This window comes from Melanerpes formicivorus, unplaced genomic scaffold (assembly GCF_026170545.1).
Source record: "Melanerpes formicivorus ecotype bairdi unplaced genomic scaffold, bMelFor1.0.p_v2 SCAF_25, whole genome shotgun sequence".
NCBI classification, from domain to species: Eukaryota; Metazoa; Chordata; class Aves; order Piciformes; family Picidae; genus Melanerpes; species Melanerpes formicivorus.
Genome location: NW_027142377.1, coordinates 11,456,624 through 11,595,277, shown reverse-complemented (window position 1 = coordinate 11,595,277; position 138,654 = coordinate 11,456,624). Strand labels below are relative to the sequence as shown.

Here is a 138,654-nt window from a genome sequence, read left to right as displayed (position 1 = left end):
ATAGAAGGAAACCTTTGCTGGAAGCAGAAATCAGTGTTGCACGTGGCACCCAGCCTGTATGGAGCAGCTGTAGGAAGTTTATTCCCTAGGAATAACACTGTGTTGTTCACTTTGCTCTGTGGTGCACCTTGACTCAGAGAGGCTCTAAAGGTTTAGTTGATGTCTGGATGATTTAACACATGCACAAGCAGGAGCAATGATGTTTCTCAGCCTAGTATCATGTATCATAGTGACCTTTTTTTTTTTCCCCTTGTAGGAATTTATACAGAAAATAAGTTTTGCAAAGTTGCCTTCAGAAATTGTCTTCTCTCTGCTTTTGCCAAAGGTCCCAGCAGTAAGCCAGGAATAGGAGTGGGAGCAGGACTGGGAAAGCCCAGGAGGTTCATCCCAGGAGTTTAGTAGCAAAATGGCCCAGTGGGAGCCAAGTGCTGTCTCCAGCCAGGGAATGGAGTTAGTTGAACAGCGCTGTCTTCATCTTCTGACTGGAACAGCTCACACACAACAGCTTCTCGGCATTTTGCTCTTCACTTGTGTCTGACAAAGTTGGGGTTTGCTGGCTGAGGCCAGTGCTTAAAGAGAGCTGCAGACCTCCTGTTAACTCTGAAGGGATTTGATTTCAATTAACTGCCACTTTGCTATTGAGTTGCTACAGCTAATTCCATCAGGGCAAGAGTCTCCAAAGGTGCCCCCCCACCCCCCTCAGATGGCTAGTGGCATCAAAGGAGGCAAGTGGCATCAAAGGAGGCAAGTGGCAAATGTACTGGGCTTCTTTCCCCAGTCATGAATGCTTTCTCTCTAGGACTGTGGTGACATCTGAGCAGCACTTTTTTGGTTTCAGTGAGGCAATCTGACAAAGGGAGCAGGGCAGCTGAGGGTACAACTTGCATTCAGCCCATGCTCCAAACCCGCAGCTTCAACCCACCCTGCTCCCTCCCTGGTTCTGGACCCCAGCACCACCAGGCCCTTGGGAAGCCATGCTTCCATTTGGGCATTTCCAACAGATTTCCTCAATACCCCTGCCACTGCCCCAGGGACTGCAGTCCCTGCTTCTCCCCAGTCATCTCTGGTAGTTGGAAAGCTGTTGCAGAGGGACACCTGCCCAGGGAACATCTTTTCTGTGCTTCCTTTGTTGATAGCAAAGCAAGGTTGGGATGAGAAAGTTGCTTTGACTTAAAAATGGAAGCTTTTCTATTTCATATCCCTGTTTAGCTTTCTGTGTCTGTTAGTGTCATACTTCCACAGAAACCTTCTCAGCTGAAGCAGTGAGAAAAGCTCAGTATAAAGGTAAGTACAACCAAGCCCTTGTTAGGGCCCCTCCCAAGGCTTTTGAGGGGTTGGGAAAGCAGTAAAAATAACCCAAGCTGCAGCACAGAGCTACTTCTGAGCCTAAAAGGGACGCCTGATGCATTACTGTTCTGTAGAGAAAGAGCATTTCCAAGTGGTTATATTTGAGGTGTGGATTCAAGCCCATTGTGCCTGCCAAAGCTCAGGATTCCCCATGCCCAACATAAAGAGTGTGTAGAGAGATTTAAACTGAGCATTAGCACCTGCAGCAAGGGAAACTTTTGTACCCTCTGATGCCTGGAAGACAGATACTCCTATGCGCTCTTCCTAAAACACTGAAATCTCATAACCAATCCCTCCAGTGCCTTGATACTGGTTATCACCTGGCTCTGTTAAGAGCCCTGTCTCTCTGGGGTCAAGTCCTAACGCAGCTCTGCACTGTACAATGCACTTAAGTGGTGTGAAATGATAACTACTCTTAGGTGGGACCTTAGAAGGTCCTTACAGTAACTAGGAAGAAGTGCTACACAGACAAGCTTTTGTCACACCCACAGCGTTCCTCAAAGGCTTTTGTACTGCCCAGGAAAAGAACATCACAAATGAAATCATTTGTAGTTTTCCACTTTATTAATATAGAGGTTGACACAAAACATTGTATTCTTGCTAAGGCCATTTCATGAGTAAGTTTTCACAGTACAGCACTGTGTACTGGGGGGAAAACACAGCAGAGTGGCAGATCATCATTGTCAAACTGTCCCAACTGACCACTGGTAACACTGGAGGCCATGCTGCAGCCTACTGACACAGAACTAATGGTGTTACTCCAGAGCACAGTACCAGACCCCACAGCCCCATGGGTATGGTCTTTTGCTCCACAGGCAGCTTCTCACAACTGCAAAAGGGAACAAACAAAGGCAGCAAAGCCTTGCTCTGGGGCTGCCTGACACCAGGTAAAGGAACCCCGAGGCTCCAAAGGTGCTGGACACAAATAAACCATCACTAGGAGGGTCCCTGCTTGCTAAGGAGACAGGTAAATGAAACCGCAGCAGTTCCAGCCCTGTCCTTCCAGCACAGGTGCGTTTGGCAGCGGGTGCATCTGGTCCAAGATCAGAGCTGCAGGTATTCCAGCTTTAGCAGTAACATCACCCACCTTCCACACTAACTGCAGCCTGAGCCTGGCACTCTCTCTGCCTAGAGGAGGTGGCACAAAGGAAGGATTCTGGTACAGGAATGGGACACACTTGGAACATCTCAACTGGTCCTCGTTTGATGAGCAGAGGGGCGCGCCCATCTTGGGTGGAGACAGAGCAGGACCATGCACCAGGCGGGATTTGGAGTCTGGATTTGCCAGGCTGGGGGGAAGGACAGGTCTGGCACGCAGCGCTCCGAGTTACAGCAATGGCTCTGCTGGTCGTGAGCAGCAGCCTTAAAAATGCCACCAAGATGGGAAGAAACTGGAGTGTGTAAGAACAAGCCTCACCCATGCTTTTTTGATACATTCACCTGGCCAGTCTTGGCTCCTAGGGCTTTGCTAGCACACTGGGATGTCCTGAACAGTCTATGGAAAGGAAGTGACCAGACAGGTCAGTTGTGAAAACAAAACAATTTGGGATGCACCAGGAGGGACTTTGGTTTGTTCCACAAGGCAGTGGTAAAGGAGTGCTTTAAAAGAACCCTTCAGACCAGTGAGGTAAGATGTCTTACACTCAAATCACAGAGCCATAAAATGGTTTAGCTTGGAAGGGACCTAAAAGGGCATCTAGCTCCCTTTCTTCTGCCATGGGCAGGGACACCTACCAGACCAGGCTGCTCAGGGCCACATCCAACCTGGCTTTGAATACTGTCAGGGCCAGAGCCTACACAACTTCTCTGTGCAACCTGCACCAGTGCCTCACCACCCTCACAGTGAATTTCCTCCTAATATCTAACCTAAACCTAGCTGCTTCCAGTCTGAAGCCATTACGTTACTCCTCGTCCTATCACTGCATGGTTTTGTACAGAAATAGTTTAAGTAACTGACTTTAGATGAGAAACCAACCAAAAGGACGTGCAAAAGAAGCAGCATTTTGGTCACCAGAGGCTTGTCATTTCATCAAGATAAGCTCCAGGCAGAGCCCACCAAAGCTGCAGCATGGAAGAGGACCCACACACCAGCTCTGCCAGATCAAGCAACTAATGATTCATTCATTCTTTGCAGGGCCATGGCACTGCTGAAAGCATCCTCGATGCAGAGAAATACTGAGTGACAGCTCGCACGGGCGCTCCAGTGCTCCCTGCCATGTGCACATGGAATAGTGGTAGCTTAATCGCTTCTAAACAAAGCCCCCTGTGCACAACCCTTGGCTTCAGGTGTTTTAGAATGCACTCCTAACATTACTGCAGGCATTGTTAAATGTTTCTACCCTGTCTCAAAGAAAGCTCGCTTCACCTGCCACCCAGACAGCTACCACAAGTCTCAGTCAGCCCCTCTGCACACCACAGGCATGAGGTGGCTTCACAGAGAGGTCGGAAACTGCAGGGATATTGCCTGGTGCAGACAAAAACCCCACCGTAGTGACACCAGCAGGAGCTTGTGGCAATGACACAGCAGAAAAACAGATTGTTGCTTGGGTCAGGGGCAGTAGGATGCACCAGAAAAGAAAGTGGAAAAGTAGATGTGAGGAAAGAGAGAAGAGCCTTGTGGTTTGTATTTAGATCAAACAGACAACAGCAGTGCTGAGGGCTACTCACCACAGCTGAAACCAATCTGACTGGGAGGATGGCGGGAAACCAGCAGCTGCAAGTGTAGCCTTCGGGCTCATCAGCAAAGGAAACCAAGGTTTCTGCCAGCTGTGCTGCTTTCACCTCAGAAAGACCTGCCAGTGCTACCCAGAGCATCGCGGCTCAGCTACCCACACTGTCACGACAAAGAGCAGGGCACTAAAGGAACGCACAAGTCACCGGGTGTGTAAGCAACAAACTAAAGCGAGCTATTGGCTGGGGTATCCCACAGTGGTCCTTGGCTGTGACACAGAACGGGTTACTTGGGCTGCATGCCATGAACACCACCCATGCCTCACTTCAGGTCCCCATCCCCTTCACCCTGGATTGACTTCTTGATGCGAAGCAACATGGTTGTGAGCCACTGGTCCAGCCGCGATATCGAGTCAAATTCCTTAACCTATCCAACAGTAAAAGAAAGGGAAAATAAAATGGATTAGATCAAAATAGCATAGAATGAAATAGAACAGAATTAGAAAGGAGGAGCAGAGGAGAGGCGAGGGAGAAAAGATGAGAGAAGTGAGGAGAATGGAATGGAAGAGAATAAAACCAGACTAGATTCGAAGTGAACAGAATAAACCAGATCTACCCAAAACCAACCAGTGCACTTCAAGCCCCTGCCAAAAACTGAAAGCACCAGGAGCAGACCCAGCCAGTATCTTTACTCAACTCTTGCTGCTAAACTAGCAGGCTTAGTACTAAAAAGCACCAAGTGTGAGACCTGCCAGAGCACAGGCTGGAGCAGCTCCACTCTGGCCCAGCTGTCCTAAGGGCTCTTTAGCATTAAGCAGCGACATGCCAGCGGTTTGCCCCACTGCACTCGAGTGGCAGTACTCAAGCTCAAGGATTTAACAGCACCCTCCCCAAAAAGATATGAAAATGTAACAACCCATCATCCACGTGGCTACTTACTGCTTCAGTGTATGCCTCACTGTTCTGCTCCTCGTGGGCTTCCAGCAGTTTCTATACACAGTTAAGTCAGAAAACACTCCATTACTGTGTGTTCCCACAGGGCACCTCACCCCCAGGAGAAAGGAGACCCCTGCACCCACCTTGTGGGGCACCCACATCTCCAGCAACTGATTCCAACCACCCACCACGAATGCAGAAACAATTTGCAGGGGGTTAAGTCAGCTGAACAATGATTATTGCTCTACAGCAGCTGCTTCGAGTATAAATTCAATGCAAAGTAGCTCTGATGTCCTCTAAAACATTTGAGTAGGTAACCACACCTACAGCCAAGTGAGGAGCACAAATTAAAGGGCAGTATGTGATTACTTTCATGCAGCTTTGCTCACTTTCAATAACTTGCACTCCCGGGAGTCTGTGAAAGCTGGGAACATTTCTTCATACTTCTCAAGTGCAAGCTGAAAGAGAAGAAAGCTCTTCAGAAGCTTTCCACACAGAACTGCTCACTTTTCAACTCAGTTTTTCCTTCCAGCCTTAAAACTGCACAGAGAGCTTGGGAAAGTTATTCCCAGTAAACCTAAAGGCATGGTTCATCATAAATCCAACTCAACTTCAGTCCACCCAACACCCACACAAACCCTGTGCACACACGAAGGTATTTCACCCAGGCAGGGCTGATTAAGAGGGACAGGGGAAGCCTAGGGTAAGGACCCCGGGCCCACTGACTGACCTTCGCGTTCAGCTCATCCACAATGAAGTGGCACAGAGCAGCTTTGAAGAAATACTCTTTGGCGCTGTACTTGAGCAAAGGATTGTCCATTGTGTTTGTCCCGACCTAGGAACAACACCAGCAGATCCAAAGAGTTAATAAAAAGGTAAGTAAGACTTGGAGAAGCAAAGCACATCGTTGAGAAGCCAAACCTGCCGCAGTATTACCCCTCCGGAAGCACTACAGTCATTTCTACCTGGTATTCCCAGGTAGGTATCTGGCAGAAAAGCAGAAGAATTAGGTTTACTACTTTTGCAGGAAATTCTTCTGCCAAAGGTGTTTGTAAATATGATGAAAAGTGTAATTTTAGACTTCCTGCCCCCAGCCTCTCTGTAGGATCCACAAAAACCAGGGGGAAGAAATGCCTCTGGTAAATTAACCCAAGCCTCCAAAGCCAAAGAGCGAGCCACGTCTCATGAAAAGCAGAATCCACCCCAAAGTACAATGAGGAGCTTCCAGGCCATGGCACTTCTATGACACAGACACACCACCACAGTTTTCATCTCCAGACAGCTCTTGCCTGTCAGATGAAGCAGACTCCTCACCTGCTCATAGATTTCTATCGCCTTCTGGTACTGCTCCAGCTGCGCGGCATAGGCAGCCACCTTCAGCAGACACTTGTTGGCTGAACTACAATCAATTATAGCATTAAAGTAATTAATTGTGTCCTGGGGAGAAGAAAGAGAACCCATGCCCCGCTATCTCCAAGCACTACCTGTACTACTTGGCACAGATAAAGCTGAGCCCAAATGCTGTGAATCAAGGGAGCTTTTTTAACAGCCCAAAGGTCAGCACAGACCTAGCACCACAGTGTGGTCAACCCCTCTGTGCTTTCTCTGCACCCCAAAGCAGATAAGCCTGAGTGGAGGATGAGACCCCTGAACTGAGATCTAAGTAGACCTGGGGCATCCCACATTTTAGAAGAGCCTGGCAGGCAAAGCATGCAAGCCAGAGATAAAACCCCTATCCCCAGTCCTGCTCTGGGGCAACTCTTTTACAAGACACTTGCCTGTTGGATTCCTCTCCTTTGTAATAGTCTGCAGCCTGCTCGTAGTGCGCGATTGCCTGGGGACAGAAACATCGTGCTTGAATGCTGTGGCACAGGGACAGGTTACCACCAGAGCAGTGCACAGTGCCCAGTCACGAAAGCCTGTCCGTTCCATGTGGGGTTTCAGGTGGAGCGAGGCACACATTCCCTGTGTGCTCAAAACATGAGGCTGCCCTTGGAGATCAGACCATGGACTTGCAAAGCGGCCCAAAGATTTGCAGCCAGTTGAGCTGCTGTAGGATTCCTGATCAGGGCTTATGGGAATGAGAGGGTGGTGGAGAAGTGTGAACTGCAAATACCAGCAGCTTTCTTTGGCTCCATCAGAGAATGAAACAGAGCAAATCAAGTTCTAAAACTTTCCCAAACTGAAAGAGCTGTGAAACGCCACAAAGCTGGTGAAGGGTCTGTGCTGGGTGACACCATCCTGGGGTTGGGTTGCAAGAGCCCTGCCTCCCCCAGGGGACAAAAGAAGCCTGATCCAGGTGAACGTGGTTTCTCCCTCCTGGGAGGAGGGGTCCCCCAGGCCTAAATTGGTCTGTTCCGCTCCCCCTTCCTGTCCAGCAAGACTATAAAGGGGAGACCGTGGTGGCCATCTTCGCTCTTTGCTCCTGCCTCGCCTGTTCAGAAGGACCCACCGCTGCTGCTAGCCTCCTGGTTCTGCCATGTGGTCAGGCCTGATCTTCTCCCTGCTGCATCCATGCTTCTCTAAAGGACTGAAATCCATACATCAAGGGAGCTCCAAGGCCATCCAAATATGGTTGTGTATACTCTCCTATTCATCCTTACTCTTTACCCTTGTAAATCCTCTCTTATTGCTATACATTTATATATAGTCAAAAAATTTACTTCTCCTACTTCCAAACTGACTCCAGATTATTTTTTGGTAGATTAAACTCCAGTTAAGGCTTAAACCACCACAGGATCTTAAGCACTAGTCTTCCAAGAGCAGCTGAGGGAGCTGGGGTTGTTTAGACTGAAGAAAAGGAGGCTCAGGGAGACCTTCTCATTCTCTACATTTCCCTGAAAAGAGGTTGTAGTGAGGTGGGGGGTGGTGTCCAAAGAAAGCGATAGGGCAAGAGGAAAAGGCTTCTGGTTGCACCAGGAGAGGTTTAGATTGGCCATAAGACACAATTCCTTCCCCAAAAGGGTTGTCAAGCCCTGGAAGAGGCTGCCCAGGGCATCGGTGGAGACGCTGTCCCTTGAGGAATTGAAAAGCTGTGTAGATGTGGTGCTGAGGGGCATGGTTTAGTCATGACCTGAAATGACAGATAAATGTTTGGACTTGATGATCCTATAGGCCTCTTCCAATCAAAACCATTCTATAAATCAGGAGAGGCTTCTCAGTGGGGCATTCCAACCGGTCCTGCCACGTCATTGCTCAGCAAAGGGGCACACAAAGCAGCCAGGATTACCCCACAAGAGATTTCCCATGATTTCCCATGCTGGGAAAATCATCATTAACCTCAAATGAGGGGTGACTCAGGACCTCCATAAAGCAGGTTTTCTCAGTAGAGTGCAGCTGGGTACTGCTCTGGCTGGGGAAGGAAACGCAGCACCTGCAGCATCCTCACCTTCTCAATGTCCACCAGCTCAGCCTCGTAGATCTCCGCGATGGTGATGTGGTGCTTGGCAGCGATGGTGAATCGCCCCTAGAGAAGGCAGAGGCTGTGTGTCAGAGGGGGGCTGCCCCTCCGCCCAGCACACGGATGGCACTTCCCAAGCTGCAGCTCTCACGAAGCACCTCGCTCCACGAGCCCCCCGCACAGCTTCTTACCATGTCAGTGTAGATATCAATAGCTGCATTTAAGCAGTTGATGGCCTCTGCAGCATGAGTTTTCAGGAGAAACAACAGAGTTAGTGCCTGGAATTCCCAGCCCAAGACCTCCTCCCTCCAAAACTCCTATCTTGGTAATGTTCCTTCTCACCAGACCAGCCTGCCACAGCTTCCCAAATAAATATCTAAGCACACACTTATGTACAGCTGGAATGGCAAACATGGCATTTTCAACTCTTAAACCTACAGGCCCCTCATTTTTGCACCCATAGATCTAATCCCAAAGCACCCAGCCCGAACACCCCCATCCCAGTGGTCCAACACGGCACAGAATTGCAACACAGAAGGGTAACAGTAAAAATTCGGTTGGGCAAAGCACAAATGACTTGTACCCCAAGTTTGTCAGGGTGCACCCTCCAACACAGCCAAATTCCAAGTACTGATACTCCCAAACACGCAGAGGCTGCCTTTCTCTAGGGAGTTCCAGTGTTCTAGGACTACAAAATAGTATTATCAGCCCTGAGATAGCGTCAGCATCCCCATGACCCAAGAAAGCAGGGGTGACAGTGATGTGTTCCCAAGCGCTTGGCTAGGATACGGAAAATCTGAGGTCTTCCAGAACACTCTTTACAATCAGCTTTAAAGAATCCAGACCCTTGATCCTCATCCCACTAACTCAAATGTCAGTCCAGTTTCCTCCCACTTCTTCTCTGGGAAACCTCTGAGAAGGAGGCTGGGACTAACGGCAGAATCCCCCAGCGATCCAGACCCAAAGACCCGCTGCCTTCAGTACGCCTTAGAGGGAAGTACTTCTCCAAAGCCAAGCTAAACCGAGAAGGAAGCTACCAAGGAGTAGAGCTTCACATCAATACCAAAGATCACCTAAAGATGATACTCCTGCGTGTGGCAAACCCAGACAATACTGACTAGCTCACACCATCTGAAAGCCTGTTCTGGAGAAAAGTGCAAGGAGGTATTAGAGCTCTGAAGGCACCTGCAGCAAGGACCTGCAGTCCCACAGAGCTGGCAGCTTATGAAAGCCTCACCAAACCACATCCTCTTGGCCACCTTCTTCTATCTTGGTAAGACACAACCCCAGATTTTACTCCCCTTACCTTGTGGGTCTGCTTTTTTGTAGGCATTCCCAGCATCCACGAAGCTGGTGGCCGAGTCATGTTTGCTCTGCAGCTGCATGTGCAGCTTGGCTGCCTGACAGAACGCATTTCCTGCGGCTGGGAGAGAAGCACACACCGAGCCCATGAATCTCACTGGCCTGGTAACAATCAGGATAGCCAAAAAAGAGAAGCTGAGACGGAAGAAACCAAATTTGTTTGAGCCTTGGTGCTGCTTATCTGCTGGGGGTTGATGAGCAAGCCAAGGGCAGCGCCCCTTCAGCACTATTCCTGTCTCATTTAACACCAGCAACATTGTGGTTGCCCCTCTTTCCCTGCCCTCCCCGTACTGAAATCATTGCGAGGCCAGGAGTTGTGCTGCCATGGGGACAATCCCACAGAAACAGCCTAGAAAGTGAAACTCTTTGTAAGAAGACATTCACAAGGTCACCCCAGCATCAGCCACCCCTTATGCAGACCCTAGAGGAACAGTACTCACCGCTCCAGTTTTTGGCAATCTTGAACATGTTGGCAGCCCTGGTGTACATCTCACATGCTTCCTCCACTCTGGTGTTGCCCCTGAAAGGCAGCAAGACACAATAGCCACTCCTGAAACAGAAGCTCAGGGGGTTTGTGTGCTCCTAAAGAGTTTAGAGCCTGGAGCAAGCCCCCATTTGTTTCTTGGCTCCTGTTTTGGGCAGGAACAACTGGTTTATAGGAGACATTCAACACAAACACCTGGAAACAGCAAACCCGAGCAGGCAACAAGCTGTCCTTTAGAGAACACACTGCAAAGCAAGTATTAAGAAATGCTGGACAACCTACTGTGAAAGAACAACTCCAAAAAGCCAAACTGATGGGGTTGAGCAGCACAACTCAGCTCCCCAAGCCAGGTGATTAATGATTAGCATATCCTGAGGAAGAGTATTAGCATTTTGGCAAAGGAAATGCAGACTCCTTCAGAAATTTACAAGCTCAGTGCTGCCTTCTGCATACATGCTCCTGTGACCCCACCAAAGGGCTGCAGCACTGGAGACAACACTTACTATTCCTCCTGGCAGAGGGATTTCACTTCTAAGCACAGGCAGGGCTTTTTGGACCACTTTTTGCCCTTGAAAAACACCTTTTGCATGAACTAAAGCCAAAGGAGGTGGCGCAAGGGAACACTACACCCTGCAAGGCATCCAAAGCCTGGATGGTTTTCAGCCTTTTTCAGTCTCAAATGAAAAGGAAAGCTCTTGTGGGAGCTAATGGAGCTCTCCAGGAAAGGACCCGGCTGTCAGCAGTGCGTGTGGCTGGGCGCTCAGGGGTCTGGGCATCCCCTTTCCCCAGGAGGACAGCCGCAGCAGAGTCAAACACCACTGTTTTCTTCCATTTTAAAAGCCATTTTTCTTGCATCTATTTTTAGCTTGAGAAAACGAAACGTTTGCCTCTCAAAACCTCTGTCAATTCATTCCAAGGATTTTGGGCAGTGTGCTGCCTGGATTAGGCCCCTGGAGCAAGCCCTGCCCAATTAATCTGCTGGAGGCTGGGGGAGGAATTTATTTTAACAACTTCTCGTCTCAGGGCTGTGGGCACTGGATTTTTCCAGGCTGTTGTTTAGAAACATCAAGGCCTCTGCAGGAGCATCACTCCATAAATGCTCTTTGCTTAGAATTAAAGAAAACCAAGACTGCGGTGACCCAAACTGCCAGTTTTTCAAAACCCTTCCAGGAACCCCTAGGAATATCTACTTCTGAACAAAAACATCCAGAAAAATGGATTTATCTGCTTTTTCAGAGAGTATTGTTCCCCCCACCCCCCCCAAAACCTCATCACTCCATAGGGTCTCCCTGCCCCCCGGCATGGGTTCAGTGCTGCAAGGGGATGGAAAATCACTGTAAAACGCACAAATGTGGTCCAAACCCCCACCGGAGCTGCAAAAATAAGAGGGGTGGATGGTGGGGGTTTGAGCCAAGCCCCCAGCATTGTCCTTGGGTGCCTAGCGGGCTGCAGGTGCTCCCGTGGATGCGAAGCCCATGACCCCCTGCAGAGGATTATCAGCCGCGAGTCCCACCGGGATCATGCTGCAGGAGCAGGAAGGGGGCTGCTGGAGCACGCCTGACAGATACAGGGAGATTGTTTCCTTCTCCCCTCTCATGACCTACCACAACCCAGCCGCTACAGAGACTGTGGGGGACCTACACCCACGACGGAGGGGGCCACATCACCTAGGGAGAGGAGCAGGAGCTGGGGCTGCTCCCCTGTAGGAACCCAGAGAGCAGGGCCCAGCTCTCTCTGAACAGATGAGCCTCGCTGTTTTTGCAGCCCCTCCTTCCGCACACCTTTCAAGCCCCACATTTTGCACACTGTGCTCCCCCCTTTTACAACCCCTCTCGCTGCACACCTCGCAAGCCCCCCTCGGTAGAATTCCTCCACTTGGACTCCTTGCAAGCCCATTTTGCCGTGCTCCCTCCTTTTGGCAACCCCTGTCCCCATTTTTTGCAACGCCATCCCCACCCCCGTACACACACACAGCCCCCCCAGTCTTTGCACCCTCCTCCTTCTCACCCCCCCCCCCCCTTTTAATCCGGGCCCCCCCTTTGCAGTCCCAGCCCCCAGGTTCTCCCTTTCCTGCCGCCCCGCTCACCCGAAGAGCCCCCGCAGGAAGGAGTGTGAGCCCTTGACCCGCTTCTCGGCCTCTGCCATCAGCTGCACGGCCTCCCGCTCCTTGCCCGTGCTGTCCATCGCGGCACGGCCTCCTCCGCTGCACCGCCGGGCGCGCGCACACCGAGGGCGGCAGCGGCGGGAGCGCGCGCGGCGGGGGCGGGGCCCGCGCATCACGGCAGCGCGCCGCGGGGCGTCTGGTGCGTGTGGGGGGTTGCATGTTGCGTGAGGGTCGTCACACGGCGCTGCGCAATGCGTGTCACGTTGCGCCGTGTCTGCTGCATGTTGCGCGCTGCGCGATGCCGCACAAGGCACAGCAGCGCACGGTGCCTGCCACACGCTGCTGGGTGAGGCACGGTGTGCACCGGTGCATGCCGCACGGCGCTGGGTGCTGCAAGTCACAGGACGTGTGTGCCACGTTGCGCGAGGCCTGTCGCTGCACGATGCACGTCGCAGTACAGTGCACAATGCCCCATGTGCGGTGCACGTCGCTGTTAGGCAATGCCCGTTGCATGAGTGATGGCACGAAGCATTTCACAAGACGGCAGACGTTGCACATTGCATGATGTGCATCACAAGGCATGGCTCTGTTTTGCACAGTGCAGGATCTTGCATCATGCACAGGGCATTGCACATGTTAACAACACACACTGTTGCACAAGGCATGCAGCATGACACACACTGAGGCTTCCACCTTGCACGTAGCCCACAGCCTTCACCACCTCAGCTCCCCACCCCAAAAGGGAGGAATGGAGCGAGCCTGTTGCAGTTTTCCTCAAGCTGTAGAGCATTGTGGAAGCAAAACCTACGATCCACGTTTGGTGTGCTACAGTGACTCGTCTGCAGCTTCCTTAAACAGAGCTGAGTGAGTTGGCTTTTGCACCTTCACAAGGGGATAGCATGCGAGAGAGTGGAACTTGTGCAGCTGTGCCACCACGAAGGCACCTGGAACCCTCAGAGTTACAGAAGTTACTTTGAAAGGTAGACTCATGTATGGTCTTGTGAAAAACGCACATCCCCACGAGGAAATCAGCTATTGACAGGGTGGGCACACGCAACACAGGAGGAAAGCCGAGCAGCAGCCAGGTCTAGCACTTCATTAGACATCCAGGAGCAGCATACTGCTAACACCAGTTCTTGGTCAGGATCAGTCCTTACACGTCCACCTCCAAGGCACTTACCCACATCATAAAGAAAAGAGAATTCATTCCCATCTGAAGGCCTTTCTGATTTTTTTCCTCCTACTTTTATTTGTTACTCTCTGGGTCTCCACAGAACTATTCAGTGCAGGAGGCAAAGCTGAAGCTCAGTTTCCTGGGAGAAGGACTCTGATTTCCAGAGGATATTCTGCGTTAAGGATACAATAGAAATCAGGGGAACAGGAGAAAACACACCCGTTTTCTATTGCACGTGCAGTTGTGTTTCACCCCGGTTATCTGAGTCCCCCCAGACTTGGCCAAGCAGTCCAGCACAGGGCTTACAAACTTCACCAGCTGACAGGAGAAGAGGGGATGGTAGAAATCTCCCCTATACCCTGTAAAGCTGCACCAGCCTTGTTCCTTTACTGAAGGCTAAAAGGCCAAGTCCCTGGGAGGGCAGGAGCCCAGGTCTCAGGCAGGCAGGGAAGGAGCCCTCTGCATGCATTCCCTACCCAGAGAGCTCCTCACTTCCTCAGGCTTTAGGTAATAGTAGTGTACACACACACACAGAGGCCCACGAACCCAGGCAGGATGGCAGTGGGAGGCGGGAAACGCATCCCATCACCCAAGAGTGTGAGGATTAAAGGGCTGGCAGGGCCAGGAGCTAAGCCGTGCTGACAGCCGGCCACCGGATTAGGCCGACTAAAGCCCGCAGCGTTCGAACCCGCGACTGGCTCTGAGGAGGGGACGGGCGGGGGCGCCAGCCGGGCCCCGGGGAGGCAGCCGGGCCCCGGGGAGGCAGCCGGGCCCCGGGGAGGCAGCCGGGCTCCGGGGCGCCAGCCGGGCTCCGGGACGCCAGCCGGGCTCCGGGACGCCAGCCGGGCTCCGGGACGCCAGCCGGGCTCCGGGACGCCAGCCGGGCTCCGGGACGCCAGCCGGGCTGCGGGGCTCTCCCGCACAACGCCATGAACTACAGCTCCCGGCGTGCCCTGCGGTCCATGGCGCCGCCGTCCTGTCCCGCCGTCTCCTTGGCGACGCCGCTGCACCGCAGCACTCCTACAGGAACACCCCTCCCCTCCAGGGGCCTCCAGCGAGCCGGGGGCCGGGGCAGCACTACAGCCATGTGCCTGGGCTCCAGAGAGCCGGGGGGAGGCCCACGGGGCTGCCAGCTGTCACCGTTCCCAGCCGCCCTAACCGTACCCACACATAGCCCTTGCTTTCCACCTTGTCCACAATAATCAAAGTGTAATTTCGGCAATCAAGGCGTCACTAATCCCCCTCCCAGCCTGCTGTTGTCGTGTGGTGGTCTGGGCACCCCCCTGTGCCCCCGGGCTGGTGTCGTATCGCCATCCCAGGGCCCTGGCCCCGGGAAGAGCCTGTGACCCCAGCGCCTGGCCAGGTAAGGAAATACTGTGCCTGCCGTCCCGCGGCTCACCTCGCTACACGCATGGAAACTTGGGAGAGGCTGATGGGCATCTCAGACACAGCCGTGCCCCAGCGCCGAGCAGTGCCGAGGAGCCTTTGCCTGCAGAACTACAGAGCCAGGGATCCACAGCAGCAAAACTAAGGGACCAGCATCTTGCCAACCTCGCTGCAAGGAAACCAAACCCTCACTGGGAGAGAAAAACCCCACAGCATTTTCCACATGCTTGCAGGATGGAAGGATCAAAGCTGGCATACAAAGTGAAGGTTGCTGGTACAACTGGTAACAGTCTGCAACACGGCAAAAAATAATCCCAGGGTTTTGTTTCCCCTCTTCCAGGCAGGATGCAATGGAGTCTTTTTATCTCTACAACCTTGCATTCCTCTCAGAAAACAAAGCTATTCAAAGGATCCTCTGCCCCATGGCTGCACAGCTCTGCCATCTAATCCTCACCCTGGAATGGGAAGATGGGATTTGTCAGGTCTCTCCCAATTTAAGGGAGGAAGCAGAAAAATTAGCCAAAGCCACAGAAGAACTTGCTTCTGTTGCAAGAAGGTAAGTTTGCTGGGTGTCTCCCGGAGAGTTATGGGGGCTGGGAGGGAGGAGGAAGGTATGGACAGAAACCAACAGGGAGCCTGCCTCTCCTGCCTGCACCTTGCTGAAGAGGTGGGAACATGAGTGTGGGAATAAGACTGGGAAAAGGAGAGAAGAGAGAAAGCAGGAATACATGCTTGGAAGGGACATGCAAAGTCAGCAAAACCTCAGTAAGCCACCTTGAACCTGAATACATCTTAGAGTAATAGTCAGACAACTGACAATGCTTCAGTGAACTGCAGCCACTGAAAAGGTGCTGACAGGCTTGAAAATACAGCTGCATTTCATTCCAGCCCAGTCCGAGTCTAGGGTGGGTAACTGGGATGAAGCCTGAGATGAACACATGCTACCCACCAAGGGTGGGACTCTGACCAGCTGAGCCCAGCGACTTCTGTTCCAGGTTGGCCGAGGAGTCCAGTGATGAGGTGTTCAAGGAAGAAATGCGGCCTGTAGCCGAGTCCCTCCTCCTGGCAGGGAGGTGCATGCTACTGGCAGCCCACAGGCTACAAGTACAGCCAGAGAACCTGAGCCACAGGGAGGAGCTGGCTGCAGCAACAAAGAGGATCTTAACAGAGACAGTGAAGGTAACTGCCAAACAGGACAGCGCCAGGGCAGGCTGGGACACAGCACTGGGTAAGAGCACAGCTGTAGGAGGGACTGGAGCTGCCCTCCACCAGGACAGGGGCTGAGCTGAAGTCCTGGCTGAAGCATTGGTTGTTTCTTCAGCATGTGCTCAGGTCAGTCCTCTCTTCCCCTCAGGCTGCAGGGTCATGTTGACCATGCAGGGATGAAACAGCAAACAAGGATTCTAAAGCCTCATCCACTCTGACCAACTTCTCTACTCTTTTTTCCTTTTTCTGTTCTGGTTAGATCCTTCATCTCAACGATGCTGCTGGGGCAAGAAGGGTAACTGAAGCTGCCAGCTGGCTTTTGGAGTGCCTGAGCACTCTGTGGGATGCAAGGGACATGCCAGGACTGCTGGCTGCTTTCCAAGAATTTTCTGAGGCCTTGCTTCTGCTGAGCAATCTGACAGCAAGGCACCTTGAGGAACTCCAAGAATGCCCTCGGCAGAAGAGCTTGGCCCAAAGCTTGCAGCTCCTCCAGAAGTGTGTTCCACTGCTCCATGCAGCCAAGCACAGCGACCTTGAACACTCCTGGGGTCAGCAAGTCAATCTCTCCAAAGACTATGCTTTCCAGCTGACACAGAGGACCATCAAAGAGCTCACTTCCCTGCTTGTCAACAATACAGGCATCAACAGACCACAGGACAGAAGTGGGACCTTCACCCATCATGTGAGCAGACTGCTGGCTCTCCTCTCCCACCCAGACCCAGCACACCTTTCCAGCAGCAAGTTCAGTGCTCATGTGGAGGCCATCGTTTTCTACTGCATGCTTCTAGCAGAATCATCCAGACCAGATCTGAAGCTGGACCTCGTAAAACATTGCTGGGTTCTGCTGCAGCTGAGGAAGAACATCTGCAGCCACATAAACCAGCTGGGGGAACCACAAGGGCAAGGCTGGGAAGAGAGCAGCTTGGAGGAGGAATGTCACACCATGAGAGGGAAAGTGGAGTCTCTTGACCAGGCAGTACTCACCACTAATCTGTGCCAAATCCTCAACACCTTCTTTGAAGGTAAGGAGCCCCTGGGCCAGTTGGTTGAAGATGCCCTTAGCCTTGCTGGTATAAGGTGTTTTCCAGCAGGACAGGGTGGATTTTTGAGGAAGCTTCAGCCCCTCATTGCCACCTTCTTCACACATGCCCAGCAGATGCTACAAGTGGCAGACTTTGTTCTGGCCAGGTGCACCCAAACTCAAACTGCCAGAGAAATTGGAGAGCAGGTGGAGTATTTGAAGCAACTCCTTGCCAGTCTCCCTCCATTGCTCACAGAGATGAGCAGAAACACAACCCAGATGAGTGCTGCTGAGCAGCTGCAGTCCTTGTACCACATGTGGGCTGAAGCAACAGAAAGCCTCCTGCAGTGCTTTGAGGAGACTGTCAGCATGCGAGAATTCCTTAAGCTGTCCATCCAGGACATGGCCAAGCACAGGGACTGGTGTGAAAAAGCCCTGGAGAGTCAGGACCCCGAGAGGTTCTCTCTGCATGCAACTCAGCTCACCAGCTGGGCTCAGTGGGTGGGTGAAGCCACCAACAGGTACATAGACAGAGCCACAGACCCCGCTCTCAAGAGTGGCTTGCTAGCTTGGGTTGAGCACCTAGCCAACTCCCGCCTCAAGCTGAAAGCAGTCATAGCCCTTCACCTGGAAAGACTCTCCTGCTTCCCAAGCAGGGACATCTTCTCAAAGGCAGCCAGCTGCCTGATGGATGCTGCTCACCACATCCAAGATGGGCTGGATGGGCCCAACCACCCCGATCCCCTCAGCCCGCTCTGGGAACGGGTGCGAAGCACAGACGTTGGCAAAGCACTCGACCCCAGCCCATCACGTGCTGACCTAAAAACCATGACAGATGAAGCTGCACAGCAAGAAGACATCTTAAGCTCTCCACCTTCACAACCAGGAAACTTACACCCAAGGAAAGGAGATGCTCACCCTGTCATTATGGCTCTGCTGGCAGCAACAAGAGCCCATGACATGGCAGCTGTCAATGCCTCTTGCTCCACCTTGCTTGAAGTCTCCAACTGTTGTGTGGATGCTGCAAAGGAAGTGCTGCCCCTTGCTGAGTCTCCCCAGATGGAGACAACGTTGAGGCAGTACCAGAAGATTGTGTTACTGACACCATGCATTATTACCCTGTCCAGGGAAACAGCCCCAAGGCAGCTCAGTCATCCAAGCAGACTTCTCCCAATGGCACTCATGCTCTCCAGAATGATTTGTGAGGTCAAAGAGTGCCTGGAAGCTGTGGCAGGCTCTTGGTATAGTCTGTCTCAGCAAGTATTTGGCTTTATCTTGTCTGATGACTTTCTGAGAGGCAAACAGGCTTTGGATGACACCATGATGAGTTTAGCAGAAGAGGTTCAGTTAGCAGGAGATATTACAAGCATGGTCTGTAGCAAGGGAAATCCCATTCCCCCTCATGTCCAAGAGAGCTTTCTCCAGGTCCAAACCAAGTTTTCACGTGCTCAGATGAACACCAAAATGTTACTGGAGAAAGCAGCAAGCTTTCAGAGCTCCTGCAGAGTGGGAAAGGCCAGTCTGGAGCTGCATTTTGTCCAGTGGGCTGTTGGCATGCATGTCCTGCTGGGAGCTGTGGATCATTTCGTTGGCAGGGATGTCCTGCACCTTAGGGAGCTGAGGAGTGCTGTGAAGCACAAGGTCTGCTCCTGGAGCCTCTTGGCTGCTGTGTCTGAGAACTCCCTGAGGCTGCAGGAGACCGCCCGGCTCTCTTACTTGTCCTGCCCAGAACAACGTGGTTGCAGTGAAATCCTAACACTCAGGGAGGAGATAAAGGTGCTAATGGAAGCACTGCTGGAGGCCTCCAGCACCCTCTCAGTCTCACCACTGTCTACTGCCAGCTTGGACATTCGCTTTGAGCTCCTGCAGAGAGACCTGGCCCTGAGGGCCAAGGCATTATTGCTCCACCTAGAGAAGGTCAATACTGAACACCTGCAGGTCATTCGAGATGTTATCAAACCAGCTGTGTGTCCCCCCTCTCAAGAAGACAATGAGAAAGGCAAACAGGCATTTGAGGAGAAGGCAAGTGGGTTAATGGCAAACATTCAGTGGGTCAAAACCACCCTCCAAGATGTTCTGGAGACCAGTTCTGAGGCCAACCTGCTATCTGTTGCAGACCACCTTCTGGTCCTCACATCAGAGGCAATGGCCAGCACCAGACAGCTCTTCCAGAGCCATGGGGACAAAGGGTATCTCCACCTAGACAGTATTGTCTGGTACTGGTCAGCAATGGTGCACTACCTCATTACACAGCTTCAAGCTGTCCAGGGCATCAGCAGCCATGTCCTGCAGCTCATTGGACAGCACTTGCAGAATGCAGGAGACCAGTGCTCTCCCAGACAACACAGCAGCACAGCAAAGCCCTTCTCAGCCAAGGAGCCCGATGCTCTGAGCCACATCAGGACAACAGAGATCTGCCTGGGGAGTGGACAAGGAGGTGGAGCTGCCAGGGAGGCTGACGGAACGGTACAGTATAGAACCACAGAGTCATACAATTACTTTGGTTGGAAGAGACCTTTGTGATCATCAAGTCCAACCATTAAGCCAGCACTGCCAAATCTACCAGTAAGCCATGACCCTCAGCACCACATCTGCACGGCTTTTAAACCCCTCTAGAGCTGGTGGCTCTGCCACTGCCCTGAGCAGCCTGTTCCAGGCCTTGACAGCCCTTTCAGAGAAGTAGTTTTGTCCCTCATCAACACTTACTGCAGGGTGATGGTCAGGGCTGTCAGTCCTGGTACTCACACTGTGGAGCATTAAGTAAGTGCTGTTGGCAGGAACCTCTGGAGGTCAATAGTCCAACCTCATGGCCACCTTCAAGTCTGATCAGGTTGCTGGCTGCCCAGTGCAGCTAAGTTCTGGATATCTGATCTTAATCATGCAATTAATCATGCTTCTCAACTGCAGGCACTGTCAGCTCACATGACACTTACTACCCATTAGGAGATAGCTCCAGCAGATGATGGCATGAGGCACTGGAATTTGATAGTGCCACTGTGGTTGAAGGCAGGGGACAGCAGGGCTAGGTGGGAAGGAAGAGCAGAGGGGAGTTCTCCCATCTCCTTTACTCACCAGAAACTGCTTGAGAAATGTGTGGCTGTAGGTTTCTCAGCATTGGTGTCTATATGCTCTGGACTTCATGAGTTTTCCACAATCTCTCCAACTCTTGTTTTGACAGCACCAGAATGGTCCTCCCAGCACCTCCTTTACCAGTGGCCCTGCAAAGCATGAGAGAAAAGCTAGTGACACATGGCAGGGTGGCTCCACCAAGATGTGCCAGGTCACCAAATACATGGCAACAAGGATGTTTCACATGACTCAGTTCCTGAGGAAGAAGGGCCCTATCACGGTATGGAATGTTTCACCCCCTCCACCCCAGCACTTTCTCCTGAAGGGCAGTCGAAGGTCTGCTGACAGCCTGCTCATCAGTGGCACCAGCTGTATCTATACAAAGCACCTCAGTGACTTCCTCCCGATTAGATGTGGAGGTGACATCCAGGCCTTGCCCCATTTCAGAGCATCTCTAGGTTTCCTGGCACCTCCCTTTTGCAGGAACAGTGGTCTTTTTTCCTCCTCCTCTCCCCAGACACGTTTCTCTCTTGGTCTAGAGCAAGGAACAGCTTGTCTCCTGCGCGAGGCAGATGGCTTCCCACGGGCAGGCGTTCGTCAGGTTTGGCCGCATCGTGGCGAAGAACTGCCCTGACCCGAGGTGCTCCACAGAGCTGCTGTGCGCCACTGAGCAGACCCACACCATCAGCAGCCAGCTTGGCATGGTGGCCAGGTGAGCTGCTGGGGACAAGGGCAAACTCCTGCAGAATCACAGCATGAAGGGGGCTGGAAGGGTCCAACTCCCCTGCTAAAAATGGATCACCTAGAGCAGGTTGCCCAGAATTGGGTTGAGGTGGATTTAGAATCTCTCCAGAGAAGGAGACTCCACCATCAGTCTGGGCAGCCTGTTCTAGTGCTTTCCCATGGCCAGTGGTGTTCTTCGGGACATGTGCATGCTGGTCTCCAGAGGTCCTTCACAGAGCTGTGTGTAGCCCTGAGTTCTGCTACAGTTCAGGGGGCCCCACCTCACAGAATCACGTCGGTTGGAAAAGAGCTTTAAGATCAGAGTGCAACTCTTACCCATCTCTACCAAGTCTGGTGCTAAACCACATCCCTTAGCACCACATCTGTGTGTCCTCTGAACACTTCCAGGGATGGTGATTCAACCACCTCTCTAGGAAGCTGGTTCCAGAGTTTAACAACCCTTTCAGTGACATAGTTTTCCTAATACCCAAAACATCCACTAGTGTAACCTGAGACCATTTCCTCTTGTCCTGTCATTTGTTACTTGGGAGAAGGGACCAACACCCACCGTGCTACACCCTCCCTTCAGGTGGTTGTAGAGAGCTCTTCCTGTTGCTCCTCTTTAAGTTGCTGTAAACAGCCCCTTCCTCCTCTGATTTGCCTTCTGGTTTTGGTGTGTCAGTTCTGCCCACACTGTCTGATGTCCTTCCAGTAAAAGCCTTTTTGTCTTTGAAGGGTAAAAGCAGTTACTGCAGAGAGCAAGTCCTCTTTGGAGCTGCTGGTGAGCAACACACAGAACCTAATCCAAGCGGTTCTGCATGTTCTGAAGGCAGCCGAGGCAGCATGTATCAAAGTAAGTTAATTGTGATGGCATCAAACAGGCCTTGCAAGGTGAGTCCATGCTGTGGAGAGCCCCTGCAGCCCAGCCAAGTTGAGACCTCTGTGGCTCTGGCTGGGGATAAGCATTCTTACTGTGATGGCTTTATGTCTTTCTGCCTTGTTCCTGAAGCCTGCCACACATCCTTCTAGGCACTGAGTCTGCTCTGTCAGTGCTCCCAACTCTGAAGTCATCTTTGGCTGGTTCCCATTCCATTTTTGGACAGGAAAGCAGCATCTTTTGGAGCCTTTATTTGGAAACAGTCCCTGTCAGTATTAGCTGTTCTGTTTTCTCACGATGTGCTTTGATCATACCACCCAAGAGCTTTTCTTAGAGCTGCTGGTGATGGTGGATTGATCTGACTGAACAGTTTGTGAGAGCAGACTTTATCTGACGACACGTGGAATACAAGTGCAAATACAACCAACCAGACTCTGTGTTTCATCATGTGCCCCAGCCTCCTACATAGCCCCACAACTTCTGCTGAGCTTCAGCATGTCCTTTCAAAAGAGACACAGGGTTGATTCATATCCTATTCAATGAAGAATCAGCCACAGGGATCAAAAAGCTCCTCCTGAAGTTAATTTTCTGTACATACACACTCTCTCCTTTGCTGATGACTACATGCAGTAATTAGACATTCTTTTATCTTGTCTGGCTGCTTTATAACCTGGCTTTTCCCCTTGGGACACTTTCCTGCTTAGCAATAAGCTAACTATATTCATTTTCTCTCTCACTAAGCAAGTTTTTAAGCACTTTGAAGCCTTTTCTTAACCGCTAAGAGGTAGAGCTGTCGCGCTGATCACACACATCAATACACTAAGACTTGTACATCAGTTGTTCTCAGTGAGCTCACATACAGCCATGTATTCAAGCATGCACATTTTCTGTCTGCTAGGGTTTGCAGCAGCCCCCGCCTGACTCTGAGGAAGAAGAAGTAGCTGCCTTCTGCTTGCAGTGGAGAAGGAACCTGTTGTGGCATAGAGCCAAGGAGTCTCTCAACTCAGACAGGGATGAATTAGGGCTCCGCAAAACGCAGACAAGGGCTGAGCCCACCCTGATGGCTATGGTTCAAGAGCAATCACCTCAGACCAAGAATACCACCATCCAAGCATCCAAAACTTACTAAAGGACATACAATTATGGAGAACCACCTGTAAAAGCAGGGGGGGCTTTGGCTGGAGAGGACCTGTATCTGGCCTCAGCAGAAGTAACACGGCTCTTCACACTTTTCATCCCCCTTCTAAAGCTGCTCTTGCAAAGGACCCACAGCACAAGGCCTGTAAAGGCTTTTGTGCACCAGCAGATTCCATCCTGCAGAGGCTGAACAAAGAATAAAATGGTGTCACATGCCAGGGTACTTCCTAGGAGGCCTCTGTTCCAGATAGCATTTGGAGTTGAGTAATGAGATGCAATACCAAGCTGCAGACAACATGGGAGATAGGAAGCAGCTTTAAGACCCAAAGGGAAAACAGAGGGTTTCCTATTCAGTGAAACACCAGCCAGTTACCTGGTGCATGAGTCACTCAAACCATGAACCAATGGCTATGAAATGGGGCTACAGTTCTTTTATTATTCATATCCTACATGCCCCAATCCAGCTGCAAGTCACCTCTGGCTCAACCAGACTTGTTTTCCTTTTCTTTGGCACACATCAATATAAGGAAAACAGCATCTAATGAGCTACCTTCATTATATTCCTTCAGCAAACCACATCGTCTTCAGCACCCAAGATATGAACAGGAGGATACAGGAATGCCCTTGTGGCAGAAGCAGCAAATCTGGCTGGAGGGAAGGATCAGGAGGTGCTATAAACAACTGTTCATCTGCTGCACAACAAAGTTTCAGAGCTGGATCTTTCTTGGCCCTCATCTTCAGCATACTATCAAACTTCGTAGCAACCATCCCCTTCTTTCCTAGGAGCAGCAATGGTAACTCCCACAGAAGGGCAGTCAGAAGTATCTAATCCTGCAGAAGAGATATGGCACAGAGCAGAGTTCACATGCAAAATGCAAATGTAGAGAACAACATGCACTACGAAAACTGGAGGAAGAACTGTGTGAGGAGGAGACGAAGGGTTAGATCACTGCCTTTGAAATGCAAAACAGGAGTGTAATGAAGTATTCTCTGCTTTGCAAGGACAAATTGATTCAATTTGCAATACAAGGATTTGTGTCAAGAGTCTTACCATCATGGTAGAAGGATATTAAAGGCTATCATTCTCTCTACAAGTCTTTTTACCATGGGGCAGCAAATACCAGGTGGTGATCTAGCAATGCTCAAGTATTTCTGCAGCACAAATGTCAGAGACAAACGTTTTACTCTTTCCCATCTCCAGAGCTAGCACTTCACTCAACAGATCATGCAGAGAAATGGGTCTTTTCTCTCCAAATCCCTTTCAGCCCTAAGACTCTCTTCTCCCCACTCAATGCTAATGACCACCCTCCACCTCAGCTTCAGGCTTTCACAGCATCCAGTAGCAATGATACCGGCTGCCCCCAGTACTGCTCTCCAGGGGGACGGGAGTTGCAATTGTCCCATAGAAATGCTGCTCCATGCCAGCATTCTCAACTGGTGGAAGAGACAAACAGCTGACAGACTCAATGAACTCACACAGCAGATCAGACTTGACTTGCTGGTGGCTACAGCCTGCTCCAGCTCACTTTGGTGTGGCAAGAGTGTTCCCACCTACCCACTCTGCCACCCCAGCACCTTCCCTGTATCAGGCTGGTTTAGTACTTGCCTTGTAGCAACAAATCTCCTCCATGTTTCAAGACACCACATGGAGCAATGGCCACACCAGAGTGAGTGTAGACTCAGGAAAGGAATTTCCAATAAATACATCAGTGAACACAGGCAGAGGAGCCAAGGAGAAGCTTGGGAGGGCTGGGGAGATGCACAGGGACTTGCTGGCTGGGCACAGCTGGATCTAGGAAGAAGGAAGGAGATGGTTACACATGGATACAACAGGCTACAAGGACTAGCTGGGCCCTTTCAAATTACATTTCCTTTTTACCCTGTACCCTTTCTTTTTCTAAACATTGTATTAAAGATACCAAGAGGACAGTGGATCTCCAAGGTTAGATGCTAGCACTTTGTGTTCCCCTACTGCAACACACCCTGCAATGCCTGGTCCATGACCAGACCGAAAGCAAACCACCTGAGATCCATCCCCCAGTTAACTGTAAAGCATGTCACTTTGCCCTTGGTATCAGCACTTTCCCTCTGATTCTTTATTTTTCCAGTACTTCAAAGAAAAATGCAGAGAGAACCCAATCAAGCCATCACCACCCTACGAGAAGCTGTTCACTTCAGGTTAGCGCTAGGTGGCCTGCAAGTGCCTTCCTAGTCTAGACATGAAACTCTGTGGATTTGACCTCAACACTCTCCCTTTCTCCCTTTGCCCCCCTATTTCCAAATGATTTCTACGTTTCCAGCAGAACAGGATTTCTATTGGTACAATTCTGCCAGCTTGGCTTTTTTATGAAGCTCTTGAACAACCAAACCTGTCACCAGGCAAAGAAGAAATTTTGCAGGACTGTTTACACCAGAGCAACCACCAAGATTCGCACCTGGTATCCAGTTTTCAATTACTTTGAGCCAAGTGTGATTCAATGTACTGTAAAAATGAATTCAGTTTGTACTCTGGGACATTCGGAAGGCAAATTCTAACCATCACTGATGTGTTTTGCAGCTGCAGAAATCAGCAGCTTCCCTTGCTGCTTCTGAGTGCTGTTCATCAACACAAACACACTTGTATTCCCGTCTCAGAGACACAAGAATCCAAAACCTTAGAGTCTGTGACAGAACACTACACTGTCCCAGCTGCAAGGGTTACTTGGGTCAACAAACTGAAATAAAGAGGGGAAAAGGTCCACCAAGGGAGAGACTTAATGCAAAGAAACATTCCAAGTGGGCAGGAACCAGATGGCAACTGAGCAGGCGGCAAATTTTTATTGTGAATGCAGCTAGCAGGGTAGGACTACAATTCCTCTGGAGAAAAAGCAACCCAAAAAGCAAAACAGGAAGAGGCTTTGAGGACAGTTGCACTCTCAGCATGCAACATCTTCAGAAATTAAAGAACATGCATGACATTTCTCACAGGGATGTTGATAACTGTAGCAAAAGAACAAGGATGACTCTCTGCACGTCATCCAACACCGTTCAGATCCAGTACAAGGCGAGGTTCAAACACCCGACTGCACCAAACCCAGTTTTAGTCGCCTCCACCCTGCAGGCTCGCCTGCTGCTCTGTCCCCAGCACTGACCTAGCTGCCATTGTGCCAACATCACAGTCGTTACCAGACTTTATCTGTACCCTTTTTAATTGTTTTGTTAAAAATGTGGTAGAGACACCATGAATACAAGGACTGCAGTTACAGCGATACAAAAAAAGCAATACAAATTAAGCGGCTGGATACAAAAATACATTGAAATACAGAACACCACAAGGTAACTCAGAGCACTACTCAGAATTGGGTATGGGTGAAAAAAATTAAATAAAAATCTCTCCTTGTATCAGACAACTAAAGTATTCTCCACTTTGAACAGTGACTTCCCTCTAATTATGTACTTCACAATTTCTTCTATATACAGCATAGAATAAAATACTTTTAAAAGATATGACATTTTTAATCCTCCATAAGTGATATAAGTCTCTTTTACACTAAGAATATCGACTGCATGAAGAAAAACTGTCAATGTCTTCCATCAACTGATCTGAAAGGAAGGAGCAGCGTTCTCCTTTTCAATCGTTTCCGTGGGGTTTGAAATCAGTTTGGCTTGATGTGTCGGACAATTCTCGTCAGCGTCCCTCACAGTAATGTACATAATATTGCTTGGTTCTATACAATCATACAAATGTCAATCATACCTAAATGCGGCTTATGAAAGAGACAGCTCACACATGTACAGGTCTTCGGACTTCCTTAATGACTTATTTACAATGAAAGTGCTTTTATCAGCTCTAACACGATACGTGGGGGGGGTTGGTGTGTTGGGTTCTTTCCCTACATGTCAATTATTAGTCTCCCTGAAATTGGAAAAAGTATCCTATAGAAAATACCATAGCTTTGCAAACACTAGAGCGTACTGTAGACCGGCGTGTGGTTCTGGGATTAGCAGCTGAAAAGTGTTGATAATCATAATTTAAAAATAAATAAAAGCAAAGAGGTAAACCAGTTACAAAACTGCAATATTCACAACAGTAAAAAGGTTTCAAATCTATTGCTAACAAAACGGTGAAGCGGTGGGATCAAAAGTCTTGAAAACATCTTTTAAGGACTTATCATCCGACTCCCCATTGGGATCGCTCTCCTGCGTCTGAGCCACCTGTCCAGGCTGCCTGGCCTGCCGAGGGTCGCTGTACTGCGGCCTGATTAACCCCGACAAGGCTTGGATGGGGAGATTATGCACCGCAGGTGCGGCGCTGGAGTGTTTAGCCTGAGATTTACTGCTGCTGTTTGCTTTATCCAAAGCAGTTTCTGCTGATCCCTCTGGAGTTTTCTCCACGTTCGAAGCAGCCTTTTGCAGCGATGTATCTTCCGAGAGGCTAGGCTCATTTTTACCAGAGTTTTTCAAAATGCTTTTTTTCTGGTTCTCTCCATTCTCTCCTGAACTACCTGGAGCTGTGTCCGAGGACGAGCTGTGATCCCTGGGATCGTACAAACTAATCCCACTGAGTATGGAGCTGGGCGTTCCCAGCCTAACACCACTCGAGGATAACTTGGGCGCATAGGGAGGCAGAGCATCCGGATCGGATTTGGCAGCTGCCGCTTCCGAAGCCTGGGACGAGGCAGCAGCAGACCTGGCGAGGCGAGGGTCAAACTTAGGAGGGTGGGAATCCTTGGTGGCTCCATGATGAGTTTCTGCACTCGACAGTCTGTGAAGCCTGGGATCCACATTTTTTTGTAAGCGAGGATCTCCCAGTTTGCTTGAGCTAGTGGGATGTGAATCCACAGAGGGATCCAAATAGCTGCTCCTGCCTGTAAGGCTGTTTTTTGCCTTGGCAGCAAGTCGTGGGTCAGCTGGCATTGTGTTTGGATGAGTCTCACTCTTCAAACCCCGCAGTTTGTTAAGTCTCTGGTCGGCAATGAGTGGAGGAAGAGGTAAATTGATTGAAGAGACAGGGTCAGGTTTAGGCAAAGGGATTGGGAGCAAGTCTTCAGGTGCCCACACAATGTGCTTTGCAAAGTTTGGCTTCATCAGGGTAACATCCATCTTAATGTGGCTGAACTGCCTGAGCTGAGATCGGGGATCCCTCAATGTGACGCCAGGCAAAGGTTCCAAGGGTATGAGGAAAGCTCGTTCTCTCAGCTCTCTTTCAGAGTCCTCTTCGTCATCGTCTATCCCTTTTTGCTTGACTTTAACCCCAGCATGACTGTGGTGTACATCAAGCTTTGCCCCACCAAGGGACGAGCTGGCATGGCCACCCTCGTTGACCTTGTGCATCCTGGGATCTCGTACCAGCCGTGGGTCCAAGGACACTGATTCTGAGGGCTTTCTGGAGTTGGACCTTGGGGAGGCCCGAAGTCTTGGGTCAGCAGCCTGAGACCCTGAGCCTTTCTCCTTGGCCAGCCTCGGGTCAGTAGGAATACCAAGCATGTGCTGCTCTGAGGAATGTTGCTGCCGATTCCTGAAGTTTTCACTCTGTTTCTTTAAGGTTTTTAGTATGGATTTAACACTGTTCCCCTCTTCCTCTTCACTACTGGAATACCAGTTGACGTTGTCATCTAAACAAAGAACAGAACATTACTGAAGCAAACAATCACCATGGAATGCAACACATTCACTCAGATAAAGGCTAACTTCTCAGTAAAATCAAACCGAAAGGGCCAGATACTAAGGCATCACTCCATTTATTTAGCAACTGTAACCCAAAATGACACAAATGAGTTTCAATAAAGAACTGACATAAAAAAATATCTATCAGTTAATTACACAAAAAAACCCAACACACACACACACACAAAACCCCAACAAAAACCAACCACTTAAAATCTGAGTCTTGATGAAAAAGATATTCCGTGTGGGACTGTAGAAGGAAAAGTAACATAGCACCTCATGGTAGTCTTCAAACCAGCTAAACAGGTGCAATTTGCTGGCCTAATCTGAACTCAGCAAATCAGGTTTTAGAGCATGAGATTTGGTCACAGAAGGTTGCATAAGACACACTCAGATTAAACACTGGATGTTTCAGGTATCACAGAGGAAGAAATAATCCTCTGGAGAAATGGAACATGCAGAAAAGATGAAGAGGTGCAACTGATTAAACAGAAGTGAAGATGAATTATTAGCAGTTAGAAATAACCACCATGGATTTTAAGATCAGGGATTTTGAGAAGTAATTCAATAAACAATACAATCACCCAGAGGTATGAACTACACCCAAAAATCACCCACAGATTTTTCTACTTGGAACTGAAATGCAGCAACTAAGCAAACACTAAAATCCTGATCAAACTGGGAAGGAAAGCAACAATATTCAGCTGAAAATAGTATTTGAGATCAAGGCACAGTCACTGGATGGCAACACGCTGGAAATTCAAGCCAGCAGGTTTGTTCTGGGCTAAGACACGATCAATAAGTATGCTTAGACCTCTAACAAAATTATTTTTACCTTCATCTTTGCTCATTGCCCTCTGACCCTGGCTGCTGATGGAGTCCCCATCTCTTTGATGCTTTTGACTAAGCCTTGCATAAAGGGCTTTCTGCATGGCCGGCAGAAAATCCGGCACGTTCATGGCTGCTTTATGGCCCATGTGGCTGCCCATGCAGTCCGGCTCATTGCCGCCTTGATGCGATTCTTGAGCCATGAGGTGAGCTTGATGATCTGTAAATTCTCCATGCCACGTTCCATCTGCAGTACCAGAAAAGGCGACAGTTAGGAGTTAATCTATACATGCTTTTACACCCAAGGAGATAACCATAAAGCACAATCAAGCAGAACATGTGGAAAGCATCAGGTGAAAGGCTATACACTGGCTACTCCAGGAGGTTTGCTTTTCTGTCCAAAATCACAGAATCATTTGGGTTGGAAAAGACCTTTAAGGACAGCGAGTTCAAACATTAACACTGAACTGCCATGTCCACCACTAAACTATATCCCTTGGCACCACATCTTTAAACTGCTCCAAGGATGGCAATTCCACTACTTCCCTGGCCAGCCTGTTTCAGGGACAAAATTATTCCTAATGCAAGGCTGTTACCTCTCCTCCTGTCACATAGAATAGAATACTAACAGAACAGAACACCCATTTGCTACTTGGGAGAACAGACCAATCCCCACTGCGGTACAACCTCCGTTTCTGGGTGTTGTAGAGAGCAAGGTTTCCCCTTAGCCTCCTTTTCTCCAGACTAAATCCCAGGTCTCCCAGCCATTCCTCACAAGACTCATGCTTCACCAGCTTCATTGCCCCTCTCTGGACATGCTCCAGCAACTCAATATCCTTCTTGAAGTGAGAGGCCTAGAACTGAACCCAGTATTTTAGGTGTGATCTCACTAATGCAGAGTACAGGGGCATGATCACTTCCCTACTCGTTCTGGCCACTTTATTCCTGATGCAAGCCAGGCTGCCATTGGACTTCTTGGTCACCAGAGCAAATTGCTGGCTCATATTCAGCGAGCTGTTGACCAGCACCCCAGGCTGGACAGTTTCCAACCACTCTTCCCCAGGCCTGGAGCATCCATGAGGTTGCTGTGACCCAGCTGCAGGACTGAGCACTTGGCCTTGTGCAACCACATCCCATTGGCCTTGGCAGCCTCTTTAGATGAATTCTTTCAGATGCCCAACTGCAAATTTGCAATTTAACAAATTGTATCAGCTGCTCATCTTTGATACTACACAACTGCAAAGCACCCTATCAAGGAGTAATGATTGTTGAACGTCCTTACCACCAGAGTTATTAGCAGGCTGGAAGTTATGTACAGCTTGATGAGAATAGTAATTGTCGTAGAAATCAGCTGGGTTCTGAATGGGCTCGTAATTCATGTTGGGCTGCCGATCACCAGGCATCTGCTGGTATTGCGGCCCTGGAGGGCAATGATTTTCTCTTGGCATGTTCACCATATGTCCTTGAACTCCTGGGGCGTTATAAGATCCCCCAAGACCTGGTGGTGTGAGAGGCGGGCCACCCTGCTGCCCTTGCATAGGCATACCAGTCTGATTCTGAGGGCCCAGGTAGCCTGGCGGAACACCCTGCATAGGAGGACTCTGTGGCATTCCAGGGCCTTGAGGCCCTCCGCATGGATGATGGCCAGGAGAACCTGGGTGCATTGGTGGCCCGTTATGTCCCTGTGACATGCCAGGCCCTGGCCCTGGACTGGAACCTGGGTTATACATATGTTGAGAGTGTGGGTCATTTCCCTGGAACGGTGGTCTCGGTGGTGACGCGCTGTTGTAGAAGGTTGGTGGCCTGTAGGCAGAAGAAAATTAGTTACCAAACTTTGCACCTACAGTCTATTAGGTGTCTCCTATGCTCCTCACTCTTAGAGATGTCTGTTCAGTCTCACTTGATCTTAAGTTGGACACAAATCTGAAATAAGCCAAATAATTTTCAAGGACAGTGACTATATATATTAGATATGAGAGAGCTTGTCTGGAAGTAGAACATTCTTCTACTAGGAGCACATGCAGAACTGGGTATTTGCTGCAGCTGAGAGTTTTAAACATCCCAAGGCAACAGCCCCCACCAGAAATGCCCATTGGCTTTGGTCAAGTAAAGATAAACAGTCAAAAGACTCCTGAGGAGAAGGAACTTTGCTCAGCCTGCAAATGGAGACAGGCAAGGCAGAGCCAACACATGAAATGCCAGTGGAGTGTCCTTCTGGAAGTATAAAGGCTTAATAATTTCTCTTCTATGGAAAGCATTAAATAAGTAAACAGTTATGACAGTATTTGAGAGATCATTAATCTGGAAAGACAGTAGGTAGTGTCTATTTCTGACAGAAACAGAGAATTGCTTAAATATTTATGCAGCCATGGTTTAAGGAGGATTCTACACAAAATTCTGAAACCTACTTCTTCCCAATTTTGTGTGCTAAATCCACAGTAGGCTTCACCACTATTTCAAAGAGAGATGGGATCTTCTTATAATCTCCTGAAGGATCTTGATAATTCTCTATGTCAGACTCAGAGAAGGGATATTGCTCTGGTGGGGTTGGCAGAAGTCCAACGCCTGGTGGTGGCTTAGGGAGAGGAACTATGCCACGCTTTCTGAGTTCCTCCAATTCTTTCTCATCTTCATTTTGTGGCTCCTCCTCATTATTCAAAACCTGGAACAGACAGGTAGCAAACATTTCCTACGTTCTGCAGTTATGTGCAATTGAATTTAGTCTTGCACCCTCCTTTGAAATACAATTACCTGCTACAATACTACTACATATTGACACCAAACCCAAATGAATTCCACATTTATTACTTCCTGTTTTGCAGGACCCCAGTTCACAGCCAGGGAGAAAACTGTTTCTGCAATCAGGAAGGGACAATTTCATACAAGTCCACCTCCTTTACATGGTCATTTTAAGCAACAGAAGTTGAAAGACTTATTCTAAGCTTCATAACATTCTGAGTGTTAAACTCACATCACTTTTCTGCTAAGGCCTGTTGTGTTGTAACTGGAGGGGAACAGGGATATCCTACTTTGCACAAAGGTCAAGGTTTTATGAATCATTAAGGTAAGCCACCTCATTGCTTCCTCAGCTCTGAGTGCAAAGTCAGGTATCTAACATCTACGCAGTTAAAGGCAGGCAGCAGAAAAGCCACACTTCTCGTTACAAAACACAGGAAGATTTCCACAGTAAGAGATGTAAAAGGAAGTATAAAATAAAATAGATCCCACAGAACTACTGGAACAAATGATGCCAAGGGGAATTCCTGGTACTGAACCCAGTCACAGACTTAACTGTGCTGAAGAGCAACAGAGAACTTTAAAATCCCACTCCCCAAGAATCCCAAAGGAAATTCTAGCAACCTCCCTCTCTATTCTTTGTATCAACAAACTTGTGTTTAAAGACCATGAATTGCTCACCTTATCTAACAGCTCTTTTGTTTCTGCAGTCAGTGGAGCGTGAGAAAATTTGCACTTATCTCCTTGATAGCACTTTGCTCCTGTGTGGTAGAACTTGCAAGGGAATTCATGTAAGCAACAAATTAAGGATTTCTAATAAAGGCTGATTGCTACTTTGACAAGTGTGTGAATTCAGCTGTCAACTACCTTTCAATTCTTCACCAGTACTTAATCTTTCAAAGCAGCATGTAAAGAATTTTGAAAGCTAGTAACCAACTTACCTCCTAATCCCATTTCACATTCTTTACATTACTGTGGCCTTAACAATACTTTTGACATGATTCTACAGCTGTGATTAAAAGATGAAAATCCCAGCTCCAGATCAAACCCCAAATAAGAACAGATCCAGGTTTTATATATATGTGGACAAATGCATGTGACTTCAAGGGGTTTATCCTTTAAAACATTAAAAATCCTTGAAACTGAAAACAAAGTAGCAATTTCACCCTTTCTCCTCCTATCTTAGCAGGAAAAAATAGTATTCTTGTAGCAGATCTACATAGTCTTTGTTATAGTCTCTTAAAAGAAATGGCTAGCCTTAAAAATCACTTACATCAACTCAGGGTAAACAGATACTTTCAATTTATTTTGTTTGGTGTTTTTTAAAGGATATTGTGCAAATAAATGCAGTTCTCTCCTTTGGTGCAGTAACCCTGTATGTAAAACTTGCAGATTTCCTTCTTTTTCTCAATCTCTGCATCATGATCAAATTTACACTGCTCTCCCTAGAAGAAAGCAAGGGGAAATATTAGTAGCCTCATATGCCAAGCAATTCCATTTCTAATGAAATATTAAATATTTAAATAAAACCATCCTCCTTAGCTGAATTTAAACATTTTATACAGAAGATTCAGCTATACAGAATTAACCAGGTTGGAAAAGACCTTTGAGATCAAGTCCAACCTATCACCCAAAACCATCTAATCAACTAAACCATGGCACTGAGTACCTTGCCCAGGCTCCTTTTAAGACACATGTAGTGATGGTGACTCCACTTCCTAACATCCAATCTGGATCTCCCCTCGTCTAGCCAAGATCCATCCTCCCTAGTCCTGTCACTACCCGAGACCCTAAAAAGCCCCTCCCCAGCTTTCTTGTAGCCCCCTTCAGATAGGAAGGCCACAATTAGGTCTCCTCAGAGCCTTCTCTTCTCCAGACTGAACAACCCCAACTCAGTCTGTCCTCATCTTAACTAACACACAACTGCATTAGGAAGATGTTCCTAGAAACTGTGAAGAGCAGGGGAGCTGGACAAAGAGAAACAACTCCTGAGCCAGGGGACAAAGTACGTGCGGCACTTGCAGCCAACAGGCTGGTCTTCGAGTCCTTGCTCTCTTCACTGCCTCCACCTAGCAACTCAGACAGAGGTACTAGATGAAACAAGTCCAATTACACTACCAAATTTCTATCAACCATATCATGGTGTGCAGTAGGATTATTTTTCTGGAGAGGGGGAGGGTGTATTTTTTGTATTGGTTTTCATGACAAATAGACCAAGTGCTCTTTCAGCTACTTGTTTTAAATCTGAAGGTGGCAGCAAATACTCATCTTGCTGAGGGTAGCACACTAAAATAGATCAAAGCAGCACCAAACATATCCAATTCCTGCCTGGTTTGGGAAAAAGCATACTAATTTTCACCTTGACTTTGAAAGAAAGAGAAAATGCTTTACCTCTAAATATACAGAGGCCACAAATACCAGGCACTCACTCACTGGAGAAACGTGTCAGTTGCTAAGTGTGTTTTGTAAATGACTGAAATAGTCTGACATCAGAGGATGCAACTTCACAGCAGCATGAGCCTCAAAGTGAAGCAGTAGCAATGTTTTTGTATCTAGTACGAGACTGTCTTGGTAGGGCTGCTGCTGGACAGAGGGCTGCTCTGAACACCATTCTCTTCTTTCTGCTGCTTTCCACTTGCTGGTTATTTAGTAGTGAAACTATTACCACAACCCCACTTTTTAATTCAAAGAGAGAAGCAACTGAGCATAATTGAGCAATTCCTTTGATGTTTGAAAATCAGCAGCACATAGAAGAGAAATAATCTAATATATTCAGAAACCACTGCCTGCCTACAGATTCCATGCTTGTAAATATACATCAAATCTTGCCCATGATACACTGCCAGAGCATGTTCATCACACAAAGCTTCTATATACAGTAATTTAAAAACACCATTTCTTATCATTCAAAACATGGAACAGAAAGGAGTATTTTCCCACCAAGTACTTCTATTAGCATTCCTCTCTTAATACTCAAAACATCAGAAATCAAAACACTGAGTTTCAACATACCAATTCTCTCTGGAGCAGCTTACATAAAAAAAAGAAGAGAACATATTCTCCCCTTTCTCAGGCCGACAGACACAGCCCACAATTACCTTGATACACCTCCCTTCAAGGAAATATTTACAAATCTGTTTGCCTTTGTGCTCCACTGTATGCTGATTGATGAACTCCTGACTCATATTAACCCACTTCTTCACTGGCTTGCCATCCTGTAAGAAAAATTAACATCCTGATGATTACGGCTACAAAAACATTAGAGCACACTTGGTGCACCAGTTGTCAAAAAAAATTACGAACTACACCATGATTCTTACAAGTATTTTATACCACAGCTCAGAGTAAATGTAAATACAAATACTTAGATGCTTTAATAAAAGCAACCAAAGCAGAAACTTGTTACAACACAGACCACAGACACAACAGATCTGTTACACCCAGATTTGTTTTTCTCCCTTTTTATTCCCATTAGAAAAAAAACCAAACAAACCCACAAAAAAACCCAACCAGAAAAACCCCACCAAACCTGTTTGCTTTATACCGTGAGGCAAAGCAGAGCGAGGAAGCACAATTCAATTGTGATCTAATGTGTACAAATAATGTACCCGCTGAGGCAACTAATTGCTCCCTCTTATGATTTGATTCTCATGTGGCATATGCACTGGAGATCTAACTAGAAAGTCTGAGACAGATACTGAGTGAAGTCACGGAAGCAGATGGCCTTTATCATCTGCAGGTATCACACTGCATCACGAGCACACAGAAGCACCAGCGTGTGAGTCCGGTCTCCATTTTGCTCAGCAGGTAAGGAAAGTCACAACACTTTAAGAATGAGAAGCAGAAATCTTCACACTAGAAATACCACTCCTGGACCACAGAATCATAGAATGGTTTGAGTTGAAAGGGACATAACAAAAGTCATCTAGTCCAACTCCCTGCAGTAATCCTCCACTAGATCAGGTTGCCCAGAGCCCTGTGGCGCCTGACCTTGATTATCTCTAAGGACGGGGCCTTAACTACCTCCCTAGGCAACCTGTTCCAGTGTTCCACTACCTCATGGTAAAGAGTTTCCTGCTAACATCCAACCCACATCTATCTACTCTTCTAATTTAAAACTATTGCACCTCATCCTATCACTGCAGACCTTTGTAAACAGTCCCTTTCCAGCTTTCTTGTAGGCCCCTTTCAGGTACTTAAAGGCCATTACTAGGTCTCCCCAGAGTCTTCTCCAGGCTGAACAACCCCAGTTCCCTCAGCCTCTCCTCATAGGAGATCTCATCAGTCAAGATCAGTTTTCTGCTATGAACACACTGAACCCAGACAATTCTCAGCTGCTTCAGACAAAGCAGCTTTCAATCTATTAACTGATCTTCTTTGAGGTTAATGCAAATATCACTCAAATGCTCTAAGCATCTCTGGGAGCACTGCAAACTGTGCTTGAAACAACGGCCTGAGGGAAGTTGAAATTCTCCCACCACGCCCCTGATAATCCCAAGGACATCACTGTGCAGCTCGGGAGCACCACGAAATTCATCATTTCACTGTAGCCAGGAGCCTGGCTTTTTGTTTTCTGCCTGCTGGGACCTATCTGCAGCTGCCTCCTCACCTCCCCCCTTCTCTATGGCTTGGGAGACACCGCTGGAGGACAGGGCATGCTCTACAGCAACAAGAAGGACTAATCTTACAAAAGAGGTATCCTCCCAGCACATCAAACAGCTGCCCTTTTCCCTACCACACGCTGGGCAGGGAAAGGAACACCTCATCAGGATCACCCAGAAGCTGCAGAGAGTCTGGAGAATGCAGGCTAAAATTAACATGACTGAATCATGCATCACTGCATTAGCAAGGAGCCAGTCATGTGCATTCCTGAATGCAGGAGGGAGGAGAACAACAGACACTCCAGTTACACTATATAGAATTAAGCATGATTTAGCTTAAATAAAGCTCTTCAGCCATGGATGGTTTTGATTAGCTTATCAAGTTTGTATTGGTTTTCATTTAGATGAACATGTAGCAATACTGTGGCAATACTTAGCACTACTTTCTCTAATTCCTATGCAAAGAATTACTGAATGCAAACCAAGCTCATCTGTATTTCCATTTCCACAGTCACAGCTATGGGAAGAGAAGGAAAATTCTTCATAATTCAGGTAAGAATTGGCAAAAGCTCTGAAAATGTTCATTTTCTTTGTTGAAAAATCTCCCAGTAGCAGTAACTTATTTCAGATACAGTCAACATTGAAACTCATGCACAATTCAAAAGCAGAGCTCACTAACCACCTTCTGCCAATTTTTCACATTTCCAAGGAAAACAAGAACATTACACACAAGCTGAAGTTCCCAACTGAACTGTGTACAGCAAGTGTTGAAGTTCAGCTATTTTTTAGATGCGAGAAAAAAGTTAGAACAGATGCATTTTTAAATACTCTTATTAAATCAAAAGATCCAGTCACTTGCAACAACTCCATCAGGAACTCAGCTTCCATTCCACGTACCTCATGAAAGCCATCAGAGCCTTTATTGCCTCCTCTTCCCCTTCCACGATCTTTACGCTTCAATTTCTTTTGCATTCCACGCCCTCGACCAATATTGTAATTATTACCTCTTTGAGAAATGCCTGGAAAACAGCAACAGTCTCTTTAAATGATCTCAGAAAGCAAAGAAAAATGGCTGTCTCATGGCACCAAATACAGACCATTCTAAATATCCCTTCCTGCAGTCTGCATTCCTTAATACTATCTTGAATGATGAGTCGGCAAGCAGAACCACATCAGCCCACTGTAGTTCTGGGTGGCTGCCTGCACTGCACAGCTCAAAAAACCCAATGGCAGGCCAGCAAACTGAATATATGGCTAATCTCCTTCAAAGTGCAGACAGGTTATGTCCAACCAGCCAAAATAGTTGAAGCATTTTGTGCCCTTTGGTCACTTTCTGAACTGCAAATGGCTCCCAAGTATGTGCAAGAAAACTGAGAACAGAACCTAAGAAATATGACAAAACAGCTTTGAAAATAAAAATGATCAAGTAACTCTTTGGAAGCCTCAAGACAGTAATTAACCAGCCAGCAGCATGTTGGGAGTCTTATTCTAAACTGAAACCATTGAGACACAACATTGGCTCTCTCATCAATTGAAAACCGAAGAAAACCTGTTAGACCTGCAGACATCACACCTGCTTCAGGCAGCTGCCACCTTGCAACAGCAAAGCGACTCCCAGTGAAAACACCTTGATCTCACCTCAGATGACTTGCAGAGATTTTGAAGCATCATTGCTGAGCAGCACATGAAAAGCCTTTTTTGCTTCAGTTGAAAAGATCCTGCCAGTCTTTTGCCAATTGGTTTTATTGTGAGCCAAACAAGGAATGGGACAAACCTTCACTGCAGTAGTAAATGGCAGACAGTAACATGCACTAACACAAAACTGATTGGGGCATCAGAAATCCCTTCCTAAGGTGCTTCCAGTTGTGGGCATAGAAGTGTTCAGATACCTGTCATAATTTTTAACTATTTAACTACTTTTTATTTTGCCTAAATTAAGTTTTGGAATGGACAGATTTACATTTCTCCCCCTGACAAGTCCTATTTCAGACTTTGATGAACTAACAGCAGAAAGTCACTGTATAGCACCATGATTTCTCATTCAAACAGTTACACAACAAAGATCTTGGCTTTTTAATAAGGTTTCATTACTACATACACATTGCCCAACATTTGACCTTTTGCTTCAATATGTGCATCAGTATGACCCTATGATACTCTTCCTTCCTGAAGGGCAGCATCAACACTTACTGACAAGAGACTGCCAACTCAAAAGAAAGTCACGACTGGCAGCTTTCTTCATTCAGCTCTCACAGAATCTTGTAGGTTAGAAAAAGCTTGTAAGATATCAAGTCCAACCCTGAACTCAGCACTGCCAAGTCACCACCAAACCACATTCCTCAACACTACATCTACACAACTTTTCAATGCCTGCAGGGATGGGGACTGCATCAGTTCCCTGGGCAGCCTGTTCCAAGCCTTGACAATCCTTCCAGGGAGAAAATTGTTCCTTGTGTCCAACCTAAAATAAACCTTGGCAGAATTTGAGGCCATTTCCTCCTGTCCTATCACTTGTCATTTGAGAGAAGAGACTGACGGCCATTTTGATACAACCTCTTTTCAGAGAGGAGAGCAAGAAGGTGATCTGTAAGCCACCAGTTCTCCAGACAAACATCCAGAAATGATGCACAAAACGACTGCTACCACCCATTACTAGCATTAATAATTCAAATGATCTTACCTTTCTGTATCCCTTTCATCCCCTGTTTTTTCACTGGTTCTTTTGGGAATGGAGGTCCTAAATCAGTGCCAGAGGTCTCTTTAGCTTGTCTGTACTGTTTGAGCTGATCAGCAAAATCTTCATCCTTTTCTTCTTCATTGTAATTCCCAAAGTTCTCATCGCTGTAATGACTATAGTCATCGTACTCCTTACTTTTGACATTCTTTTTGTGTTGCATCTTCTGTGAACTCATGTAATTTCCTGATAGGTGCCCATGCTGCACAAATGAGATTGCAAACTCAGTACTTCAAAAACCACCCTTCCAAACTTCTCTAAAACCAATTCTTTTCTCCCTGCTTTTTGTCATGCCATCTACCAGATTTCCACAAACAGACAGTAACAGTGACAATCAGTTACTCAGTAAAGATATTGTGGATGCATCAAAAGAGCAGCATTAGCATCAATACTCCACAAAACTTCTCAGTGGGGTTGATGATGTGTTTTAACATAATCAGTTCACTTAGATGAACTGTGATTAAAAGAATTCTTTTCCATTCATGATCTCAGATGCAAAAACACAGGTGAAACAACCCATCCAGTCTCTCTCTGTCAAGATGAAATACTGCTTATGCCCACCTCTAAGCCAGCACTGTGTCTTCTCCCGTTTCTGCACACAAGACCTTCAGGTCTTTAATAAATTCATCTGGCTTAGAGGTTTCTGTAATGGTTTCAACCTAAAAGGTAAGTCTCCTCTCCTCTGAAGTACCAGTTCCATCAATTCCAGATATTTAAAGGTGGCTTTTCAAGAGGTGTTTCCTCTCAGGCAATAATAAAGATACTGTTAAAGCAAGCCGTTGCCTGATGGAGGTAATATCAGGCTTGCTTAAGCCACCTACCTACATGACACAGATAATCCTTTACGTTTGGAAAAGAGAACTCAATGTGCTTCCTGAACTCTGAGAGTATGGGCACTGTGAACAAGTCAGCCTTCACAACCTGCATCATTGACATCTGCATTTCACATCACATGTAAATAAAGACATGAGAAACCAGCTTTAGAAATATACTACCTGACTGAAGGAAGAATCATAATCTCTGTATGAAGAGCTGCTACTCTTTTTATGTGGTCTTTCTGTACGCTCAATATCAGAGTCATGGCTGTAGTCTGAACTGTCATCACTGGAAGGAGAGTTATGCTGAAAAAAAGGGGAAAGTTAACTCTCAAACATTGTTACATAATTCTCTGTGTAACCTGCCTGCTCTACATGAATTTGGAAGTATTAGCCTAATAAAACACTTTCTTAACTCTCACACTTGCCTCTGGAGCAAGCTAAGGAAAGCACAGCCTTTGATGACCCATTTTTTCATCAGAGATCAGACCCAGCAAGGATTCCAAATGTAAACACTGAGGGTTCCCTGGGTTCTATCAGCTTCCTGTCAGTCTCGCAGCCCTGCTTCTTTGCAACATCACAGGGATGCTGCTGAGAAGCCACCAAACCTGGGAGATGGCTATAGAAACGATTAGCATCCTGTCATTTTCTGCTGGGAGAAAACTCACCACTGCTGCATTACAGGTGCTTTATTTCAGTGAATTGTTTTGCAGACAATTCTGAGGGGACCCATACAAGAGTATTCCATTTCTGTTATTCTGAGAGAATTACCATCAGGTTTCATTTTCTAGGTTAAAAATTTGTTAATCTCTTGCATTTAAGCTGATTAACATACACAGCTTAAAGAACTTAATGAAGAATTCACTCAACTAGCTTAGAGTATTTTATTTCCAGAAAAGCAGTGATTTTATATTATGAAATGGTATCACTAGAAGAGTTGGATCAATTCAATTTTAAAAGGCTACATTTACATTTTGCCTCATATCCTCAAAATCTCTCAAACCTCTATGGTTCAGCCACCATTCCATGTGATAGTGGCCAGTGTTTCCTTACCTAATGACATGTCTCCCTGCCCACAACAGCTGCCACTGGAGTGTGTGAATATGCACTTCCACAGGGATTTCAAACTATTTCACACTGGAGTGCATTGGTAAGACAAGGATACCAAAACCTACCCTCAGGAGACCAAAACTGCCTAAACCACACTAAAACCATCTTAGACTTCTTCTCTGATTGCCCAGATCTTTGTCTGGAGTTAAACCAAACACCTCCAGTATTCTGCCCTGCATTTCCTGACCTTGTGCTTATCCCGTCTTCTCCTTTTGGACTTTTTCTTTTCCTTCTCTTTTTTGCGTTTCTTCCGTGATTTTCTGTGTCCTTTTTCATTTTTCTGTTTGTCATCACCTTTTGTACCATGTTCTTTCACATCTTCATATGCTGCATCATCTATTTCACCATCTTCCAGCTCTCCATCTTCCCTGTGGGAGGGAAAACATTGACACAATAAAATTACTTGTTATTATCCACCTCCTCTGACCAACAGCAGAGCAAAACCAACCACACCCAGTGCTGCTTTCCACCGGTTACATTTTCAGCCCTGTCTATACACTTTATGTAACAATCCAAGAACTACTAGGAATTTAGATTTTCTCTTTTAGGTGAAGAAAAATGCCTTGAATTTCACTGCAAAATCACAAAGCTGAAAAGCCATATTTTTTTCTTAGCCATATTTTTTCACTATTCAGAACGAAGCTCTTCTCTTCCTACATACTTTTCTCCAGCCTAGATTAAAAAACCTGACTCAAAAGAAGGCACTATGCTCTCCTTAAAAACACTTCCAACAAAAGAGGCACCTTAGCTGTTAATGTCTAGAAATACTTCTACTCCAATGACATGCCTTTATTTGCAGAGCATACGTGGTCAAATTGGGAGGCAATTAAAACTCTCTGAAGACCGTATCGCAAAGAGAAGCAGTAACAAAAAGGAGCTGGGCACAGCAGGGAAAACTGTGTAGTGATACAAGTGTACTTCCTTCCACACATCAGCTCCTGGCACTGCAGGGGGGTGTATCGGCCAAAGTCGAGACATTTGTAGGGCGCTGTGTCACACAGCAATAAATCACAGAATCCCAGCACGGTGGGGGACCTCTGGAGATCCACTAGCTCAACATCTCCTGCTAGAGCAGGTTCACCCAGAGGATTACAGATGGACAGCTTTGGAATCCCTCCAGAGGGAGACTCCACAAACTCTCTGGGTAGCCTGTTCCAGAGCTTCAGCACCTTCAGAGGAAAGATTTTCCTCACATTCAGAATGAATTTCCTAAGTTTGTTCATGCCCATTGCCCCCTGTCCTGTCACTAGGCATCACTCCAAGTCTGGCCCCATCCTCTTGACTTCTGCCTTTTACATATTGATCAGCATTGAGAAGATCCCCTTCTTCATCTCTCTTCTCCAGGCTAAGCAGACCCAGCTCTCACAGCCTTTCTTTACCTTGGAGAGATGTTCCAGTCCCCTCAGTATCTTTGTAGCCTCTGCTGGACTCTCTCCACTAGTTCCCTGTCTTGCCTGAACTGGGAAGCCCAGATCTGGACTCAATACTCCAGATATGGCCACACTAGGGCACAGTAGACAGGGAGGAGAACCACTCTTGACCTGCTGACCATACTCTTCCCATGCACCCCAAGGAACCACTGGCCTTCGTGGCCAGGATACTTTGCTGGCTCATGGGCAACTTTTTGCCCACCAGCATTTCCAGTTTCTTTCCACAGAACAGCTTTCCAACAATGTGCTCACCTACACTGGTTCAAATACTGTAAACAAAACAAGATGCATGTGAGTGTAACTTCTGCATATGAATGTCTCAAAAGTCTCCAAGCTGGAGTTCAAGCACTTTAAGTGCTTGTAGACTGAAAAACAGGAATGCTTGTGCTTGTCTCCACCACTAAGGAAAAACGTTTGCATTATTATATAAGGCTTTATATACAGTTTTGCCTACTGACCCAAACAGTAACAACCCTGGAAACATTTTGCCATGAAAGAAAAGTTTTGACAACACAGCTAACCTATTTCTCATCCCTATTTCAGACATACTGCTGAAGCAGTCTCAATTCCCCTTCTGCTATTTGGAAAGGGTAAGAACTCACCAGGAAATGAAACACATGGGTCTCCACAAGCAAAAAGCAGCACGTTAAGAAATCAGAAGCAGCCCAAAGTTGCAATTTTTTGTAGGAGAAGTAAAGGAGAAGAAAAGTGGAGAAGACATGACTTCTGTATCATCATCCCATACGTCATGAAACTTATTAGAACTAAATGGAACTCCTAAGAGAGTGTTGGGGTTGTTCACAGTAGGAAAGAAGGCTCTGTGGAGACCTTATTGTGAGTTTCCAGTAGTTAAAGGTGCCTGTGCAAAACATGACAGACTTTTTAGCAAGGCCTGTTGCAACACAACAAGTGGTGATGGTTTTAAACTAAGAGGGGAATACTTAGACTAGACAGAAGGAAGACATTTCTTAGGCTGAGGGTAGTGACAGGAGAAGTTTGAGATGGCCCATCCCTGGAAATATTCCAGATCAGGTTGGACTGGGCCCTGAGCAACCCGATCTAGTTGCAGATGCATGTGCTGACTGCACAGGAATTGGACTGGATGACCTTTAAAGATCACTTCCAACTCAAACATTCTATGATTCTAAAGGCAACCATAATGCAAAAAAAAAACAACACAAAACATCCCCAAAACCAAACCAAAGCACACCACCAAGACATGACTGAGAAAGGGACTTGAGGAACATTTCTAAGCAAAACACAAAGGGAGCTAGAGTATAGCAACTGAAAAAAAATTACTCTGGAATGTAAGAGAAAAGAATCTTCTCAAGTACTGAGAACAGCTTTGTTTTGCTGAGCAGCACGAGAGAAGAAAACTTCCTAAGAAACTCCAGAATGTCAAAATACTAAGTCCAAAAAGTACAGAGACTTTGCTAGTGCACCTTTATGGCCCTAAATATTTTCTTGCACACAAAACTTACACTGCTGTACAAAGGAGAACATAACATCAAGATATGCTTGAGGTGAGATAAAGGGTACTGACACCATGTGTCCCAAGCATAAAGTAAATCCTGCCTTCAAGCACCATGGTGCTCATTATCCCCAGCACTGCCTGACAAACTCTGAAGTCAGAGGGGACTTCACAGAATATCCAATCTCTCCAGGAAATATTTGATTTATCAAGTGTGCCTAATGAAAAGGGGACACAACTACTTATGAAACACCTGCAGCCATTAAAAAAGCAGCATTTAGCTCCTGGCAATGTGAGCTAACCCCCCTCTCTCAAGGATGTTTTATGCAATTAAAATACCCTTCCAAGTAAATCACTTTCTTGGGAAATAACTGCCTTTTTTGCCAGCTACCAGCTCCTCTGGGAACTGCCACCATGTATTTATAGTTCTGGGTCCCATCCAGGGCTTCAACAACTCTCTAGGTAAAACAATCACGCAGAATCCTGGTCATACAATCCTTCGGGCTGCGTTTCAAAGCTATGATTACAAAAGCCCTCCAGTATCCAAATGCCTACATTCTTTCCACAACATCCTAGAGTTTTCCAAGCACTGAACTTCAAGAATGTTTTGGTTTTTTGGTGTTGTGGGGTTTTTTGTGGGTTGGGTTTTGTTTGTTGTTGTTTTTCTACAGACAGTAGATAAATATAGTTTGAAGAGATAATGGTAAAAACCTTATAATCCATTGGAACCAGCTGAAAATATTTTCATTATTTCACTATTTCCAAAGGAGTTTTAGAAGTTCACTTCCTAAATATATTCCACAGACTTGGCTCCAGCAAGTAGCTTTGGGAAGGGCTATCTGCACCTCCTTTGCCACCTCCTTTTCCACTATGAGTAATACAAGTCAAGCAAACAGATGTGGTTTGGAAAAACACAGCTAGCAGATGATCTTCTAGGAAAGGAGTCCGAGGCTCAGGTTACCATCCCTTTGGCAGATCTCAACAGCCAAAAAATCACAAGGGTAATCTAAGGAGAAAGGATGGGAACTTGTTTTGTGAAGTGCAGCTCCTTGTTACACAGTATCCTAGCATGCTTCTACCGCTGCTGAAAGTGTCTGACACACAAAAACCAAAGCATAATTTTATTGTCTCTCTCAAGATTCACCTCTCTTTCCAACACCACAAGAACACCCTTCACTGAAATAATGCCAACTAGCTGTGAGGGGAACAGTTTATCATGCCTCCACAGGGCATTCCTCAGGAGTCAAAGAGACAAACAACATCTTTAGCTACTGCCCTGTGTTACTTTCTTGGACTGTATTGTATTAGTTGGTTCTCGTACTTGCAAAGGCTAAACTAAATCTGCCCTGTGACAGCACAGACCTGCAGCATAAAATTCAGGGAGAGGAAAGAAGAAACAGAATCAAAGATCTCAGCTACCTGTACCAAGCCCTTCCCATCCCAGTGCATTTCAAGTCTTTTTGGGGTTAAGTGCCGTCACCTAGACTCCAGCAAATCCTAACTAAACAAAAGGTAATGCAATGGCCACGACCTTTCCTATCAGCCCCTGCACAAGGACTGTGGTTGATCCCCAAATGCAAGAGAAAGAACAAAAATCCCTGATGGATCACTCCCTCCTGCTGCAATACCCAGGCACTCAGAGCTTGATGGGCAGGTGAAAGCAAAACCAGAAACTCTTTCCACTGTCCCCGGTGTATTTCTAGAGCATCCCCAAAATGGATCATAAAGCCACAGAAGTCAAATCGTCTTTCAGAGATAATCAGTCTGGTAAAATCACTGAAAGAGCAGTTATGCAAATATTTGCTCAGGGGAGAAGGGGGGGAGGGAGGAGTCCACACACAAAGTAACTCACTACTGCTCTAGTGTTTATAGTGTAATTTCTAACATTCCAGCTTGGCTTGGACTCACTTTCCTTGCCCTTAGTCAAAGTCATTTTTAAATACAGCATTCTTTATGTCCAGAGGAGATTTACAACTCAAGCTCCTTAAGCCCAAGATACAAGAAGATGAATCTTCTCAGCACACTGACCACTGCAGCTGTCAAACATTTGCAGAAAAGCTTTCAAAGGTGCTTTCCCCCCCCCGCCATTGGGGCTGTTCTCCTGCTACCTAAGAACTGTATTTCTGTATGTTCTGAGAACTTACAGGAACAATCCTGCAACAAAACTGAATCTCTATCATCGAACGTTACTTTCTGTTAAGTCCATTTGGGGGAGATTTGATTCATGACTGACATTGGTCAAGACTCCCTGAGTCAAACAGCCCAGATATTTTTCCTCCTTAGTGTCCTTTGGGCACATTTTCCTTAGTACCCCAAACTGAATTTCTCCTTCATCTCCTCTATTCCAGCTCCCCATACACTCCTGCTACTACAAACAACCTTCTTGCACCTATTTTCCACATCCAGTGAGTCTAGAAAAGACAGAGTGCCACGTAGTGCTTGTGGCACTGCTACAATTCCTCATCACTACATGGTTACTTATGTCCTGTTCACTGTCACATGAACCCACAATAATCTTCACAGGTCAGATTTCTGGTTTGAAAAAATGATGAAGAGGACAGTAACTCAAGTGCAATTTCATGACATTAAAACTGTGCATCTAAAGTGAGATGTCAGAGGGCTAAAACACGTTCATTTATCCCAGCACACTGCTTCACTAAAGGACTTGCGAATAACAACAGTAACTACAAAACTACAAGGTGGTGTTGCAGTTACACAGGTCACCAAGGATCAGCACTGGCTCCTTTGACATTGTTACAGAAGTTGTTCACAGCACTTTTAAGCTGCCTGTTAGTTTGGGGCACCCTGCAAACATGAGGTTATTTTAATCTACAGCCAGGCAGTGAGACAGCATCATGGCAAATTACACATCACACCGCTCAGGTTGTGATTTCATCACCAGGGATGGCTGTGAGAGCTATTGGGTTCCCACAAAATGGGGAACAAAGCAAGAAAGACAGATGTGAAGCACAGTAAAAATAACTTCCCATGGTGTCACTGGAGGCCAGGGTTTAGAAATCCACCTTCCTACCCCACTGCCTAACCATCTCCAGACACTGAGGTGAATACTGTAGAAGAAAGTACAGAATTCATCCAGGCCACCTCCTCTTCCCCAGGGAGATGAGAGATGTCAGGCAGCTGCATTTCTGCCCCTCCTACAGTGTTTGCTGCACAGTGAGCAAACCTAGTGTCCCCACAAGGCATATTCGTGAAGGATAACCTCTTCACTTCCCTGTTTCCAAACGTCCAAGTGGTGAAATCCTACTCAAATCCAGTAAATCTCCATAAAGCTACATCCAGCAATCAAAACCAACTTCAACACGACATGAACCACTCTGGTGAAAATGTATCTCTGAAACTAGCTACTAGTACAGAGTTCAAACTCAGCTACACACAGAGGGGGCATTAAAGCACCAGGCAGAATAAAGGAGGCACATTTAACTCATTAACTAAACATGGATGGAAACCTTGTGACAAAGGAGACTGGGAGAGCAGTCAAGCTGGATAAAGCAACCAGTATTAGAGATGAACTTTAGCCCTTCTGCTCCACAAATGCTTCCCTGATCCTTAACGCTTCAGAGACCAGAAGCCACACGGCACAGGCAAAGTCATCTGTAATAATGTTGACTAAGCAGCAATGGGGAACACATACAACAAAGGTACATAAAACAGATTCGGTTAGTTGGTACTACTCTTGGTTTAGTCTGTCACTTGCATTTTCCCCTTTCCCTGCCACTGGCTATAATTTAGCAGAGCAGGTCTCCATCAGGGCGAACCAGACAGACCTGTTTGAGCAGCACAGTGTAAATCATGCTCACTGAGGACAGGGATGCAAAACATAAGAGTGCAAAACTGGTATAGGGAGGGGGAGCAGGCAGTTCAGAGAGAAAACTAGAGAAATCATTATTTTTTTAAATCCCAGAGTGGCTGGGTGAAGTCTTAATTCCCCTAGCTTCCCTGTACACACACAAGCCACACACAGCTGATGAAGGAACAGTGGTTTTACACTTTGTAAACATCAGATCAGCTCATCTTGAATAGAAAAGTGACCACACCAACTTAATTCTCAATGCACAAATGGTATCAGATCCATAATGAAAAATGTATGCTGAGGATTAGCTTTTTTCCTCAGGAGGAGTAACCAGAAATGCTTCTAAGTGGCATTTCTGAAAACCCTGTGCAAAAAATTCAGCCTGTCTAAAGGTTCACAGGCAGCTCAGGTGCCTGCCCAGAGTCATCTCCAACTCTGTATTTCCTTTATCACACCATGAGCAGGTAAAAGGGGGTGTGATACTTACAATGCGACTTGTGAGCCCATGTTGGCTTCAGAAGCATTACAACTCTAATCCATGAGTTAGCATCTCCGTGTTCAGACCTCTTACTAGGTCACTGCTATTTTTACAGCAGATAATAGTATAAATCTCCAAGGCTAGAAATTAAGTAACAGCAGAGCAGAGAGCCAACAGCAAGCATCAGCACCAACCTAACATCTAGGATTTGTAAAAACAAACTCTCTAAAGACACTTGGTATCTGTGTGCACAGCAAGCCTCAACTCCTCCACCAAAGAGAATGTCTCCACAATGAGTTAACCGCAAATATTTAAGGAATGAGAACATTCCTTGGTGAATCAGGTGCCCCATTTACAAACCCAGAAAACAAAGACTTTGGGTTAGGACAATCTTCACACACTTCAAAGTGTGGAGAGACAAGGTTTGTTACTCTTTTCCACTGCACAGATACAAAGAAATTGTTTAGTGTAACTCTACAGGTCGGTTCAAAACCAACCTAACCATTCACAGAAATGCATTTATGCTGCTTCCTGTTCTGGGCCCTACCTGCAGTAAACTAGTGCTGTCGAGCTCCCACTGCAGTGAAACATTTATTTGCAAGACAAAAGGTACTGGAAGTAGACAGTGTTAAGTTAAATCACCAAGCTAGTATTGCAGTGAGACTCCAATTCAAGGTTAACTCAGAGCACAAGTGGACCGGATCTCAGTGGCTTTTCTACAAGCCTTCCAGCTGTCTTTTCAACTGACTGTAACAGAGACTGGACAACACCAATTCAGTACTAAAAATGCTCACAGTTAAAGCTGTGCTGTTCCTCCCCTTGGTGAGACAACCATGTTTTATGTGGTTGGGAAAGACCCTGCTTCACTTTAGGCCTTTCCAGGCACCAGCTGGCAGGGAAATGGTTTTAAACCTTAGATTAAAATGTTACACTTTGACAGGGAAACATTTGCACACCTAATACAGTACAAAAACGTTTTGTGTTTGCAGGGATTTCTGTTAACAAGGCTCTGGGTGTATTAAGAATACATATGACACATTTCTGCAAAACTGCTGCTTCCCTCTTGTCTGAGGTCTTGTTTACAAAGTATTATTTAACAGGTAAATGTGTTTGTCATTCTTCTGCTCTTCTGAAATAAAGGCATGTTCATCAAGTAGCCGGTATTTAAAACACATTATGTAATTAGGTAGCACTTATTTGTTGCATTTCATCATTTACCAGTGTAATAACAAGCTTACTGGCAAGAGCAGCTGGTTAGAGGAACTCTACTGGTCAGCACTGCATGAGTAACCCTAACCTAGAAAAACTATGCTTCCAGCAGAACAGCTAATCTGGACATGTCCTCCGGGAGGACTTTTAAAACACAAAGCACTTTCAATCCCTGAAACAGTAAAAAGCCACAGACTTACCAACTCCAGGAACTCTACAACACTCTGCCTGCCACTCCTGCACAATTTTAATTGGTAGTTATGCTCTAACTTCAGCAATCCCAGTGGATTACAAGCTTTCTCTTTACACAGCACTCTTTTGGAACATGCAGCATGACATAACTATACACTCTTTCACAATTAAAAGCAGGAAGGTGAAAACAAGAATCAGCATCTCTGGGGTGTGCCATGAACTTGCACTAAATCACAGCACCATTTTTGGACCAGTCACCCAGCCTGCACAAGCCCTCCATTTCCCACTTGGCACCACCGAATTAGTGAGTCTTTCTCCCGTGAGGGAAGAGCTACACTCACTCAAAAGCCCTTTTCAGTGTTTTTCAGTCCTCTGAAGCAAGCAGAAGCACGGATGTGGAACTGTGTGGGGAGGACAGACTGAAGCCCAGCTGTCACAAACCAACATTTTTTTTAACTCCTGCAGTTGTGTCATGAATGCTCTGAGTAGATAGAAATGGAAAGACTGATAGCTGCCACCCTGGCACGGTATTTTTGGAACTAGTTAGGGAGGCCAGGGCTGCCTGGAGAAAGGATTTGAATTTCCAGCAGCTGCAGGAAAGAAAGGGAGGGAGGGACTAACACAGGTCCTTTCACCAGGAACAGGACTCTGGTTTTCTGCGCATGAGGACTGAGGGGTGGTAAAGATAACGTCAGTCAGACCTTAATCTGCATAAAAAAAGATCCAGTTAAATGTGGAAGGTGTAATCTGGCAAGAAAATGACGATAAATATGGATCTAGTGAGGAATTCTTGTATAAATAAAAACAACCGGGGGGGAGGAAGGGGAGGGAGCAAAGGGCAAGGGAAGGGGGAAGGGGAAGGGGGGGGGAGGGGAAGGAAAAAAGGAGGGGAAGGGAAAAAAGGAGAGCAACTCCAAGCACCCTTTCCTACCTGACTAACAGCGCCAGGGCAAGGGAGAAAAAGAACAATGGTGACATTCAACAGACACCCGCTGGAAAGTGCAATTTATGGAAAGAAATGGAAAACAGTCCCCATTCCCAGCCAGAGTAAACAAATGAAGATGTAAAATGCATGCATACAAAAAACTAAAGCCCTGCTAATCATCCACCTCTAATTCAGTGACACCCCCCCCCCTTCCTTGCATTCCCCACCACCACCCCAGTCGTCACCCCGTTTCTTCCAGGCTGAAGGTGACCTGCCCCCACAAAAACATCGTTAACCCCCTAGGCACATTAACACACAGCATCATCATCATTATCAGCATCATCATCACCCCACTAGTATCACCATTATGAGAAGCGGAGAGAGAGAAGAATGTTACTCGACCTTTCGTCCCCTGCATGTTGCCTGTCAGAGTCGGGCATGTTTGGGTCAAGAATTGGGTTTGGGGGTTTGGAGAACAGGCTTTCAAAGGCCATTGTGCTGGCTGTGGTGTGGTGAGGAGGAGGGAGGTGGAAGAAGGCAGGACACTGCCGCTGCCCGTGGTGCGGAGGGAGGAGGAGGAGGTGGCGGCGGCGGCGGCGCGCACAGCCGCTCTGGGGGCGGCTCGGTGAGGAGGAGGGTCGGGTCCCTCAGTGAGGAGAGATGATGAAGGTTTCACTCACGGTTACTTAGTAAGACACTAACGGGCACTCAGTGCAGGGCGAGGCTGCCCAGGCTGAGCCCGGCCACCCTGCGCGGGCAGGAGGCGGAGAAGGCGGCAGCGGCGGCGGCTCGGAGGAGCAGGCCCGGGGCACAGGAGAACGAGAGGACACACACACGGGGGAAGGGAGGTGCTGGTGGCCGGAGATGGCTGCCCTAATTCTTCCTTACAAACATGGCGCCCGCTCGAGGCACTCTCACAAAATGGCGGCAGCGGCGGCAGCGGGCGGGCGGCAGCGGCGGCGGAGAGAATGGCGGCAGCGGCGGCGGTAGCGACGCCCCCGGCGCTTGCCCCCCCTGTTCGCTCAGCGGCCACGGCCCGCCCGCGCCGCCGCCGCCACCACCACCGCGTCTTCCTCGCCCGTCGGGGCCGCGATGGCGTCGCGTCGCCTTCGCGCTGGCCGCCGCCGCTGCCGCCGCCCGGCGATCGCACTCCTCCTCCGGCCGCCGCCCCGCCCAGCGCACGCCGCCGTTGGCTAGCGCCTCAACGCGTCACCGCACCGCCCGGGCTTCCCATTGGCGGCGGAGCCCCGCCCGTCACGCCGCCGTGACGTCACGCCAGCGCGGCGGGGCCTCTCCCTTTCTCCCCATTCCCTGGCGCCCCGCGCGTGGCGGCGGCGGCGGCGACGTGTGTGCGCGCGCCCCAAGCGGGAGTGGCGGATCCCCGCCTCGCCGCGCGCGGGCCGGCGTCACGTGACGGCAGCTGCGGTCCGTTATGGCGCTTCCGCCCCGCGTCGTCTCGCGAGAGTCGGGACTTGGGCCTAGCCTCCGCGGAGGTCTCGCTTGCCATTCGCCGCCAGGGTCAGCGCGCAACGGCCTCCCGCTCACGCTCCAGCTCACGCTCCTCCGCAGAGAGGCCTTCCGCCCGCTCCACTTCGCCGCCCCTTTCCCTGGTGCTGCCGCCGTGGTCGCGCCGCCGTTTTCAGTTTCCTCACCGCTTCCCCACTGAGAGGACTAGGCCTCCCTTTGTCCCGGCGCTCACTGCCGTTCCCCTGCCCGGGGCTGGGAACGCGGTCTGCTAGCATCTTCCCTCCTCCCCCCCAAGGACACCAGGTCTCCTGCCCACCCCCGGGCAGTTACTTAGCTCCGAAGTGGACGTTTCGAACTGAAACTACTTTCTTCCTCAGTGTGGTTGTGAGACTGGTAATTCTTCCAAGGTCAAAGGTTTCACCGTGTGTTCCCTCAGACCGGGAACCGTTTAAAAGAGCAGGCCTGGCAAAATCTCATTAGCCAAGACGTCATAAAATTGCTGCTTAGAGGAGGGATTGTTTGTCACACTGTGGTAAAAAGCAGCAGTGAGGAGGTTAAGAGAGGCTCACTGTTGGACTCGGTAGTCCTACAGAGCCTTTCCAGACCTGCGTGGTTCCCTAACAGCCTCTGGGAAAGTGTAAGCAATTGTTTTGACAGGTGTGTTAATAAACACAGGACACTCTAGAACTGTGTCGTAGAGCTATGAGACAAGGCTGAAGAGCATTACTGAAGAAGATAAGAGGAAATACTTGGTGACTAAGACAAACTGAACTGGCTGTGTAGCTGGGCTAGGCCTGAGCTGTGACTTCAGCTAGGTCACAGCCTGGCACCGTTCTCACCACATTCCCCATGCTCCCACTGGGGAGGAGAGAGCTCTCAGCCTCATCATTTTGCATGTCAGGTGAATGAACCATTCCCCATGAGAGTGGTGAAGCCCTGTCATGGGTTGTGCAGGGAGGTGGTTGAGGCCCCATCCCTGGAGGTGTTTAAGGCCAGGCTGGATGAGGCTCTGGGCAGCCTGATCTAGTGTGGGGTGTCCCTGCCCATGGCAGGGGGGTTGGAACTGGATGATCCTTGTGGTCCCTTCCAACCCTGACTGATACTATGACACTATGAATGTGCTGCTATTCTGCACTACTGTCTCTCCAAGGTCAGCACCTTCTCAGGACAGCCCTTTCCAACTGAGTAACATCAGCTGTTAAGTGTCATCTCTGTCCATCCCCTCTGCCATAAGCTTGATGGTTTTGTTTACAGCAGCACTGGCACCACGATGGAGATAGCCCACCTGCTCGACCTCCACATGCTGAGAGCTGACTGCTTACTCCTGCCCTGGTTCTGCTGACTCTGGGCAGTTCACAGCCCCCAGGAGAGGCTTGGTTGTTGTTCTCTAGCCCTTTTAATTAGTTTTTTTCTTCTAACATTATCTTTTGAGGGACTTTGTCAAAACTTTCTGGAAAAATCCCAAGTTACATCAACTTACTTTGCTTTCCAAGCTAGTCTCCCTGGATGCATGACTCTCTTTTTCCAGTGCCAGCAATCTTACGCTATCAAATCAATGAGAGGAAAAAAAGAGAGAACACCCACATGGGTTCCCACTCTGCAGGGACACTCTGCCCCTTACAGAGGCAAAGCATGAAGAGAGCTGCTCTTCCACATCCTCCTGCACCACACCAGTACCTGAGCACAGGGAGCAGGGCAGGAGACCACAGCTGAGGTTAACCACAGCCAAGGTCGACCACGGTCTAGGTCAACCAAGCAAGTCTCCCCAGGTAATGAGCCAAGAACAACAACAACAAAAAGGTTCTTTCTAATTCAGGCTAAACCCCCAGGTCCTGGTTTGCTTGCAGACAGGTGCAAAACTCCATTTTAACCTGAAATCCCGTAGGCAGGAGCCACGTGTGGCTGTTGGATTAACTACCCCTCAGTGTGGGGGCAGGGAGAAAGGTACACTCCTGAATGGCTCCTTATTCCCCCAAATTATAAATACATTTGGCATTGCCAGCAAAATAAATTCCCTAAGACACACTCTTGGGTATCACAAGTGCACAGGAAGCTGGGACATGATGTGGAGAGCATAGCAACGTACCTAGCAACCATAACAAATAAAAATGGGATGGCTCAACACGTTCTTAAAGCCTGTAACAGGATTAATAACCCTTGGGGAGTTTGTGCTTTCTCTTCAGCAAGGACTCAGATCTGCGTGCTGGAAGGAGACAAGGTGGTGCTGAGGGCTGGGCTGTGCTCCAGGCCCAGACTTCTCAGGGATGGTAGGTAATAAAACAGAGGTTTTAACCTGCAGTGGAAAATAACCTGCTGTTCTCGTGTGCCTTAAAGAGAGAATTAACATTGTTTCATTTGCAGGGATGTATCTCAGTAGACTGAGGGTGAGGAGAGGCACAGGGAAGATCAGAACTTGGGATGCTCAGCAGGGAAAGGGCCATCCAGAATAAGTTTTGGAAGGGAGAGGGGAAAACAGGACCAGAAGCCACGACTGCTTTCTCTCATCCATGCCCTGAGGTTGGGGCTTGTTTCCTCAAAGAGCAGAGGAAGTACTTTCCCATGACCTCAAACTCACATTTTTCTCCTGGCACCTTCAGCTTTTGTATCCTCACCCCCAACCATTCTGGGTGAGAAAGTGTGGCTTTGGGGATCAGGCAGGGTGGACAACCCCTCCCAAGGCTTGCAGAGCACGTGTAGAGTCAGCTGTGCCCATGGGAGGGCAGAGGCAAACCATCTGGTTTTTGAACTTCAAAACATGATCACAAGAAGTTGTATTTAGCAGGGCCAGAAGCCCCCCCCTGCACATTCCAGGTTCAGGAAATCTGCAAGATGCTGGAGTGGTGGCTCTGGGAGGAGGAAGAGTCCTCTTTAGTCAGCTTAAATGCTGGCCAGAGGTTTGCAGCCCATTCCAGATGCCAGAGAGCCGACCTTAAATATTTTGGGGGCTGCAAAGGAGCTGTGCAGCCAGTTCACGCTGCAAGAGACGGCTGAGCTGGCCCTCGAGGCAGGCAAGAAGCAGCTGGGAGGATGGGCATGGCTTTGCAAGGTCTGGCAGTGTGTCAGCCTGGCCCAGAGAGGTGAAATCAGTTCACCTTGGCCTTGGGAACTGGGAAAATGTTGTCAGTGCGGGGCTGTGCTGCAAGGAAAAGCGTCTGGTGCGAAGCTCCAAGCGCCTGTCTCCAGCCTTCTTAGGTGGTTAAAGCATCATATGGAAACTATTCTGCCCCATCAGGAGCTTATCCTCTTACTGACCCCTGGATTTTGGTTCCCAGACCCCAGCAAGGCCAGGAGAGGAGGAAGTGCCATCAAGGCAAGGATGATCAAACACATTGAGGTACTGAAGCTAGGAACAGGTGATGGAGATAGCAGAGGTGCAGGGATGAGGCACCAGGAGCTGCTCCTGGCACATCCCGAGCCTCTTGTTCTACATCACTTAGAATCATAGAATTATTTTGGATGGAAAAGACCTTTAAGGTCATAGAGTCCTAATGCTAACCAAATGCTACAAAGTCTGGTGCTAAACCTCATTCCTCAGTACCACATCTATGCACCCTTTAAAGACCTTCAGGGGTTGGGATCAAACCACCTCCTTGGGGATCCTATCCCAGTCTTTGAGAACCCTTTCAGCGAAAAAGGTTTTTCCGGTATCCAATCTAAACATCCCCTGGCACAACTTGAAGCCATTTCCTCCTGTCTTATCACTTGGTACTAGGAAGAAGAGATCAATACCTGCCTTGCTACAACATTTTTTCAGGGAGTTGTAGGAAGTGAGGTGGTCTCACCTGTGCCCCCTTTTCTGCAGGCTGAACAAGCCCAGTTCCCTCAGTCATTCCTCCCCACACCTTTTCCCCAGGCCCTTCACCAGATTCATTGCCTTTCTCTCTGGACCTATTCCAGCACCCTAATGTCTTTCTTTAGTGAGGACCCCAAAACTGAAGCTAGTACTCAAAGTGTGTCCTCAGCAGTGCTGAGTACAAGGGCACAATCACTTCCCTGGTCCTGCTGGTCACAATATTCCTGATGCAGGCCAGGATGCTGTTGGCTTTCTTACCCACCTGAGCACACTGCTGGCTCGTGTTCAGCTGCTGTTGATCAAGTGCTTTTACTGGAGTGCATCCCCAAGTACAGGGATTTCTTTATCACCCCTAAAACCCAGTAACAGCCTGTTGCAGAGCCATGCCCAACTGCACTGGGCAACCACAACCTGCTCTGGCAAACCACAGGCTCTTGGCTGCCTGTTCAGTAGCCTTTTCTCCCCTACCTTGGTTTTCTTTCTCCAAAGCTTCCATCCATCTTCAGCTTCCCTAAAAAAGTAAAGTGAATAAAATATTCCTTTTTAGCTCAGCTCCCTTTCCTGTCACAGCTTTCCCCTTCCTGTCACAGCTTTCCCCTTCCAGCAGGGACTGTTGGTGGCGTACGAGGACACTACCAGCTGCCTCCGGAGCGCTGCTCCCTTATCTAAGGCGCTAATTTAAAACACATGCTGGGCTGGGTTCAAGAGGACAGAACTGCTCCCTTCCCTGGCCGTGCTCTCCTTAGCTCTGAGGAAAACCTCATTGCCTGCTGCTTGGGGCATCCCAGGATGCAGGCATATGGCAGCCTTCCCCAACCAGTTCCAAAATGCCTTCTTCTTCCCCGTGCTGAGGCCAGCCACATGGTGACACATCTCCCCAGACCACTTCAGAATTGATTAACAGGATGTCCTCAGCAGGCCAGGGAGGTCCTCCTGCCTTGGGAGAGGACACCTCAGCCTGTGTGGCTGCACTGAGCTGCCACACCAGCCTCTCATGTCTCCTTTTCTGATGGTCCTTCTGGGCTTTGTCTTCCTCCCACCTTCTCTGTGGATCTTTACCAACTCCATCAAAAAGTGGGCAACCCCCAGCTCTTCCGCTCCGTCTGCACCTGCGCTCCCACTGGGGCAATGCCACCCCCTTCCAGCACGCCTTGCTTTTGGAAGCAGCTGCATTGCATTTGCATTTGGGACAGGGGGTTGATCCCTCTGGTAGAGGAATGAGCCTGTTAGGTTTCCTAACCCACCCCCAGCATAACCCTGGGATACATTTCCCTGCCTGGCTCCACCATCCAGCTGAAGCCAAACCAAACATCCTCCATCCCCTTGGCTCTGGAAGCCTTGTTGCTGAGGAACAGGCACTGAATGTCCCTCCTTGTTCTGGTGGGTCCTCCCTCCCTCCCTCCCTCCCAAGCTTTCATGGAAAATCCATACCCCCAAAACAAAATCCAGGAGCTCAGTCTCCCAAAGGATGCAGCACAGATGAGTCTCCTGAAGTCTCCTCCTGGAGCATGACAGCTCAAACCCACTGCTTGGGGAGGGTGGGCAGCAGCAGACTCCCCTCCACTGAGGTCTCACTCAGGGATGAGCTACTCTGACAGCAACCAGACTTTTTCAAGCAAAAAGGCAAAATAAGGCAGCAAATTTGAACCAAAGGAGGCAGATTGTTGATCCTGAACATGGTGAGCATCACACCGTGGCCCCATGTATGTGGGGTACTTTTATTCCACTCTGTGCTTGATCAGAGGTTATATTTAATTGTGCTCAGCATAACACAAACATGCATAACGGCAGGAGCTGGAGGTAACATGCACAAGCACCGAGGGACTGACGGGCAAGGGTGTGAGACCAGGGAGGTGTTTGTGTTGTCCCCCACAGGAGGAGGAAGTAAAAATGAAATATTCACACCTCAGGCTCCCTCAATACACAGCCAAAGCCCTCCCCAAAGTCACAGCCTGCAGTGAAGAGGGAGGATGCACACAACCCAGTTCAGGAGGTTGAAGGAGCTGTTGACTATGGGCAGAAGCATGGGATGACTCCAGCACATCCTGCTGGGATTCCTCCTTTGCCCACCAGCAGTGTCCTGCTTGCACCCAGAGCCAGCCAGGTCTTGTAGGGATGGGTGGTCATGGATTTTTCCAGTGCTAGGAAATCCCAGGGAATTGAGATTCCGGTCCAGTTGCATCCCTGCAGGCTGCTGTGGGATTTCTCAGCATCCAAAGGGCAGCAGAGGCATGTTTTCGTGCAGCTGGGGTCAGTGCAAGCGATCCTGGGCCAGCAGGGAGAACGGTAGCCACCATGAGCCTCCCTTCTCCAGCATGCACCAGCTGAACTTAGTTACTAAAAAAGAAAGGGGAAATTAAAAAGGAAATAAGGGCTGCGGGTTCTGTCCGCCGTGCTCTGCGCCATGGAGGACGTGGCGCTCCAGGAGCCTCAGGTGAGGACAGTGCTCTCCTCCTGCACCTGGGTGAGTGGGTTAACCCATGCACCTTGTTTCTTTTGCACCTCATTTGCCTTTTATGGGGGTATAAAACCTGCCTGAGCATAATAACCATAATGCAGAGAGAAGGGTGGTTGGCTTCGGTATGACATGTCCCCCGGAGCTCCCGCTAGATGCCTGCATCCAGGGCCAGCGCTTGGGGTGGAGGATGCTGAGCAGGGACCATCACCTCCCCAGATGCAACCTCCCCTAAAACTCATATGCAGAGACAAAGAGTGTGATTTTGGACACGTGCTTGGCCTGAAAGACACGATCCAGGTACTCAGACATGTCCACATCCACTTGGATGGTCTGGGGCCCCTTGAGACTCTGCACCAGGATGAGCTCCCCGGTTTGCCGGTCCGAGCGCTGCATCACGAAGTGGCCACGGTTGTTGCCCCCCACAATGCCAAAGCGCAGGCTGTCAGGTCCCGGCCGGCCGGGTGCAGCTGCCGTGGCCATACGGAAGAGCGGGGTGGGCGTCAGCAGGTTGGAGGGCAGGGGAAGGTAGTGGAAGGAGATGGTTTTGGGTGCTTGGTGGCACGCTCGGCTCTCCATTGGGCAGGGATTGCGCTCGCACTGGCTGCAAAAGGAAGAACAGGGGCAGGTTTTCAGGACACCTCGCTGCAGGATCCAAGTTCCTCGCCTTGGTGGCATGAGATGCATATGGGTTTGGGACCCAGCAGCCAGAACCACACAGACACAAGTTTTGCACCCCGCTGCACTTACAAGGGTGCTGTTTTGACATAGGTGACATTGCCGGCGGGCTGGGGGCACTGCGGGTTGATGCACTGGAAGCCCCCCCCCGTGTTGATGCAGGTGGTCCCCCTTGTGCAGTTGTCCTGGGACAGGGTACACTCGTCAATGTCTGTAAAAACAGCAGGTCAGGCTCTCTAGAGTCTCCAAACTGATCCCACTGAGGGGTTTCCCGTGGCAGAAAAGAGGCAAAATGGGTCAAACATCAAATACAATTGGAAAAGCATGGCTGACAGTGTCTAAATTGCCTAAAGAGTCTGTGCTGTGCCTGCTTTCCACCCCCCTGGGCCAGACAGGATTAATGGCAGAACTCTCACAGCAGGAGGGCAGCTTATTTTCCTAACTTCTAGCTAAGCTGTTTGAAAACACTGTGTCTTTTTATTTCCTAAATGTCTTGGTTAGTAAACAAGATCCCTGGCAATAAAACCAAGAGCTCAGAGTGCACGTATTTGCAGGGAGCATTTTCAAGACGCTGTGAAACATGCAGAAATCAGAGGGAAAAGGAGCAAGCATGATTTTTGTTCACTGCAAGCTGCAACAATCAACACTGTAGCACAAAAACCATCCCAATTTTACATGAGGAGGCTTTCAGATGGGCAGTTCTGTCCACACACCATCACTACCTATTGCTCTCAACCCTGCATCCTAACTCCTCTGTTTTAGGAGAAGCTGCCAGGGTCACCCTTCACCACGTAATGAATTCTTTTTAATGCTACTTGTTTCTTCTCAGGGTCATCTCATTCATGGGGGGTAGCTCCACTATGACAGTGAGGCCCCTATGCTCTTTTTTGATGGATGCAGCCTAAAAGCACTTCTGCCAGTACTGAACTTCCATCATTTTCCTCCCCTCCACCCCCAGCATGGGAACCACGAAGATTTTTGCATGCATAAATGCTGCAAGAAGGAGAAAAAAAAGGGAAACCCATTTAGAAACATTGTAGGAGTTGGGGAAGAGCAATAAACACAGCCCAGCCTCACCTTCACAGCTCTTGCCATCACTCAGGAGGATGTAGCCATCGGGACAGGCACAGCGGTAGGAGCCAGGGAGGTTGACACAGGTATGGGCACAGAGCTGGAGCCCCCCCTCCTGCTTGTACACCTCGCACTCATTGAGGTCTGTGGAGGGAGAGATGAAGGGAACAAGTGCACAGCCGAGAAGACCTCGCAGCCCACCTTGGTGCCACCACAGTTGTCCACTCTAGTGTGGCTCACCCTGGCAGAGGGCGTTGGCAGCTGTGCCACTCATGTGGAAGCCAGGCTCACAGCTGCAGTGCTGGGTCTGGTCAATCTGGGCGCAGCGGGGCTGGCGGCTGAATGCGGGGTCATCCGTCACACTCCAGGCTGGGGGAGCTGAGGACACACACACCCAGCAGCATGGGGTTTGGAATGAGGGGGGTGCTGCAATAAACCGGGTCACCCACCTCGGAGAGGGGTCACCCACCTCGGAGAGGGGTCACCCACCTGTCTGCGCCTGATACTGGCAGGTGGCTCCAGTCCACTGCTGTGGGCAAAGGCACTTGTACTGGTTCAGCCCCTCCAGGCATGTCCCACCGTTCTGGCAGGGGCTGCTCGAGCACTCACTGATCTCTGCAGAACAGCCACATTATTGCCTTTTGTTTGCACAGAGGCACAGAACCGTTTTGCTCGGAAGAGACCTTTGGAGTACATCGAGTCCAACCCTTAACCCAGCACTGCAACGTCCTTGACTAAACCCGGACCCTCAGCAACACAGCCACATGTCTTTACAACCCCTTCAGAGATGGTGACTCCACTGCTGCCCTCCTCAACCTGTTCCAGGTTCAACAACCCATTCAGGGAATACTTTTTTTTCTCATGCCCAACCTAAGCCTCCTCTGATGCAACTTGGGGCTGTTTCCTCTTGTCCTATTTCTTGTTTCTTAGGAGAAGAGACCACCTACCACCACCCCCTCACTTTAACCTCCTTTTAGGGAGTTCAGAGAGCAAAGTCTCCTCTGAGCATCCTTTTTTCTTAACTTTGTTCTGTTTCTTCATGTCTGTCTCTGGCACTGCCCCAGCGTAATGCTTTGCTGTGATGCTGGGAGCTAGCATAGCCCTGATGCCTCCTCCCCTCCTCTTTCCTGCTGAGCTCCAGAGGAGTCTCTAGCTGTAATTTCCAGCTTTCCTTGAGGATGAGAAGCCCCACATCTCTAGCTGTGGGAACCACAGTATCCTTGGGATTTTGGCTGGCTGCAAGCTAACAACAGCCCAAACACCTCCCTGCTTGGCAGACCCCAGTAACCTCCCATGTTTAAATAAACTTAAATCACATCCCACTCTTGCAAATCCCATCCCTGACCATGAAGCAGCCCTGCTGCTGTGGCCACCCACCCAGCACCCAGAGCCATACCTGCACAGTGGGGCTCCTGTCCAGTCCAGCTGCCATTGGCCTGGCATGTCCTTGTGCTGGAGCCCAGGAGCTGGAAACCTGGGTTGCAGGTGAAGTGAACCTCATGTTCCACCAAATACTTGGTGCCAAACTTCTTCCCATCAGTGGGGGCTTGCAGAGCAGGGCAAGAGGCTGTAGGAGCATGGCGGGGGGGAGGGGGAAGTCATCAGTGTCCAGGTGAGTGTTTTGGGGACACACTTCACCCAGTTCCTCCAAAACCTCCTATTTGACCATTATTTTCCTCAAATGTTGGTCTGCTGAGGTTAACTTGGAACATCCAGCCCACAGTGAAATCCCAGCAAGGATGCTGGGGCTGAGCATGACTCTTAGGTTTCTGCCACCCCTTCCATGCTCCCAGCACAGGACTGTAGCTCTTTTGCTGGAGACATGGTTTTCTAGCCTGCTCACCTTCAGTGCTTTGCAGTTTAGGGCTTTTGAACCTCCCTGCATCTTACCAGGCTGGAGAAGTGCTCGAATTCATGAGCACATAGGTACAGATATCTCCATCCATGGAGATGTCCAAAGCTACACCTATCATGGCTCTGACCATCCCATCCTGCCTACACCAGTGTCCTCTGAGGCCCTAAAAGCAACTGGTGGGACCCAGGAAGAACTCACCAGCCATGGGCTCGGAGGTGGCTTTGGCCAGGGAGTCGTGCAGGGTGCTCAGGCGGCTCTTCATCACACGCAGACCCTCGGCAAAGCGCGTCTCCTGACCCTTCAGCAGCTGCTGCATCTGCCGGATGGCGGCCAGGAGCTGCTGCCTGCTGAGGCAGCTCTGTGGGGATGTTGTGGCTGCTCAGTTGGAGGACATTGCTATAGTCCTCATGATGCTGTGCCACCCAGGACCCAACCTGCTGCACCACACAGCTTGCCCCAGCTGCAGAGGTGCTTGTGCAGGAGCTTCACAGCATCAGAGGTGCCCTGGGAAAATGTCCCACCCCCCCATTTACCCAGATACAGGAGGTACAAGAAGTCATTAGCTTAGGCATGCTCTTTTACATCTAACTGTGTCCTACATCTATGCTGTGTCCAGCTTTGGAGTCCTCATCACAGGAGAGACATGGACCTGTGGGAGCAGGTCCAGAGGAGGCCACAAAAATGATCCAAGGGCAGGAACCCCTCTGCTGTGAGGACAGGGTGAGAGACTTGGGGTTGTTCAGCCTGGAGAGGAGAAGGCTCCGGGGAGACCTTATTGTGGCCTTTCAGCACTTAAAAGGGGCCTGCAAGAAAGATGGGGACAAACTTTTTAACAGGGTCTGTTGCAACAGAACAAGGGGGTGGGGAGGTGGGGGGTAGCTTTAAACTAAAAAAGGGAGATTTAGACTGGATATGAGGAATATTTTATTTATGCTGGGGGTGGTGAGGCATGCCCAGGTTGCCCAGAGAGGTGGTAGAAGCTCCATCCCTAGAAACATTCCAAGTCTAGTTGGGCAAGGCTCTGAGCAACCTGATCTAGTTGCAGATGTCCCTGCTTACTGCAGGGGGATTAAACTAGATGAACTTTAAAGGTCCCTTCCAAACCAAAGCATTCCATGATCCTGTGATGATTCTAAAGGGGTAATACAGCACTGTGAGCAAGGCTGTAATCGCTCTGTTAGCCCTGGGAGAGATGCCATAACTCATGTTTCATCCTGCTGGAGCTACAGTCCTGTCCCACTTCCACATTACAAAATAAGAGGAAAACAGCTGTCTTGTGAGTTCTGCTGGGCCAGGAACACTGGTGGGACTCCAGCCTGCAAACTGATCGCTACCACGGGACTGACTCATGCAGGAGATGGGCACTGTTATTATGGGTTTCCTGCGGAATGGACTTTAAACCAAAGAGACAGAGGAAGGGCTGAGAAAAGCCAAGGCAATTTTAGAGCTCAGAGGTTAACAGAGTACACGGAGGAAAGAGTCCAGAGGGTCTGGGCAGGGTGGCAGGAAGCTGGGGACAAAGGAGCTCTGGGAACGTATGAAGAGCTGGTGGGCACCTGGCCCAAGGGATTTCTTAATCCCCCAGCCACACTGTGCAGTGGTGAAGTTATTCTCATTTCCAAACTGAGGGTTTATGGAGGGGAAATAAATGCCAGTCCAAGCAGCATGCTGTCCTCTGCTTCCTCAGAGCAGTTTTGGGGGGTCACAGTGGGGACAAGCCAGTGCTTGTAACTCTGGGCTATCCTGCACCGAGAAAGCAAGTAGGTGCCTGGCATGTAGCTGGCTTTAATAAACAGCTCTTTGTTAGGGCTGCTTTTAACTTCTAGAGACAGCAAGAGCTCCCTGCAGGATGCTCAAGAGGGGCAAACCCCGCTTCCTCTTGAAACGGGACTGTGTTCTTCCCTCCCGGGGTACTCAGTGCTGATTTCAGGTGTGCTTAAGGATCCCCCCCATCCCAACTTTGCCCACCTGTTTGCAGGGGCAGGAGCGTGGTTTGGACAACCAGACTGGAACTGTTTAAGTCCACTGTAAGCGCCCCTCCGGGATTTGCCCACCTGTTCGCAGGGTCCAGGGCAGGAGCTCGGTCCGGTGTGCACAGCTGGGCCGGAAGGACGGGCAGACGCCCACCGCACCGGTACCAGGATGGGAGGACAGAGAGGACCCTGCTCTCCTCCCCGGAAGCCCTTCCCGAGCGCTCCCCCGCCCCGATCCCAGCTCACCTGGGGCGCCGGTGCCGCCGGGAGCAGCAGCAGCAGAAGCGGCGGCAGCAGCAACGGGAGGCGGCCCCGCGCCCCCGGCATGGTCCCGTGCCCGGTTCAGCTCCGTTCCGTTCCGTTCCGCCGAGCAAAGGCTCTCCCGGGCTCGGGCAGCCGCCTCTCCCCGCCCCGACTCTCCCGCCGCCCCCGCCCCACCCGCGGTTACGCTCCCCCGTGGAGCGGGACGCGACGCTTCCCCGCCCCAGGAAATCGGGCCCCCAGACTCGGTGCTCCTTCCCGGAGACCGCTGGCTGCAAGCACACTGCTCCCGCTCCGTGGCCGTGGGGACCCTCCGTCTTGTCCTTTTCCGGGGGGATGCTGCTCCTCCTTTCCAATCATTGCACCCCACGCCCCACCCCTCAACTCCCTTCCCCACCCCTGCACCCCTTCTCCTGTATTTGCACCCTTCTCCCTGTCCCTGCAGTCCCTTCCCCATCCCTGCACCCCTTTCGCCATGCTTGAGCTGCCGTCTCCATCCCTGCACGCTCTCCCACACCCTGCTCCCCCTTCTCCAACCCCTGCAACCCTTCCTCATCTCTGCATCCCTCTCCCCATCCCTGCACCCCCTTCCCGAAATATGCACACCTCTCCCCGATCTCTGCACCCCTCTCTCCATCCCTGCCACCCCTCTTCCCATCCCGTGCACCCCGCAGGAGAGGCGAGAGGCTGCCGGGTGGTGCGCGGGGTCCCGGCTCCATCCGGCGGCCGCTGGCTGTAGAGCAGCTCCTGCTGCGGAGAGAGCAGAAATTTCTCCCGCCCCGAGATGGAGAAGGGACAACTGGGTACGACCAAGCCATTAAACGGTGGCTTCATTCCTCCCAGGACGCCCCTTTCAGACTCGTACCCACCCCAAAAGCCACAGCAAATGGTGAAAAAGACACGAGGCTGTCTGCACCCTTGCTGTTTGCTGCCAGTGCAGCCTGGGTAGGAGGAAGCCAACCCCACATGGGGTGGACTTGCCTATGCCCACCCTGTGCCCCCTCAGCTTGCAACATCCACTCTGGCTGTGTTCTGTTATCCCTGGGAGGAGCAGGGTAGGGTGACAGGTCACCCCTTACCTGTGAGCCATGAGGAGCTCAAATACTAAAAGCCTTGTAGTTAGAATCACCAATTGGTTTTGGTTGGAACATGATCGAGTCCAACCATTAACCCAGCACTGCCAAGTCCACCACTAAACCATATCCCTCAGCACCACATCCACATGGCTTTTAAACCCCTCCTGGCATGGGGAGCCCACTACTTCTCTGGGCAGCCTGTTCCCCAAGCTCTGACAACTCTTTTGGGGAAAGAATTCTTCCTGTTATACCCAGGCTTCCTGATTCCCACGTTACAGCATTTAATTACAAACAGCCAAGACTTAAGCCCAGGAAAGAGCTCCTGGGAAGGGACAGGCTCTGCCATGAAAACCACCCAGGAAGAAATAAACCCCACTGTTTATTAAAATAAACCCTCTCTGTCCTTTTTTACATCCCCCTTTACAGCAGCACTTCTGAGTCCTCCATGATGTTATTGCTGCATGGCAGCTCTGATGCCAGTGAGCTGCCAGCAGGCAAGGTGCTGGCCTGAGTCCATGATGAGCCCTCCTCAGTGGCTGGAAGTAGTGGGACATAGGCCTCCTCCTCTGTGGGGCCACTGAGCTGCTCTTCCAGGACATACCTTGTCCCCCATGGATCATTATGGTGGACATCCACTGCCACCAGCGCCGACTCTGCTCCAGGGGAGCAGGGCTCAACAATGTCCCCAGGGTCCAAATCAGAGTCTGCTTGGGGGAAGCCTGAATCCTGGGTAGAGTCTGGGCTCTCTTCAGGCAGGCTGGTGTTGACATAGATGATGTCTCCAGATCTCCTGATGGTGGCCAAGTTTTCCAGCAGCTTCTCCAGATGGACCTTCAGCTGTGAGAATGTCGGCCGAGCGGCAGGGTCAGCCCTCCAGCACGCAGACATGATTTCGTACCTGGAAGTTGGAAGAGGAGCATGGGTATTGTGGAGGCTAGAATCATAGAATCATTTTAGTTGGAAAAGACCTTTAACACCATCAAGTCCGACCATTAACTCAACACTGCCAGGTCACTATTAATCCGTGTCCCTCAGCACTGCCATCCCTCCAGGCATGAAGACTCCATCACTGCCCTGAGCAGCCTGTTCCAGGGCATGACAGTCCTTTTAGGGAAGAAATTGTTGCTCATGTCCAACCTAAACCTTGCCTGCCCCAATTTGAGTTCATCTCCTCTTGTTTGTTCCTTGGCAGAACAAACTGGCCCCCACCTTGGTACAACCTTCCCTTCAGGGAACTGTAGGGAGCAAGAAAGTCTTCCCTGAGCCTCCTTTTCTCCAGACTAAACAACCTCCATTCCCTCAGCCACTCCTCACAAGACTTGTGGTCTAGACCTTTCATCAGCTTCATTGTCCTTCTTTGGACATGCTGCAGCACCTCAATGTCCTTCTTGGAGTGCGAGACCCAAAACTGAACCAAACATTTGAAGTGTGGCCTCAGTTGTGCTGAGCTCAGATGCCACAGTGCTGAGTTCCAGGAGACAATCACCTCTCTAGTCCTGCCTGTCACACTATGCCTGATGCAGGCCAGGATGCTGTTGGCCTTCCTGGCCACCTGGGCATGCTGCTGGCTCATATTCAGCTGGCTGTCGACCAGCACCCCTAGGCCTTTTTCCATCAGGCAGTTTCCAGCCACCCTTCCTCAAGCCTGGAGCCTTCATGGGATTGTTGTAACCCAAGTTCAGCTCCTTGGGAACACTGCAGGTCTGTTCCTGGTACGCCAAGTCCTTCCTACAGGCGCTTGTGCCCAGCTGGGATATCAGGGCATGCTGGAAACTCCCAGCAGCTCCCTGGAGGCTGGATCCCATGGAAGGTTTCTTTGCCACATCCTTCAGGGACAGGCAGATGTTCCTTGTTGAAACCAGTGGCTCTGAGCAGTTTTCCTACTTTAACTGATTTTGTGTTTGCAGCTCGTAGCAATGGAAAGGTTAAACATCCTCAGCTGTGATGGCACTGGAAGAAAACTCAGGAGAAAAACTTTGCTGAGCTGCTCAGAAATGCAACATTTTGAGGTTTCCACATTTTCCCTTTTCAGGTTGACAGACTTAAGGCACTGAAGGGCTCTGAGTAACTACAGGGAGCTTTACAGGGAGGAGACCTTCTGGCCAAAACTATCTCATTATACAAAAAATGTAAAAAATATTAAAAGCCAAGTGTGCTTCCTCCGCCATAACCAGCAGAGGACACTGCTCCTGCCCCACAGCACCAACAAAGTGACCTCAGCACTTCCCACACAGCCCTTTGTGCCAGCCCTGCCAGTATGCCACTTCCTCCCCCTATACTGGAAGGGATTTCTGCCGTAAGCTCCCTGCCTGTCAACCGCACAAGGGAGAGAAGGTTAAATCCTTGCCTCTGCTCTTGTGGCCAAGAAGGCCAATGCCATTCTGGGGCATATTAGAAGGGCTGTGGTTAGTAGGTCGAGAGAGGTTCTCCTCCCTCTCTACTCTGCCCTGGCGAGGCCACATCAGGAATATTGGGTGCAGTTCTGGGCCCCTCAGCTCAGGAAGGACAGGGAATGGCTTAAAGAGTCCAGTGCAGAGCCACAAAAATTGTTAGGGGAGTGGAACGTCTTCCTCGTGAGGAAATGCTGAGGGAGGTGGGGGTCTTTAGCTAGAAGAGGAGGAGACTGAGAGGTGACCTCATTCATGTTTATAAATCTGTGAAGTGTGAGTGCCAAGAGGATGGAGCCAGGCTCTTCTTGGTGATGCCCAATGACGGGCAAGGGGCAATGGGTGGAAGCTGAGGCATAGGAAGCTCCATGGAAACAGGAGGAAAACATTTTTTCCCTGTGAGGGTGACAGAACACTGGAACAGACTGTCCAGGGGGGTTGTGGGGTCTTCTTCCCTGGAGATATTAAAAATCTGCCTGGATCCATTCCTGTGTGATCTGATATAGGAGATCCTGCCTGGCAGGGGGTTGGACTGGATGGAAAGGACATCAGCAACTGAGAGTAGACCCTTCCAGAAACCACCTCAATCATCTCCCTCTGTAGTTACTCAGGACTGATGAGGCCAGACATTGAGTACTGGGTTCGGTTTTGGGCCCTCACTCCAAGAAAGATGCTGAGGTGTTGAAGCAGGTCCAGAGAAGGCCAACAAAGATAGTGAAGGGTCTGGAGAACAGGGCTTGTGAGGAATGGCTGAGGGAACTAGGCTTGTTTAGTCTGGAGAAAAGGAGGCTCAGGGGAGACCTCTCACTCTACAATTCTCTGAAAGGAGGCTGGAGCAAGGTGGCTGTTGGTCTCTTCTCCCAAGTAACAAGTGATAGAACGAAGACGAAATAGCCTCAAGTTGCAACAGGTGAGGTCTAGGTTGGATATTGGAAGAAACTTCTTCACTGAAAGGGTTCTCAAAGAGTAGGATAGGCTCCTCAGAGAGGTGGTTGAGTCACTCAGCATCCCTGGAGGCATTTAAAAGATGAACAGATGTAGTGCAGAGGGACATGGTTTAGCAGCAAACTTGACAGAGTTAGATAATGGTTGGGCTCGATGACCTTAAAGATCTTTCTCAACCAAACAATTCTATGATTCAAGGGCAAGCGATACACAGGTCATCTGTGGGCAGCTGGAGAGCAGAAACAGGGTTACAAGACTCACAGTTCATCCAAGCAGTCCTCAGGCTTTTTCAGGCGCTGCCCATGGAAGAGGTATTCGTAGATCTCATGGTTCTGCACCCCTGGGTAGGGCGTCATCCCTCGGGTGGCTATCTCCCACATGGTAACGCCAAATGCCCACTGTGAAGACAAAGGGAAAGCTGCTGCAAGGACATTTCCAGGAGGAATGAATGACTCTTTTCATGGGGAAAGGTCACTTGCCCAGTGTCTGCTGGGACCCTGCACAATGCTGGGAGTTGTCACTCCAGCCCTGCCCTCCCCAGAAGTGGAAATAACAAGCAATGCCACAGAAGAGGCGAGTGGCCCACTCCAGAAACCTATTCCAGGGGCTGGCCGGGCAGCAAAAGGTCAGCACGTCCTGTTACCGAGAGCCTGCTCCTCTGGCTTTGTGCTTCCAGGCTACAGGAACAACCAAACCAAGCTGCTGCTCATGGCTTGGATGGGTGCACAATGCACTGGGTAAAAGTGGCTGGATGGCCGAGCTCATATAGTCATGGTGGATGGAGTTAAATCCAGCCGGTGGCTGGTCAGAAGTGGTGCTCCCCAGGGCTCCCCAGCACCCCAGTATTGGCTACTTTCTTGCTCTCTACAACTCCTTGGAGGGAGGCTGGATTGAGGTGGGGGTCAGTCTCTTCTCCCAAGGACCAAGCAATAGTATAAAAGCAAATGGCCTTTAGTTGTGCCAGGGCAGATTTAGGTTGGACATTAGGAGCAGTTTCTTCCCCCAAAAGGTTGTCAAACCCTGCTCAGGGTAGTGGTAGGGTCCCCATCCCTAGAGGGAGTGAAAAGATGTGACTAAGTGGTGCTAAGGGACATGGTTTAGTCGTGACCTGGCAGTGCTGAGTTAATGGTTGGACTTGATGATCTTAAAGGTCTTTTCCAACCCAATAATTTCTGTGATTCTATGAAAGCCTGGCAAAGTGGATGTCTCAACCCAGGGAGTGATTCTCAGCTCTTGCCTGCCTGCCCAGCCATGTGGACCTACCACATCACTCTTGGTAGTGTAAACACGGTCAGCCAGGGACTCGATGGCAATCCACTTCACTGGCATTTTGGCTATGCGGCCCTGGCGGTAATAATCACCACTGTAGATCTTCTTTGACAAGCCAAAGTCTGCCACACACACCGTCATGTCGTCCCGCAACCTGCCAGGGGAGCAGCAACCACAAAACAGCAAAGTTCGACGTGCCCAGCCTTAAAGCAGAAGCCTGAGGCTTCTTTCCCCATGTCTCTCCAGACTGAGGAAGCCACGGTGTTCTGTAAGACCACAGGGCTCCCACTGATGTCCATCTACCCAGGATGAAGCAGAGGAAAACAAACTCACATGCAGTTTCTAGCTGCCAAATCCCTGTGCAGGAAGTGCCGACTGCTCAGATACTCCATCCCCAGGGCAATATCAACCATGAACTTCACCAGCGTCTGCAGGGGCACAAACTGGCAACGAAAGGTGAAGGTTAGGCAGTGCAAGCTCTTTGGAAAGGATGTTTGGTTTGATCTGGAAGGCTTCCCCACCTAGGGCTGCTGGCTGACATTCTAGTGTGGATGTATCACCGTTGGTGACGTCCATAAGGAGTCCCACAATGGCAGCCACTGTGGCATCTCTCATCCTTGTTGGGCTAGTGCCCTCAGACTGCAAGGTTTACTGAATCACAGACCAGCAGGAGCTGCAGATGTGGGGACAATTCTTCTAGCAACAACCCAGCCTGAGCAAGCGCTGTGCCTCGGTGGCTCATGGACCTTGCTGTACAGCAAGCTGGTCATGGTTCGGCAGCAGACCTCTGCGCCAGTGAAAGTCAATCTTGGAGCAGGCTGCACAAGCAAGAGGGCAGCCAGTACTTCAGGAGAAACTATTCTTCCCTTTCATATGGCACTGGTGAAGCCATGTCTTGGTGCTGTATCTATTCAGGGCTTCTCAGTAGGGGAAAGATGTAGGAGACTGTAGACCACTGGGGCTGGAGGAGACGGTGTACAAGGAGGAGGTGAGATAGCCCAGTCCAGAGAAAGGACAGAGAGAATCCCACAGGTGTTTTTGGAGCTGGATCCCACTACTGCCACCTGACCAAGGCAGGAAGCAGGACTACAACCAACTCCTCTCATGCTCTCAGAAAGCAAAAGCGAGTTTGTTCCCAAGAGACAAGGTCCCACCTTGTTCCTCACAGACACAGGGCCCTCTGCTCCCTGCAGCCAGTACCTGGGGGGCCATCTCCAGCCGTGAGCGAAGCAGGAAGCTGTGCAGGTCACCATATTTCATGAACGGGAGAATCACCATGGGCTTGGGGACCTGCTGGGAGCTCAGCTCAATGCACACACCTGGAAAACACAGAGGGGTTGCACAGCCCTGTGGGCAAAGGCACCACAGTCCCCTTGCAGACATCTGTGGGACCTGTGCGCTCCCTCAGCCCAAATCCCAGCTGGAGGGTGGGGAGTGACAGCCCATACCTAGGAGCTTAATAACGTTGGGATGGTCAAAGTCCTTCATGCATGCTGCTTCACTGAGGAACTCTTCTATCTCCCTTTGGGAAAAGTTATCCACTGGAAAGCAGGGAAAAAGAAAGAGATTTCAATCCCCAAGAGCTTAAACACCCCACATCATTGCTGCCATCTCCCTTCATAGCACAGCTCCTCTGTGGGTCAGGCGAAAGGGACCACTGGAGTGTTTCTGCCATCCCTGGCTGTTTGATACGGCACCAGGAGCTGAAGCAGAGGCCAGCATACCCACAAAATGGTGCCAGGATGCAGAGAGAGCACCAGGACAGGTAGCAGGAATGTTGGCACCCACTGGAACAGAGAACATCATGTTTTGCAAGGCCAGGGTGATGACTTACACTTCATGGTCTTCACAGCCACCTTCTGCGGGGTGCCTTCAGGCTGGGTGAGACGTCCCTCCATCACTGACCCAAACTCCCCTGCACCATGGGAAAGAAGGAAGCACTTCACCCATAGCCTTTCAGGACACCACTATGTCCTACATCTGAAATGTTGTCAAGACAGAGACCACACACCCAAAAGACTACAGGGAAGGCTTGTGTCTCATCAGTTGCAGAAGGAGGACATGAAGCTACAATCTCCTTTCCACAACTACCTGAAGGGAGGTTCAAGGGAGGTGTGGGTTGGTCTGTTTTCCCAAGGAACAAGTGATATGATGAGAGGAAACAGCCTCATGTTGTGTCAGGGGAGGTTTAAGTCAGACATTAGGAAAAGATCTCTTCCCAGAGAGGGTTTTCAAGCACTGGAGCAGGCTGCCCCAGCAAGTGATGGAGTCCCCATCCCCAGAGGAATGGAAAAGCCTCATACATGTGGTGCTGAAGGACACAGTTTAGTGGTGGACTTGGCAGTGTTGAGTTAAGGATGGGACTCAAGGATCTTAAAGGTCTTTTCCAACCAAAAACATTCTATGATTCTAACTCAGGGGTCCTGGCACTTGGTCATATTCACTCATCATCTGTGTCACATCTCCTGGGCCTGAAGCTGGGGGATGATGGAAGTAACAGTGACAGCCCCTGCCCCATCCTCAGCTCCCCAGCCCCAGCACTCACCCTCTCCCAAGACCTTCCCCAGGCTGAGGGCATTTCTGTCCACAACAACATCCTGCAGCTTCTGCTGGAGCTCACTGCTGACACCTAGGCTGCCCACTGTGGGAGAAGGGAACAGGAGCTCAGGTCACCTCCATCCTGCAGACTTTCACTGCTGAGATATCCCCATCAGCCTCCTCACAAAGGGACTAAAAGCCACACTTACAGGTAAGGTCCACGGCTCTCCGGCAGTAGGACTTCTTGGCCGTGTAGTTCACTGCCAGCTCCGAGTCGTTCCTGTTGAAAGCATTCCTTGTGGGACAAAAACAGGCCCTGTGTGGGCTATGTGTAGCTGCTTCCCCCCTGATGAAGGAACTGCCACTTCCAGGTGGGCATGCACCCAGGAGTATGGGTAGAGAAGAGGTAATGCCCTTTGGCCCTAATTTCTTTCATTTCCCTCTGACTGGGTCGGTGCCACTGCTTACAACGTCTGAGGAAAACAGACACTTGATAAATAAGGACTGAGTCACAGAGGGTTTTGGGGCAGGGAATGGGATACTCATTTCCTACTCTGAGAGCAGTCTGTACCAGAAGGAATATAGTGCCTGGATCTATCACCTACTAAAGCGATCTCTTCTCTTGCCCGATGCACACCTCCAGCGTGCCAACGCTCTCTGTTAGCACACGAAGCCATCCAGAGCCTTTAGCCAAAGATACCAACAGGAGCTCCACACCAGTGTTCCAAAGCAGTGATGGGCATGCTGCTGGGAGATGCTGTGTAGCCTCCCTGGCATGAGGCTGTGCAAGGGTACAGCTCCAGGGAACAAAACCACGGCATATGCTCCAAGGGAGCATCACAAAGAGCAACAATGCTACACCAGTTAGGAAAGGGATCCCTACAAACCACCCATATTCAAACTGGGATAGGAGTGAAGCCATGGGAGATCAGAGTAGGTGGGATCCTTTCAGCAGCTCAATAAACTTCCTTGCTGAAATGACTCTCTTCCAAGGGAATCATGGAATCATTTAGGTTGGAAAAGGGCTTTACAGTCACCAAGTCCAACCATTAACCCAGCACTGCCAGGTCACCACTAAACCATGTCCCTCAGCACATTTACATGTCTTTCAAATCCCTCCTGGGACAGGGACTCCACCACTTTCCTAGTGGTGAGTGTGTGAAGAGATTTTCCTAATATCCTGTTCCCAGTTTGCTAGCAGACACCCAAGTGACAGCACTTACTAGAAAAGCTGCTAGCACCACAATTGCTTAATGAAGCCAGCAGCACAGGGAGGTTAAATTCCACTTAGCAAGTCACAAGGGTGAATGAGTAGCATTGTCTTGTTGTAGCAGAAAGCAGCCCTTTGTCCCTATTAAAACACCACTTATGTAGCCCAGAGGCAGTCTCTGTCTGGCAAGGCAAGTGCCACTCTTAGCCAGTGGCCCAAGATAGACCTGGCGTGTGCTGAGGCAGGAGGGGTTTCTCAAGGCCACAGAACACAGGACATTGTACATCTCTGCTCCCTCACCTCTGTCAAAATGCGGAGGCTACTCTCCCATACCAAGTTGCACAAGTTTACTTCCCTTTAAAAATCAGAATAGTAAGTGAAAGGTGAACTGCTGGGCTGAGAAAGGGGGGAAGTACCATTGCTGCAGTAAAAACACTCTTAATCCCTCACCACAGGCAAAAATAAATGCCATTTGTGGCACCAGCGTCAGTATCGGAGACCGAAACCTTGTCCCCAAGTCCAGCATGGGCTGTTGGCCAATCATCCTGCCTGCCCTGTGAGCTGCCCAGCTCAGGACACCCTTGCCAGCTGCCTCCCCTTCACCTTACCCGTATTTTGTCTCCATGCACCGTTTCTGGACGAGCACAGACAAGCAGAGGAGCAGCCCCACCGCAAGGGTCCCACAGATGAAGCCCAGCGCGATGGTGAAGGAGTCTGCGTTCCCCGAGGCTGGAGCTGAAGAGCGGGTTGAGGTTATTAATCCTAAGAAAATATCCCATTAATGGAGCTGGGGAAAGAGTCAGCCTGCAGCACCCAGGGGCTGGGGAACAAGCTCCCATGGGATGAAACAGAACCCAGCAAAGCCCAAGGGGTTACACAGGAGAAGAGGACACGAGGACCAAGGCTACAGACGGAGAGCCAGTCTCTCCTGGCTAACAAAGCCTGCTGAAGGTCCTCGACTCTCGGCTGTCAGCCTCCTCCGAAGGAGGATGGAGGGATGCAAAATGGTCTCGATTGGGTAAGGAAGGCATGATCTGTGTGCATCTCCATCATCCTCCCCTACACCCACACTGCACAGGCAGGGATGAGCATCTCCTTACCATGGCCAGGGATGAAGATCTCCACTGGGCTGCTGAAAGGTCCCACTCCCCCTTTGGTGACAGCGGCCACACGGATGGAGCAGGTGGCATTGGTGGCCACCACAGGCAGGATTGCAAAGCTGGTGTTCTGCTGGGCTTCAGTGGAGACGTTCTGCTGGAGAGATGAAGGCAAGAAGTCTGGGCTGGGGGAGACAGCAGGAGGGAAACTCAGAGATTTACTCAATTGTCCCCTTGCCAAATGTCTGTGAGGCTTTGCTTTCACAAGCCCAGAGGAACTGCAGCACCAAGCTATTTATGGAGAATAAGAGACCTGCCTGCAAGATCCAGATGGGATCTGGAAAGGGGCTGAGTGGTGTTTCCCCTTCAAACCTTGTGCTACTGTCACTGCCCATCAACAGCAGCAGGACCAGCAGCCTGAGCCAGAAACAAGGCAGAAAAGCAACCTCCCAAGGGAGGGATTGCATTTTATGCACCAGTAGTGGCATGGATTTTGTCCCCCAGCCTTTGTTGTGGTCAGCTTAGCCAGCAGAAGCTTGTATCCATCTTTCCTGTCTGCCAGGGATGTCCATGAGTCACGACAGGCTGCCCCACGAGCCGCAGCACTTGCCAAGCCTTGACGCTTGGTACGAGGGCTCCTCCTCAGAGCATCTCTGACCACTTCCAGCCGCAGTGATCCCAGTTTGATTGTTCCAGTGCCCAGCCATAGGAAGTAGATCTTAGGGCAGATATTTTCTGACTGTGGTTTTGTGTCAAGCTAATACTATTGCCAGTTTCAAGGGCGTGTTTTCTTAGCTGGTAATGCTGCAAGAGGTAGCATGCTCTGTGGCACAGATCTTTTTCCTTGGTAAAAACACAAGTGAGCCTTTTCCTGCAAATTCCCTCTGTTTCCTGGTCTTCTTCAGTTGAGGAAGTGCCTGTTGCTGAGCTCCACTGATCTCCAGCTGTAATACAGCTGCCCAACAGTGTCCCAAACATCTCTTAGGCTGCAGCAGGCATCACAGCCCCGATCACGTCCCTGGCTGGACACAACATGGCTGAGCAAAAGCAGGAGATGACAGGGATTGACGGACAAGGAGGAAATTTAAGCTTCTTGGAGAGAAACATTTGTAGTTCACAGTCATCAAAACACCACAGAAGTGGGTATGAAATGCACCCCAGCATGCCTGTGCCATCAGAGTGAGCTGATACCTGCTGCTGCCTCTGCTTCCACAATCCTGCTGTCCTCCCATCTCACATTTACAGCATCCTTCACCGGAAACACACACAAGATCTTTTCCTTAACACCAGCCTGAAAATGTACCAGGATTCTTTCATATCACAGAGAGCTCTGATGTGTCATTTGAGGCCAGAGCCCAGCTGATAGCAGAGGGAGCCTGGAGAGTGTGAGCGTGCTTGCGGAGCAGACAGCCCCTCTGGCAGGACAGCACTGCCAGCGTTAATGTTTTTTATGAGCATTGTGGCAGCTGAGGAATTCCTTCACGTCCTAGCCCTGGCAGCCTTAGCTCAACCAAGAACTGCTGCCTTAAGAATTAAACAAAACAGCTTTGTAAAAGTTTTTTTAACAGTTTTGAGCTAGTTGTGGAGAAGAGGCCTGCAGGTGGCCCTGCTGACACAGGACAGAATGCCCCCACCTTTATTGTGCTGGCGTCGTTAAATCAATGCTTATTTGGAGTATTTAATACTTAGACTGTTTAGGGCCAAAACTCAGAGACTATTTCTGAGAAATTAGAGCTTCACTCTACAGCAAGGATGTTCTTTTCTGCTTCAGACTGCCCATTCATCAGCTCAGGAGACCTTTAGGGGTGTGTGGGAGAGCCAGGTGCTCTGGAAAAAGGTGGCAGCACAGGCTCAAGCCATTCTCATGCTTCTCAGTTCTGTGATAGCCCTTATGAAAAGCTGTGCTGGCCCCTGCCCTCTGCTCTAACTCATGTTTCTGCCTTCCACAAAACCTGGAGGGTGACAAAACCCATCAGCAACAAACACAACTGTTTCCTTCTCTGCAAAGAGCAAACATCCCTTGCTCAGCCACCTCCTTCCTGAACCCCCTACGTGGGTTTTTGATCCTCCTGAAAGCCAGCATTAATGAGCAATTACTGACCAGGAACCCAAGCAGAAATTTCACCCCATAAGCATTCAACTGGGTAACCTTCTAAAAAACACCAACAGCAAGAAAGTCTCCCAGGGCTTAGAGGACAAGTCCTGGGTTTGATTTGTGCTTGAGAAGACAAGCATGTCAGCATTTTCTGTCCATGCCAGTCACAAGACCAAAACACTCTTTCCCTGAGTTCACTTGGTCTGGATCTGTACATTTTTTTTCAGAGGCACAAAAAGAGAACAGAAAATGCAGCATCCTATGAAAATGCAGAGCGTGAGTCACTCTTTCCATGCCGGGCTCAGGCTGTCACTACCTCTTTGCTTTCAGCCCGGGACAGAGGAAGACCAAACCACAGCACGGAGGCGACTGCTAGATGCATCAGCATGACTATCCAAAGGCTGCTTGGCCGCTGGCACAGCCTGGACAGGATAAGATGACCCAGGACTACCCTCAGGCAGTCAGGTCAACCTTGTCCTAGAAAATCCGTGAAGGCTGCTTCCCAAATCCTGGGAAAGACAAGCAAGGCTGTGCCAGATGACTTCATATGATCCCAAAATGTTCCCTGGGCTATGAAACCCTGTGCCATGTATTTGTAGATGAGGTAATGCACAGAATAAATCTCATTTGAGTAAGGAACAACTCAACACAGGGAACAGCTTCTCCTGAACCTTACGACTGATTCTGTGGCTGAGAAGTGTTAACAGATGCTGCCAGACCTTGACTGCCACTCTGAAGGCCACACCAAATTTGAGAACAACATCTGAGAAGAACATCTCACGTCCAGTTCAGAGAATAGGAGCCATCTTGTCCTGGAACTGCTCCTTCCTAGTATGAGTAACGTAGGGCATTATTATGAGTTACATGAACAGACAAAATGGAGACCACTGGTGTTAAAGAAGCCCAGGTGAAAGCACGAGACAGCAGACAAATGGCTCAATGTCCAAATGGAGATCCATGAGGAGCTGCGTCCCTCAGGGATCAGTACTGGGACCAGGGCTGCTGTGGGTGCCATGGACAGGGGCATTGGGTGCACCCTCAGCAGGTTTGCCAACGACTGCAAGCTGTGTGGTGCAGCAGACACGCTGGAGGGAAGGGAGGCCATCCAGAGGCACCCTCACGGGCTGGAAGGGTGGGCCCATGCCAACCTCGTGAAGTTCAACAAGGGCTAAGTGCAAAGTCCTGCGCCTGGGTCAGGACAATCTCAAGCACAAATACAGGCTGGGTGATGAGTGGATTGAGAGCAACCCTACAGAGAAGGACATGGGGGTGCTGGTGGATAAAAAGCTAAACAAGAGCAAACAATGTGCACTGGCAGCCCAAAAAGCCAACTGTATCCTGGGCTGCATCAAAAGATACATGGCTAGCAGGTTAAGGGAGATGATTCTGTTTACCTACTCTGCTCTTGGGAGATACCACCTGGAGCACTGCATCCGGCTCTGCAGCCTCCTACACACAAAGGACATGGATTTCATGGAGAGAGTTCAGAGGAAGGCCACAAAGATCATCAGAGGGCTGGAGCACCTCTCCTACAAGGATAAGCTGAGGGAGTTGGTTCTGTTCAGCATGGATAAGAGAAGGCTCCAGGCAGACCTTATAGTAACCTTCTACTACTAAGGGGGCCTACAGGAAGGCTGCAAAGAGACTCTTTTTCATAAGTGCCTGTGGTAATAGGGCAAGGAGCATTGGTTTAAACTAGAGCAGGGTAGGTTTAGATTGGACATTGGAAGTTATTTACTGTAGGGGTGATGAGAGACTGGAAGGGATTGCCCAGAGAAGCTGTGGATGCCTCATCCCCAGACCAGGCTGGATGAGGTTTTGAGCAACCTCATGTAGCAGGAGGTGTTCCTGCCCATGGCATGGAGTTGGAACTACATGATCTTTCAGGTGCCTTCCAACCCAAGCCAATGCTATGATTCTATGAAATAAGCTCAGAAAGAATACATGGAAGCACCAAGACCAAGCTGGACAGCCCTGCTTGATGTCTGCCGGGAATTTCTTTAGCCTTTAGCAATTCTTCCCCACTTGCCCAGTAACTTACCAACCCCTTGGAGCTCTGCCACTTGTACCAGATGTGATAGCCCTGCAGCTCCCCATGTATCCTCCCCAGGGGTGGCTTCACCCATTGCACCTCCAGGGAAGCAATGGATTCATTGAATGACACCGTGACGTTCAGGGGTGGGCTGGTGGGAGCTGTAGGAATCAAAGAGAAAGGAGGTGAAGAGAGCCAGGTAAGGATGCAGGGACAAGGTGGGCTGATGGAAAAGGAGCTGTAGCTCAGCCAGAAAGCACACAGTATTTCCTACAGCCTTTAATGTTTTCAGCAGGCCCATGGGTAAATTTCTTCACGCAGATCAATGGAGTTGAGGTGTCTCACTCCATGAGCAGCTACAACTCTGGACCAGCATCTAACCCAGAGAGTCCTGCCCAAAGCAAAGCTGCGTGACCAGGGCAGGCAAACCCTTCTCAGTCTCATTTCCTACCTTCCTCAGTGGTGCTGGCAGGTATCCAGGGGCTAAATGTCGACCAGCCAACTTCATTCCCACAGGAAACACGGATTTTGTAATCTGCCATGGGCTCCAGCTGCTGGATGTAATACACATGGGGAGGCACCAAGGTGTTGAAGAGAAGTGAGACATTGCTCTGTGGAACGGCTTCCTTGACCTTAATTGAAAAAGCAGTTCACAAACAGGGGTTAGTCAGCAGCAACCTGCAGGGTGAGATGCATGGCAAGGAATTTTACATCTGTAAACAGGATCCAGAGTCCTGTGCCTCACATTCAAACACTGGCAGGGCCTTGTTCCTGCATGCTGGCTTATCTCTGCTGTACAAAGCTGACTGCAGACCATTTGTGGAGCCCAGCATGAGGGCTCCAACACACATGGAGATGGAAGACTTGTGGTGGGGACATGTCAGAAATGTGTGCACCACGGCAGAAGGGAGGGGAGAGGAATGATTTGCTCTTTCTTTTGGCATGGGCAAAAGGAGCACCCACTAAAAATACCAGGCAGTGAGTCACAGACAAAAGAAAGCACTTTGTCGTGCCACACATCAGCAGACCACAGAACTTCTCTCGCCATCAGGTCTAGTGGGACCAATCACAGACCTCGTCAGACCCTATCACAGTACCACACAGTATCGTTACACTCAGCAGCACAAACAAATTTAGCACACTAAAACCAAGTCATGCCTTTTGCACAAAGAGAAACAGGCTGGCTATTGAGTGCTCATATAGATGCCCTCCCTTAGAGCTCTCCAGAAAATACCTCATTTGGTGGGAAGCACCACAAGAGAGGTCTGTGCTGGGATGGTTGGAGGCAAGAAGGCAGAGCAAGAGATACCAGCACGAGACAGTTTACTTGGAAGACAATCCACAGGACATGTTTCAATGTGATCCACAAGCATAAAGTCATAGAATCCTCTCAAAGCTTCCAGATAAGATTTTGGGGAGGAGGAGAGCTGCCCTTCTGCTTGAAGAACAACCATACCCTCTGGGTGCAAAGAATGGTTTCAGCATCCCTAGCAAAAATGAAAGAGAATAGCCTTCAGCCCTGTAGAGCTGAAACAGTCCCTAAGCCATCACTACAAGTGTTGAGGGAAGTGAGCAGCACTCAGATCAATGTGGAAGCCTTTCTAAAAGCACCACTGGGGCTGGCTGCTCTCCTGAGCATTGAGCCCGGCTGCGCTATCTTGATCCTCAACTTGCTTTCTGGAATAAATCCATCAAACTGATGTGTTGTGGTGGTGGTGTTTTTTTAATGAGGCATTTTGCAAACTTAAAACAGCTTGAACTTGGCAGGTGTGACAGAAACAGCTTCCCTTTTAAGCACCAGAGCACTCAGAAATGAGTCAGCTCATGGACCACTCTACCCAAGTGAGGGGATTAGCAAAGGGGACAGGAGTGAAAAGGCTTAGTCACTGCTGTGTTTTTGCCAGACGTGTTTTGTTTTCCAATTCAAAAGGCTATTTCCTAATGACAGACCGTGAATGTTAAGTCATAGGAAATTCTTTGCCTCTCCACCCCATTTCCTGAGCTCCAGCTGGAATGCAGCAGTAGATGCAGTGCTAATATTAGCTCTGGTACCTTTCCTCCCTGTAACTCCTTTCACTTTTACCTGGCTTCAAACATCGCCGCTTTCCACGTGTCCTCTCAGCCGCAGCATACATTAGCCAGTGTAAGAAACACACCCACGAGAAAGCAAGCAATGACCCTGAACTGTGAAACCCAGCACAGTCAGGGAGAAGAGGCAGCTACTACCTGCTGGGCTGTACTCATGCAGGTAGCATTTTCTGACTTGTCCAGGAGACAGGCAATCCTTCAGCTCCTTCACAGTACTTACAAGGAGTGCAGAGCTGAGAGAAACCTCCACCTTCAAAGCTCAGTGAGAAGACTGCTTAACTGAGAAGCATTTGACCAGGAGGTAAAACTAGGGACAAGCATGTGCCTGCAGCCACTCAAGTCTTTCAAAGTCTCCCAGATTGCTACTTGGAGCAATTCTGGCCATCTCTTCATGAGATGACTCTTGAAGAGTCTTGAAGGCATTACAACCTGTCTTGCCTGAGGGAAGAGATTCTCACAACTCTCTCCTGACACTTCAGGTGCACAAGCCCAAGAGATGGGCTCTTTCAGGCCAAAAAACAGGACCACCTGTTCCTATCACCCCTTGTTTCTGCCCCTATTCACCACCCCGCTCCTGGGACACAAGACAGCTTCATGCTCCCTGTGCCTGTCTCTATATGTGGGACCCTGTCTATCCCCCCTCACAGCAGGCAGGGCACAACTACATTTTGTTAGCAGACCCCAGCAAGGCAGTCTCTTATCTTCTCCTTTCAAGCCTCCTTCCATGCCAGTGGTGTTCTGGTGATACTCAAGCTCTTGGCTCTGCTTGCTGCTCAACTTGGTCAACCTCAACATCATCCTCCCCCAAATTCTCCAGCGGCCTGGACCACAGAGCACTGGTGGGACAGCATCCCATCCTACCCTTTCAGAGCCGCTGGGACAGTCCAACTCAACTTGCCCAAACCAATACCCTGGTCAAATCTGCATAGTTCATGTCAACCAACACCTATTTCCACCTGCCTTGGAGCATCTGTCTGAGAAGGGGTGCAGGGGCAAGGTGGGTTGCAGATGCTTACCTGGACATTGCAGCTGTTGAAGGCAGAGAATGCATCAAAGCCTGGCACCCAGGATATCCCAATACCATTGGCTGTTTGGTTGAGGACATGCAGGCTTGCAGGTGCAGAAGGTATTCCTGCAGGCAAAAGCCAAGAGCAGTCAGCTGGAGCTCTAAGCACAATGGCGGCACATCGGGCTTCCTCCTTGAAGTTCCTGGAGTACAGACCAACGGTGTGTGAACCCCAGGCACTGCCCTGAATACAGCCACAGCCATCAGTCTGCTCTGGGTGTTTCAGACCACTGGACAGGACAGCAGAAAATCACTCCTTCCAGGACAATTTTGACCGTGCTCTCTGTTTGTGAGCTCTCTGGGCTGTTTAGAGGCAATGACATATTTTGGGGAACACCCTCCTTGCACTGAAGGAATGGCTCCCACTAGGAATGTCAGGAATTTCCACCATTTCCTACCAAAAACTGTGAGCACTGCCCTGGTTGTGAAGGAAGGAAAAGAGTGATACAGCCCTTCCGAAGCCTGCCGTGGGGCTGAGAGTTCTGCTTTCTGATGCACTCTGTGGTGCTTCCTCCCACAGCAGCAATCCTGGGATGACAGAACCACGCTGAAGGACTCTGCTGCTACCTGCACCCTGCTTGATTTTAAATGTAGGTTCAATACAAGAAGTATGGGAATCATAAAACCATCTCCTTCAGCTTGTGTAGAATGAGTGCTTGGAACTGTGGAGACTGGGACAGCTTCTGCTTGGACAGAAGTCAACAGGCAAAAAACCTGTCACACTGCTGCTTACCTTTCACGTTGACCTGCCCTGGGCTGGATGCAGTCAGCCCTTTGCTGTTGTGAGCTTCGCAGCTGAACAACGCTGTTTCATTGAGACCTTTGGGGAGGAAGACAAAGGCCTGTTCACTGGATCTGCCCATGGTGCCCAGATCACAGCAAGTCTCTACCTGCTGCTCACACAAAATGTTTGTGTCTTCCTTTTGTTGCTTTATTTTTCACCCAAAACCAAAAGACCTTTTATTTCACGTTCAGTCTCTTCCCTTTGTGGTATTTCTGTGCTGACTGCCCAAGGATGAGATCCAGCTCCCCCACCTGCCATGCTGCGAGCATGAGTGCACCATCAGTGTGAGATGTGGCATAGCAAGCAGGTCTCTACAGTTCTATGACAACATTGCACAACCTCCTGAGTAAGCATGTATCTTGCCTTCAAAAAGGGAAAGCCAGAAAGCGGAAGAGCCCACCAGCAGAGCTCGGATCAGATGACTCAATGCTGTTTGAAGATTGCTCAAATCTCCCAAAAGGACTGCTTTTGGGAGCCACTGGAAATACCCCAGCAGAAACAGCTGCTTCTTTTCCCTGGGGTGTCAGCACAGAACCACAGAATCATACAATCATTTAGACTGTAAATAAACCCTAAGCTCATTGAGTCCAACTAGTAACCCAGCACTGCCAAGTCCACCACTAAACCACACTCCTAGGCACCACATCTTTTCAATCCCTCCTGGGATGGAGACTCCACCACTTACCTGGGCAGCCTGTTCCAGGGCTTGGCAACCCTTTCCATGAACAAACTGCTCCTGCATTAGCAGAGGTATTGGACCAGATGATCTCCAGAGGTTCCCTCCAACCTCTACCATTCTATAGTTCTAATGCCCAACATAAATCACCCCTGGCACAACCTGAAGCTATTTCATCTTGTCACTTGCTGCTTGGGCGAATAGACCAACCTCCACCTTGCTCCAAACTTCATTGAGGCAGTTGTAGAGAGAGAGAAGGCCTCCCATGAGCTTCCTTTTCTCCAGGCTAAACAACCCTGGTTTCCTCATCAGCTCCTCAGAAGACCCATGCACTAGATCCTTCATCAGTTTCATTGACCAGGTCCAGCTCTGGGCACACTCCAGCACCTCAATGTCTTTCTTGGAGCGAGGGGCCCAAAACTGAACCCAGTATTTGATGTATGGTACCATCAGTGCCCAATAGAGAGGGATGATCAATTCCCTAGCCCTGCTGGTCACAGTACTCCTGATACAGGCCAGGATGGTGCTGGCCTTCTTGGCCACATGAGCACACACTGGCTCTTATTTAGCTGCTGTGAACCAACATTCTCAGGTCCTTTTTCACCAGGCAGATTTCCAGTCACTCTTCCTCAAGTCTGTCTGAGATGACCCAGGCAGCAACAGCACTCAGATTTTCAACTCATGCAAAAAAACCTACTGGAGGTGCAGGGCTGTCCCTCCCGGGCACATTGCCTGCGGCACAGTGAAAGGCTTGTCAGGGTGTGCCAGTCACACCAAGCTTTAGCTCTCCCCAGCAGCACTGTTTCCCAGTGTGACAGGGTGCTTGGGACAGGAGGGTGACTGTTCAAACGCCCCGACCGAGCATGTGCCAGCCGGACGCAAGTCCATCCAAGAGCAATGACTCACTTCTTCCGGCTTTCGCTGCCCTTGGATGCCAAGACGAGCCAGTTATAGTCTGCTTGCTAATTAGCTGAGCAAATTAAGAAACCCCTCCTCTCTTCTGGCTCTGCAGCAAAACCATGACGGGTTTTGCGTTAAATGAAGGACTCTTCTCCCTGTGCCCCACTAGGGAGACACACTGCAGGGGCCAGCCCAAGGACTCTGAGAGGACCATCAGTAAAGCAGCCTGTAAGAGCAGCAGGGTGCTTGCTGGCACGGCCACAGGCTAGAGGTAAAATCTGCTCCTTGCTTAAGAAAGAGCAGCTTGACTGTCCTGCCTCTTTCCCTCCCCAGAAGCCACACAGAGGCGTTCCAGCTGGCCACGGCAAGGATGCTGCTGGGCTCACCTGGCACAGTCAGTACTGATGGGGAGATGTGAGGCTTCTCATTGAGTCGGATGTTGTTGCGAAACCAGTAGATCTCCACAGGCTCTGGTGGGCCCACAGCTTGACATGTGAGGTTGAAGGGACTGTTCTTGGTGACATTCAGCTTCTCAGGCTGACGAATGAAGTGTGGGAGCCCTTCATGGACACAAGCAGAGAGGAAGGTTCAGAGAACTTGGCAACATAACCCTATCAACAACCCCGAACTGTCCTGCCAGCCACTATGCCCAGCACCAGCAACAAGCCCCTTCCCATACAGGATCCCTAATTTCTGAAGGACAGCTCCCAGGTCCTGGAGCTTGTCACTCAGCCAGGGCACAATGCTCTACATCTCCTGCATGTCCACCCTGAGCCTCTTTCAGCTCACCTTCCAGCTGCACCAAGATAGGATCCGACACAACCTCCATGCCAGCGATGTTGAGTTTGCAGGTGTAGGAGCCGTTATCTGAGCGCTGGGCAGCAAGGATGCTGACAGAGAGAACAAAGACCATGTCAAGGCTGTGGCAGCAAGACTGGCCACACACACAGCTCCCACAGGAGGACAGAGCAAAGCTGCCAGCCTGGGGGTAAGTTTTGATCCATACCAACCACTCCGCAGCACACACCAAGCAGATGTTGGTCTTCCAAAGCCAGGCTTTGGGGACTAGGGAGTGGCTGCTCACCCTAGTCTCAGTCTCAAGCCCCTGCAAGCTCCCGAGAAGCCCATGTGTAAGGCATCCCTCCAGGTTACCTGAAGGTAGAGGTCATTGCCACTTCCTCCTCGTCAGAGATCTCGAAATGGCTGGCGGCGATGCGGTCCAGCACATGCAGCTCCTTCCCATCCTTCCATAAGGAAATGCCTGGGGCATCTGGCCTGAGCAGGAGCTGAGGTACTTTGATGGAGCAATTAAATGTGACATCCTTGTGCTCATTAATCACGATGTGGTGTACCATGGGGTTAAACTTAATCTGTCGCAGAGAACTGGCTGAGGGCTCCTCCCAGGACCGCTCTGTGCTCTGGTGAGGCCAGGAACCAAGGCTGGCCACACTTCGCTCAGCGTGGTGGGACTCTGCCAACAAGTTCATCCTGAGACCTTGATTTCGGTCAGCATTGTCTGCAAGACACAACCTCAGTTGTGTTACCACCAGGCAGCAAGCATCCCCCTCCCAAACCCTGCAAAGCCCATCACTTCCATTAATAAGGACGGTTCACTGACAGACGCTCCAAAACTTCCAGCTTTCTGAGATCTCCTTGCAGCCCTGAGGAGGAAGCATGGAGCTGGGGCCGTCCCAAGACTGACAGTGTACAAGCAGCACCTCCAAAAAAAGCCTTTTTAAGACAAACGGGAGCAGCTTTGGCTAAAGAAAGTGCTCAGCTGCTTCTCTTTCAGCAGGAGCTATTTCTGCTGCATCACACCCCCGGGACTGCAATATAAAAGGATCCCTGTGCAGGAGGAATTTGGGACTTTACTCCAATAAACCCCTTTCAGGGCCTCATCCCAAGCATTTTCATCTGGGGCAGAGAAATCCCTGGCGGGGATTTCTCTGAGATCAGGCTCTTTGCTGGTGATGCTGCTCCCTTCTCAGGACAGGGTAAGCTGCTCTGAAAGAGAGAGGTGCTCTGCAAATCAATCACAAACTCTTTTCCTAAGGTAAGTGCCTCCAACAAGCTGCTTTTCTCAGGAAACCAGCTGCAGCTGGATGAAGAAATGCTTTCAGACAGTGTGTAGGAGCTGACTGCTGTTTAGTCTTTGCCCACACGTTTTTCCTAAGGAAGGCTATTCACCATCTCTTTCCGAAGGCTTTGTGCCTCATCTACAAATGTAATGGCCCTTTCCCCCTCCTTCCCAGCACTTCCCACCCCAGCCATGAAGAGGACGAAGCGCAGCTCCATACACAGCAACTTCCCCTAAACAAAACTCTGTGTGTTTGAAGGGAGATCTAGGGAGTATCTCACAAACAGATCCTTCTGCCGGCTTTCCAAGCTTCCTGAGATTGTCAGAGGCGTAGAGAAACCCCAAGCGGAGCAGTGGATCTCCCTTGCTGCTTTCACCAAGCAAAGGCATTGTGCCAGGCAGGAATTTCAATTCAATTAATTTTCCTCTTTCAATTAAAAAAAAAGGGGGGGGGGGGGGGGGGGGGAGAAAGAAAAACAGCAGAAAGCAGCACCCCTCTTCACAGTTTAAAAGCTAATACCATACCACCGGCAGAAAGCACAACTTCTGTATCTAACTGGTGCTCAGCTGAATCTGTTTTGTGCCAGGGCTTAGTCCTCAAACATCAAACAAGTTTTTAAAGCTGTCATTACTACTGTGAGTAATGGGGGCTGAGCCTAGTGTGCCTTCCAGAGAGCCAAGAAACACAACCTAATTTTGAGGCTGGATGTATTCCTTTGCTATATTGCTCGCTATTTTTAACCCCCGAGAAATGCTGCTTCTACTTGAGACGGGCTTTTAAGTCCTGCTCGGTGCAAAGGAAAGCTCAAGGCTCTCCTTGGCTCTCACACAAAACAATTGGTTTTCCTTTCAGCAAACAAACAAACCAAAGCCCCAGAGCCTGAGCTTTCCCAACCTGCTTCCCAAGCTCTGCCCTCCTAACACAAACAGAAGCCACGTGACGGCTGCCAAGCGCAGCCCGCTGCTGTTTCCTTGCGGGCCGGCTCAGCAGCTCCCTCGCAGCCAGGCAGCTCCACAAAGGTCTGCCCACGGCAAACAAGCCAGCGACCCCAAATCCTCTTCCTGCTCTTCCCAGAGCTCACCCAGGCTGGAGCCACTCGCTACCCAGCACGATTCAACCCCATCCAGCTGGTTTGACGCTTCTTTTCGCAGCTTTCCAGCCCTGCTTGAGCAGATAGCTACCCCAGCAGGGACCTCTGGCCGGGACAACCCGGATTCATGCCGATCGATGGTCCTTGCCCTTAGGATCCTCCCTCTGTGATGCTTTCTGCCCCCTCCAGGCTGCTTCAAATTTGAAGGCGAAGAGGATATTAGCTTCATTTTCTATACTGATTAAGCGGAAAGAGATGTTTGCTGTCCCAGGAGTTAAATACTTTCCTCTCTGACTCATGTAATAACAGCGCTACCTTTGAGTACCCCTCTCCATCCCCAGCTGTTTGGGATGTGGATGTTTTCATGGCACTTTCAAAAGCTATTTGCCCTGTGTGGTAGGACATCTCTTAAGCGTGCCCAGGGCAATTTGTTTAGGTTCTACAAGCCCATGGCAGAGTCACAGAGCTGAAAGCCTGCCTGCGTTCCTGCCACACTGGAGCAGCTCCCTTTGCTCACCACAGCTTGGCAAGATGGAAAAGTTGGTGTGGAAATAAATCCACTTGCAAGCACAGTGCTGCTCTCTTGAAACACCTGGGACCAGAACAAAACTAAAGGAAGGGATGAGAAAACACCCAGGTCTGCCAAAAGCTCCATACATCCCTGTGTTTCCCATTACTGGAAGAAATTCACCTGCTGACAAGCTTTTTTTGCTCAGGCACTTGTTGAGCATATCTTCACACCAGACAGAGCAGGAGGAATTCAGACACCCTTGCCTATGGGGTTTCCCACCTTTTTATCCCCTGGAAGCTGTGAGAAGTAAATTTCCCCTAGGATCACACCTGTCTCCCAAAGAGACTCCTGGGGTTCAAACAGCATAAACTAAACCAGAATTCCTTATGAAATTCACCCTGAGTTCTCCTCACTACAAACTCCTGCTGTGACAGAGTCAACACTTAACTCCACCCTGCCCAAAGCAAACACATTCCTGCCTTCCCTGCTAAATCCCATTGACACGCTGAGAGCCCACTGACAATGGGTCACAACACCCCAGCAGCTCACAGCCCACAACCAAACCGCAGGCAGGTCTCACGACAGCACACTTTAAATCCAAACCCTTTTGCCTCTTTGCCTCTGTTTGTGGGTCACTAAGCACATGGAGCTGACAAACCAGCAGAGTGACAGCACCACAGAGCCTGTGACACAAACCACTGTTTCCCACTGATTTTTCCCAGCATTTGCATGCTGGCAAGATAAATCCCAGACCTGCTTTTGAAAGGTCCCTGCTTGTCATGTTGTCCCCAGCAAGCATAGGCACATCACAGAATCATTTAGGCTGAAGAAGACCTTTGAGATCACCAAGTCCAACCCTTAACCCAGCACTGCCAAGTCCACTAAACCATGTCCCTCAGCACTATATCTATGAATCTTTGCAACCTCTCCAGGGATGAGGACTCTGCCACTTCCCCGGGCAGCCCATTCAAGGGCTTGACAACTCTTTTGGGGAAGAAGCTGTTCCTAATGTCCAACCTAAACCTTTCCTAGTGCAACTTGAAGCCGTTTCCTCTTACCCTATCACTTGTTTCTTGGGAGAAGGGACCAACCCCCACCTTGCTCCCATCAGCAAAGTGCTGGGAGACGCTACAGAGGCAGAGCTGTGTCCCAGGACATCAAAACCCTCTTTCTCTAGGGCTAGTGGACATGTTCTGCTGCCAGAACCCCCCAGTGAAGTCACTCCCCCCCAGGAGTTCATCTTCGCTTTAGTCTGCGCGTCCAGTGAGCAGGAGCGGGGTGCGAGGCCACTGGGCTGCCGTGCAACACCTCGCTCCCCGGCAGTGAACCGAAGCAGGAGCTGCAAGGAAAACGAATAAACACCCCATCCCCGGCACCGGCACCCGGGCAGCCCCGCCATCCCGACACCGTCCCGGCCACCCCCAGCCCGGGACACCCCCAGGACTCACCGGCCGCTCCGTGGGGCGGGCGTAGGGCCACCAGCAGCGCTGAGAGCAACGACCATCGCCCGCCGACCATCGCCGCCGCCGCCGCCACCGGCCCCGGCTCCGGCCCCGGCCCCACCACCGGCCCCGCTCCGCTCCGTTCCGCCGCGCCTCGGCGCCAGCCCGTCCCGTCCCGGCACCGGCCCGCCTCCCGTGGGGCGGGGACTGGGAAGCACCAGGGAAGGGGGCTCCAGGGCTGTGTCCTGCCCCGAGAGGTTCGCTGAGGTTGCCCTCGTGAGATGCTAGAGGCAAGATCTGGTGCTGAAGAGTTAAAGTTGTCTATGGATGGACAACTTCTTTGTGCAGGGGAGCTGGATTTATTATCTCCAGTAAGGTAGAATCACAGACTCACATAATCATTTGATTAGGTCGGAAAGGACCTTTAAGTCCAACAGTTAACCTGACACAGCCAAGTCCACCACTAAACTTCTCAGTACAAGAAGGACATTGAGATGTTGGAGCACATCCAAAGAAGGGCAATGAAGCTGGTGAAGGGTCTAGAACACAAGTGTTCTGAGCAGTGGCTGAGGTAACTCGAGTTATTTAGCCTGGAGAAGAGAAGGCTCTGGGATACCTCCTTGCTCTCTACAAATCCCCAAAAGGAGGTTGTAGTTAGGTGGTGGTGGTGGTGAGTGGTATCTTCTTCCAAGTCAAAAGTCATAGGACAAGAGGGAACAGCCTCAGGAGGTTTAGGTTGGACATTGGGACCATTTGTTCATGGAAAGGGTTGTCAAGCCCTGGGAAGGGCTGCCCAAGAAAGTGGTGAGGTCACCATTCCTGGAGGGATTTAAAGCCCTGGAAATGTGGTACTGAGGGACATGGTTTAATGGTGCACTTGGCAGTGTTGGGTTACCAGACTCCATGATCTTAAAGCCTTTTTCCAATCTAAAAGATTTTATTATTCTAAACCACATCCCTCAGCACTGCATCTCCAAGTCTTTTAAATCCCTTCAGGGATGTTAAGTGCACCACTACTCTCAGCAGCCTGTCCCAATGCATGACAATCCTGTGGGGGAAGAAATTGTTCCTAAGACCTGAAAGGTGCTTAGTGCTGTTCTTATGACCAGAACTTGCAAGTTCTGAGGCCCAGGACTTGAATATTGGAACACCTTTTGTATGAGGGCAGGCTGAGAGAGTTCAGGTTGTTCAGCCTGGAGAAGAGAAAGCTCTGGAGAGACTTTCTTTTGGCCTTTCATTACTTAAAGTGGCCTAATAAGAAAGATGGGGGCAGACTTTTAGCAGAACCTTTTGTAACAGGAGAAGGGGTGATAGTTTTAGACCAGAAGAGGAAGACTTGGACTAGATAGAAAGCAGAAGATTTTTACACTGAGACAACCTGATCTAGTTGAAAATGTCCCTGATGACTGCAGGGTGGTTGGACTAGATGACCTCTAAAGGTCTCTTCCAATCCAAATTATTCTATAATCCTGTGCGTTGAGGACCAGAACTTGCATGTTCTGAGGACCAGGACCTCTTTCTTTCCAGCTTTCCTTTCCTGCTCATACCAAAAAGGTGGGGACATTGCTGCTGCTTGGGGGACCAGGTACAGGACCATATGTTGTAGGCTAGGAAGGACATGGTGGGCTGAAAGCATTGTTCCTTCTCATTGGCAAATCAATTAACATCAAAGAGAACCCGTGTCCTGATAACAAGGAGAGGAAACAAGGAAGTTTCTAGGTATTCAGACCCCAAGCCAAACACTGGCGATGCTTGAAAAGGTTTGGGACCAAGCCATCATCATTTCCCCCCACAAAAGGAAAGGGACTGGGATTTGGGGAACTAGCAGACATCCCTGACATGATTCAGTCTATTTCTTTGCTGCAACCTTTCTGCTCCCAGCTCAGAATATTCTTCACAGCTATGACACAAGTGTAACTTTCACTGTCATCTTCCTGAAGCCTTGAAGTTAGGGAAGGAGATGTAATTGTTTGATGAGCACACTGTGGAGACAGAGATGTGGTGAGCAGACAGCTCTGTGTTGACACCACTCGTTTCTGGGTGTTATATATAACAAAAGCTGGGAAGGCTGATAGAATTAAAATAACTGTATAAAATCCAGTCTGAAATATTTTCCAGTAGGGAAGAAAAAATGTCTTAAGTTCAGTGAAAAAAAAAAAACGAAATAGCTCTTAGACTTCTTTGACTTGCAAAGCTGTTTATCCACTGCATATGCTCAGGGCTTGCTGACAAGGATTGAGTTTCCCTTCTCCCATCACTGCCTCTTTTACTCCAGACCAGCCTTTCACATCTTGAAGTGATCAGCAGCAAAGGAAAGGCATTTATCACCAGAGGCCCATAATCAAGGAAAGAAGAAAGGCTGCTACAAGAAGACTGAGTATCTTCAGTGGTGCCTAAGAGCCGTGCATTCCATATGTTGATTGTCTCCAGGTTTTGATTGCGTTCCTCCTTCACGAAACGTCACTGGAGGAGAAGATCGGGTGACAGGCATTTGTCCCTTGGTCTTCCCAGGCTGGCTGTGGATATGAGGCTGTCATTTGCAGTCAGCCTTTGCCACATGGGTGCACTTTCAGCTGGCTGCATTCCCCATTGCTGCTGCCTTTGCAATTTTTGCAAACAAAGCAATGGAAAGGTCTTTGGACTTTGTGGGCTGCAGTGTGGAAACAGCCCCTTGTGTTGGGACAATGTCATATCATTCCCCTACAAACACAGGGAGAATAAGGAATGGTTTCTACAGAAGAGTTAAAAAATAAACTATGCAAACACATGGGCATGTGAATAGGATTTAAATAGCTCTCTAAAATCCCCTAGTTTGGGTAATTTCTTTGCAGTAGGTCGATTCCTGTTCAGGACTGGTGTAAACTAATCTCCAGCTCGATAGGGTTTGCTGTGGTTCATTCAGACACAGCTTTATGTGAGGAAGAAGCTGGTGCTTGGGGGTGGAGGAAGAAAGAGAGGAAAAACAAGAGGAGAAACAAGAGGAGAAATTCTCAGTTGAGGTTTGTGATAGGAAAGGTCTGGAAGCAGGTGACAGGAGATAGTCTGATCACATTGGCTGCTCATGGGTTAGTGGTGTGAAGCTTCCATCTCACCCGGCATACTGCCATTCTTAGTCTCCTTCCAATGCAATATAGCCTTCTTCCAAGCAGATTATGTGTTTCCACACCTCAGAGCCCAGTGTCAACAGTGCTGGAGTTGGCACACAAAGTACTTGTGCTCTTTGGCCCCAAATACTTCACAGCCCTCCCGGGGCAGTAGGAGAGGGCAAAAAAACCCAAGTGATGTCAAAGGAAAGAGGATCAAAATAAAAGGAGAATGTTTAATTGGGAAGAAAGGCGCCTGTCTCCTCTGTCTGAGCATCAGCATCTGACCCTGAACCAGTTAAACCAGTCATGCTTGCAGCTCTCCAGAGAGAGCACCCACCTCTCCCCTATGAAAAAGGAAGGCAGAGCAGAGTGCAGGTAATTATGCAGGTACCAGCTAATTCTGAACCATGGTTTGGTCCTGTAGCTCTCAGTTATCAGACCCATCACCTAAGCCATCCCTCTGAAGAGGGACCACTGCCTTTGGAGTCCATGTTCTCCTGCTGTCTGGGTGTATGATGGACGCAGAGCACCAGGGTGTTTATCTGTATGATCATAAGCTTATCCTGCCTAAATGAAGAGTTATAATCCTCTTCTGATCACATCAGCAGCTCCACAGGTATTTTCAGCTTTCTCTCAGTGAGCATTGGAGGTGCTCTCACAGACATGCCAGAGCGTTCAGCAGAGCCTGAACTTGACCCTTTAGATACTGTCAGTTTCACTTTAAAGCCACAACACCACTTCTTCACAAGGCTATTCAGAGACTGGAGACAAGGAAACATTTGTGAAATGGGACCATTTAGCAGAAATGGCACTCAGCAATTGGCCTTTGGGCTGTTAGTTGACATTTCCCCCTTCTTTGCTATTTCTCTATGTTTATTTTCACTTTGAAAAACCTCGTGTCCCCCCACCCCTAATTTCTGTTTCCTTTTGGTGTCTATTTTAATTTCTACTTACAGAAGTTTCTCTTCTTTTAAATACAAAACTCTTTTGGTGGTACATTTTTAGCTCAAGGCAGATGGCCCATTTATGTTAAATGTTATATACTGGTGACAGGATGCATCTCCCAAACAATTTGCAGAGAACACTGAATATTCTGTGGTGATATTTTCTTGTGTTGCTTTCTTTGGGTACATGGCTCATGCTGCATCTCTTACCAGGCACATTCTGTCCCTTGGATCATCTGTTTCTTCCTAGGACAGTTTCTTCTGGCCTGTAAATTATTTTGCAAAAGCAGGAAGACACCTTCAAAGGTTGGACTCTGGCTTGAACCATCCTCATTTTGAGCCCTGGGCACTCTTACTTGCCCACAGAAGTGTTTATATTTCAGTCTTTGTGTAAATTCATCTCCATGTGAAAATGTGGGCCCTGGCTGGGTATGGAGATCCAGGTTGCCACTTCTTACAGTTCTCTTCCTGCCCATAATTGTGATATGATTTGCAAGCACTCTGGTGAATTCCTGCTTCTCCTAAACCTGTCTTTCCCCAGCAGGCTTCTTCTCCTTTCTGAGAAAACCATAGTGTTTATTGTCATGCCTTGAAACAAGGATTCCCCAAACCACACACTGGAAGTATGGTTTCAAATGTGTTTTCAGTTCTTCCCCAGCTCCTCCCTCCTCCTTTGACTTCTCTTGTAAAACTAATATCTTGAAAAAGAAAAATCATCCTCATCAGAAGGCACTTCCCTTCCAGTTCCCATCAGGCTACCTTGCACAGGCTTTGTTTTGTTACTATTGCCTGTCAGACAAATTTTTGTGCTTCACACCACAGGTTCTAAGTAAGAAAAGGGGGAGGGAAGGCATTTTCTGGTACCCTACATGGATACAAATGGAGGAAGTACACCATGAAAAAGACCTTTACGATCAAGTCCAATGGTTAACCCAGCACTGCCGGGTCACCACTAGACCATGTCCCTCAGCACCACATCTACCCATCTTTTAACACTCTCCAGGAATGGCAACTCTGCCACAGCTCTGGGCAGCCTATTATGAGACTTGACAAACCTTTCCATGAACAAATGGTTCCTCGTGTCCAACCTAAACCTCCCACGGAGCAATCTGAGGCTGTTTCCTCTTGTCCTACCACTTGTTCCTTGGGAGAAGAGACCAAATCCTACCGCACTACAACCTTCTCTCTTCACACGTCACAAGGTAACAGCCACCCCAGGCACTGCCCACTGGTGCATCAGGAACTATTTTTTTCTAGCTGATTTAAGACAGTGGAACCCAGACTTTCAACATGTTATGGTAATCCATGTCACACGAAATGTTGTGAGGAGTGCTGTACAACATATCTGGTGATGACTGCAAGTGGCAGGCATCCGGGATGCTCTGGCAGTCCTATGAAATATTCTAACTTAGTGTTTTTTGTTTCCTGAGCATCATGCCTTCCTTTGGAAAGTGATAGCCCATACACACCACACAGGCATAAGTATTCCATGCTGTGCCAACTTTTACACCTTAAGGCAAATATATGTTGAAGCATCAGTATAGAAGCTGTTAACATCTAGTTAAGAGATGTTTCTATTCACTGCAGGGGATTTAAGTAGATGACCTTAATGGTCACTCCCAACCCAAACTATTCCGTGAGTCTATGAAATACCTAGCTGTGCGAATAGGGGGCTGGCTGTGGGATTAGGGGGCTGGCTGTGGGAATAGGGGGCTGGCTGTGGGATTAGGGGGCTGGCTGTGGGAATAGGGAGCTGGCTGTGGGAATAGGGGGCTGGCTGTGGGAATAGGGAGCTAGCTGTAGGAATAGGGGGCTGGCTGGCTGTGGGAATAGGGGGCTGGCTGTGGGATTAGGGGGCTAGCTGTGGGAATAGGGGGCTGGCTGTAGGAATAGGGAGCTGGCTGTGGGAATAGGGGGCTGGCTGTGGGAATAGGGAGCTGGCTGTGGGAATAGGGGGCTGGCTGTGGGAATAGGGAGCTGGCTGTGGGAATAGGGGGCTAGCTGTAGGAATAGGGGGCTGGCTGGCTGTGGGAATAGGGGGCTGGCTGTAGGAATAGGGGGCTGGCTGGCTGTGGGAATAGGGGGCTAGCTGTAGGAATAGGGGGCTGGCTGGCTGTGGGAATAGGGGGCTGGCTGTAGGAATAGGGGGCTAGCTGTGGGAATAGGGGGCTGGCTGTAGGAATAGGGGGCTGGCTGTGCGAATAGGGGGCTGGCTGTGGGAATAGGGGGCTAGCTGTAGGAATAGGGGGCTGGCTGGCTGTGGGAATAGGGGGCTGGCTGTAGGAATAGGGGGCTAGCTGGCTGTGGGAATAGGGGGCTAGCTGTAGGAATAGGGGGCTGGCTGTGGGAATAGGGGGCTAGCTGTAGGAATAGGGGGCTGGCTGTAGGGAGGGGGAGATGAGGTGTAGGGATGGTTTTGTCACAAGCCTCAAGAGATTTAGGACAGTGCTTTGTTTGCTTGCTACGATCAGAAGAGAAGGGGGCAAATCGATTAAGGTGCGGTAAGACAGCTCCAAGTTCATTAGGAAAGTTGCCATGGGAGTGGGAAACGGAGACGTAGGGTGCTGAGGTAGCAGCGATACACTGCTGCCCGCGGGCACACCAGGCTGCCAAGGGCCTGAGCCACACGGCAGCGAATGTTTTAAAGATCGGTGTGACTACACCACGCCAAAACGGCGTTTGAGCGGCACTGCCCCCAGGAGCCACAGCCAAAGCCCCTGGGACTCGGCGCACGGACCCTGGCGGGGCTGAACACGGCACGGCACGCGGCCCGGCCGCTTTCCTTCCCAGCGTCCCCCGCGCGGCGCCGCGGGGCAGGGTGGGAGTGACAAGATGGCGGCGCCCATGTGAGGAGCTGGCGCCCGTGCTCGCCTTAGCCGCGCTGCCGGTTCTTGCCAGGCTTCCCGAACACCCCGGGCGGCGCGGCGCGGCGCGGGTAACCGGAGAGCCCGGTCGCGACGGGTGTGTGCGTGCGTGCCTCTCAGAAATAATGAGGATATCGGGCCTCCATGTCGGACCACTCTGACGAGAGGGCGACGATGATTGCGGCCGGCGACTTGCAGGAGTTCGCCCCCCGGGGCCGCGAGCACTGCCGGCGCCACCCCAGCGCCCTCACCCTCCAGCTCCGGAGGCTGCAGCCCGCCTCTGAGCTCTGCTCCTCCGACGGGGCGGCCGGGCTGGTGGGGTCCCTCCGCGAGGTGACGATCCACGAGCGGCAGCGGGTACGAGGGCGCAGGAGCTTTCACCTGGCTTTCTAACTTAGCAAATACATTGGCTGAGCCGTGGCCACGGGCTCTTGTGATCGCACTATCGCGTCTCGTAACTTCTCTTTCAAAAAAATCTTGGTTTTCAGGAAAGTTGGCAGTTGAGGAAAGGTGTCAGTGATGTCGGGGAAGAGGTGGACTACGATGAAGAGCTGTATGTGGCCAGCAATATGGTCATCTGGAGCAAAGGAAGTAAAACCCAAGCCTCTACTGTTTATAAGGCTTTCACTGTTGACAGCCCTGTCCTGCAGGTAGGAAAACGTGGAGAGGTGGTGACTCAGTGCAGCTTAGCTAAAAAACACTGCTTTCAGACTGTTTCCTGAGGTGGGGCTGTGTCGGGAGGTGCAGAAGGTGAGGCGGTGTGGCAGCATCACTTTGCTTTCCAGAAATAATTACGCTGCTTTTGGTTTCAGGCTTTGTGGTGTGATTTCACTGTACGCCAGGAAAAATCGGAACGAGCCGATGGTAAGTGTCCTGTTTGCTGGAATGCCAAACAGATGTGTTGAGCTGAGCCCCCCGGGGTGAGAGCTTTAGCTGTCAAGACCTGCTGTGCCCAAACGGCCATGCCCCTCAAGTTTGTGTCTTGTGTAGAGAGCACGTCCAGGCCAAGGTAGAATTTTCACTGTGTGTTTGTTTTTATCCTCAGTTTCAGGCAGTGATGAAATAGTAGAGAAATGTATCTGCATATTGCAGAATTCCTGTATAAATGTGCATAGCATAGAGGGAAAGGATTACATTGCTGCTTTACCTTTTCAGGTATGTGCTGTCTTTTTTTTCCCCTCCTGGTCCAGCAGTGGGCTTTTTACCTGTTTACACACTGTGTAGGGGCAAGGGTGTGTGTGTAAAGCATTGCTGGTGGTGTCTGCTTGAGTATAGTAACTACTTGATTTTTCATAATATCATTCAGGGTTGGAAGGGACCACAAGGATCATCTAGTTCCAACCCCCCTGCCATGGGCAGGGACACCCCACACTAGATCAGGCTGCCCAGAGCCTCAGCCAGCCTGGCCTTAAACACCTCCAGGGACGGGGCCCCAACCACCTCCCTGGACAACCCATTCCAGGGCTTCACCACTCTCATGGTGAAGAACCTCCTCCTCACATCCAGCCTCAATCTCCCCACCTCCAGCTTCATTCCATTCCCCCTAGTCCTGTCACTACCTGAGGTCCTGAGAAGTCCCTCCCCAGCCTTCCTGTAGGCCCCCTTCAGATACTGGAAGGCCACAATTAGGTCACCTCAGAGCCTTCTCTTCTGCAGACTGAACAGCCCCAACTCCTTCAGTCTGTCCTCATAGGAGAGGTGCTCCAGCCCTCTGATCATCCTTGTGGCCCTTCTCTGGACACGTTCCAGCACCTCCACATCCCTCTTGTGATAGGGGCTCCAGAACTGGACGCAGTACTCCACAGTATTTTTGGTTCTTTATGTCATGAATCTCTTTGTAATTTTTCCTAGGTTGCAAATGTCTGGCCAACAAAATATGGTCTGTTGTTTGAGCGCAGCAGTTCTTCACATGAAGTACCTCCAAGTCCACCCAGGTGTGTAGTAAGTGGCTTTGCTTGTTTCCTTATACATTCTTTGCCAATCTAATACAGAGAATAAGTGTTGAAGAGCAGTAATGAAAAGGATCTGTGTGTTTGTGAAGTGGACAGCTGAAACAGCATTAAAAAGGCTGAATTCTGACAATCCATGGTATTCCTCTCATTGTCTTAAGAACTAATTGGGAGTGGTGATCCTGGGAATAGGATATAGGAGGCATGATATGGGTGTTGCTAACCTGATTGCATTAAAACTTATCCCAGGACATGGTTTCAGACTGTGATGGATGACTAGGAGATTTACTGAAGGGTTGTCCTTGAGACACTTTTCCCTCAGCTGCAGGATGCTTTCAGAGCCTGGAGCATCCTGTCATTTGGTGAGGGTCCTACCATCCCTGTGCTCTGTGGCTAGACACACAGCTGAGAAGCAGAGCCACGAGTTGGATGATGTACTGAGGAGCAGCTTGAAGCAGCCTCTTGCTCTCTCTTGGATTTTGTCTGTTCAAGGCACTTGTGATTTTCGAGTCCTGAGAAGAGTTGGGATAAGAAGTAGTGGTCCTAACGTGGTTTATTTATTGCAAAAATAATTCTTTGCCTTTGCCTTTGGTGACAACTCCTTTTTGCTGCTGCTGTCGTAGATGAGGGTGGCTTGGTTGCTGCACTGTGATAGATACAAATGACCTGGTGCCTCTCTGCTTGTGTGGGAGCTGTGGGACTTAAACTCTTAAGCTGAGTCTGGGTTAAGGGCTCTTTCCTCTTCCTTCTCCTCCTCCAAACTCGATTTGTGCCAGCTCTGTTCACTCTGGCCAGCCAGTCTGCCCCGTGGCCAGCAGGTGGGGTCATTCTTAAGTGCTCTGAGTTGTAAAACCACATCATCATCCTATTTGGCTCACCAATCTTTGCTCAATCCAATAAGCTTCTGTGAATAGACGACTTTACTGTTAGATTTTGGGCTCGTATTTGTTAAGGTCTGAGGAGCTGTTTTGGGATTGCAGCACGTGTACCAGTTACGAGAGAGCAGTTGGGTTTCAAACCTGTTTTGCTTGATTTCTTTCTAGAGAACCTTTGCCTACTATGTTCAGCATGCTGCACCCATTAGATGAGATAACACCACTTGTGTGTAAGTCTGCAGGTAGGTTTACATCTTTACTGTATCATTGGAGTTCAACAGTCTGGCTTAAATGTGTCACTTGAACATAATCTGTATGATGACATTTGCAAGTGAGCACTCTTTAAAGAAGTCAGACATTTTACCACCTTAGTCAGTGGGGAAGCTGCTCAGGAAGGGAACCCAGACCGCAAAAGAAAGCGGGTATGAGAAGTGATAGCCATGTAGCTGGTAACACTCCTGTAGACATGATCCTTAACTGCTCCTTTGTCAGGTGTGTTTGGCTCTTCTCGAGTGCAGTACGTTGCTGATTACACCTTGAGGATGGTGTTTGTCCATGCCGAACCTTCCATCGTGATGACCTACGACACTGTGCAGAATATGCACACCGTTTGGGCTCTCCGGAGAGTAAAGCCAGAGGTAAACATTCTGCTCAAGTGAATATGTTGTTGTGTCTTGACATGCCCTTGTGGCCATGCATGTTAGAAATAGCTGGTATGTGTGATTTAGTCTATTTAGGAGAGAGTAAGACAGTTGTTTGCTTACAACTTGCTGCTCTGAAAACCAGAAGAGAGCTTCTGTGGCTGAAGAAGAGAGCATGACTGATAGGAATAACTGCTTAGGCCGAGCACCTGCTGGGCATAGATTTTAGTGCCTACCTAATGAGACAAGCCCTTTGAGAGTCTTCCTGGCTGTTACTCCCCCTGTGCTGTTTGTGCATAGACAGCTTTGCTTTTTCTCCCAGGAGCAGAACACAGTGCTGAAGTTCTCAGAGCAGATGGGCACACCACCTCATGTTGCCACTAGCAGCTCTTTGACTGCTCATCTCAGAAGCTTCTCCAAAGGAGACTCTCCTGTGGGCTCCCCTTTCCAGACCTACTCATCCATGCACAGCCAGAGCAGATCAGTGTCATCACCCAGCATGCAGTCCCGCTCACCATCCATCTCCAACATGGCTGCTTTGAGGTGGGTGCTGAACGTGGTTGTATAGACAGCCAATAACCAAGAGTAGGAGCTGTGGAATAGGTTGGATGTTTGGAATTGTGTTTCTCTGCCATTACACAGCTGTCTGTCTAAGTTGCAGGCATCTCTGTTAGAGCATCTGAGAGCCCTTTGGGAGCACTTTTGTGATGTTTGGTGTGGTGTTATCCCAAAAGCACAGGAAAATAATTACTATGCAAGAGCTAAAGGAAGAGCTCTTCTGTCATGATGTAGTCAGTCAGTCTGTAGTGGAGTCAGGGACCACCTACAATTTTTTTAGTCCCAGGAGTGGTTTCAGTTAGCTTCTAAAAGAAGTCATATTTAGAGGGAAGAGGTTAGGAGAAGTTTTGAGGGAGTGGACCACACAACTTAAAATGTTTGTTTTCTTATTTTCTTACTTTTGAAATCTTACCTGTTGGATTTTGACAGAGATGACTGGAAATCAATTGGAGAATTGCTTTCTTGTGCTGCACAGTATTATAAAGAGGCTGCTGAGCTAACTACTGGTTTAGAGTGGCTTTGGTTTGTTTTTGAAGTCTGTGCCAGCGTGGGATTCTGTACCTGCTGATGAAAATGGACGCTTCAGCAGTGTGCTATGTCTTTGCTTGCAGCCGCTCTCATTCCCCTGCCCTGGGAGTCCATTCTTTCTCAGGAGTGCAGAGATTCAACTTCTCCAGTAATGCCCAGTCACCAAAGAGGCACAGCATTATCCATTCGCCAAACAGCACCTGCAGTGATTCCTTCCTTATACCAGAAACTGAACCAATTGTTCCTGAGCTGTGTATGGATCATCTGTGGACAGAAACAGTCACAAACATGAGGTTAGGTGCTTGCCTTGGGGCGTGAGAATTCAGCTCCCTCGAAAAAGGAATTGGGCACTTGGGGCAGTTTCACCTGAGTGTTATTTGTAGCCCTCTGAGCTGGGGAATGGTTTCATGAGATCTCTAAAGATCTAACCTGGTCATTGCTTTGGGGTTTCTTTTTGGTCTGTGTTACCAGACAAGGGGCAAAATACAGCCCAAAACCTAAGACTGAACAGAACAAATCCAAGTAGCATGCGCTCTGCATGACAAGGAGTGGGGAATGTGGAGATTGGAGTGCTAGAATATGAGCTTCAAGTGACCAAAACTGAGACTGGGTCATTGAAGTCTAATCTGACCCTACAGCTTGTGGTGACTGGGATTTCCTTCATTGTTTTTCTTGTTCATTACTCTATGCAGTGTATTGACTGTTGTGTTCCTCTTACAGAGAGAAGAATTCCCAAGCATCCAAAGTGTTTATTACCACTGATCTTTGCGGACAGAAGTTCCTGTGCTTTTTAGTGGAATCCCAGCTCCAGCTGCGGTGAGCATCCCTATTTTGGGATCAGGAGCACTCTAAAAATCACCAGCTAGACACAGGGTTTAACATTTATTCCTCCAGCTAGTGGGATCAGTTATGGCTACATCATGGGCTCTTGTGTGTTTTTAACTGTCATGGCATGAACGGTTTGGGCTATTTAGTACAGAGGTTGTGAGAGAACGTTAAATGTAATTGCATTGTACTCTTTATCCTCATATTTAGCCTTTAGCAGTAAACTGGGGTTAATTAGGCTGACAGAGTAAAAGTAAGTTGGCTACCAGCACAAAACAAGCCAAAGGAGGAGGAAGGAAACAGCTGTACCACAATAAAAGTAACTGTTGTGTGGCGCTGTCTTAATTTTCTGCCTTTGTTCCGTACAGCAGATAAGACAGGCCTTTTATGTTTCCTTTTGTTGCCTCAAATCTCTAGGTGTGTAAAATTTCAAGAGAGCAATGACAAGTCGCAGCTGATCTTTGGTTCAGTTACCAATATTCAAGCAAAGGATGCAGCTCCAGTGCAGGTATGCACCTCTATCTGGAGTATCAGCTGTGGAGTATCCTGGCTTGCTGCTGCTTGTCCAACTCTTGTCATTTTACCGAAACAGGAGATGCTGAATAGTCTGCTTGCTTCTTACAGGGCATTGATACCCTGCTGGTTCTGGAAGGCAGTGGGAATCTAGTGCTGTATTCTGGAGTGGTTCGGGTAAGTAGTAGCTTTCTTATCCCAAAAGAAAGGTTTGATTGCAGACGAGGCTGTACAGGAGATCCTGTGTGCATCATGACTTACAAGGTGTCGCTTTAGGCTCTTGTACCCTGCTGCTTGTTTAGGGAGGTGTACAGTGCTGGAAAAGTAGTTCTAAAGAGTCAGTGGCACCTTGTGGTACTGTTAAATCATCTCTTCAGTTTATTTTTGGTGATGGTAAAATACTTCAGTAATAAAATGCTTTCAAAGAAAGACAACTTAAATAAAGAAATCAAGAATTGTTCCTGTGCAAAAAACTTTCAGTATTCTCTGGAGCATGCCAGATTGTCTTAATGTCATCTATTTTTTGCTTTACAAAGGGCTAATAGAATGGACATGATTCATCCAAAGGAGTTAAAGCTTCTGCAGTTCTATAGAGATGCACCATGTTATCTTTGTGTATACAGAAACCCTCTACACTGCAATATCTCTGTGTGTGTGCACTTGTATATATGTATACACATGGATGTGTTCATATATGTATGTGTATAAAAACAAGTGAAATCCCTGAAAATAAAGATTTCTCAGTGAAGCCTTGCTACAGCTTTTAGTGAATAGAATAGACCAGACCAGGTTGGAAGATACCTTCAAGATCATCGCATCCAACCCATCAACCAATCCAACCTACCTAAACAATATTCTTGCTCCAGGTTTGCTCTCAACACTGACAATACATGTTTGTTTTTTTCAGTGTGTCATCACCTGAAGACAGTAATTTTATAGTCTTCAGAGGATTTAGTTTTAGTATATACCCACTTTTCTTAGAGCTTGTCCTTTAAGATATTAAAACTCCATGGTGTCTGTATCCATAAGCAAGCTTGGAACGTAACCCAAATGTTTGTTGTCCTTTATATTTGTCACAAAAAGGTGGGGAAAGTTTTTATTCCTGGGCTGCCTGCTCCATCCCTGATGATGTCCACCCAAATGCCTCGGCCAAGCACTCCCTTGGATAGTGTCAGCACTCCATCCAAGCCTTTGAATAAGCATCTGGCACCCTTGGAAGAGGTAAGAAGAAAGGATGTCCTGCCTTGGGAGGGGTTTAGTTGTGATAGCTTAAAATGATTGGTGGATTTTAACTTTAAACATTGGGTTTGGAGCCGACTCTTTTCTTTTTCTTCTGTAAATCCCCTGAATACACTGTTTTTAAAACAATTTGTTTACTGCTGCCCTGTCAGTTTATTTGAGTTCCATAAAACTTGTGAGGCAGAGATTGGAAAGATTTAAAGTTGTCTATTAAATGGCAGATTCAGCTGTCCTTTGCTCAGATCCTCTTGCTTCAACAATGCTAAGCAATCATTTGTACTGCTTTTCAGGGCGTGCTTTTATCACCAGTTCCAGAGCTACGGGATACTTCCAAACTTCATGACTCAACTTATGTTGAAGACTGTACTTTTCAGCAGATTGGAACTTTCATTCATGCTCTGAGAGATCCTGTCCACAACAGAGTAACTTTAGTAGGTATTATCCTGTACTTTGTGCCAGCACTTTGTTAGCAAAGCAAAATGAAGGTCAGGTTTGTTTAAGCTGCGTGGTGAGACGTTGCCAGCAACTCCTGATTAACAGCAAGGTACCAGTGCACTTTTTTTTTTCTCCCTGTAGAGTACTGTAGAAGTGACATAATTTACTTGGAACTAATGTTGGAGGTTGCAAATCTTTACTGGCCTGACTGTATGCATTTCCTAGTTTGACTCTTACCTGTCTTTTTCAGGAACTCAGCAATAACACAATGGTTCGGATTACAATTCCTGAAATTGCCACCTCAGAATTGGGTATGATTCCAAATCCAGCATATGAAGTTGTTTTTCAAGTAGTTCCTGCCTAGTTTAGACTGTAAGGATTCAATACTGTATATTCCAAGCTCTGTTAACTTACCTTCTAGAGCTGCTGCCATTTACTTAGGTGTGCTCTTTTGCTTTTGGTGCTTTGCTTGCTGAACTTTTGGAGCTTTGTTCAGTAGGTTGCTTCGCTCTCTACTGTTGAGTCTGACAAACAAATTTCAGTAATGAGGAAAAAAAAAAGACCTTTTTCCCCCTTTGTGTGATGAATGAGGCTGTGCTTAACCTGAACTAAAGGAATGATTGTTGGCAGTTGTGTGGTGTGATGTTTATCCAAAGAGGTACCAGGGAGTTAAAAACAGGTGGAATAAGAGGATCTGTAAAGATTTATAACACTGATTGGAAGAAGAACCAGGATGCAAGATGGAAAACACACCTACATTTTATTTTCTTCTTTTCCAACAGTGAAAAAATGCCTCCAAGGGGTGAAAGCTATCCTGCCCAAGGAGATAGCAGTACAGATGCTTGTCAAGTGGTACAATGCTTATAATGCTCCAGGAGGACCAAGCTATCACTCGGAATGGAATTTGTTTGTTACATGTCTCATGAATATGATGGGTTACAACACAGAGAGGCTGTCCTGGACACACAATGTAAACGAGCTCATATGTTTGTTTTCCTAGCTCATGTTAAGGGTAATGATAGTTCTTCAAGTTTCAGAATGGTCAGAGACAATGAACTGTGTCAGGAATAAATTGTATTTTGTCTTAACAAGATGCCAACAAATCAGTTATCTTTTGCTAAGTTTTGGGTATACATTTTAGCCTGTATTTATCATGAAATGTGGGTACCTGCCACCAGCTGTCCTGGTCAGGTAAAAATAAATCATAAGTATTTTACTGACTAGCAGTGATGCATTAAAGATTTGCTTCACCCAATCCATATTAAGCCTGTTTTTGCTAGAGAAACAAATTACAACTCAGATTCTTGTTTCCTAAAGAGGATTTTCCATGTAGATTTTTAATGACAACATTTGAAACTTGTTTGTTTTCTTGGTTTTTTTTTCCCCCCCACTGTTTTACTGAATGCATTTGAAGTTTTCTGAGTTGTGTAATGCTGAGTTTGAATTTGGATTCCACAATTGGTGATCCACTTGTACAAAGTTGGGAACTTCAATACTGAGCTGCTTTTGATCTTTTTCTTTCTTGCAGTTTGATTTTGAAGGATCACTTTCACCAGTTATTGCTCCCAAGAAGGCTAGACCATCAGAAACAGGGTCAGACGAAGTAAGAAATAGTTCTCTTTTACAAATAAAGAGCCTTGGGGGCGGGGGGGTTGGGTTTTTTAAAGGCAAAGCAGAGGAAACAGCCCTCAGATACTGCATTTCTTCTGAGCTCATCTGAGATTACAAGCCTTTTGGAGAAGGAAAGCTATTTTGTCATGTGCTGTGGCTGCATCCTGTGACCTTGCTTGTCAGGGTTCCAGCGAGCTGGCTTGGACTTGGAAATTAATACGGAACACAAAGCAATCCCAGATAGTCTTCAGACAAGGTCAAATCTCTCCTAGGTGCTTCATCCTTGTCAAGTGAAGTTGTCTCACTCCCATGGCTACTTGTAGAAAAGCTGAGGAGGCTTAAAAAAAAAAAACAAACAACAACAAAAACTTAAGAATTTAATTTCTGTGGCTTGTGGGGTTTGTGCAGCACATTCACCTTACCGTACCACAGTCACATCCATGTTGGTTTATGGGGAGAGAAAGATCTTCTCTGCAACAGTGTTTTGGAGTTTGTTGCTGGAAGGTTATGTTCACTGTGGAACCTCCTCTCTTGTTTATTTGGTCTAGGACTGGGAGTATCTGTTGAGCTCTGATTACCATAGGAATTTTGAGTCTCATCCCATTGCCAAAGCTTTGCGACTGGACCCCCTGGAAGTTTCAGCGACAAAGGATGACTTCTCACAGAGCCTTAATTTGGATTCCTCAACCCTCCTTTTTACCCATATTCCTGCTGTTTTCTTTGTTCTTCATCTCATCTATGAGGAGATCAAACTGAATATTCTGATGGGAGAAGGAATTCGTTCACTTGTTGTTCTTCTGGTCCAGCTGGCCAGGTAGGTCCATGACAAATTACAGCTATCATATATCACGTAGTGTCTCTTGGTAATGGGAAATGTAAGGATAGGATAGCCCAGAGTGGAGCAGACTTTTCACAGATTTGAAGAAAGCAAATGAATGTAAAAAACTTGATGTACTTGGGGAAGATTAAACACAGATTCACTGCTTGGGGAACAGGCAGTGCCCCTCAGCAGCCTCAGTTAAGGGAGTCAAAACTTTCCTCCTTGTATCTAGTGTATAGACAAACATTAAAGAAAATGAGCAGAAAATATCACTGAGATGCAGAAAGTTTGTGTGGGGGTTTCCTCTTCTAATAGGATTTACCACTCTCATTCTAGGGACTTAAAACTTCAAGCTTATATAGATTATTACTACAGAGACTATCCAGCCCTCGTCAAAACCTCTCGACAGACTTGCATAATTGATCAAGGTGAGTGTAAGGCTTTGCAGAGCTGGATATTCAGTGATTGTGATGTGAAGATTCTCTCTAACACTGACCATATCAGGGACTTTTCCCTTTAAAGCTGGTCAGGACTTAATCCCAATATACAAACCCATGCTTATAGTGCTGGGGTTGCCTTGTTGCTTTGTTTTTCATAACTTCCTAAAAGGACTGGAATGAAGAGAGCACAGTATAGCCATAAGTGCCTCATGGGACGCTCTAGACAGCAAGAATTTGGCAGGGAATGATGGTTTCGTCTTGGCAAACTCCTAACTCAGACTGGCTGAGAGCTCTTGGCTGCCAGTTGTCTCACATCTGGTAGTGAGCTATGCCCCTCTGGTGGCAAGTACAGCTAGGCCGGCAGGCTCCCCATAGAGCATAAGAACCAAGTCAAGGCTAACCCCACAAATCTGAAATAAGGTCAGATGGTATCTTTGCACCTGTTCAGTGTCCTGCCAGCTGGAATTCGCTACTCAAGGAAGGACAGCTACTGTTAGTGCTGACCAAAAAAAGATCTTACAGCGTTGCTCAGGCTTTGCTACTCCTGGTTTTGGGCAGACAAGGCATAGAGGTTGTAATTACATTATCCTCTCATTTAAGCAATTTAATGTTGCTGATTTACAGGACAGGGAGGTTTGAGAATTGCTCTGTATTTATTTCTTTTCATCATGGAGTGAGGTAACTTTCCTGTTCTGGACAGATAGGAAGGTGTCAGATTTTTACTACTGTCCAGCTATAAACTTCCACCTAACAAGATTGAGCAGTGTCACATTTTGGGGAAATACTGTATTTTTATCCTTAGAAGAAGTGCTGTGCTTGCTTTTGGAATAGTGGAGAGCTGTTGTGCACTTGCCATGAACTCATTGTCATTGCTTTTCGTATGATTAAGTCCAAACAGGTTTCATGCACCACCCCTCATTTTTTTCTGCTGAGCCTCCAAGTATCTTTCAGTGGCTGAGTTCCTGTCTGAAGGGAGGAGGAGTGCAGCCTTATCCTTACTTACCAGGAATCTGTGAAAGGAGCAAACTGGTAGTACTGGTATGTGCTTTGGTAAAGAAGATACAGTTTAATTCTGTCAACACTGTGGCCAATTTGCTCCAGCTGCTTAATTTCCTGCAAGTGAAGTGCACACAGCTGGGGAGTCAAAGAGTAGAGGGTTTATTTGCAGTGGGGTCATACTGGAGGACCATTGAGCCTGTGACAAAGAGCTCTGCTGGGGCTCTACTGTTGGGAAACTTACACATCTGCAAGTGTTCCTGCTCCATACTAACACAAAGAATCATAGAACAGAATCATAAAGGTTGGAAGAGACCTTCAAAATTATCAAGTCTAACCATTAATCTAGCATTAATCAATGATGAATTGAGCCATTGACCCGTAGTACCCTCTAGATGCAACCATTCAGCCAATTCCTTAACCACTGAACAGTCCATCCATTGAATCCATACCTTTTCAACTCAGAGAGAAGGATGTGGGAGACCGTGTCCAAGGCTTTGCAGAGGTCCAGATAGGTGACATCCATTGCCCTTTCCTTGTCTGTTCATGTCATCACTTCATTGTAGAAAACCACTAGGCTGATCAGGCAGGACTTGCCCTTAGTAAAGCCATGCTGGCTGTCTCAAATCACATCCCTGTCCTCCCTGTGTCTTATCAGAACTCCTAGGAGGATCTGTTCCATGGTGCCTCAGGCGTAGAGGTGAGGCTGACAGACTGATAGTTCCTGGGGTCCTCCTTTCAACCTTTTTAGAAAATTGGTGTTTCCCTTCTTCAGTAACCAGGGACTTCACCTGACTGCCAGGACTTTTCAAAGTCCTCAGGACTCTGGGACACATCTCATGAGGTCCCATAGACTTGCATATGTTCAGGTTTCCCAGGTGATCATGAGCCCTGTCTTCACTTAGAGTGAAGCTTTTGACTTGCTCTTGGCTATAATTTGGGGAGCTCGTTTTACACTCTGTCCATTTCTTAACACAGAGGGCAATACCTCTACCCCTCCTTCCATGTCCCTTCTGAGCAGCTTGTAGCCATCAATAGCTGCATGCCAGTCATAGGATTTGTCCCACCAAGTTTCAGTAATGACCACTATGTCATAGCTTTCAAGGAGCACAGTAGCTTCCAACTCCTCCTATTTGAGATGTGGCTTCACCAATGTTGAGTATGGGGGGGACAATCACTGTCCTAGTCCTGCTGGCCACACTATTGTTGATCCAAGTGTGGGATGCTGTTTGCCTTATTTGCCACCTGGGCACACTGCTGGCTCATTTTCAGCTGGCTTTGAACTTCCAAGTCCTTTTCCACTAGGCAGCTTTCCAGCCACTCTTCCCTAAGCCTGGAGCACTCATGCCATCAGCAGCCAATTTCTCTAGAGGGATGCTGTGGGAGATTGTAAGATGCTTTACTAAAGTAAACAATATCCACAGCCTTTCCCCCATCCACTAAGCTGGTCACCTTGTCATAGCAGGAGATCAAGACCTGCCTTTCATGAACCCATGGTGGCTGTGCTTGACCCTCTGGTTGTCCTGTGTGTGTCATGTGGTGGCACTCAAACTAATCTGCTCCATAACCTTTCCTGGCATCAAAGTCAGGCTGACAGGCCTGTAGCTCCCCAAATCCTCCTAACCTTTCCTGTAGATTGATGTCACACTTGATAACTTACAGACCTTACCTGTCTGCATCAGAGTCTCTTGGGTATCCTTGTGCAGTGTCAACCTCTCTGCAGGGAGAGGAGTACATACTTAGCAGAGCAAATCTCTATGAGTCCCTCCTTTTATTGCTTCAATATTACTGGAGGGGGTGGATGGGTTTTAGTAGCTGGGAGGAGGTATTTCAGATTGGGAAGAACAGCTCATGAGCAGCCCATGCTTCACTGCTTATGTGTTTTTTTTTGTGGTTTGCAGTAGTGGCATGTGCAGAGTAATAATGTGACTTCAGGTTAACTGTAGTTTGTGAGTGAGAAGCTCCCAGCTTTCTTCTTGAGTGTGTGTCAACATCAATAGTTCGTCGCATGAGTAGCTCTCAGTGCTGATGTTATCTTCTAGTCAGCCTCACTAGCTTGTTCACTAAGCATTTAAGGGAAAAAAAATGCCAGTACAGGGTCTGAAGCAGAGATGTTGAGCCTGAGGTGGGTGAAGAGCAAAAGAAGGAGGAGAAACTGCAACTCATCTTGGGTTAGAGTTCCTAGTATGAACTACCAGGAATCAGCCTGTCCTCTGCTTCAGTGTGTGGAGGGTTGGAGTAGCAGCACTGAGGCTTTAAACAGTCTTTTGCCTTTGGCTTGGCAGTATCAAGAAGTGTAAACAGTGACAGATTGCTTTGATGTTGCTGGCTAGATGGCTGAGATGGACTCTGCTTTGCATCGGGACCAACTTTTCACTTAGAGCCGTTCCGGTGGAGGAAACCAAGTGAAAAATGGTGTGTGTTGATAGGAGTGGTTTGCAAGAGAAATGAAATTTCATGTGAGAATCATGGGAAAGATGACCAGGAATGTGTTCTTCTGTTTAGAAGATCATTTTCTTTTGACCTGTGATACAGTTACTAGAGAAAGTTCTGTTGTTTCACGGTGTCTTTTTTCCAAGTTTCAGGATAGAAATCTAAGGCATAGAAGTTTACTTGCCTCAGTTGTTTCAGTCTCCTTTTCCTAACAATGTTTTCACACTAAACCTGTCACACTAAGTTCTGAAGTTATCTTCTGCCTGTTCTGACAGGTGACAGCTGCACACTGAGTAACTTTGTGTTATGATATTTCTCTCCTACCCAGAGCGTGGCTCTGTACATACTGGGTGATGAGAGCGCTGTGTCTAATGAAGCCTCACATTATTTGTACAAGATTACATCAGGTAATGCTGATTTGATGCCATCATAGCATCTCCTCCTGTGCTTCTTATGTGCTCTCCTTTTGCTCAGAGAATGTGGAAGTAATGTGGCCTTGTCTCTCCTAGGACAACGAAAACAGCAGGCAGAACAGGATGACAATCGGTACGAGCAGTCATTTTGGTATTACTTCAGACTCAGAGGCTTTTACTTTTTGCTGAGTATTTTACTAGCTTTTATTGGCTTCACCTTTATTCCCCTTTATTTTACAGGTGCAGTTTCAGACAGAGCACATCTGTTTCCAGCCTGGCTGAAAAGTTAGTTATTTGGATGACAGATGTAGGTAAGAGCAGTTCAGAATGGTAGCAGTCACAAGCATTAGCCTTGTGCTTGCAGAGTATGAAACACGTTTACCTACTTCTGGTAAAACAGAGACCCCCCCTTAAAGCTTTTAACCTCCCCCCCTTAATTCATTTTCAGGTTTTACCTTAAGAGATCTGGAATCTCTTCCCTTTGGTGTAGCTCTTCCTATTAGAGATGCAATATATTACTGCCGGGAGCAGCCTGCCTCCGACTGGCCAGAAGCAGTTTGTCTCCTGATTGGGCGCCAGGACCTGTCCAAGCAGGCGTGTGAAGGGAACCTGCAGAAGGGTAAATCTGTGAGTATGGGCATAAATGGATTTTGTGGTGCTGGATACAGGGCAGAACTCTGTGTTCCAAAACTTCCCCACTATCTGCTGATGCTTGGGACACCAGGAGGTGCAGCACTGAAGATGAAGGACAATGCAGTGTTTACACGCACGTGATGGTTTCAGTCTGAAAACCAGAAGCCAGCCCAGGAAGAATAGATGTGTATCTGTAGAAACTGACAATATAAGACTTCATTGAGGCATGGTGCTCAGAAATGTTGTCTGCATAACTATGTGCTGCCTCTAGGTCCTCCTGTCCATGATGGTTGTTAGGGAGGTTTTGATACTCAGTCCAGAGACTCTGCCATTGAAGCAGCAATGGCACAGGGAGAAGGAAGTGGCTGCTTGTCAGTCTGGTTCTTTCTTGTGCCAGCATGGCTGGTATTTCTCCTCTGCAAGAACTGAGTTCTGAAATACACTTTCCATATTTCTCTTCTTGCTCAGAAATTATTTAGTTATTTGTATCCTGAAGTAAAATGAAAACAGACTTGTGTTCATTTTTGCTTAAACCTTTCCTTCTGATGGTGGCAATCAGTAGCATCTTGGAGTTGTAGCTCACTGGAGTGTCTTTTATTGAGGACACTCTGGAAACCAGAACTCTTAAGAGAATACTGGCTAGTGGCATACATAAAAGCATTTAAGAGTAGCAGATTGTAGCCTTTTCAGAAGTCAAGAAGAGGGTTTTTTGCTCTCTTAGCTTTGAAGTGATGTTATTCCATTTATTTTTTTTGTAAGAGAGGCTTCATGACTGACTCCATAATCAAAGAAGCTAAGTTATTTAGCAGAAAAATAAGCTGTGTGTTCAAATCCCATGTACCAGCACTCCTTAAACATCTGCTGTATTTTCTGCTGGTGAGCTTCTGCCCAGCCATAACGGTCCAGAATCTGAGAGTGACAATCAATCTGATTTTATCACTTACTTTATAACAAAGCCTCGAGTATATGCTGCCTTAAAAGGATGAAATGATCTTCACACACCAAATTGTTTGTCATTTCTCAGGAGGGCAGGGTGGAGCTTCCTGTTTCAGAACGGACGCTGGCTCTATGGGTGGTGCAGTTATGTATTGAGATTTGCTGCATATTTATCATAAGAAATTAGTTTTCATTCATCAGCTGTTAATTTCCTGGGGTCAGGTGTTAGCAGTGATCCTCAGGAAGACCTTGTGTTCAATCTAGTCTGTGATTCTGTGTCTTTCAGCTTGCTGAAATTCTGAGGTACTGAACAGGAAAAATACCCAGTTCAGAGAGAGTTCTGGAGTGAGTTTGTTCCTGAATTTGTCACTTCCCATGTTATTTTCTAAATGAAACTCTTAATTAGATACATTCTAATATGAATAACCAGCAGAATCATGGTGTGGGTTGGAGGGGACTTCTGGGAATCCTCTAGTCCACCCCTTCTGTTAAAGCAGACTCACCCCGAGCAGGTTGCCCGGGATCAGTGTGCAGGTGGATTTGGAAGCTCTGGAGAAGGAGACTCCACAGCTGCTTTGGGCAGCCTGTTCCAGTACTCTGGCACCCTCACAGGAAAGAATCTTTTCTTCATGTTCTGTTTGTCCCCATTGCCTCTTGTCCTGCCACTGAGTACCACTGTAAAGAGTCTGACACAATCCTCTTCTGCAGGCTAAAATGCCTTAGGTCTCTCAGCCTTTCCTTGACAGAGACATGGCCCAGTTCCCTCATCTCTGCAGCCTCTGCTAGACTCTCTCCAGTAATTCTTGCCTCCTTTGAACTGGAGAGCCCAGAACTGGACACAATATTCCAAGGGTAGCTTCACTTGGGCAGAGAAGAGGTGGGGAGGAGCTCCCCTCAACCTGCTTCTTCATATACTCCAGGAGACCATTGGTGTACTTGGCCATGAGGGCACACTGCTGGCTTATGGTGAACTTGCCCACCAGCACTTGAAGGTCCTTCTGCACAGAGCTGCTTTTCAGCAGGTCAGCTCTTAACCTGTACTGGTACCTGAGATTGTTCCTTTTCAGGGGCTGGACCCCACACTTGCACTTCTTGTACTTCCTGAGGTTCCTAACCCCACTCCAGCCTATCCAGGCAGTACTGTCTGATGGTGTGTTAGCTACTTCTCCCAAGCAAACTCCCTTCATACAGGTCGTTGAATAGTGTCAAAGATCTACTAAATCTTCCAGAGAAAGACCTCCACAGTGCCTCTGAGCCAGGAAGTGTTTTGGTAGTTTCCTGGTCTTGTAGCTGTAGTGTGGAAGTTCAGAAGACATCCTGGTACTGTAGTGAAACCCGGGGTGCCTGCTGGCAGCAAAGATTTGGAATTTGCTGCCATGCAGGCCTACTGTTCCTTTGATTTGGCAGCTGGATTTTTTGCCAAGGTTGTTGTGGAGGGGAATCCAGATCAAAGCTCTGATTCACGAAACATCAATGAGTAGAAAAAATGACACAGATTTCTGAACAGAATGTGCAGAGCAGCAGCCCTGATCTGGGGGGGTTGAGGATCAGTAGGTACTGGCACTTTCAAAAGCAGATCAGGGGACTGCCTGCTCCTTCTGGATTTTAACCTCCCTTTTAATACACATCAAAATGCTCATCTGGTTTTCTGGCTTTCACTGCTGAGCTTGAAGGGCAAAAAAATAATAACTAAATGCACGTGTTTCACAACCATCACAGCTAGTTGTGTAGGCAGGGAGGGGAAAGCCCTTTTCTGCTACTGCTCTGAAACAAGAAATAGGTTTGAAAGAAAGAGAACTGTTTCATCTCTCACCTCTTCAAGCTCATCAGTCCTTGCTCAGCAGCCTTTACTGCATCTTTGTTGTTTTTAAGGTATCATCTCCTCCTCTCTTGATAGTTATTTATCCCATTTAGGTGTGCTAAAACATTTGATCACAATGCTCAGATCTCCTTGTGGCTAAATGAATTACAGGATTGTTTAGGCTGGAAAAGACCCTTAAGGTCATTGAGTACAACTCTTAACCCAGCACTGCTAAGTCCACTGCTAAGCCCTGTCCCTCAGCACCACCTCTACACATCTTTTAAATCCCTCCAGGGATGATTATTCAACCACTTCTCTGGGCAGTGTGTTCCAGGGCTTGACAACCTTTTCAATGAAGAAGAAATTGTTCCTGAAGTCCAGCCTAAACCTCCCTTGATACAACCTGAGGCCTCTTCCTCTCATCCTGTCACTGCCTGCTTGGGAGAGCAGACTGATGCCCACCTCATTACAGTCCCCTTTCAGGGATTTGTAGAGAGCAGCAAAGTCTCCCCTGAGCCTCCTTTTCTCCAGGCTCAACACCTCCAGTTCCCTCAGCCCCTCCTCAGAAGACCTGTTCACTGGACACTTCACCAGCTTCTTTGCCCTTTTCTGGACACACTCCAGCAGCTCAATGCCCTTATAATGAGGGACCCAAAACAACTCAGTATTTGAGATGTGAGCTCGCCAGCACCATGGGGAGACAGTCACTGCCATCATCCTGCTGGCCACACTATTGCTGATTCAAGCAGGATGCTGATGGCCTTCTTGGCCACCTAGGCACACTGCTGCCTCTCTTCAGCTTGCTGTCACCCACCATGTCCTTTTCCACCAGACAGCTTTCCAGACAGTTTTCCTCAAGCTTGGAGCATTCCTGGAGTTGCTGTGACCCAAGTGCAGAACCCAGCACTTGTTCTTGTTGAACCTCATCAGTTACATTAGGAGAATGTTGGGAGTGACTGAACAGTGTTGTTCATGGTCGCACAGATCTCAACCTATTCTAGTTACAGGCCCATCTAAGCACAGGTTAGATGGGCAGGCACTCTGAAGTGCTGAGTACATTCAGGTTGTGGTGGTGGTGGAGTTTGCTGGCTTTCTGATCATTACCAATACTCCTAGGCAGGACTAGAAATCACTTCTCTCCTTCCTCTTTCCCTTGCAGTCTGTGGGCCCAGTGCTGTCTTCTGATATTCCTTCTGGAACGGAATCGGAAGAGGATGAGGATGGCATGAATGACATGAATGAGGAAGTGATGTCACTGATATGGAATGAGGATTTGAGGGTGCAGGAAGTACGCAGGCTCCTGCAGAGTGCCCGTCCTGTGCGTGTCAACGTGGTGCAGATGCCAGAAGCCAGCGACCATGAGTACATAGAAGAGAAGGAAAACCGGTAAAAGCCTTCCCTCTGCCCAGCAGGGTTTTGTTAGTGGTTCACACAGCTGAAAAAGTGCTTGATGAATTTTGGTGGCTTAAGGTTTGCTATGTTAAACCAGACAGGGTCATGTGTTTTAGTCTGATTTGAATGTTAAAGCAGGCTTGGGTGAAGGGCAGACAGAGGAGGATTTGGTTTCATAATCAAGTCTTTGAAGCTTAAAACTGCTGTGTTTGAGTTGAAGGGCTCTCCACACTAGAGCAGCGTGTGGGCAAGATGGTTTGTTTGAACCCTGAACAGCAAACTGAGATATGCTCAGTTATCAGTATGAGTTAGAGTTTGAAAGCAGATTGTAGGCTTTTCTTTGTCCACCTAAAAAGCATGAAATACACATGAGACCTAATCTGTGGAGAAAATGTTTCTGTAGAAAGCAAAGTATTGTCCATCCCCTGCCTAACACTGGAGAGCCCTTTCTCCAGGGCTGATCTTAAGCCTAAGGCAGACTTGGGTCACAGAACCTTATCAGTTCCACAGAAATCAAACTCGCTGTCCTATCTCTCTTCTGACACTGAAATCATTGTATGTTGAGTGGCCTCAGATTTGACCCCATCTTCTTTGTTCACCTGGTTTGGGAGCGTTTAGAGTGTCTTCTTTAAGAAAACCAAAAGAATAAAGCAAACTTTAGAGCATCACTAACATGAAAAACACTGCAGAAGTAGGAAGCTGAAGACATGTCTAAAATGGTCTGACCTGACAAGCTGAGTAATTTAACAAGTCTAGAAAGTATTTCCAGAGTAAATCATAGAGAACTGTGGTCAGCATTCTTGGAAGCACACCATTAGTTCTGCACACAGGTTATTACTAGATGTGATCACTAGTCATAGCAGGATCCCCTAGGGTGATGAGATTTGTTTTGCTTTCTCCTTTCACCAGCTGATACAGCTGCTGAATTGTCCATGAGGGAGATTTGTTTCACTGTAAAGGAGAAACAGTGGCAAGTTTGAACCTGATGTCAGCTCAACTGTATCTTTGAGATTGATTGTGTAAGGACCAAAGCCTTAGTTCCAATGTTTGGCCTACTCAGAAAAAAAACCATGATCTTGTCAAAAAACCCCAGTTTGTCCAGGGCCTGTAAGTTCATTTTCTATCATGTATTAAGCACCTAGCTTGGTTTTGCTTTCATCTCCCCCACAGGCTGTTACAGCTTTGCCAGCGAACCATGGCGCTACCTGTGGGACGAGGAATGTTCACTTTATTCTCCTATCACCCTGTTCCAACGGAGCAGTTACCCATCCCTAAGCTGAATCTAACTGGTATGTTGGTCACAGTTTCCTTCCAAAGAAATTCAGTCTTTGGCAGAAAGTGATGGAGATTTCTTTCTGAACCTCTTGTAATTTTTGTAGTAGATTGACCTGGGCAGGCTGGAGAGTTGGGCAGAAGGGAACCTCATGAAGTTCAACAAGGGCAAGTGTAGAGTTTTGCATCTGGGAGTGAGTTACTCCATGCTCAGTACAGGTTAGAGGCTGACCTGCTGGAAAGCAGCAATGTGGAAAGGGACCCGGGAGTACTAGTGGACAAGTTCACTGTGAGCCAGCAATGTGCCCTCATGGCTAAGGCAGCCAGTGGTCTCCTGGAGTGCATGAAGAGTATGACCAGTAGGTTGAGGGAGGTTCTTTTTCCCTCTCTACTGTGCCCTAGTGAAGCCACTCCTGGAGTGCTGTGTCCAATTCTAGGCTTCCCAGCTCAAGAGAAACAAGGAATTTATGGAGAGAGTCCAGCAGACACTATAAAGATAATGAGGAGACTGAAGCATCTTTTGAGGAGAGGCTGAGTGATCTGGGGCTGTTAACATGTCTGGAGAAGAACAGACTGAGAGGGGATCTTCTCAGTGATTTATCAGGATCTGAAGGGTGAGGCACAAGGGGATGGGGCCAGACTCTTATCAGTGGTGCCTAGTGACAGGACAAGGAGCAGTGGGCAGAAATTAGGACACAAAGTTCCAAACATAAGGAAAACTTCTATCCTGTGAGGGTTCTGGAGCACTGGAACAGGCTACTCAGAGAGGTTGTGGGGTCTCCTCTGGAGACTTTCAGAATGTACCTGGACATGTTCATACCAAACCTGATCTAGGCAAATGTGCTTTTGAGAGGGGTTGGACTGGATGACCTCCAGAGAGCACTTCTAACCCCGTTATGCTGAAATTCAGGAATTCCATGGTGTTGGGATCTCTCAGATCAGAAGTGTTGCCTGGCGATTCACTGGGCACCCTGCTGAAGCTGAGAGCTGTTTCTGAAGCAATTTGGACTCACCTAATTGCTTTAATGATTCTCTGGTTGGCAGGTCGTGCTCCTCCTAGGAACACCACTGTTGATCTCAACAGCGGGAACATTGATGTGCCTCCAAACATGGCTTGCTGGGCCAGCTTTCACAATGGGGTAGCTGCTGGCCTGAAGATAGCTCCTGCTTCTCAGATAGACTCTGCCTGGATTGTCTATAACAAGCCCAAAATTGCTGAACTAGCAAATGAATATGCAGGCTTTCTCATGGCTCTGGGTCTCAATGGACATCTCACCAAACTGGCCACTCTCAACATACACGACTACCTGACCAGGGTGAGGCTTGCTTCATGAGAAACAATGTCTGTAGGACTTGAAGAAGAGAAGAAAAGTCAACAGATTTCTTGGAAACACTGAACTGGAAGTTACTCCTTCAGTGTTAGAAGTGCAGGACTAGAAGCCAGAATTCACCATTCTCTAAAACTTGTTTCCTTTCTCAGGGCCATGAGATGACCAGCATTGGGCTGTTGCTTGGTGTTTCTGCTGCCAAGCTGGGCACAATGGATATGGCCATTACACGTCTGCTGAGCATCCACATCCCTGCCCTCCTGCCACCAACTTCAACGGAGCTGGATGTGCCCCACAATGTGCAGGTGGCTGCCGTGATAGGAATCGGCCTTGTCTATCAGGGTACTGCTCACAGGCACACAGCTGAAGTTCTGCTGGCTGAAATAGGTAGGTGCCAGTACTGAAAAGCATTTTGGTGTTTCTCCTGTCTGTCCAGGAGGTAGCTACTGAAGATGGGGATGCTTTGTGGGGAAAAAATACTTTCCTCCTGCAAGGACAGTCAAATTTTAGCTCACTAGGTTGCAGGACATGCAGTCCTCATGTTCTAAATTCTCCTGTTTGTTGTTTAAGGCCTTCTAAGCAGCAGTCTTTATGAGCTGATTTGGATCAGTACATTCTGGATATGACTTCTGTCCTCATCCTGTGCACAGTTCTTGTGATTTTATTTGTAACAGTTAAGCTCTTGTTCACATTCATATGCAACTTTGGTTGAAAGACTGTGAGGAGACTGGGATAAGTTTTAAGGGTGAATTGTATCTGTTATGTTACTGGTACTTTGATATGTGCAGGCTTTTCTAGCAACAGCTTTTTGGACACTGCTGGCAACTTTTGGATAGGTTCAACTATAAGCAATGGCAGCATGGCATTTTCACTCTCTCTCTGAACTGCAGTTCATCATCCAGTGCTTCTGGAGGGGTTTGTTGTTTGGAGGTGGATGAGTTAAGTGACAGTTAATTCTAATTCTGCTGACAACCTTCCTGACTTTCCTGAGAAGGGACAGACTCTTTATTTTTCTCATTTCACTAGGAATGTAGTGCTTCATGAAACAATGTTTTCTTCACTGCAATTGTTAAAACAGGAAGTTTATTGTTCTGTTTTCTCTAGGGCGTCCCCCTGGACCAGAAATGGAGTACTGCACTGATAGAGAGTCCTACTCACTTGCATCTGGGCTAGCCTTAGGCATGGTGTGCTTAGGGGTAAGCCCTCCTCATTTCAACTGCAGTTAGTAGAAGAATCATTATTTATCATAGTATCATAGTATCAGTCAGGGTTGGAAGGGACCACAAGGATCATCCAGTTCCAACCCCCCTGCCATGGGCAGGGACACCCCACACTAGATCAGGCTGGGCAGAGCCTCATCCAGCCTGGTCTTAAACACCTCCAGGGACAGGGCCCCAACCACCTCCCTGAACAACCCATTCCAGGGCTTCACCACTCTCATGGGGAAGAACTTCCTCCTCACCTCCAGCCTGAATCTCCCCACCTCCAGCTTCATTCCATTCCCCCTAGTCCTATCACTCCCTGAGATCCTGAGAAGTCCTTCCCCAGCCTTCCTGTAGGCCCCCTTCAGATACTGGAAGGCCACAATGAGGTCACCTGGGAGCCTTCTCTTCTGCAGACTGAACAGCCCCAACTCCTTCAGTCTGTCCTCACAGGAGAGGTGCTCCAGCCCTCTGAGCATCCTTGTGACCCTTCTCTGGACACCTTCCAGCACCTCCACATCCCTCTTGTAATGGGGAGGGGTCGTAAGAGCTGTGTCACCCTTGACCTTTGGCCTTCACAGGGGAAGGCACATCCTTGTTTTTTCTCTCCTTTCCTCAGCACGGCAGTAATTTGATCGGCATGTCAGACCTCAATGTTCCGGAGCAGCTTTACCAGTACATGGTTGGAGGTCACAGACGGTTCCAAGCAGGCATGCACAGAGAGAAGCACAAGTCTCCCAGTTACCAAATCAAGGTATATGTAAGGGTTTTTCACTCATATAAGCTGAAAATAGAAGTCTGAGAGTTGTGTATCTCGATGCACTGAGTGGCTTTGAATGTGCTACAGGTTGTTGCCTTCCTAGTCAGCTGGTCTGAAAGTCTGCCTTATGTTTCCACAGGAGGGAGACACCATAAATGTAGATGTTACTTGTCCAGGTGCCACACTTGCACTTGCCATGATCTACCTAAAGACTAATAACAGGTACTGGCCTTGGAATTGTGGAAATAATGGTTTGGAGCACAAGCCCTGTGAGGAGAGGCTGAGGGAGCTGGGGTTGCTTAGCCTGGAGAAGAGGAGGCTCAGGGGAGACCTTCTTGCTGTCGACAACTCCCTGAAGGGAGGTTGTAGCCAGGTGGGGGTTGGTCTCTTCTCCCAGGTGGCCAGCACCAGAGGAAGAGGACACAGTCTCAGGCTGTGCCAGGGGAGGTTTAGGCTGGATGTTAGGAAGAAGTTCTTCACAGAAACAGTGATTGGCCATTGGAATGAGCTGCCCAGGGAGGTGGTGAAGTCACCATCACTGGAGGTGTTTAGGAAGAGACTGGATGGGGTGCTTGGTACCATGGTTTAGTTGATTAGATAGTGTTGGATGACAGGTTGGACACAGTGATCTCAAAGGTCTTTTCCAACCTGGTCTGGTCCATCCCATTCCATAATATGACAAGAGGAAATGGCCTCACATTGCACCAGGGGAGGTTTAGGTTGGACATTGTGAAGAATTCTTCCCCAAAAAGCGTTGTGGAGTCCTTGAATAGGCTTGCAGGGGGGTTGGTGGAGTTGCCATCCCTGAAAGGCTTTAAAAGACTTGTAGATGGGGTGCTGAGGGATGTGGGTTGATGGTGACCTGGCTTAACAGCTGGACTTGACCATCCTTTTTTTCTAACCAAAAGGATTCTGTGGTTCTCTGAAGTGCTCAGACATTTCACAGTAACTTTTGCTAGGAATTTAAATTGCTCTGAATTGTGTGGCTTGCTGGTTTTTGCATTGCTGAAATAAGACCTGGAAAACCTGTTCCTTGACTGTGCTTTGCAGATCCATTGCTGACTGGCTTCAAGCACCAGACACCATGTATTTGCTGGACTTTGTAAAACCAGAGTTCCTTTTATTGAGGGTAGGATTATCCTTGTGTTTCATTTCTCCATGTGTGTTTCCCGATCAATTTAGTACATTAATAAATGCTATTGGTATTTGTGCTGGGGTTTTTTGTTTGTTTGTTTTGGGTTTTGGTTTGGTTTGGTTTGGTTTTTTGTTACCTTTTTACTTTTTCACTTTCTCAGACCTTGGCCCGATGCCTGATTCTGTGGGATGACATCTTGCCCAATTCCAAGTGGGTGAATAGCAACGTGCCTCAAGTAGGTCTTTACACTCACTGTGCTTCCTTTCCAGTTTCCCACTGGGTTGTTCTTTGTGTGAACGTTTCCCTAATCACATGAGCTGCACACAAAAGTGTGCATTAATCCTCTTCACACGACAGAGGTGCTATTTTACATAGGATTTCTGCATCCTTATTGGAGACTCCCATGGCATCATTGTGCTAGAGAGGAGAGGATTGAGGAGGGATGCCACTGTTCAGGACATAAAATGGTGCCAGAGAGAGAAAGGGATTCAGTTTTCCTCCGCATTGCCCCAGGAACAAGCCAGGTGCAAAACTGCCGTGAGGAGGCTTCAGTTGAGCATTACAAAATAACTTAGATAAATATCTACCAGAACTAGAGGATACTGATGGTGTATCTGGCCTCCTGAGGGCTCATCCTGGTGTTTTCTCTTGTGTTGGAGTACAAACAGTAACATTGTGCTTCTGACATAGTCTTACTGTTGTTGTAGAAACCTTTAAGGGACCAGATAAGGAGCACTTGTACCATTTTGGATCAGAAATACAATGGAGCAGTAGTGTGTAGGGGGAAAAAACCAGGCCTGCATGTGAAACAGACCTGTTTTATATTACTTTATGAACCCTCAATGCCCAGTGTTTCAGGTAATCAATCACTTTGCCCTGGATGAATTTCTCTCTCTTACACTTTCTGTAGATCATAAGAGAGAACAGCATCTCTCTGCAGGCAACGGAGCTGCCTTCATCTGAAGACCTGAGCTTGGAAACGCTTGCGTAAGTGACATGTCAAAACTCCTTCTGAAAGACAAAGCTGGACTCTAGCTAGAGGTAGCAGCATGCAAAAAAATATCTCCCTTGATGCTTAGGGAATTCTACTTGCTCAGTTTTCCCTTTTTTAATTGTAAAGGAGTTTGTCTTGCTTATTCAGATGAGGAAAAGATAAACATGTAATCATTTCCTGTCTGTGTTGCTTATTAGGCAGGCTCACGTCTACATCATTGCTGGGGCATGCTTGTCACTGGGATTTCGATTTGCTGGCTCAGAAAATCTGTCAGCATTTAACTGCTTGGTAAGAGGTTCTTCTTTTTCCCTTCCAATTTCCACAGAACTGTAACCCATCTTTTGTATCCATGTTTAGTGTGCATTTCTTTCCTTTGCAGTACAAATATGCAACAGATTTCCTCAAGTGTTTGTCAGCACCAACAGCCTCAGTAGTAAGTGCTTTCTGGTTTTCTCTCAATAAAAAGGAGGCTGTCTTGTGTGAAGTACTTTGATAACCCTCACCGAAACCCTAATGAAAGCAAACCCATCCCTTTTAGTTTTCTGTATTACAGGCTGTGTATAGAATGTGGCAGGGCTGTGAATCATTTGTGTTCAGAACTTTGCTGTTCCCCTGCTCTCCCTGATTCTGTGGAATGTGGTTTTTGAACCCTGGGGTAGAAAGCAGTATGTTAAACCGACCAGAAGTGTGTATTTGACCACAGAATTGTAAGAATGCCTTTCCTTATTCTACTTGAAGACAGGTCACTATAATCTTGAAACATGCTTGAGTGTCTTGCTGCTGTCTCTTGCCATGGTGATGGCTGGTTCTGGAAACCTGAAAGTTCTTCAGCTTTGCCGTTTCATGCACAAGAAGACAGGCGGAGAGATGAACTATGGCTTCCATCTGGCTCACCACATGGCTTTGGGGCTTCTCTTCCTGGGAGGAGGAAGGTAACTTGCCATTTCCAAAGACCTTTCCCCCTGCTCCCTTTCCTCCTGCCTTCCCCCCACCCCAACCCTTGTCCACCTTTCTTCTCACACTTCTGCAAAAAGTGGAGCAGGGTGTGAATTCCTTAATTGTATTATTATTGTTTAACAGCATAGGAATGCATAAGATGTTCCTTACTGTCAGTGAAGGTTCTTTGTTTTCTAGATGCTGCATTACTTAAATACTGTAATAATGCTTCTGCCTTCTGTCTCATTTCTCACCACAGTGTTGTATTTATTTATTGACTGCTGTAGGAACGTGTGTCAGTTTCTCTCCTTCATGTCCTACTTTGCTGCCTTCCCTTCCCTGAAGCACAAAAGCATTTTGGACACCTGTGCTACTGGCCAGTAATCATGGAAGCTAATAAATAATGTTTTTTGACAGATACTCTCTGAGCACTTCAAATTCTTCAATTGCTGCTCTCCTTTGTGCTCTGTACCCTCACTTCCCTGTTCACAGCACAGACAATCGGTAAGGGCTTGCTAGGGTTTGTATTGCCTTAAGCTAAATCCTCTTCCAAAAGAGATTATCTAGAAGCAATTTTTCTGTTGCTTTTTTTTTTCCCCTCTAGAAAACTTAAAACAATTTATTTTAGTTTTTCATAAAGGAACTTTACCTGGGGGGGTGGAGGGAAACCTACCAAAAAAAGTGGAAAATGAGAGAGATAAGAGAAGATGTAAGACGATGGTAGCGATCTGTGATCAGTCAGGAAGTGCAGGCAGGTTTCTTGAGGCTCTCCGCTGTGCTCCTGTGACTCGGCTGTTCCAGTTTGCTCAGCTGAGAGAGATCTTGTGCAATGTCTGTCCATTTGTGACTTGCAATCAGTTTTAGTTAAGAGTCATAGAATCACAGAATTACAGACATGAGGTCAAGTTCTGTTAGCCAACCCATGCAGGGTAAAAACAGAACGTAAAACCTGCACCACCACTACAGATTTCAGTTTCATCCATGGCTGTATTTGGTTGTTGAGCTGGGTGTAATTTGGTGTCTGGGGACCATCCTCTGCCTGTGCTGCACAGTGCTGAGTCCCTTATTCCCCCACACAGGTACCACCTTCAAGCTTTGCGTCACTTGTATGTGCTGGCAGCGGAGCCAAGGCTCCTGACGCCGGTTGATGTGGATTCGAACACTCCTTGTTACGCGCTGATCGAAGTTACCTACAAGGTATGTGTACAGGAGGCAATGACAAGCCAAGGCCTTTGGGAAGGAAGGTGTGGCAAACTGAGGAGTCTGACAGACTCAGTGTCGTTGTGGCCACCACACTCAGGTTTGTTTTCAGGTCTTCTAACAGGCAAGTGTGTAATGACAGACCTAGGATCATGGTTCTCTTGTTCTTAAAGAAGAAAAGCTTTCAAAGGCAAAGAGGTAGTTGGAGCCACCTGTGCTTTTAAAAGCCTTGTCCTAATGCTGCTGAAACAGGCATCTTAGTCTTTCTGCTTGGTGATTGTGTTGTGTGTTTTCTGGGGAAGGGTCCTTTCTGCAGGCTTATACAGGCAGGTAATGCTCATGGAAGGGCTAAAGAAAGGATTCTTGGAATTTCAGGGTAGAAGAGCTCCAGCACAGATACCTTGTTGTGGCAAAGGTTTCAGCTGACTTGTGCCTGGTTTGCACAGCATTCTGTGTTGACCCATCCATGGGAAATACACGTTCAGTATAGGCTGGTGTTTCTTGACATTAAAGGTAATGCGAAGTCGCGTATTTACTCAGCACTCGGGAACAGAAAGTGGCTGACTTCTGCCAAGGGAGTTGTTACAAATAATGTGCAGGTTTTCTTTCTTCTCACACAAAAATGAACTTTAATAATATGTGACTACTGGTGGCCTTTTAAAGGGCACGCGTTGGTACGCAGAAGCCACCGAGGAGCTGATGGCACCCACGCTTCTTCCAGAGCTTCACTTGCTGAAGCAGGTAAGTGAAGTTTCTGTTTTGATGAGGAATTCAGTCACCCAGGTGTTGTGTCACAAACACAGAGAGTGGCTTTTGTTTGGTTCTCTGCCTAACCATAGCCAGACTCTGGACAGTGCTGTCCCATATTAGTGGTTTCAGAGGCAACTCTATCCTTATGGAGCACATGTTGAATTATGCTAAGGACTTATCCTTGGTCTCAGTCTCATCAGATCTTGATGTAGCAGGTTGTTCCTCATGCCAGGAAGCTTCACTGTAGGAGAGGCAAAGCTAGGTGCTCTTGGGTGGGTGGCACTATGAAAGGGCACATGTTCTTGTAAGGGCCCAGGAAGAACTGTAGAAAATTCTTTAATTTTACGATTCTGGTTCTATCTAGTAATAAAATTGCTTACATTGACAGATCAGAGTGAAGGGACCACGGTACTGGGAATTGCTGATAGATTTGAGCAAGGGAACGAACCACCTGCAGTAAGTATTCTTTGCAGTGCCTGCTGAACAGTGGCCTTGTAGTAATGCTTTTTAATTCTGCTCTGTTTTTCAAGCCTCCTGCACTTGTAACACCTACAGGTTGGAAAGCAGCCTGGTTTTGGTCGTTTCGCTGTTGTGCATTTGACAGCACTTTAAGGGTGAAGAAGGAAACTGCATAGTTGGTTTCACATATTGATGTGAATAATTCATGCGAAAAACAGGGCAGGGGAAAACCTGCTCGTAAAACCGCAGATATTGGCAGCGGGATCGAGCACTGTCAGAAACCTCCTTAAACTCATGGTTTTAGTTTAGTTTTGAGTTGGTGTGATGTCATGTTTCCCAGACTGTTGATGCAGTAGTTGGCTAACTGTCACTGCTTTGTGAAGTACTACTTTTTCTCATGTTACGTGCAGTGTACAAAGCGCTGCTTGCTGCCTTTCTGCTCTGAAAAACAGAAATCTTACTGGAACACAGGATCTGTGGCCAAAATCATTCTCATCTTTGGACTTAACCCTTGGTGTAACTCTTCACTGTGAGTAGTGTAGAAGTAGCCAGCTGCATCTTTTGTAGTCACGTGGGGTTTTTGAGTTAATTTAAATGGCACTATTGAGATTACACTGAACAATGCAGCATCAATGGCTCCATGCCTTTACAGATGACAAATGAGACTGAGCTGGAGTGCAGATCCCCCCGTATCAGGAGCCGCATGCTGATTGAGCTGCTACACCAGCACTGGCAAAAGCCAGCTTCAGCCTTGAGTGTCACTTTTCCTCTGGGTCTCTATATTGTAGAATCATAGAATTGTTCTTTAGGATCATCCAGTCCAGCCATTATTTACCGACTCTGGTGCTAAATCGTATCCCTTAGCGCTGTATCTGTATGTCTCTTGAACACCTCCAGCCATGGTGATTCAGCCATCTCCCTGGGATGTCTACTGCAGTGTTTGATGATGCCTTTCAGTGAAGAAGTTTCTTCTAATACCCAATCTAAACCTTTCGTGGCACAACCTCAGGCCATTTCCTCTTTTCCTCTCACTTGTTACTTCAGAGAGAGACCAACACCAATCTCACTGCCACTTCCTTTCAGGGAGTTGTAGAGAAGAGACAATCTCCTCTTCAATCTCCTTTTCTCCAGCCTGAATAACCCAAGTTTCCTCAGGCATTCCACAGAAGACCTGTTCTCCAGACCCTTCAGCTTCATTGCCCTTCTCTGGACTTGTACTTTCTTGTAGCAAGGGCCCCAAAAGTGAGCGCAGTACTTTGAGTCCTTTGAATCTCTCAGCTCTCACATTACATTTTGCCCCAGCCTTTTAAGATTACAGGAACCTGGGTGTGCCAGGAGGAAAATAGAAACATGAGAAATCATTTTTCCCTCTCTTACCACATGTGAATTGCTAAGTAGTTTCAATACAGATAATTTTGTTATTTGAAGGGTTTAAGTTGTTCAAGCCAGTGCCTACAGTTCACGGCGAAACTGAGACTCTAAATCGATGACCGTGCAGCGGCTTGGCAGTGGCATAACTGATGTGCTTTTGTTGGTGAGCTTGCTCAGGAATAGCAGGATTTGGGGGGGGGTGAGTTTGTTACAGGGTGGTGTTTTCATCACAGCACACCTTTAAAGCTGTGGATACCAACTTTCATGGTTTCCGTTGTTGCTGGGAGCTCATCCTTGAAGAGTAACAAGAATCTGTATTGGCTTCAGGGAGTTACATTCCTTATCTCATAGAATCAAAAACTGGTTTGGGTCAGAGGGGACCTTCAAAGGTCATCTAGTCCAATCTCCTGCAGAAAGCAGGGACATCTGCAACTAGATCAGAGCCCCATCCAACCTGACCTGGAATGTTTGTAGGGATGGGGCATCTCTGGGCAACCTGTGCCAGTGTCTCACCACCCTCAGAGTCAATTTCTTCTTTACAAGTAGGGCTCATGCCTTTTTCATCACCATTGCCTGCCATCACAGCACTGTTTGATGCCACCCTGCCTGAAGACACTAAAATCTCTATGTATACGCAAGTGGGGCAGGATTAAGATAATTGGGACAAAGCCTAAAGAGGGATGTTATGGCACAGGAGCAGTTGGAGGCTGCATTTCCTTTGCAGATCTGCCTCACATCAATTGAAAAAGCACTGTTGTTATTTCAGATCAATTCTGTCAAAGGGTGGTGTCTTATACGTGAAGCTGAGAGCTGGGCAGCTCTCCTACAAGGAGGACCCGATGGGCTGGCGCAGTCTACTGGCACAGACTGTTACCCACCGAAACTCTGAAGCTCGGGCATTCAAGGTATCCCTCCCAAACTGCCTTCCTGCCGGGAATGCTGCCTCTATCAAGGCTGAGGGAAGCATGGCAGGTCATGCTGTGTTACTTATTTCCAGCTCTGAGTGCTGAAGGTTGGTTGAGGAAAAGAAAGCCTGGTGGCTTTCACAGGGATGCGATAAGCTTAAGCTAAGAGCAGCTGCCTGAGCATACGTGTGCAGTGGGCAGGCAGAAGTGTCAGGCGCAGTTTGCCCACTGTGTGCTTGGGGTAGGTTAAAGTCTTCTCGCTGCTGTGCTGGGGAAGGAAGGGTTGGGTATAAATTGTTGTTCCATTCATGCAATAAAACCAACAGGTTCATTTTAAGAATGGCTCTTTGCTCTGTTTTTCAGCCAGAAGCAATTTCAGCTTTCACTTCTGATCCGGCTCTGTTTTCATTTGCTGATTACTTCTGCAAACCGACAGTGAACTTGGGCCAGGTAGGATGCCTAGAGATGGGCTAGCATGAATTAAAACTGAAGGAGCTGGGGTTGTTCAGTTTGGAAAAGAGGAGGTTGAGAGGAGACCTCATTACTCTCCACAAGATCCTTTCAGGTAGTTGCAGAGAGATTGGTGCTGGTCTCTTCTCACAAGTAATTAGTGATAGAACAAGAGGCCTCAAGCTGTGACTGGGTAGGTTTTGACTGAGCATTAGGAAAAAAAATTTCATGGAAGGAGTGGTCAGGCATTGGAATGTGCTGCCCAGGGAGGTGGCTGAGTCACCAACCCTGGATATGTTTAAAGGTGGTTTGGATGTGCTGCTTGGGGATACGGGTAAGGGGTGAACCTTGTAGAATAGGGTTATTGGTTGGTCTCAGTGATCCTGAGGGTCTTTTCCACCCTGAATGTTTCTGTGGTTCTTTGAAAAGGTGGAAAAAATCTACATTAAACTGAGGAACAGAATTCAGACCTCAAAGTATGGAGGACAAGGAATATTCTAAGGAAAGCCTTGTAAAACAAAGGGGTGAAACAACATTGACCCTGTAGTTTTTGTGGGATTGGTTTCTTTGTTTCCCACTGGTTATATCCAGTTGCTGCCAGTCAGTCCACACCACTTGTATCCATTAGAGAAGGTGTTTAACAAACACCAAGGGCCCTGCTCAGTGTCCTGAAGCATCCATGTGAAGTCAATGCAGGAGGATTGGGGTGCTTTGCACTGTCTCTCCTTGCACAGAGTGACTTACGGGAGGGAGTAGAATACAGACGTGTTATGCTGAGGTTTAACAAGCCTGAGACTGGAAGCAAACTGCTATTTATGCAAGATGAGTGCATGGGTTGACTTTAAGGGAAGGAAACATAAGCAATGCAAGAACCCACAGATGAATTGTATCTAGCATGTGTCCTTTGTTAAACCCGTGTCTTTTATCAGAAACAGGAGATCCTGGATCTGTTCTCCTCAATCCTTTACGAGTGTGTTACCCAAGAAAATCCTGAGATGCTGCCCACGTACATAGCAATAGATCAGGTGGAGTAAACTCTTCTTTAAAGCTAAACATGAAATGAATGAATGAAAATGGAAATGACCCCAGCAACATTAGCTGGCTGTTATTCTTGATAGGCCCTCAGAAGGGCAACCCTTGGCCTGGTGAGGCTTGAGGATTCATTTACCTCATGGTTACGACAGCAACATTTCTTTCCTCCTCCAGTTCATTGTCCCCATCACTTTGTATCTCCCTTCTTTTAGGCTGTGAGAAGATTGGAAAGAAGAGAAATGTCTGAGACATTTGAGCTGTGGCAGATAAAGCTGGTGCTAGAATTCTTCAGTTCCAGAAGCCACCAGGAGAGGATGAGCAGGAATCCAAACCGAGGGCTCTTCATGAACTCCGAATTTCTGCCGGTGATGAAGTGCACTATTGATAACGTTTTGGATCAGTGGCTTCAAGGTATAGAGATGATAACTTCAGTCCTGCAGCTGTATTCATGATTCAGTGTGGAGAGATGGAGACTCTTTCCAGCAGGCTTTCTCCTTGGAAATGCTGTTGTCTTGCACTTGTTTCCTCCCTCAGATTCTGCCCAAACTTCATGACTGTCTTGTCTGTTACAGCTGGAGGGGACGTCTCTCTGCATTCCTACTTAAGTGGCCAGCCTGTGGAGGAGTCTCAGCTGAGCATGTTGGCTTGCTTCTTGATTTACCACTCTGTCCCAACACCAGCTCAGCTGGCTGCTGGAGGCCTGGAAGGTGAGACTGGAGTGCAGGGCAGTGCTCTGGACTTGCATGGACACAGGGTCCTGAGTTTGGCCTTGTATACCTAAAGGAGCATGAGGGGAGGCTTTGTCACTCTCTACAACTCCTTGATGGGAGGTTGGTGCAGGATGGGAGTCAGTCTCTTCTCCCAAAGACAAGCCAGAGGATAAGAGGAAATGGCTTCAGGTTGCATCACAAGTGGTTTAGGTTGGATATTTGGGAACAATTTCCTCCCTTCAAGAAGGTCCTGCAACAGACTGCCCAGGAAAGCGCTGGAGTCCGCATCCCTGGAGGGTTTGAAGAGACATGTAGATGTGGTGCTGGTTGACATGGTTTAGTGGTGTCTTGGTAGTGCAGGGTTAACACTGGGACTTGATCTTAAAGTCTCTTCCAACCAAAACCATTCTGTGATTACGTGCCTGTATATCCTGTGACAGCATGCCTTCCCTCTGAGAGCTCTTCCATCCTTTTTTATTCTTTGACAATTGTCTAGGGTTGGGATAGAAAAGGTAGAAGCTTTATGCAGGACTACAGAAGACAGACTTAGCCTATACAAAAAAGTCTTGGCTGTTTTCTGACCTGTGTATAATGATGTCCTCTGGGGCAGCAGAAGCAGAGCAGAAGAGCTGTCAGAGGGGAAAGTGTTCTTTTTGCGGGGCCAGAAATACCCTGAATGTCCTTACATCTCTTTCCTACAAGCAGCTGGTCAGAGCGATCAACTGCCTTTCTAGGTTTCTAGTGCTCATCTGATTTGGGATCCAGGGAAATTCTGCACCCTTTCACTTTTCTCCTGCCCTCTATCACCCCACTGTGGGGATATACCTGTACCCCTCTGCTTGCCTGAGCTTTCTCAGGTCACACAAGAAACGCCGTGGGACTTTGATTTGAGGAGCTCTGTGGCTTGCTTAGGAATGCAACATGAATGCTACCACTTCGGTGGTGAGAGGAATCTGCTGCTGAAAGGCTTCCCACAGGCCAGTGCAGGCTCATTTTCTCTCTCTCTTTCCTCTCTTTAGGGAGCAGGAGCTTCTCCGAGCTGCTGTTGAAGTTCAAGCAGTTGAACGTGCCGGTTCGTGCCTTGCTCCGGCTGGCTCCGCTGCTGCTCACGAATCCACAGTCCATGGTGCTATAGGTCCGCAGCATTCCTTCTGCAGCAGAGTGAGCCATGGGGCATGACACTGCCGTGCAGAGCTAGGCAGCCAGTGACAAATTCTGTCACTCCTTAAACAACAGACTTCAAACTGGACCCTGGATGAGGTGACTGGGAGCAGGAGTTATTTATAGATTGTTACAGTGAAATAAAACCTGTAAGAGTGAGCTGATAATAAATTTACTTTTGTACCAAAGGGACGCTTACAAACGTGTCTTCTGGCGGTGACTTCCGGAAAGGCCTTGGCTGGGACCCAAACAATTCCTTGGGTTTTAACTTCTTTGTGTGCAATGGGTCAAAATCCACTTCCAGTGGTGCTGGAGGTGTAGGGAAGAGGCAGCCCAGAAGACACCAAGCTTGCTTTCCTCTCAAGCCTGGGGCTGGAAGGAAGCACACGTGACTCTCCACGCTGTGTGCTTCATGCCAGGTGTGCTTTTCAACCCTGTCTCACTCACAGGATTTATTTTTTGTCTCATGAAGGCTATTCTGGCTCCTCCGTAGCTGTGGCCTGCCAGGATCTGAAGGGGTCCTACAGGGCTGGGGAGGGACTGCTCAGGATCTCAGGGAGTGATAGGACTAGGGGGAATGGAATGAAGCTGGAGGTGGGGAGATTCAGGCTGGAGGTGAGGAGGAAGTTCTTCCCCATGAGAGTGGTGAAGCCCTGGAATGGGTTGTGCAGGGAGGTGGTTGGGGCCCTGTCCCTGGAGGTGTTTAAGGCCAGGCTGGATGAGGCTCTGGCCAGGCTGATCTAGTGTGGGGTGTCCCTGCCCATGGCAGGGGGGTTGGAACTGGATGATCCTTGTGGTCCCTTCCAACCCTGACTGATACTATGATACTATGATACGTGCTCTGGGAGTGTGAATTCCTCTCCTCACTGTGCTGTTTACATCACTTTGTTTTGCTTTGTTTTCTAAACTTTGTTCTGCAATTAGTCAGTGGATGCTGAGAGGACACCTGCTTCCACCACGCTGTGCTACGATGTCTGGGCAAGAACTGAAACTACTTACAGGCAATTTAAATGATTGGGCACACATCTGTGTTGCCTTCAGCTCTGCTGTGCTGCCTGATCTGTTTCACCAGAGCCCTGAGCGAGGAGCAGTGCTGGTTGCATGTTTGTTGAATTTATCACAGAACAGGTGGAGTTAGTTCAGGCAGAGTTTGAATGAGTACTACCAGAAAAGCAGCCACTGCCAACCTCTTGGGCTCTGAAGCTTCAAATTGGGATTTATGCTGATCTTGGTCCCTCATTTTCCCAAACCCTCAAGCAATGAAGCCAAAAGGTTTTAGGGAGGGGACAAATTGGTGGAGGGAGAGAAGAATGATTATGAAGCAAGCAGAAGTAAACAAAAACATCCAAACTTTCTAAATGTTATTAAACAAAAACCCCACCCTGTTCAATGTGTATTCCCCAAGGTGTTTCATTTTGAAGGGCCTGAGTTCCAGTTATGTGTGATCCATGACAAATCCCAGCCCTCAACCTTCTTTTTAAGCTGTTCAGAAAGGAAACAAGATAAAACCTCAGTGTTTTATTTCAGAAGGCTGAGTCTTCAGTCGGTGTGATGGACAAACAGCTCAGAGACTTTGGAGCAGCATCACCTCGGGGTGACAGTGTCCCCCATTCTGCTGCTGTTAGGATAGGGGCTGCAAAAAAGGACGACACAAACAACAGGGGCCAGAGGGATGTGTTCTGAGGGAAACTCCTGCACAGAGCAGAACAAGAGTTTGCTTTCCTCGTCTTGCAGTGCTTCTGACGGCTGGAGACTGGAGAGGTGGGGGTTTAGTCCTTTAAACAAAAAGCACAAATCACTTATGCCAAAGGTACCTTCTTTGTTTTGTGGACTGTGTAAAGCTTTTACAAGCATGGGAAATTTGGGAGCCATGAGGTCTGGCTGTGTGATTTTTGGACATTCCTTCCCCTGAGCTCAGGGGTGCATCTGTGCTCCCCAACCTCGGTGCAGCTTGCAGAAGTTGTTCTCTTCGCTCTAAACTAGGGAAATGTGAGTGTTAAGCACCCACTTCCCAAAGCAAATAAAACTCTGCTTTTCCCAGCTCTGCACCCCTGATTCCTCTGAGCACAAAGGCTTTTAGCCTCCTAAAGCTGCTACCACAGACACAATTAATTGCTCTGTGACTTTTTTGGGTGGAGGAAAAGCAGAACCTGTAAATTCTGGAACCTGAGTGGGAAGCTGAGAACTCTGAACTGAAGGTGGGCTGATGTTTGCCACTCTTGTGGAGCAGAAGAGGTTTCGTCCTACCTTTAGAGGGTTTTTGGACCACAGTCTTGTGTCTGACCTCTGTGGTCCAGGCTCCATTGTGAGCATGGTATCTCAGCAAGCTGGAAGATGAAGAGCAGACCACGAACAAATTGTAAAAGCCAACCTGGCGTTAAGCAAGCCCCTGCAAGGGGGTGCAAAGAGCAGCTTCACTGGGGCTAGAGGAAGCATCTTCCTGTGCAGCCAGGATTAGGACGCTCCAGGGTCCGACTTCGTGTCGGGAGCACAACCGCAGCTCTACCACCTCCTTGCCACTGTTTCAGCTGCGGGCGCAGGGAGGAGAGCGCACGGGTGTGCATGTGGGTGTGCGAGAGCCTGCTGAGCCGGGTGAAGTCAAGAGCCGAGAGGCTTCCTGTTTCCTCTAACAGAATTTGAAAGCAGCCGCCGCAGCCTGGACCAATGATCTGAGCAGAGCGGCGAGGGAGTTTCGGCTTGGGGCGCCTGGCGCCCGTTACGAATGCCAGTTTTGCTCTCCTGACCCCGTGTGGAGATCCCCACGGTCCCTTCGCCCCAGGGAGGCTGCCTCGGTCCCAGCCTGCCACGGTAGGTGTGGTGCTATATGCGGTTTACAACACTTGCTGCTTGAGCTGCTGGCTGGGATCTTTTGTCATGCCTTATGGACTCCTCACGTTTGTTCGGGCCATGCTCTTACAAGCTGCTGGGTGGCTTTAGGGCTTTTGTTCATCCTCTTGTGGGTTCCTCAGCACCTATGGAGCATGTGGGAGCTTCTGCTTGGGAGCCCTGTCTGCAGTGGGGTGGTGGGAGAACTTTGGCAGGGGTTGAGAGACTCCAGGGGCAGTCTCAGCACAGGGGAACCCCCTCTCTGCTCAGCAGAAAGTTGTTCTCCTGCAGCATTTCCCCTCTCCTGGCACAATGACCCATGCCCACTATCCCAAAGCCTCACCAGCTTCATTATTTGCCCTCACAGCAAGTGGGCAAGCACCCCACTGGCAAGAGAGATCATCCAGCCCCTGGGAGCGCTCTGCAGAGGGTGGCAGCTCTGCTTGGGCAGGAAGGTGGGATATGGAGGCTCTCTGGCACCCATCAGCAGCACCCCTGGCTCTTCCCCTCCTGGGGAAGGCTGGGATAACTGTGGGTGGCAGCTCCCAGCAGCAGCCTGACACAGCTGAACATGAAGAACAAGCTCCTCTGCTGTCGGTACCCAGGGTGCTTAGTCACTGTTCTTGGGGATTTGTGTTTGTGCTGCTCTTGGTAGCTCTTTGCATGCCTTCCCTTGGGCTTTGGGAGAGGAGAGGCAGCAGCAAGGTGCCCTCCTGGCACTCCTGGGCCCCATCCACATTTTTTGTCATGAGAAAAAAAACCCCACATCCATCTAACATGTTCTAAACTATGCCTGCTTGGCCTCTGCTCGTGTGTTCCTGTGGTTGCCCCTCTGGTTTAGCAGCCTGAGGAATGCCTTGTAGGGGCCTGGGGTCACCCCTCACTCAGCTGTTGTTCTTGGAGACATCCCGTGGCAGCATGTGTCCCCTCCAGCTCCACACTCTGACTGTTTCCTTTCCTCCTCATTATCTTTTTTACTTTTAATCTCACCCTCAGAGGTCCCCACCGTGGCTGTGGGTGAGGGCATGGCTGCTTCTGCCCATCCCATGCACCGACAAGCTGGCTCTGCTGCCCTGTGCATCACCCTGGGGGCTTTGCCACTTGCACTGGAGGTTCCTGGTGTGGTGGGCTCATGGCTGCTGGAGCACAGTTGCTGTTCAAAACTCAGCCCCAAGTTCCCCTTTCTGGCTGGGTAGCACAATTTTTCAGCAACAGTGACCTCTGTTGGCACCACAGCTGGGGCCCAGTGCCACCCCCAGCTGCATTCCGTGCATTCCTCCCCTCTCTATCTTCCCATCTTCACCACAAACAGGGAGATTACTTGGTTAGTGAGGTTAAATCCTGTCCTTCACCTACTGCCATGGCACATGCCTCAGGGCTGCTGCCACCGTGCCCTGTGTGCAGGGAAGCAGCTGCCAGCTTTGCCCAGCGCTGAAGAAAAGTTACCGAAAGGTCTCCCGAGGACAGCCTAAAACCTGAAAACCCAGCAGGGATTTAACTGAGAGCCACGCAGCCAGCCTCTGTGACTAATGTCAACAGAGATGTTACAACTGGTGACTAATCCTGGTAGTGCTTTCTGTGAATCTTTCATCTCCATTCACGTTTCTGAAGCCTATTTTTCACAATTTCAAATCACAATAGTAAGAAGCACGGGCCGTGTGGCAGCACAGAGGGGAAGGAAGTGTTTTGGCTGCCAAGCAGTGCTGCTCAGCAGGGGCTGCTGCTCGCTCTTGGCTCAGTGGAGGGTGCTGAACTGGTGTAACTGGCCACTGCTGCTGACGGTGACTACTGCTCATACCCCTGCCCCGCTCTGGCTCAGGGCCTTTGGCTGCTGGAGGGTGCTGCCAGCCCCTGTATGGCGGCACGATAGGCACTGTCTGGTGGGCTAAGTGCAGCTCAGCAGATTTGGGCTGGCTGCAGGTGCTGGTGAGTTTGGAGGGTTGTGGGGCCATGGCAGTGGCTGGGGGAATGACTCAGAGGCGCTTTGGGGCTCTGTGGTTTTGCTTTCATGGTTTTGCTGTGACTTAGCAACTTGTTTTTTCACTCCGTGGGAAGGCAGGTGCCAGCATGCCCAGTGAATCGGCCATCCCGTGGGATCCCGGGCATCCCAGCTATCCTGCCCTCTTGCTGGGGCTTTTTGGGGGTGTTGCTTTTGCCTGTATTGATTCCTGCAGCTGAACCCCATGGGTGATGCAGGAGATGGCATCTTGGGACCCGTATCACCCAGGGGCACAGCCAGATGCTTGGTTGTACCAGGAAAATACAACTCAAAAGGATTTCTCTGCAGGGCTTTTTGCTCCACAAATGCACACCACCAGTGTCCAAAATGAAAAGATAACCCCAAACCTCTTGGTGCTGCTCCTTCAAAGGCACCTTCAACTGTGATTCCCTGGCACCCTGCACACTGGCAGAGGGTTTGCCAGAAAGCTGAAGCCCAGGCAGCATTTCCATGCCTGCTTGCTTTCTCCTTGGCAATTTTGGGGTTATTTTTAGTTGCTGGATTTTTTTCCCCATCCACACCGCTGCGAGGACTGAAGCTCTGTGAATCTAGTGATTCCCTTCAACAGCTGGTGCTGTCCTCCTCCAGGTGCCACCTTGGGTCCACTGGAACAGTTTCCACCCCTTTGGGGCTTCTTGTTTTCTTTGTAGAAGGAAAAGAGTATTTCTGGCAGTGAAAAGATTACCCAAGCCAACCCCACAACTGCTTCTCTGCAGCGAATTCTGGCTTTCCACGAAGCTCCCAGCTGCATGTTGGAGAAGCTCTGGGGGTTGCTGGTGAGCTGGGGTTTGAAGTTTGGCCAGCAAAGGCACTTCTTCCAGGGACCTGCTAATGACTGCCAGCACATTTTCCATCCTCAATGCGGTATTGGGAAGGAAAGCGGTGGGAGGGGAGCAGGAGGAGTGTTTTCAGATCACACGTGCATGTGCCAGCCCTCCTCCTCCTGCCATGGGATGAGTTCTTGCACTGTCCCTCCAGGTAGGACATTTCCCACTGACAATGAGGCAACTTCCAGGGATGTCCCTAGAGCGTGCTGGATAAAGAAGACCACCCCATCTCCTGGGTTTTTGGAGCAATATGCAGACACTGGGGACCATGGCAATGCCTCCAGATACTCGCAGCTCCTGGGTTCATTTAGGGGCTTGTTATCCCTCAAGTCCTGGCCAAGTTGGCCACGAAGCAACACCCTGCTTCCAATGCTGGGCTCCCATACTGAAATAATTAAGGAGAAGGACTTGTGTGCCATTTTCTCACCCTGCTTCCTTCTCTGCCTGCTGGCTGCTCAGAGAAGGGGAAAGCTGAAGGTCCCTAGTGCAAACTTGGAGCATCAGTGCTTCAGTGCCGATGAGTTGAATGTGAAATTAAGGTGGGGCCTGCAGGGATGGAGCCATTCAAAACACCACAGGGCAACATCTCATTAACTCTCAGGTTCCCACTGCAATGAGCATTGTCACTGCAGCCAGCCCCTTCCACGGGCTGGTGCTGTGAGGGAGCAGCTGCCCACAGCTTGGTGTGGGTGACTTTTGCTTCTCGGATGAGAAATGGTTGAAAGCCGCAGATGAAAACATGAAGGGGACGGTGTTTTGGTGTTTTCCCCTCATGCTCATCCGATAAGCCCAGGCATTGGCTTCCTCAAGCACAGCCTGGTGAGCAAGCAGCAGATTCAGGCTGCTGCTTGAAGCCACCAAAAGAAGCTGAGTTAGGGGAGATGGCAGTGGTGACAGTGATGGTGCTGGAGGGGCTAAAGCTACTGCTAAGCAGTGGGCATGTGCTGTCTGGAGCCACCAAGGACCGTCATGGCTGCTCCCTGAACTGCTCAGCCAGAGCCCCCCTGAACCATGGCATGGGGCACCCAGCATTGGCAGACCTTGCCAGAGCCAAGGCACTGGTGTGACGCAAGCCTGTTTTTAAATAGCCTGAGATTGCAAGAGGCTGATTAACGCAGCCCCCGCACACCCCCGCCAGACTGTTTGCCACTGCCTGACTCATCTCTGAACTCCAGCTGAATCAGGGAGCACAAACCTGCCAGTAAACCAGCCTCAGGTCGGCTCATTTTCTCGAAACTCTTGAGAACCATACTCCTGGACGTGCCAAAATCACACAAAATAGAATTTGGGTCTGAAAAACCAAGGTGGAGGACACAAGCAGGGGGACAGCCACCATCCTGTAGTGAGAGAGGAAAAGGTTCCCTTAGCTGGGGTGGAAAAGGGCTTTGAGCTGGTGAGCATCTTGGATGGGCACTTGCAGAGCTACAGGAACAGTTTCCATCATTCACATGGCAGCTGACACCTTTCCTGTGAGGTTTGCAGGGAGCTTATGGCTTTTTTTAGCCTAGGTCATGGAAAGGGGGGAACACTTCCCAGCAGACAGGCTGGAAGAGTATCCAGATGCCCAAAAGCTAGGGGATGCATTGCCTGGAGGGTTGGGGGGGCCTTCAGCAGAGCCTGCCAACACCCCCTGGGACAGCAGATATTTGTGACTGCGTGTCATCCTCTCCATCTCTGTGGGTTTGG

At 48.6% G+C, this 138,654-nt stretch overlaps 6 protein-coding genes across 10 annotated transcripts; 2 read left to right on the top strand and 4 right to left on the bottom strand.

Moving 5' to 3' along the window:
* Positions 1-1,889: 1,889 nt before the first annotated feature.
* Positions 1,890-12,441, bottom strand: NAPB (NSF attachment protein beta). Its single transcript, XM_068153359.1, has 11 exons — positions 12,286-12,441; positions 10,156-10,235; positions 9,660-9,776; positions 8,545-8,591; positions 8,342-8,419; positions 6,732-6,787; positions 6,268-6,352; positions 5,684-5,788; positions 5,343-5,411; positions 4,957-5,007; positions 1,890-4,444 (listed from the first exon to the last, which is right to left on the bottom strand). The coding sequence occupies exons 1-11, from the start codon at positions 12,381-12,383 to the stop codon at positions 4,340-4,342; spliced, it is 891 nt and encodes a 296-aa protein (XP_068009460.1). The 5' UTR covers positions 12,384-12,441; the 3' UTR covers positions 1,890-4,339.
* An 8,215-nt stretch (positions 12,442-20,656) lies between these two features.
* Positions 20,657-25,702, top strand: LOC137448623 (vinculin-like). Its single transcript, XM_068153358.1, has 3 exons — positions 20,657-20,871; positions 21,618-21,735; positions 22,658-25,702. Exons 1-3 carry the CDS (start codon positions 20,732-20,734, stop codon positions 22,886-22,888), a joined length of 489 nt encoding a protein of 162 aa, XP_068009459.1. The 5' UTR covers positions 20,657-20,731; the 3' UTR covers positions 22,889-25,702.
* Positions 25,690-51,556, bottom strand: ZC3H6 (zinc finger CCCH-type containing 6). Its single transcript, XM_068153357.1, has 12 exons — positions 51,285-51,556; positions 41,554-41,734; positions 40,437-40,562; positions 39,388-39,643; positions 37,605-37,726; positions 35,205-35,321; positions 33,440-33,551; positions 32,788-32,897; positions 31,779-32,032; positions 30,653-31,173; positions 29,378-29,617; positions 25,690-28,490 (listed from the first exon to the last, which is right to left on the bottom strand). Exons 1-12 carry the CDS (start codon positions 51,374-51,376, stop codon positions 26,989-26,991), a joined length of 3,633 nt encoding a protein of 1,210 aa, XP_068009458.1. The 5' UTR covers positions 51,377-51,556; the 3' UTR covers positions 25,690-26,988.
* Positions 51,557-57,796: 6,240 nt separating this feature from the next.
* FBLN7 (fibulin 7) lies at positions 57,797-64,604 on the bottom strand. The gene is made up of 8 exons (XM_068153356.1): positions 64,421-64,604; positions 62,400-62,559; positions 61,743-61,913; positions 60,836-60,961; positions 60,587-60,724; positions 60,353-60,490; positions 59,348-59,486; positions 57,797-59,201 (listed from the first exon to the last, which is right to left on the bottom strand). The coding sequence occupies exons 1-8, from the start codon at positions 64,499-64,501 to the stop codon at positions 58,829-58,831; spliced, it is 1,326 nt and encodes a 441-aa protein (XP_068009457.1). The 5' UTR covers positions 64,502-64,604; the 3' UTR covers positions 57,797-58,828.
* Positions 64,605-65,871: 1,267 nt separating this feature from the next.
* Positions 65,872-89,849, bottom strand: MERTK (MER proto-oncogene, tyrosine kinase). 4 transcript variants are annotated; one of them, XM_068153351.1, is made up of 19 exons: positions 89,726-89,849; positions 85,751-86,114; positions 85,388-85,488; positions 84,985-85,158; positions 82,972-83,058; positions 82,189-82,304; positions 79,536-79,716; positions 79,094-79,245; positions 74,961-75,114; positions 74,469-74,622; positions 72,860-72,945; positions 72,658-72,753; positions 71,947-72,027; positions 71,561-71,653; positions 71,313-71,431; positions 70,446-70,555; positions 70,107-70,266; positions 69,105-69,241; positions 65,872-66,409 (listed from the first exon to the last, which is right to left on the bottom strand). In XM_068153351.1, exons 1-19 carry the CDS (start codon positions 89,793-89,795, stop codon positions 65,932-65,934), a joined length of 2,913 nt encoding a protein of 970 aa, XP_068009452.1. In that variant the 5' UTR covers positions 89,796-89,849; the 3' UTR covers positions 65,872-65,931. The 4 variants fall into 4 exon arrangements, with proteins under 4 accessions (XP_068009452.1, XP_068009455.1, XP_068009453.1 ...); XM_068153354.1 differs by having other exon boundaries at positions 72,860-72,930; XM_068153352.1 differs by having other exon boundaries at positions 74,961-75,111.
* A 6,724-nt stretch (positions 89,850-96,573) lies between these two features.
* Positions 96,574-131,518, top strand: ANAPC1 (anaphase promoting complex subunit 1). Of its 2 annotated transcripts, XM_068153349.1 has the most exons (47): positions 96,574-96,970; positions 97,102-97,263; positions 97,426-97,477; positions 97,659-97,768; positions 98,465-98,547; positions 99,606-99,679; positions 99,930-100,075; positions 100,401-100,621; positions 101,248-101,457; positions 101,885-101,980; positions 102,407-102,497; positions 102,614-102,679; positions 103,586-103,723; positions 104,032-104,172; positions 104,427-104,487; positions 104,959-105,146; positions 105,705-105,779; positions 106,336-106,601; positions 106,944-107,035; positions 107,937-108,085; positions 110,805-110,883; positions 110,986-111,022; positions 111,130-111,200; positions 111,338-111,516; positions 115,419-115,645; positions 116,822-116,940; positions 117,968-118,239; positions 118,404-118,638; positions 119,356-119,447; positions 120,073-120,207; positions 120,353-120,435; positions 121,264-121,342; positions 121,509-121,583; positions 122,259-122,335; positions 122,540-122,630; positions 122,722-122,775; positions 123,081-123,274; positions 123,696-123,782; positions 124,358-124,475; positions 125,142-125,219; positions 125,617-125,684; positions 127,825-127,963; positions 128,327-128,413; positions 129,343-129,438; positions 129,658-129,856; positions 130,018-130,152; positions 131,175-131,518. In XM_068153349.1, exons 1-47 carry the CDS (start codon positions 96,758-96,760, stop codon positions 131,288-131,290), a joined length of 5,856 nt encoding a protein of 1,951 aa, XP_068009450.1. In that variant the 5' UTR covers positions 96,574-96,757; the 3' UTR covers positions 131,291-131,518. The 2 variants fall into 2 exon arrangements, with proteins under 2 accessions (XP_068009450.1, XP_068009451.1); XM_068153350.1 differs by lacking the exons at positions 129,343-129,438; positions 129,658-129,856; positions 130,018-130,152; positions 131,175-131,518 and adding an exon at positions 129,148-129,333.
* Positions 131,519-138,654: the final 7,136 nt, after the last annotated feature.

What these genes read in the sequence shown, in the direction of transcription:
- NAPB (XM_068153359.1), bottom strand. Translation starts at nt 12,383, where the DNA reads ATGGACAGCACGGGCAAGGAGCGGGAGGCCGTGCAGCTGATGGCAGAG. An exon ending in TTGATATCTACACTGACATG is followed by an intron (nt 8,420 to 8,544) that starts GTAAGAAGCTGT and finishes TGCCTTCTCTAG; the next exon opens with GGGCGATTCACCATCGCTGC. An exon ending in GTGAGGCATACACTGAAGCA is followed by an intron (nt 4,445 to 4,956) that starts GTAAGTAGCCAC and finishes ACTGTTGGATAG; the next exon opens with GTTAAGGAATTTGACTCGAT.
- LOC137448623 (XM_068153358.1), top strand. Translation starts at nt 20,732, where the DNA reads ATGGCTTCCCACGGGCAGGCGTTCGTCAGGTTTGGCCGCATCGTGGCG. An exon ending in CAGCTTGGCATGGTGGCCAG is followed by an intron (nt 20,872 to 21,617) that starts GTGAGCTGCTGG and finishes TTGTCTTTGAAG; the next exon opens with GGTAAAAGCAGTTACTGCAG. An exon ending in CCGAGGCAGCATGTATCAAA is followed by an intron (nt 21,736 to 22,657) that starts GTAAGTTAATTG and finishes TCTGTCTGCTAG; the next exon opens with GGTTTGCAGCAGCCCCCGCC.
- ZC3H6 (XM_068153357.1), bottom strand. Translation starts at nt 51,376, where the DNA reads ATGGCCTTTGAAAGCCTGTTCTCCAAACCCCCAAACCCAATTCTTGAC. An exon ending in CAACATGCAGGGGACGAAAG is followed by an intron (nt 41,735 to 51,284) that starts GTCGAGTAACAT and finishes TCCCTCCCACAG; the next exon opens with GGAAGATGGAGAGCTGGAAG. An exon ending in GGCAATGAGCAAAGATGAAG is followed by an intron (nt 28,491 to 29,377) that starts GTAAAAATAATT and finishes TTCTTTGTTTAG; the next exon opens with ATGACAACGTCAACTGGTAT.
- FBLN7 (XM_068153356.1), bottom strand. Translation starts at nt 64,501, where the DNA reads ATGCCGGGGGCGCGGGGCCGCCTCCCGTTGCTGCTGCCGCCGCTTCTG. An exon ending in ACAGGAGCCCCACTGTGCAG is followed by an intron (nt 60,962 to 61,742) that starts GTATGGCTCTGG and finishes GCTGTTCTGCAG; the next exon opens with AGATCAGTGAGTGCTCGAGC. An exon ending in TATGTCAAAACAGCACCCTT is followed by an intron (nt 59,202 to 59,347) that starts GTAAGTGCAGCG and finishes TTCCTTTTGCAG; the next exon opens with CCAGTGCGAGCGCAATCCCT.
- MERTK (XM_068153351.1), bottom strand. Translation starts at nt 89,795, where the DNA reads ATGGTCGGCGGGCGATGGTCGTTGCTCTCAGCGCTGCTGGTGGCCCTA. An exon ending in TGCATGGAGACAAAATACGG is followed by an intron (nt 72,946 to 74,468) that starts GTAAGGTGAAGG and finishes TTGTCCCACAAG; the next exon opens with GAATGCTTTCAACAGGAACG. An exon ending in TTGGCAGCTAGAAACTGCAT is followed by an intron (nt 70,267 to 70,445) that starts GTGAGTTTGTTT and finishes CTCCCCTGGCAG; the next exon opens with GTTGCGGGACGACATGACGG.
- ANAPC1 (XM_068153349.1), top strand. Translation starts at nt 96,758, where the DNA reads ATGTCGGACCACTCTGACGAGAGGGCGACGATGATTGCGGCCGGCGAC. An exon ending in CGATCCACGAGCGGCAGCGG is followed by an intron (nt 96,971 to 97,101) that starts GTACGAGGGCGC and finishes CTTGGTTTTCAG; the next exon opens with GAAAGTTGGCAGTTGAGGAA. An exon ending in CTGAGCTTGGAAACGCTTGC is followed by an intron (nt 122,336 to 122,539) that starts GTAAGTGACATG and finishes GTTGCTTATTAG; the next exon opens with GCAGGCTCACGTCTACATCA.